This window comes from Lonchura striata, chromosome 1A (genome assembly GCF_050655825.1).
Source record: "Lonchura striata isolate lonStrDom1 chromosome 1A, ASM5065582v1, whole genome shotgun sequence".
Taxonomy (NCBI): Eukaryota; Metazoa; Chordata; class Aves; order Passeriformes; family Estrildidae; genus Lonchura; species Lonchura striata.
In genome coordinates, this window is record NC_140741.1 from 48,819,610 (window position 1) to 48,963,788 (window position 144,179).

Sequence of the window (144,179 nt, forward strand, 5' to 3'; positions counted from 1 at the left end):
GCACTGCAAATACTTCAAGAAATCTCATCATCCAGCATACATGCCTTGATGTCTTGTTACATCTCCATGTTTTCACACTGCAAATACAAATAAGTGCTGCTGGGATTATGGCATTTCCTTCCTTTTAGTTTTGGCCTGTGTATACTTAGTTTGTCCTCATTCTTGTCTAACCTTGTGGCAGAAGGCAGCTAAGCAAGGAACAATACTCTAGCTACATACACTACTTGTGCAGTTAGTGGGGGGTTTATGTTTTCTTTGAGGAACAGGTTAGAAAGGCTATCCTGTCTTCATCTCTCAGTTTCTGTTTTGAGGTAGAAACAATTGGTAAGTAGAGAAGATCCTAAGTGGTCCCAGAGGCTACATTTTCTGGCAAATAAATTAGGCCAGGGTGCACAAGGAGCTCTGGCTTTGAAAGCAGATGGCATAATGCAGCTTTAATCCAGGTGCTTTACTCCTCTTCTGCCCTTAAAATCACATTTATATGCTGCCTGCTTGCAGTGGCTGTGCTGACCCCAACCCCATCTCTACGTATTCATCTGAGAAACTGTAAATGGTATGGTCCGTAATTACATAAAAGAGCAAACTAATAATAAAATGCAAAGGCTGATCTGTACTCCAGGCATTCTTGGTTGACCTGTATGAATGTAGGCAGGGACTGATCTCCGTCCTGCTTTCCTAATGGTGGAATAGAATGGGAGGAATTTTTAAAAATCTTTTTCTCTTGCATGGGGAAAATAAGAGCATTTCACAGATAAATCCTTGGATATTTCCTTTATTGTCTACAGTACAATTAATGCTGAGGACTGGTACCTCTTAAAGTATGAGGAACTTGAAAAGCCTAGTCTGCAGTTACCTCCTGGGTGACTTGCTGCACTGAGTCCAGGACAGCACCACATTTACTATCTCTTTGTGGTCTGTGACAAACTGGAGTAGCCTAGAAAAATTGTGGGTTGCATCTGCCATGCAAGGCTTGGAATACATCCATTTCCTCTGAGAAGAAATAAAGATCAAAGGGAAAGGTATTTTTGGTACTGTTTTTCTTTGTTCCTCTGCTGTGGGGTTGTTTGTACAAATTAAGCCTGTGATGGAAGGACTTGACAGAATCTGCACTTGTCTTGTATTGGCCAGGTTTTCATGTGGTTGAGCATGTGGGCAGATGACACTTCTGTATACATGAAAGTATCTTGGAACTCTGCTGAAATAGCTGTGTGAACAACAATAGCAGCTGCTGCAGCTTTGGCACAGCAGTAATAGCTATGCTTGCAGCTGTGACTGCAATAGAAGCCACGGGAAAGCCAGGAACACTCTGGCTGTACGCTCAGTAGTGCTGGCTGGTGTGCTGTGACTACCTTTTATGTGACAGAAGTGTTAGAGCAGATGGTTAATTAAAATCCAACAAAGAGTGAGCCCTCAGGCTAAAGATATCCTCCTTAGATGCCCATTCCTGTAGCGTGTGAAATGTTGGACTTCAGCATAGAGCTACAGACTGTGCAATTGTTTTCTTAATAGGCTTATGGAGAAGGGAGAGGGACCTGCCAGCATCATGTCGGCCTGTGGAACTTGCTGTTGTGTATCATTCAGGTTTGTAAAGTGCAATAAGGTAATGCATCAATAATGTAGGTAGGGAGTAGTTTTGCACTAAGGTATCTGAGTGTCAAAAACTGTGCACAAGTCAGTCACGAGCCAGAAAATAAAGCCATCCTGGGCTCCATCAGGAAGAGCACTGCCAGCAAGCTGAGGGGTGATGATAGTTCTTCAACCCTCCAGAGAGAGTCCTGGAATGCTGGGTCTAGTGCTGGATGCCCTGGCAAAATGGAGACACTGACATCCTGGAGTGAGACCTATGAAGGGCAATCAAAGGCAATTAGGAGAATGGGCCATCTGTCATATGAAGAGACGCTGACAGATGTCAGACTGTTCAGTCTCTAGAAGGCTCAGAGGATCTTTTCAGTGTCTAAAAATAGATTATGAGAGGGAGTAAAGAAGGCAGAGCTGGTCTCTTTAGTGGTATTCAATGACAAAATGGACCCAAAGTGAAATACAAGAAATTCAATTTAAGCATAAGAAAAAGCTTTGGCATTCCAAAAGCAACCAAACACTGATGAAACAACTTGACTGAGGAGGTTGTGATATGTATATTCTTGAAGATTCTCAAACCTCAAACTTTATAAAGCCCTGAGTAATCATTTGTGATCTGCTCTGGGCAGGAGGGTTGGATTAGATGATCTCTAAAAATTCCTGCCAGTTTCAACCTTTCAGCAGTCCTTTGATAGAGCAACCTGGTAACAAAGAGTAATTTTGCTCCTCATCTTTAGTAACAATGTACACATTGTTATGCAATGATAATTTACTAAACAACAAGGGAGAAGGCCCAAGATTGGGTAAGTAGCTATAAGATGGACATGTACATCTCATGGAGTAAATTGGTCTGTGGGACTGAGAGTTCTCTGAAACATACTGGCCTTGACACCAAGGTAAGTGGTGACTGGTATGCTGAGAGCAGCACAAATGGGATTTAACTTTTAATTTTTTATTTAGTTGACAGCTCCATGAAGGTCAGCTTGAGGAAAAAGCCTTTCATACAACTTGTGTGCAAATTTTACAAATAATAGGCAAAGTCTAGCATTGAGCTGACTGGGTAGAAGCAGGTCCTTTGGCAGTGAGTGAGAGTGGGCGGTAATTGTCCTATAAATGAATAATGGCATTTTATCTTGGGCCCTGTAGAAGGGTGAGAGTGGGTAGATGAGCAGGAGGAATTCAGATGAGAGGGTTAAAATAATATGGACTGGATGATTGACACAAACATTCTGCAGAAGTCTGTACATATCAAAATGGTATTAGTCACTGTCAGCAAACAGAATGTTACAAGAAAAAATAATTAGCTGTGTGGATAGATGGGGAAAGTTATGATTTAGTGCTGTTGTACTAGAAAATGTCAGCAAGGGAGTTAGGTAAAGCATGAAAAAGTCCAGAATATTCTCTAAGGCTAAGGCATCAACTAAGCTGTGGGCCCTGGAGACATATGGCTATTGATATTGAAGAGAGAGAGATGACTGCCAAGAGAATTTGGAGGAAAGTAAAACTATTTTACTGTTAGCTGCCTACAATGATAAGAGATTTTAATTTGGATCAGAATTAATTGCTATGGTAGAAATATGGTGATGAGTCATGTGATAAATATGTATTTATTGACACAATTTCCTACAAAGAAACAGTCTTTGATTCAATATGCTAATGATCAAGTCCAAGAGACAGGAGAACTAGAAGCTGGCAGTCATTCTAGTAAAGAGATCAGATCTCAAGGAGTCATTGTAGATTGTGGCTTGGCTAACAAAGTGGAAATGTGAATCTCAATTTTGAGCTTCTCCTAGGAAAGAAACCTTGACAAAGCAGTTTCATTGAAGAGCCAGAGTAGGGGATGCAATGGAACTAATCAAAGAAGTCCCTAGTGTTCATTGCAAATTATAGGGAGGTTAGAGATGAAAAGGAAGTGCAGAGGAAATAGGATTACAGATGGGTGTGAAACTCAGGTATGGTTACATTGCAAGGAGTAAGAAACAAAGGAAAAGGGTAGGAAAAGGAAAGGATCAAAATGAACACATGGGAAACCAAATGAGATGAAACTGATGTGGAAGATGGCTAAAACAATTGCACTCCTCAAAACAATTAATATATGGTGATGCATTTTTAATGTGTAGCCTTCTCCCTTGTATTTACTGTGACACTAAATAATAAGGACACCATGTCCTTATTAAATTTAAATAAAAGGACTACCAAAGTTAAGGTGTCCATTTTTGCTACACTGATACAGCTTTCCAGACCTAGGTATTACTACAAGAACTTGTCATCTGACTGTGTTTTTATTTAATTTTCTCATCTTTATGCATGCTTATATACAAAAAGTCACAACAGGCTTTTCCAACTTTGAAGCAGGTCAGTATTTGTCTTGAAAATTGCAAATCTGGTTTTCTGAGGTAAGTATGGTATGGGTATTAATGTAACTAAATGAGTTTTTAATTCAAAAAGTTACAAGGGAATTATAATGCCACTTTATGACAGAAATAAAAACCCCCAACTAACCCGTCCCAAAACCCAATAAATTACCTTTGCTCCTTCAGAGAAGCAAATCACTTCCCTGCAAGCATCTCATTTGTCTGTTTCAAATAAACAGTGTTTGGGGATGTACTGTTTGCTCAAAATATCTGATGGTATTGTTGGAATATAACCAATGTCTTAAAAAACATCTTTATTATATTTCAGACATTACGTGAGAGACAATTTTTTAAAAGTAATACCACACATAATATACTGTTTCAGATAAATAAGACCAATCAAAATCCATTGAGTTTTACAGAATTGTTTTGGGCTTTATAAATCTGTACACATATGAAAGCCGAATATTTGCTAAAATAGATGAGATTGTAATTAAGATTTTCCTTTGTCCCTTGATGTGTTGAATGCATTATGTGCTAGAAACTACCATCTTGAAAGTACTGTATTTTTCACTAACATTAAAAATCTGGTGTATGAGTATTAGGGCAGCTTAGTAGTGCCTGTGGGTACTGTGATATTAACATTGAGATCTCATAGCACTTTCCAGTACCTAAAGGGGGTCTGAAAGTTAGCTGGAGAGAGACTTTTTGCAAGGGGATGACAAGGGGGAATGGCTTCCAACAGGCAGAGAGTAGGTTTAGATATTAGAGAGAAATTCTTTCCTGTGTGGGTGGTGAGGCACTGGGACGGGTTCCAAAGACGAGTTCTGGATGTCCGTCCCTGGCAGTGTTCGAGGCCAGGTTGGATGGGGCTTTGAGCAACCTGATTCAGTGGAAGGTGTCCCTGGCCATGGCAGCGTGGCTGGAGCTAGACGATCTTTAATGTCCCTTCCAACCCAAACTATTCTGTTATTCTATGACAACAGTGGAAAGAGAAAGAAAATAATTTGAGAGAGTATGATGTGTGTTTTATATCAACTATACAACATTGCTCAAGTTACAACTGCAATCTCAGGGAGCTCTGACGAAGAACAATCTCCTTTCCTCCTCGCCGCCGTACTCGCACGCTGTGGAGGGGTCGCCGCGGGGCCCGCGGCTGGGCACTGCAGCCACACTGGCCAGCCTCCCAGAGGGAGCGTGTGTGCTGGGATTCAACATGAGCGCCGGACCGCGGCCACCGCTTCTGGAACGGGACAGCGCAGCCAGCCCCCTCCCGGTGCCGGGCCGCAGTTGGGAACGGGACAGCTCAGCCAGCCCTCGCTCGCGGTGCCGGGCCGCAGTTCGGCTCAGCCAGCCCTCGCTCCCGGTGCCGGGCCGCAGTTCGGCTCAGCCAGCCCCCTCCCGGTGCCGGGCCGCGGTTCGGCTCAGCCAGCCCTCGCTCCCGGTGCCGGGCCGCGGTTCGGCTCAGCCAGCCCTCGCTCGCAGTGCCGGGCCGCGGTTCGGCTCAGCCAGCCCTCGCTCCCGGTGCCGGGCCGCGGTTCGGCTCAGCCAGCCCTCGCTCCCGGTGCCGGGCCGCGGTTCGGCTCAGCCAGCCCTCGCTCGCAGTGCCGGGCCGCAGTTCAGCTCAGCCAGCCCTCGCTCCCCATTCACGGTCTTTCCGCCCCGGGCTCCGCCTGGCCCCGCGCAGTGCGCATGCGCGGCACGCAGCTGTGGCGCCGTTGTTGTGGCGCGGCGGGGAAGCACGTGAGGAGTGCTACGTCACCATAAACACTCGTGGGCAACATGGCGGCGGCGCCGCCGAGCGGCAAGGTAATGGGGGCGGGCGGCGGCGGCGCCGGCCTCTCCCGCCTCTCCCCCCGCGGGACGCGCCGTGTCGGGCGCTGGGTCACGCTAGGTGGCGGGAGTCGCGGGGAAGGGGGGTCGGGCCGCTGAATGGCGTGAGGGTGCCTTTTCTCCCGCCGTGCGGGTGTCGCCTGACGGGGCCGCCTCTCCGGGAACGTGCCGTCCTGGCCTCGGGCAGGCCGGGCCGGGCGCCGGCAGCGGCCGCGGGCCCTGAGCGCCGGAGGCCGAGGCGGCCGGCGGGCGGAACTGGGGCCCTTGCTGCACCTGGCGGCCGGGCAGCGCCCGGGCAGCTCGGCTCCGGCCCCGGGCGGCAGGAGCCCGCTCCGCCGCGGCCGGCAGCTCTGCGGCCGCGCTGGCTCTCGGCCCGAGGCAGAGGAACGCGGCTTGTCCCGTCTGCGTGGCCCGGAGGTGCTCATGGACGGTAGTGGCCTTTCCCCCGGCCTGCGCGCTGGTAGTGTGTGGGAACCTGCCCCCGGCGTGGGTACAAAGCCTTGTCAGTCCTATAATTTGGTAATTAAAAATTATTTGTATGTCGTGGATCCTTGCCGAGCGTTCCGGAACGAAGCATTATTGCTTGGCAGGGACTGAGCTCGCAGGAGGGGGAGGTACAAGCAACACCCACTGTTTCCCTCCGCCCCCGTCAACAGATGCGAATTGCGTCCGTATTGTTTTTTTGTAGAAATAGTTTTATTTCATGATTCTGTCTTCTGAAAGTGTTGCTTTGCAATGCAGTGTTCTCAAGCATGTGGACCCTTTATTTAGGATTTAAAATCTCGGTGTGGTGTCCGATTGTATGTAGTAGCCATGGTGAGTGAGTGTGTGATAGTCTGCAGTTTCACTTTTCCAGCACGGCGCAGAAGATGATCGTTTCAGTTCACGCTGGTCTCGGCATTTGAGAACACACGTCATTAGCCACGTCTGCGCTTCTCCGAGGGTGCTGAGGAGTGCCCTTAGCTATAGCACGAAAATCCCGTAGAGTTCTTACTTTGTGCCACCTTACCAGATCCGTTTCAACCAGAATTGTTGGAGCAGGGAATTTCTGCAGCTGGAGCTTTTGCAACTTTATTTTTATGTTCTTTACTGCTGTTGAGTGTGTATATAAAAAGATAACCATACTGTCCTCCCAGCTGTTTCTACCTATGCACATCCAATTTTTATGTATACAGACAAGTTCCTTGTCTGGTTTTATCCATTTTAATATCAACACAGAAGTTTATTGGATGAACGGCAATATTTTAATTTTTTAGATAAATATTTTAATATTTTAATTTTTCAGGTTGTTTTTACTTTTCTACTTAGGCTTTTATCAGGATCTTCTTCAGAATGTCTCTTGTGAAAGCAGCTGTATTATGATGGTTTATATGAGATGTTAGAATGGTTGTGGATAGTTGTTTGTAAATTTGCTGTGTATTCTTTGTTCCTTTCCAAGAGCCCTGTTTGCCTAAGACTACATCTCTAAGACATTGCAAAACGGCTTTAGTTATGCCACATCCACAATACTAATGCAACTTATAATTCAGTAACATTCTTTGCCATGTCTCTTTTAACACAGAGGAAAAATGACAGTTGTGTTTTCCCAAACTTCATGAAGTGGCTGGGCTGATTTGACGTTTCACTGCTCTCAGGACCAGTTCCATCCTTCTCTGTATTTCCCCACCTGTGTGTTGCACTGTTGCTTTCTTGGATACTGTACTCATTTGATCTGCCAGGGATTAGATCTAGCAAGCTGAAATAATACATCCAGCTGTGCTTACTTTTATCTGGCTTAGTTTTCTGTTGGGAGCACATTGGACCACAAATTGTTCCTTTGAGTGGCAGCAAGATTTTGGAACGGCTTACAAACTTCAGGTGGAATAAATGCAGTGTAGGTTGGTACAGACCCAGTGTTCTCACTTCAGGACTTTTGCACGTCAGTGTTTCTACAAGTTGTGGATGTCCCAGGTTAACTGCAGTGTTCCTTCTGGCTGTGCAATTTGTTGTAATGGGGTGTTTCAGATGGTAGCTTTCCGAAAGAACAATAGGTAGTTTGTGGGATGCTTTATTCTCATGTGGCAGATCTTATCACATGAAAGTAATGTATTTTAACGTATGTTCTGCTTTCTGCAAAATATTACACTAAGTGGTTCCCATGGAAAGCACATGGCAGTATATTAAGCAGCTGGGATAGCCTGCATTGTTTCAACTTTCACAAAGACTTGTTTTAGCAAACCATATAAGATTGTGGTTTCTATTATATTTTTACCCTGTTTGCCTTTCTCTTCTCTATTGCAGGTTTTTGGGGTTTTATTTGTTTGGTTTTGTATTGTTTGTTTGTTTGTTTTTATTTCCAAGACATTATTTATATCAGTAGATTCAGAATCCAGCTATTTCATGTAGTCTCTGGTTTCTGCTCCATGGGATATGAATTAAAAATGTTGTTATCTCATCACTACTTTACTTGGACTTTTGTCCTGTTTTGTTTTTTTTTTTTTTCCCTTGCTGGAACCTCTCATGAGGTTCTTATCAGTGTTTTTCTCTATATGGATGGTTAACTCGGTTCAGGAAAAGTTACTGCAGTTGAATTCTGGAGATGTGACTCATTCTTTATAAATTACTATCTGCCCTAGAACAGTATGAGCTTCAGTTTTTGCCCTTTCTTAGAGTTGCTAGTTTTTTCTGGAAGTAACTTGGTAGTAAGGTCATTTATTTTTAGAGCTTTTGACTTCATGTAAATAGGTATATTTATATATTATAAACATATTATACTTTATGAAAACAAGTACATTTTCTCTCTTTTTATTACTTAAAAAATGGCAGTTTCCTTATTTTATTCAGAGACCCTACTCTGTATATAACAGAAAACTGTTAGAAAATGAGCTAAAAATTGTGTATGGGGAGAAGTACAAGCTTCAATTTCAGTCTGTCGGTATACAGGTGATTATTGCAGCTGATCTAAAGACAGTAATGATTCTTTTTTAATGTTCTTGGAGGTCAGAGTATCTTCAGCACATGGGCTGTTAGATCTTTCTCAAGTTACCAATTGACACATGGGCTGTCAGAAAAGTTATTTTTCACTTGCTTGTGCTCTTGCTCTTGGAGTTAAAGTTTCAGAGTGTTAACTGGCCAAGCATCTGAGCTTTATCTCTGAGCTCAGATGTCTGGCCATTTCAGCAACTAGAAGTGTTCAGGGAGCTATTACTAAATAGTGGTGTTGGGGAGGGGATTTGTGCTTGCAGTGGAAGATTGTTTTGTTTTTTAAAATATGGTATTAAAATTAGCTTTGCATCCTTCATGTATTTTGTTGGCATAGATACAGTGAATGATTTTAGGTGTTTATCTATTCTGTGGGATAGGCAGTGTCTTGTTCCACCTTCTACTAGTTAAATGTGAGTGCACAGAGGCTCCTGTATTATTACATTGTGCCATTTTATTAAGCATTTGATTGAAAATATTTGTTATATATTTTTCAGCTTTTATAATTTACTGTGAATACAATCATAATCCTTTTTGATTATACTGTACTTCGTGGGTTTTCTGTGTGAACAGACGACTGTCTCTCTTGAATTTACTTAAGGCTTTATTATGCTTGAATGTAAAGCAGTTCAGTGATAATTCTGAAATTTCTGTATTTTCTTTTTATTTTCTATTCATTAAGGATTTCTCTTTGCAGAAGTGCTTACAATAGGACCAGTGGGTTACTACCTGAAGCTCTTGCTGTCAGTACCCTGAACAGACTTGTATTTTCCCTGATGCCCTGCTATTTTTGCATGAGTAGCAGAAATACCCTGTAGATCAAGAAATCTTCAGAGCACGTGAGACAGAGCTTGAAATATGTACTGTGGTGCAGTAGGAGACTTATGTAGTTCCTGGTGTTGATAGCTTTCTCATATTTGTCACAACATGAACAACATTTGTTGGATTCTGTCTCTCTCCACCCCTCCCAGACCTAGACATTGGGTGTTTTTAAGTCTGGCAGGTGTGAAATGTTACTTTCTTGGGAAAAAATGTTGAGCCACAAGCTCAGCAAATAAAAGGCATACAAGGTTCAACAAGGCCAAGTGTAAGGTCTGTGGGCCAATCCCAAGCACAAGTACAGGCTGGGTGTAGAATGGATTGAGATGAGTTCAGGGGAGAAAAACTAAAGGGTGTTCACAGGAGAAAAACTCAGTATGACTCAAGTGTCCACCTGCAGCTCAGAAAGCCAACTGTGTTTTGGACCACATCAAAAGCAGTGTGGTCAGCAGATCACGGGAGATGGTTTTCCCTCTCTCCTGTGCCCTCATAGGACACCATGTGGAGTATTGTGTCCATCTCTGGAGTCCCCACCACAAGCATAGATGCAATGTAGCAAAGAGGGTATGAAGATAGTCAGAGAGCTGGAGCACCTCTTCTGTGAAGGAAGGCTGAGAGAGTTGAGGTTTTTGGTCTGGAGAAGAGAAGGCTCCATAACACTCTGGAGTGCCTTCCAGTATGTAAAGGGGACTTACAAGAGAGCTGGAGAGGGATTTTTCCCACAGGAATGTAGTGATAGGATGAGGGGCAATAGCCTTCAGCTGAAGGGGAAGCATAGGTTTAGATTGGGTATCAGGAAGAAGTTCTTTGCTCTGAGTGTAATGAGAACACTGAAACAGATTGCCCAGAGAGGTTGTCTACTCCCGATCCCTGGAGGTGTTCAACATGAGGCTGTATAGGGCTGTGAGTAACCTGGTCTAGTGGAATGTTGCCTGCCCATTGCAGGGGGCTTGCAGCTAGATGATCATTAAGGTCCCAAACCATTCTGTGATTTGTGTTTTATTACGATTCATATGCCAGATATTGTAACATATCTTCTGTAGAGCAGAAGATCATGTTGATCAAGTTAATGTTGGCTTGATGTTTTGTGGAGCACTCAAATGTATTGGCACCTAGTCATTGGAAACAGACTTTTGATGCATAGGTACTTAAATGTGCCCAGTCACACTTTAGCAGTGGATGTGTGAGTAAGCTTTGGGCAAACATTACTTATTCCAAAGAGGAAGGTAGAAATTCAAGCAGCATAATGTAGACTTTTATTTTGAGTTATATTTCTTTTTACTTAATGCATAGTTATAAGCTAAGATGCTTTGTTTCGTGGATGCAAGGTCACTTATGCCAGCCATTGTCTGAATTAATTTTATTGGCCTGTAATTGTTTCCTCACTATGTTGCATTTTTTTGTTCTGTTTCCTTTCCATTAGAATCTGAAAATAAGGTGCTGCACAGCTGCTATATCTGTTGTTGATGTTTGTGGACGTAGCCATTTTCCCTCAATTTGAAGTTTGCAGAGCATTCAGACTTTTCTACTCAGTCACTTTATTATGAACATGTCTGTTTGCTGTTTCAGCTGTTGAATCCTACCTGATTCTCTAACGTGGAGCAAAAAATGAAGTAACTGCTATTGAAAAGCTGTTAATATCAGTATTTACAGTGTGCCATAGTTTGTAACTTACTCCAGAGCAGTAATTGAGCTGATTGACTATGTAAGAGCTTCAAAGTGCGTCTGTTATGAGATGCTGGATGGCATCTTGGCAGAGCAGTGCTGGCCTCAGGCTGTGCTCTCTGGCAGAAAAGGGGAGTGAAGAAGACAGGGTGAGAGTATGAAGTGTCTGAAACATGGGACAAACTATCTGGGAGAGTTGAAGTGCTTCTCCTTTCTCTCAAGTATTCTGTGTTTGACAGGTTGTTGGTATGTGACAGTCCTAGGAACAGGAGATCAGTACGCAATCAGTGCACATGGTGACAGCTAATACTTAGGCTCAGCACAGGCAGGGTGGAAAATACATGGGTGAAGATGGCAGGACCATACTGTTCTGTGGTAGCCCCAGATCTTAGCTCTCCTTTTATTTGTTGTCTATACTTCATTGTCTTAGGGTGCAATGTTGTCATCTTTCACTAGCAGGTAGCACAGGGTTGTTAATTGCTATTGAATAGCAAGCATTAAATCACAAGGCTTTGCTTGTAGTCTGTCATATATTGTTGGTGTAGCATCCCAAAGGTCTTCTGCTCATACATGTCTTAAACAACAAAAATCCTACATACGTTGCCTGTTTGCTGCCCAGTGTAAGCAGAACAATAGAAATATGGAGATATGCAGTGTCCATGCTGTGTCCTTATGATATTAAGAATGGTGCAGTTTATTTCTCAGAAAATGTTATTGGGGCAATGGTGGGACTTCAGAAACCTATTTTTTGCTGGACACAGACTATAAATACTTGAAGAGTTTTCCAGAGCCTTAACTAGCATATGCCATGACATGTAAACTGAGCCTACATCCTACTGCTTCTGTCTGTTTTTTAATAGTAGGTGGGTATACAGCTATTGCTTTGTGCAGCTTTCCTGAATTTTCTGCTGTGGTTCCCTGTTTGTACAGACCCTCAGTCAGGATATGACTTGGAATAGCAGTTGTCTCTGTGTGGTACAGTGCTTTCAGTGACTGATCAGATGAATAGTGAATTTGCCTTCGACCTCTGTAGCACCCATGGAAAAAAAGAAACAGGTCAGAGTGGCTCACTAGCTTTTGGAAATGTAAATAAATGTTTAGCTTTTGGAGGGATTCTGAAACAGACAGGCAATGGGTCTAGTTTTCATTCAATAGAACTGGACAAAAAATACACTGTAAATTGTGCTTGTATACTGCCAGCACGGACTACTTGATAAGCACTAAAGACTTACAAGCATGAGCTTCTGAGGTACATCTTATTTCAAACTTGAGACTTAAGGATTATTAAAAAGTAATACTTAAAGCATACTTTTTTCCTACTGTCTCCATAATGTTCTTAGCGAAATAGTTGCCAGCTGAATGCTTTTACAGTCTTATGTTGCCTTAAGTAATGCTTATTACTTGAAGTATTCTAGGAACTTAAGGATACCATGGATAGATAAATCTGTTCTTCATAGAACTAGCTTTAAGCTAGTAAAATGTCTGAAAATCTTTCAGTAATTCAAATATATGGCCACAAGATATAATTAAAATTTATTTGAAATCAAGTTATTTTCAAAATTATTCAGCTTCTGTCACATTACATCTTCATTTGCTTTGGTTGTGTTGGTGTGTGCTTTCAATAAACACTCTTCTTTTTTCATTTGTGTTTTCGTTGTGGAGCCAGCAGAGTCTGACTTTCATGTAGGTAATAACATCTAAACCTGTGACATACGCATCTCTGTGGGCAGTTCAGTAGATGTTTGCAAACAGGTACAGAAGAAAACAGAACAATTGCTGTTTAAGTCTGTAGTGAGGCCTTGTCATTGCCTCGAGCATGTGAGCAACACAAAGGGCATTTCTTCCCCGAGGTTCTGTTTCAGGGACCAGTGGATAGACTGCAGAACACAGAATTCTTATTAGCTGGATGGTTGGAAGGGCTGTAATACTGGGGTGAGGGATACTTTTGGGATTTTATTAAAATCCTAGGGACATGTAGAATTATCTAGTGACCTGTGGTATGCACTTATTAACATCAACTTGTCTTTTTTTTATTATGGACTTACTGATTTTGTGTAGATTTAGGGGAAGAGTGATGGCTCTAATCATATGAAAACAAAACGTAAGATTGAGCTTGTCTCTGCATACTTCTCACCTTTGTAAAGGATCCCATGATGAATATGTAAAATAATGAATAGTACAAAACCAAGGTGAGCCAGTAGGGTGTTTTCCTGTCTTATAATACAAAAAGTGTAATGGACTAACTGAGCTGATAATATTCTTTAAAACTCTTGAATTCTTTCACACAGTGGGTAATGAAGCCTTCCTAATTCACTAAAGACTAAAGATTATCAAGATTTCAAAAAGGTTATGTTGCTTTCCTATGCCAAGGGGATTGACAGGTGATACAGAAGCAGATTTGGGTTGGGTTTGGAGGGGTTATAGTTACTTCAACAGCTTATGAGAGGTCATCAGTCTCATTATCTTGTCCTGGCTGTATCTAGTTCCTTCTACTCTCTCCATATGTAGGATCTCAGTACGTAGCTGTCGCATGCAAACCTTACACAAATCCTTGGTATTTTCCTGATGCTTCGGGTCATCCTCCAACATTTATGCCTTTTTGCATGTTCTGCAGTAACCTACTGCTTAGGCAAGAGGCAATGTGTGAAGCCATTACTTAGTTTTGAAATCTGTTTTCTTGAATGTTTAAGAGGTCGAAGTGTGCTGACTCATCAGGTGTTTCCCTGAGTATTGAGCTGCAGAGGCCCTGAGCAAAAACCTTTGCAGGCCATATGGTGTGTGAGGTTGAGCTACTAAGTTTAGTAGCAGTTGTCTACTGATGGATGGGGTTTTACTCAAATCTAACTATGGGTATACTGTCTTTAAATTTGATCCCTTCCTTAGTACTAATTACTTGTACATGTAATTTAACATTACTTTTAGTCTTTAAACTGAGTTTTAATTGCTTGCTAGTGTTGCAGTACCAGAAAACAAAAATCTGTAACAAGCTATGTTTTACTGTAAAGTTCTGTAAGAATACTTAATAGCATTTTTGAATTTTCAGCTTGCTAAGAACATTGTGTGAAATATAGCTACCCAGTGTAGCTAATTTTCGGGTGCTACCACATTTGCAAACTCTGTTGTTCAAATGCATTTGTGGAGTTACCTTACAAAGTACTGCTGAATAGAGTGGCTCAGTATTTTGAAGAATTCAATATGGTAACTCCCAAAATTTTCTGCAAAGGGATTAACTGTGAAAAAATATCTAGATATTCTTTTGTACAATCAATGTTATCTCTTTCTTAAATTAGTTACAGTTCCAGTTAACTGTTGGAAAAAGTAAATAAATAGATCAGGCTTGTGATTGGAAAAGAAAAATCTCAGCAGCTTGGCCTTCTGGCCTTTCAAACTTGGAGATTTTCTCTTAAATAACAGTATGAGGGGAATAAGGTGCTTTGTGACCAGACCTCTGTTTTACAAACAGCCTCTGAAGTTTTGAGTATGTGCTTTGGTTTTGGTGGAGCGTGGCACAGGGAGCTGAAGCTGTTACAAAGAACAGTATAAGATTTTTCAGTTGCGTGACAACTGTGGCGATGGAAACACATTTTCTTTTTCCATGAAAGGAAGTGTTTGTCCTTCTGAGAGATTAATGGACAGAAAAATAATAAAAACAGTTATTAGATCTCATATCTTCTAGACTGAGAAGGTATACTTTATGATACTTACTAACATTTTTGGCAGACATGCTCTTCTACCAGTATAACTCTGATACAAATAGATTTTTTTCCTTTTTTTGTGCTGGGGCAGCTGTCCCAGTGATTGACAACTGGTTCATATTTCTGACTAGTTTCCATGATAGATTGGGTCCATATAGCTAGAAGGTAAAATTTAAATAAATGTCAAGGTTGCTTTGTTTGAATGAACTGAATTTGAAAAGGAGGATCTTTTTGGATAGAAAAGAGAAAAACACTGTAATAGACAACAGGAAAGAAAACTTCCAATATTCGAAAGGCAATGATGTTAATAATCCTTCAAGCACATGTGCTAAGTGATCTTTAGAGATTTCTTCCAAGTGTTATTTCTGTTTAACCAGGACACTCCTGAAATTTCTTGCTTGTGTAAAAGGTAGAGAAATTGAAGCAAAACTAAAACAGTAATTTAAGTGAATTTTATGGCTCTTTTTAAACCATGCTTTCTCATCTGGCTAGTTGAGCTTACATGCCTAACCTTTTAGTTTACTGGCCTGACTACAAGTGTAATGATTTTAGAAAGCAGATAAATGAGAAAAATAGCTCCTGATATTTTAGAACCGAAGAAATGCACTGTCTCTCATTAGTTAAAAATTTCTAGGCTTTGCCCTTAAAAATATGTTTCTTAAGGCAGTGTTCGCATCTTAGTGTGAAAATGAAAATGGTTCTGAAACAGTTACTGTTACTCTTTGATTCATTTCACTTTCACAAAATCGAAGGGACTCTTCACTCTTAGACCTGTGTAAAATAGGACCCATTTACAGTATTTATAGAGCTTTTAAGAGTATGTGGCTTTGAAAAGCCTGCTAAATTTTGACAGCTAAGGGTTCTCTGATTTTATTTTTTTTTGAGAGCATGATCAGAATACTGTGAAGGGTTTTGCAAATGCTTAAATGCAAAAGTTGTGTGAGCTGTGTGCACTCCTACAAGCCTTTCTTATCCAACTGTTACGTATTCTACTTTTCAGATGGAATCTTTGCTACTGGCCCTGAATATAGGATTAGGTATTTAACTTCAGGGTATAGTTTTTTATTTCTCTGGAGCTCATGTTTTTAGACTATTTGGTCCATTTTAAATTTAAATTAATTTTATAATTTCAATGCTTAATTGCAGGTGGCAGAAAGGCAGACTATATAACAAAGCCTTTTAATGTTTTAAAAGCTGTATAGGATTTTCACTGAACCTGTGCCTGCTGATTTAAAAATAACTAGGTATTGAATGCATTTTCTTGTGTTTTAGCAAAGTAGTAGTAGTCAGTATGTTGCTTAGAGGGTAAGTTTGATCAGTTCCATTTCCTATTGTTTCTTTATTTAGGTAAGTGAAAGACTTGGATCTTGGAGTCTTTGTAACAAAATCCCTAACAAGATAGAAGCGTTTAATTAAACTTCTGTCAGTGAGTCAAAATGATAACGAGTAATATGGAGGGATAAACAATTTTAAGGATTTTGAAACACTGTTTTTTAAATTTCATTACTCATTTTGTTATAGGTTGTATATGAGCAAGAAGGAGTTTTCATTCACTCCTCCTGTGGAAAAAATGATGACCAGGACAGCTTAATAGCAGGAATACTGCGTGTCATAGAAAAGGTACTTGCATAATACAGTTACAGAACTTTTGTGTATTTGTTGGCAAAGCACATAACAAGTTTGGCAAATCTTAAATGCCTTTTTCATGTGTAGGATTATGTAAATGAACAAACATCACATTGTATTTGACATTGTCATCATCTATATGTATATGTAAGTTTTAACATAGTCACACCATGACTATATATGGCAATAGGTACTTTGCTGTGTAGTGTTGAATTTTTTGTGATTTCTATTGTAGGAAAATGAAGTGGTAGTAGACTGGAGGCCACTGGATGAGACTTTGGATACTTCTAATATCCTCTGTGCTGGAAAGGTTTGTTAGTTATCAGTGTTCTTTATTATGCTTCTCTAGAGATTTTGTTTTGTGTTAACTAATGCATAGGTGATTTCATAACTGGAAGCAAAGCTTATTTATTATTGGTAGTAATAGCTATATGTAGGAATCTTATTTTCAGACAGCAGGCCAGTTCAGGTTATTAGAATGCATGTGTAGGTTGACTGTATTTAGTTTTTACTTGGTTCACAAATAAAATAGTAGGGGACTAGTTATGAATAGTAAAGACCAAATGAGTGTAAATATATCACAGTCACCAGTCCCTCTGCATCTACTGTGTTGTAGTTTGGTGATTCACTCTTCATAGATAGACATGAAAGTGAGAGGTGCTGTTCTAATGCAAAATAAAAATAGAAGTCTGTGGGGGTTCCAAGATGCAGTGATATGTGCTGTTTAATCAGTATTAAGAGGATGGGGCTAAGTAAAAAAGATTCAAGTTTTACACTTAAATGAGTAATTTGTTATGTTCATAGAGTCTGCAGGAGAGACAAAGATATTTTAGGGTATTGGAATTTAGTAAATAAAACCACATAGTCTTAGTCATAAGTCCAAATTTCCTGTGTTGAACTGTATCATGCGTCTGAGGATTTCAGTACATTTTCATTTAATCTACAAAATAAAGATGCTGATTCTTCAAGTTGAATCTGAGAAACCAGGTCAGTTTTCATGCCTTGTGTTGTTGATAGTTGGTTTTGTTGTTTTTCTCAGGATTCCAGTTCTGTTGTGGAGTGGACTCAAACTCCAAAAGAAAAATGTTCCCGAGGAGCAGACCGTCCAAGTAGTTATGAAGCAGAATGGGACATGGTCACCACAGTCTCTTTTAAGAAGAAACCTCATTCAAATGGAGGTACTTAAAAAAAAAAAGTGGAGGGCTTTTTTGTGTGTACAGTGTTTTGGTTTTCTTCCATGATGGTAACTTGTAACTGAAGAGTTGCCTTTAAGAACAGCCTTTTTGAAAGGCTGGGTTTCATCTGTGGTAAGAGGTGAATCTCTGGGTGTGGAAAAAAATTTACAAGTGGAATAGTTGCCATCTGCCTCTGTTTTTTTTTTTTTTTTTAATTGGTAGAGAATTGAAAGTAGAGTATTGAAAAAGACCATTAAATCTAACTTCTTGCTTCATCATTAGATGTAGTAACAGTTTTAGCTGCACTGGGCTTGCATTCATTAAAATAAGTGGAATTCAAACTAGATGTCATGTTAGAAATGAAAATAGAAAAATAAGTGAGTTACTACTAAAATGCCTTTCCATACTGCAGCAGTAGGGGGAGATGGAATGTACAGTTATGACATACATGGGTCTTTAATATGATCTTTTTTATTCGGGCAAAATAGTTCTACAGCTACACCATTTGTATTACAGTGTTTCAGTATAGATGTTGAAAAACAAGTTGTGACAAAAGAGCAGTGATTCTCGAGTAATCTTTTTGTCTCTGATTCTCACATAGTGTTTTTTTTGTATAATAATACTTGTTTTTCATGTATTATTTCACAGCCTGTACCTGGGGATTATTGTGCTTGTTTTACTGTCTTTATAATGGTTTTAAATGTCATGTTTGTCTTGTATGACTACAGAGTTTGGATGTCAGATTATGAATGTTTTTGGGTAAAGCACAGTCCTTGGCTTTTGTATATACACACATACACACAGAGCATCTCTGTTGGATAAATATGGTTTGCCACATCACTAGTTTGTATATTGAATTTTCATCTCCAGACAGCAGAGCATGTCTTCATCCATACTGTGGGTCACTGAGGACTACAGATTTGGATTATGCTCTTTGCCACTTCTTGCTTATTTCTGATTGCTATGATTTGATGGGAGTAGGCCAGGGGGTGTCCCAGGTTCCTTTTGGACATGCTGGGAATTTTGTGTCTTCTGGTAAAGTACACTTTAATCCCTTCTCCTTGGATATATGCAGTTTTGCACAGCATGTATGCAAGCTTGCACACTGCAGGAGGAAGGGGTGAGGGGGAGATTTCCAATTCACTTGCCCATACTTTGGTAGTAGCCACATGACACGTGGGTAGTAACTGTGGGTAATATATAGGTTACAGGATTGTAGCACATATCATGTTTAGTTTGAGTAAGTAGCACTACCTGGTGAAGGTGCAGGTTGGATTTAGCTTACTGCTGGAATTTGATACAGCAGATGTATATTGAACTGCTTGATCACTTCTGCTGTAGGGTCACAGATTATCTTGAGTTGCAGGTGACCCACAGGGATCATCAAAGTCCAGCTCTTGGCCCTGCACAGGACAACCCCAAGAATCACACCATGTACCTGAGAGTGTTGTCCGAATGCTTATTGAGCTCTTGTTAAGTTTAATGGTGTGACCACTTCCCTGGGAGCCTGTTCCAGTGCCCAACCATTCTCTGGGTGAAAAACCTTTTCCTATAAGTTGTAGGTACAGTTTTAGGGGAGTAGCCTGATGGACTTGTTGATTGTTTTACAAGGAGGCTCAAAGGGAAATCCAGAAATAGTAGTTACAGTGCACATTTTATTATTAGAACCAATGCTGGTGTTTATGTTTTGAGCTTGTTTTTTAGGAACAGTGACAGATATAATGTATTTATAATTGCTAACACTGAAAGTCAAACTAAAATAATGTGCTAATTTTGTTTTTAAGATGCTACAACTCATGCAAACAGAGAAAGCAAGTGGTCGTTCCTGTTCAGTTTGACAGATCTGAAATCAATCAAACAAAACAAAAAAGGCATGGGATGGTCTTATTTGGTGTTCTGTCTGAAGGATGATGTGAAGCTTCCAGCTCTTCACTTTCATCATGGAGATAGCAAACCATTGATTAAATGTCTTGAAAAGCACATTGCACTGAATGAGTAAGTATCAGACAACATTTAGTTCTGTAAAATACAGATTATTGGTTTACTTAAATCACCTAAAGAATTTCAGAGTAATACTTCCTGATTGTTATTCCATTCCTTTTTTTATTAGTATAAATAGTTTTCAAGGTGACTGAAACTGTGGTTTCACATATGTATTTGGAATGTAAGCTGAAGTTTAAAACTTGTTGACTTATTAAGTATTTTAGGGTCTGAAGCGTTACTAGTTCTGAATGCCTCAGTTGCTCCCTCTAGTGGCTGCAGAAGCGTCTTATGAACATGCAGTGTAAAAGTTAAAACCTTCATGAGCTACTTCTGTAAAATGTGATAATTTGTGTTACAATTTGAGATTGTCTCCTTTGTGCAAAATATGCATGAGTATTTACATGGGTTTTTAGGGTAACTTACAGTACTGTCAGCTAGATCAATTGGTATATAAATGTTTTCCCACACAATTCTGTTCCCCTGTAATTTCTTGCCTGGTCAGTGTTTTGCTCTTGATCTTTACCACATAAATCAACTATCTGAGTGTAAATATAATTAAGACTCTATAATTCTGTTAAATAATTTGAGGTTGTTGTGTAGTTATATTGAGCTACCTCCAAGTTTTTTACTAGGATAGCCTTTTTGATCCACAAGCATAAGTATAGAATAAAATAAAATTTTCTGCTCTCACCATGTAAGCATAAGTATAATTTAAGAATCCAACGGTAAATAATGTTAGATAGAATATGAAGAAATAAATGTGATATGACATGTGTACCTATAACAGCTGTAATATTAGTGTAGCATGTAATCTGTTTTCGAAAGTGTTTTGCTATTGTCACTTGCAGCATAATAGTGTGATGACAGATTTGAAGGTGGATAGTGAAATGGCTGTAGGAATCCTTACAGAGGGCTCTTCTTACATTAGTAGCATCACTGAGACCAGAGATGCCTTCAACAAGTAGGGCAGGCTGATGCTGAGTAATACTGAGGAAAATTTTGCTGGAGAACAAGTCAGTAGGATGTGAGTGGTTGTATGTTTGTTAAACTCATTTGTGAAAGACTTTGATAGTTTCAAGACATGGTGTTGGGGTTTGTGATAATCAGAAGTTTTCAGCTGCTTGGAGAAGGTAGCATGGTCAGTGTGTCCAGTTGGTAGACACTGTGTGTGACTTTGTAAGGAGAAAAGTCAGGATACCAAAGGAGAGGCTAATACAGGGACATGATGAACTTGTAAATAGGAATGTACTCTGTACAACTATAGATTAGAAAATTTGAAAATTCTGAATGACAACTTCATCTTAAATCCTGTTTTTTTTTTTTTTTTTTCTCTAGGTTCCCTGCCTTAAACATCCTCATTTAGATTCATAATTTCCCAGCCTCTGCAGGAATAGGGAAACATTGTTGTCCTGTTATTCTGAGTCACAGAAAGCTTTATATCAGATCTGTGTAATCTGTTACCTGTGGACTGCAACAACATATTTGAAATTTTCTAACTGATTTCTAGGATAAGACAGCAAAACTTGAAGTTATGTTCAAGCTTCCAGGCTGTGCTGTGCTGCTTGGTATTGCCACCTTGAACAGTTATTACAAGCATTAATGATTGCAAGAGCAGATACTTCAGGAACTTTAAAGCAAAAAGCAATGATAGCTATGGAAATTCAGTTTGGGTGACCTTATGCATTGACGTGAGCAGGAACTTCCAGTTTTAGTTTCCTTATTCAGTTAAGGTCTCTTCTGTCACCAAATTCTCTTCTGTTGTCTAGTCGTGAATTATGATGATTATTTTTTTCTAAGGAAAGAGAAAAGAACAAATAGGCCATCCAAGTTATGGAAATGACAGAGTTAATCAGTATGTTTCTATTGTTTCCTAATGGTTATTCATTCTTTAGTACATAATGTATCTTGGCTCACAACCTCATTTAGGAAAAGATGTTTACTCAGCTGTTGGGATGCCACAAGTAAATATTTGTCAGTGTAATTACTTGTCATCCCAACTTGTATTTTATAAAATATGGGATATTGATATTAAGGCAGAAATTTTAGGTTATTTATATGTTCTCCTTATGTTATAGTATTTTCTTATATTTCTATTACCTCAAGATTTTGTCCTTCTCTAACACCATTCTTTATATATATCACATCATTGCTGAAATCAGCATGAAGCAGCAAAACTCACACAATAGTTGTGATTTGTTGTCCTAAGGATTAGGTGCTTTCTAATTTAATTGCACCAGTCTAATATTGAGAAAATACTGTGTGCACAGATGACAGTTTCCAAGTCTCAGGACTATGAGGAAGCTTCAGAAAGTGTATAGCTCAAATTTTTGAACATTACCTAAGTAGGTGTTGATACCTGCCTGACTGTCCAGAAAGTGTGTTTAATTAGAAGAGAGGCGTACAGTACAAGGTTTTAATTCTTTTAGTTAAGAAAAACATAATATACGACTCAACCTTTGCCCCTGTGCTGTTTTTTAGAAAAAGCCAATTGAGCTTCATTAACTGTTGGTGCCTCAGAACTATGACTGTGATGTCTGGCTGTCTCAAAAGAAGATCTGTTGTTGCATTTCATATCCGTCAGTGTTTACAGTGTCCTGTCCTGTTGGAATAGGAAAGAGATAAGGCATATTAAAGTTCTTATCTTTGACTTTAATAACATGGTAGATGATGCAGGTACTAATAAAAAGGAAAGTAATTTTTCTTTCAAAGACTAGAAATAGTGTATTTAAACTTTGTGAGAGAGCAATAGAGAGGTATTTTATAAATAAAACTCTGCAGTGGATTAGGGTCAGATGGCAAAGTGCTTGGCTTTCTCCTGCCTGGATACAAACTCTGAGGCTTGAATGTCAGCCTGCTTTCTGAGCTGTTCTCTCTTCTGTCATCTACTGAGCAGTAAATTGGTGATCCAGCAGCTGCTTAAGGAAGTAATGGGGTGCCTGTGCTGGAGAAGGGGGCAAAATGGGATGTTGCAGGGGAAGTAGGTGTGAGAGGAAAAGAAAAGATTTATTACTAGAAGCAGCATGGTTTCAGTGCCTTTGGTGTCATTTTCATCTGCCTATGGAACCCTGTTAAGTAGCAAATGTATTGAGCAGGAGTGTACAAATACAATGAGTTAGGCCAAGTCAGGTTTGTGTTCATTAAGCTTTTGGAGTCTACACAGACATATATTTGCAGGGCTATACTGAGATGGTTCTGTTTTGCAATATGATGGCTCTGGTGTCTTTTAAGTTCCTATCAGTATGAATCTTAGAATTATTCTGACAGCATCTGTTATTGTACTATTGGTTAGAAATATGGTGATGTGCTTTCATATATTGAAAAGCAGTTTGTATTCCTTAATGTAATGTTTTGCAGGGTGCCCTAATATATGATTTACTAACTGGTAGAAAGAATTCCTTAACTGTATGGGTGACATAGGCTCTTTTAATTTCCTCTATTATATTAAGGGAGTTTCAGCATATATTGTTTTGAGGCTGTGTCTCACTACATTTCCTGTGTCACATTTTTTTTGTCCATTGTCAAAACTAGAAAAATGTACTTGAAGAAAGTTTTGTCACCTACATGTAAATGGAGTTATCTTCCAGAGGAATTTCTCAAAAAGTTTTCAAAAGCTTCATTTTTCAGGGAATGAAATAGTACAATTCAGAATTAATATAAAAATAACATAATCTTTTAAATAATGTAGGTTCTGTTTTATATAGCATTAATTGATTAACTTGTGTCAAGAGCTGATCTTGTATCACATGAATGATCCTGCAATAAATCCTTTATTTTTTGCACAAAGCCTGAAATGTGACTTCAGAAAACCAGTAAATGTTCTGAAAATTTTACAGAAAAAAAGAGTTGGACCCAGACATGCTTTTTAAATTTTATTGCAGATCTCCACATGATGAACGGGTTCTTCTTGTGAAGACTCAGAAGTCACTGTCTCAGTCTTTTGAAAATCTCTTTGATGAACCATCTTACGGCTTATTACAAGTATGTAATATCTTCAGATTTTTTTATTCTGAAGACATGTATTGAAAAAATGCACCCTACCATGTCACAAGAATATTTGCTGGATAATGCCATTGTAGAAGCATTAACTATATCCTAAACCAAATGCTTGCTATAGAAAGTACACTTAATTATAAGTTGTTTTCTATGATGTGATAACTTCTTAACTTTCCTGTGGTATTATTTCAAACCTATTCAAGTTCATGTTCTCTGTGATTCATATATTTGTCTTAGTTTTAGGGGGGAAAGGAGATATTTTAGGAGTTACCACAACGTATTACAATTTTCTACGTTTTCCTTGACTAAGTATTCTTTTCATTGATATTTTCTGAGGCTTTTGAAGGGATAATGGAAATACAGCAGCAAAGAGGACAGTATTGGCTAAAAGTACGTGCTTTTTTAATACTACAACAGCTTGTCATTTGGTGGGGTTTATGGACTTGTGAAAATTAGCAGCAAAACTTGAGTGACTTAAGTGACTTGAGGCCAGAGGGTTGATCCACTGATGTGTTTAATTAAAGAAATTCTTCATGAATTAATTACGTTATTTAGTTCTCAAATCAAAATTTGTGTGAAATTCCTAGTAGAGTACATCCTTGTTCAGACTCTTTTCTCTGTGAGGGTTGGGAAACTGGGTGCAAGGCTTCTGTTTTGTACCATGAATCACTGATAGCAAACAGTGGATCTGATCCAATTCTATGTGTAGGTCAGACTTACTGAAAACACTGCTATCCAATCTTTCAAATCAATTAGCAGTATTATCTTCATACTTAAGATGTGTTTTTTAATCATGTGATGACTGTTCTGTATTACTACCAATACATGAAACTTAAATAATTTTGAGATCCACGGTACCTTTCCTGATGTTTGCCTTTGAGTACAAGAATTACAAGTGTGTATATATATTATAACATATTATAAACACAAATGTTTGTGTTTTGCTTGTTTTCCATGTTATAACAGAAATGGAAGAGAGATCCATATGTAGTAACAATGGGAAAATTTTCCAAAGTCACAAACTATATTGTTGGAAGTTTACGTTCAAGTGATCAATCAAATCAGAGGCGACCACCATCAGAAATGGCAGACTTTCTCAATGATACCATTCCAGGGCTAAAGATAAATCAGCAGGAAGAGCCAGGATTTGAAGTAATTACACGAGTGAGTCTATAAATTAATGATACGGATGCACTGATTGTTTTTATGCACTCCTTTAAAAGAATGGTAGGACTTGAAGCATGATGAGTTATACTGTTTATGCAATTGTGGCATACTACCATTTATTCTCAGGAGTTAAGATCATCATCAGTTGCTTTTGAATATGTCATTTTTATGCATGTGAATGTGAGTTTTCTTTGAAAGGAAGTTTGTAATTAATGAAATGGTGTCTATAGTTATGTTAGAGACACTGCCTTAAAAGATGTCTGATTTTGTGTTCAGTGTTTCCTCTGAGGTCAATTAGAGCTATCTTAAGTAAAATTAGAGAAAGCAGGTTAATAACCAATTTTCTTGGCTAATCACTTCTAACATTTCAGTTTCTTTTGAGATTTAAAAAAACTTAATTGGATAATTAATGTCTAGAATGTATAAATTAAAGATATATGCATGATTTGAACCAAAACTAGAATGAACTTTTAATTACATCATGAATCACTGTGGACACCTGTTGGAGTCTTTTATAGATATGTGGAAAAGGTTTATTTTTAAATGCTTGTGATTATTATTTGAGCAGCTTACATATTTTTAAAACATTAAACTGTTTTATATGAGGGATATTTTAGTTCAAGCTAGTGTTAATATCTTAGCAGTAGCTGCCTGAACAACATCATTCTAAGAAGTTGTTGCTTAGCACTTTTTTAATTTGTCAATGAGAAAAAGTATAACAAATGCTATATATGGAAAATAACATTGACCTATATGTCTTAGGCCATCTGACAAATGTCTTGGACTTATAAAGAGTTGAAATACAAATTGATTTGGGGGATGCTATCATAGTAAGAATTTACTTTCTGCTGAATTCTCCTGTATTTAGACATGGAATTGGGGAACTGAGAGACTAAGCACAAACTGAAACTTTTGATGGGTGTTATAAATTCTGAAAGTACATACATCCTTGGATTTTTTAAGAGTCTGTGTACCAAAACTGATCTGTCCAGTCACATTGTGCAGACTATGTAGGGATAGCATGTCCAAACCCAGGCTGATTTTCAGTTCTCTTGTAAGATGCTCTCATATGTATCAGGAATGTGTTTTTGAAGTGAAGCTCCCCGATTGTCTTTGTTTGCTGTGTTGCATTAGCTCATGGAAAACTAGCTCAGAAGTGTTTGTGGAATTAGGTTATTTAAAACATACATACATCCTCCAAAATCAGAAATATTAACATGTATAGTCAGGTCCTCAGCACCAAGTGTCTTACTCTAAAGATCTGCTTGTGTTGGCCCACTCTACTTGCTCATGTGGCTGCAACCTTACATCCTTAGAGTTCCTGAGGTATGTGCATGTGGAAATGTAATTGCACTGACTATAAGAAACTGGCAAGCTTAGTACCATTTGTGCAGTTGTTTGCAACTACTGAAGCCCTTCATTGGGATTCATATAATTCCCTTGTGTGTTTTTCAGATCAACTTAGGGAAACAACCTGAAGTTAGTAGAAGAGAGCCTGTGTCAACTGAAGAATGGGCTAAGAATATGGACTCTGAAGGAAGAATTTTAGATGTTGACTACATAAAACGATTGATATTCAAAGGGGTAACTAGTTTTTCTACGTTCAGCAAGACCTATGGCTTGATTTTGGCTTTTGTTTTCCTTCCCAAACTGTGGATATACTGCTTTCATTAACTTGTAATGTTTTGTGCAGAACTTTGAGTATTATTGAGAGACTTCATAAAGCATGGTTCATGCCAATCAAATACCTCAGCAGCCTTGCAGCTATATAAAATGCTCTACAAGGAGAGACATCTTGATGTGGCTGGCTAAAGGAAATGAGTTGGAAATACAGAAGCTTAAGTGATAAAACAAATGGAAGTGGCTTTCAGGAAAAGACCAGTATTTCAGTGTTAAGATATTTGGTTTATTATTTTCTCTTATAATGTTTTTTTCCTATCCTTCTCAAGCAGAAGCTTCTGATTTTGATTTTGCAGGGATTTGACCCTCATCAGACCAGTGCTAAACACTTTTGCTGGTATTTTTAATGGAACTGAGGTGTTTTACAATATGAATGTGAATTTACTGTCGGTGATGGAAATTTGGAAAACTAATTGTATCCTGTAGCTTTTCTACCTAATATTACTTCAGTATTTCTATATTTTGATGGGAATGCAGCTGCCTTAATGGATTCATTTTGTGTGTGTATGTTTGCAAGCAGAAGTAGAAGATGATAGCACTGTTCTTTAATATTCGTGTGCCCAATTAAGGACCCTTCCACAATAATGAGAATTAGTACAAACCTTTTCTTCCTGTAGCCCACTTCCCTGTCAATCTCTGCCCATTACTGGGGACTGAGTGCTATATTTTATTTATGATTCAAGATCCCCAAAGTGGGGACTCTAATAGCAAAAGTTCCTTATTCTTATGACTGTACTGCAGGAGCTGCAAGAAACTGTCTTGATGAGAGCAGGATATGATTCAGCTCCATATATTTTTGTCATCTAAAAATTATGAGTATTACTTGGGAAGATCTCTGACAAGCAGGATTATTGAATGGACGCTAGTATTTTTGACTGAAAGATTCATTGAAGGTTAGCCATGTCTTGTGAGATGAAAATATTTGTTTAAAAAAAAAATAAATAAATGGAAGACTAATCTTCAAGGTCACTTCATGGCAAGACTAGAAGTCTGGCAACTGTAACCAGAAGCAGTGTAAGATTTTTATACATTTTTAAAGGAACTTTTTTTACTTCTTAAAGTCTGTGATTCCTGTAAGTTTTTTATTTTTAACAGTTAAGCAAAAATATAGGGAGAAAATTATTTTCTAAAGTTTCTTTTTTTACCTAAGTGTGGATCCAGTGCTTCTGCAGTATTCTGTTTAATCATTCTCATTTCTTCCTGTTTCCTCCCAGTTGAGACCTAGTTAGCACATGAGACTTGGCTACAATATAAAGAGAAACTGACTTGAAGTTGCTGCTTTGGGAAGTGTTGTATCAATCTAGGAATGTTTCCTCACAGTATGGTAATGCTTTTGTTGATGCATCATACCCATTTTTCCATAGGGTCTCTGCCATACTTTAAGAAAAGAGGCATGGAAATTTCTTTTGGGATATTTTCCTTGGAATAGCACTAAAGAAGAGAGAGCAAATCTGCAAAAAAGGAAAACGTGAGTACAGTGACTTTTTTCTTACAAAATAAATTTAAAAGGTGCATCTTTTTTAAGACATAGTGACTTAGAAAGCCCTTTGAAAGACAGCTGCTAAAATTGAATGCAAGAACCTGTGGCATCTTCTTAAAAATTGTTTTACTAAAAACATTACATAAACAGGTGTTGTTATCCCATTTATCTAAGAGAATGAATGAATTAATGCTTAAATTAAAAGAAGGAAAGATGAATGTTTGGTTTCAAAATTGTTGTTCTTCTTCAGGGATGAATATTTCAGGATGAAACTACAGTGGAAGTCTGTCAGTGAGGAGCAGGAAAAGCGAAATTCAAGATTAAGAGATTACCGGAGCCTTATAGGTAAATTCATGTTTAGAAACATGCCTAAATGCACACACACTTTTAAAAGTTAATATGAAATTGAAAAGCCTGCATAAAAAGGCTCTAAAAATGAAATGTTGCTCTTTTCACAGGTGTCTAAACTTGGTTATGTACTTAATATTAAAACTTTCTCAAGTAGAGTAACTCAGAGCTTTACATATTAGTGTTGCAAACTGGATTTTTAAACTTCCTTTACTCAGTAACAAAAGACTCTTATTTTGTGCTAAATCATGATGTGTTTTTAGTGGAAATCTTGTTAAAATAATGGCATCCAATATGAATGTGAAAATGTCCATATTTTATAATTTCTTGTAGGGATTTGTGTATGTGCGTTCTGACTTCTGGGATTTACACCTACTTCTAAAAATTTCATCAAATTATGCTGAGCATTAGCAGTTTGTATTCTTATTTCTTTGGTAGTGAGATTTGGGCACCCATGTTCTGTTCTATTAAATATATTTTCTGGAGTCAGGTCGAGATTTCTTTGTTATTCTGAGAGAAAGATTAAACTTATTTCAGGCAGTTAGTCAAGAGGCAAGCTGAAAGGGTCAAAGTAGTTTTGTCTTGGTAGACTAATAAACTACATTTTTAGAGAATGATAACAGAAAAAATAAATTCTGAGTTTCAAAAAGGCCAGGTGTTTATTTCTGTTGAGTAAATTATTTTAATTTTTAAGTATTTGAAATGTATGTGGCAGTATTAGAATTATGTAGTAAAACAGATTCAAATCTACAAAATACTCCTTTTATCAAACTGCATTCAAAATTTTGCAAAATTTCATAATAACTTGGTCTTAAATTTCACCTTATTAAGGAGTATGCTGTGTGTTTGGTATGTTTCAGACATCAAAACTACCTGATGAAAGAGGCAGTTTCATCTGCTATGAGTTACAGGAGCTTGTTCCACAGTATTTATAAAATGCTGTTACGAACTGTCAGTGTCTTTGAGCTGATCATGTGGGAACTTTGCAACTATGGATTATGCTGTAATGCATCAGTATTCATAAATGGCATTGTAGTGTTAGCTTGCATAAAATTGTTTTTAATCCTCCTTAAGTGTAAAACATTTTCGTGAATTATAATCAGGATTTTTTTTTTTCATGAAATGCATTATCAAAGAAAAGGCAGAAAGCTTTAAAATATGTTTGTAAGCAAATACTTTCATTGCAGATAGGAAGGATTTTCTTTATTTTAAAACATTCTTTATTTTGAAATGGCATTCAGTTATGCAGTTGTCTCAAACACCTCAAAGCTTTGCAATAGTGATTGAGGAAGAAATCATCAGCTTAGATATTCTGAATTAATTTGATACTGGCTTTGTAAAACTGGTTTTGAAAGTGTTTTTAAATCTGGATTGTTTTCTTAGAAAAAGATGTTAACAGGACAGATCGAACAAATAAGTTCTATGAAGGTGAAGATAATCCAGGACTGATTTTACTTCATGATATTTTGATGACCTATTGCATGTATGACTTTGACTTAGGTAAGTTTTGTCCCTCTGAATGTAAAAGCCTTCTTGGCTTCTGATATGCAGATTTACTTATGCGAAGCTCTATTAATATAATTGAACTTGTATTGATTGCAATGCTCTTTGTAAATGTTTTTTTTTTTTTTAAATTTTGATAATTTGTAGTATTTAATAATGTAGATAACTTTGTTCAGTTTTTCTTCCTCTCTTCAATTTGGTGCGTGTCTTCAGCATCTGAACTCATTAGCTCTAGTGGGATTGGAAATTAAGTGGTAGTTTGTCTTCACCACAGGCCTACTGTTGTGGGGTTCTTTTTTTGTTTTGGGGGTTTTTGTGTGGGTTTTTTTTGTTTAGGTCTTTTTGTGTTAACTTTTTTAATAGAATTGAAGCAGTCTTGCTTCTCAAAGTTTTGAATGGGTTTGGGTCTTTGGAGCTGAAGTGTTATATATATTTTTAAGACTGATAATGTCAATAAAAATGATAAGCCAGCTGCCACTGCTGTAATTAAAGCTCAGTATGCTGAACCAGCTGTTTGTAAACATGGTGTTCTTTGAATATTTTAAAAGCTAGTTCTTGAGAAGTGCACTTAGCAATCTGTCAAAATTACATTTTAGTACATGCATCTGCTGCAGAGGGAAAAGCATATAACATCTCACTTTAATCACACTGTTAATATGATAGCTAAGTCTTGGTTTCTTGTCAGTTGTGTTGGGAAGGAGGGAAAAGATACTTGGAGTTTGTTCACCCTTCACCCCCGGCATGACATTTGGCTGCTGTATACTTCGGAGGTTTTTTTGGGTATTCTGTATCAGAAAAGTTTTGAGATTCTAAAAGCCCACTTCATGCCAAATTTTGAAAACAAGAAGTAAGATGGAATTTTTAACTGCTAGTAAACATGCTATAGAGCTGTAGTTCTTGTCAGCTTTCGTTCTCTCTGAAAGAGTCTTGATCTTTGGCTTGAAAAAAAAGAAAACTGAAACTGATGGTTTAAGCATGTAGCTCTGTTACATCTCTTTCCACATTTCAGCATTCATTAATGCACAGTGACATTATAGGTGAAAGTAAAGCAGATTCACCACCCACTCTGGTAAATACATTGTTGAGATGGCTTAAGTGCACACTGGATAAGTCTTTTGTTTTATAAACAAGCAAGAATAATGGAAATACAGTAAATTTGACACAGTAACTGTCTAAGGCTTCTACACATTGGTGCAGTGCTACTCTTAATCTTTTGACAGCAGCTTTAGAGTGGTCTGAATAACGCCACAAACTGCTGGATAGGGGAGGGGACAGAATAGCTGTTAATAGAATATTTTTCTGAATTAATTCCTTAAGTCTGCATTAATGAGTTTGGTTTTATTATTAAATGGACTTTTAAACTGTCTTGGACAGAATGTTCCCTGCATTTATTTTTAGTTAGCTGTAGTATTTCATGTGTGAGGAACAACACTATTTTCTTTTGACCTTTTAATTATTTACCTGTTTGCTGTTATTTATTCTGTTTTTCTTCTCACAGGTGTTCTGTGTTTTCAGTTACTGACTCTAATCTTCTTTTCAGTTACAGAGTTACAATTACATCATTGAGAAATAAAGTCAGCCAACTGAAAAATGTTATGTTGAACCTATCATTGATGATAGATACATTAATTGTGTTCTCTTATTTAGACATGCCAGCAACAATTGGGCAATAGATAAGCTGACACTATCATCAGTTGGGAAGAAGGGGAAAATTAGAAATCATTATGCTCTACGTAAATTGACTGTTAATTACAAACAAGAAAGATGGAAGAAGCATTTAAAAACTGTAAAACTTGAAAAACTTTTTTTATACAACTAAAATTTTGTAGCTGTTTATAAAAACTATATGCTTTAGTGGGCTTTCTTCCTCCAGTTAAATGAAAGCTTTTCTTGAAAGAGTGTGAGTACTTTTTAGGTGGTATGGATTTTATTCACCAGTTCTAGGCACAAAATATGAAGGCATGTCCTTGAATCAGATCTAGAGACATGTTGCTGTGGTGCTTCTTGCAAGCAATGCTTTACTATTAATTCCCTTTCTCACTTGGATAGGTTGGATTGTTTGTTTTTATCTGCTTGGTTACACAGACGGTCTTAGGCTTGGGTGTATTTAAAGTACTGCTCAAGCAGAACAGTCCCAACTTGCTTAAATTAAGGAATCTTTAAAGCATATTCAGTGACAGAAAAAAAAAAAAAGAAGTGTAAAATGCAAAGTTTTCTTCATAAGAACTGTTGCACTGTGTTTTTCTGGAATTGTAGCTCAACATCTCTTTAAGTGAATTTGAGAAGAAAATCATCTTTAGAGTGTGGGTGAGGGAGTGCAAAGATACTCACAATTTTTAAATGTCTAGAAGAAAGTAATCAAGTACAAATAGAAAGGAAATTATATACAAGCTTGTATTTGTGATGGTGCAAGGTAGAGACTTAATCTTAAAAATATCAATATATGCTCCTGACTTCTAAATAGGAACATTTTTACTAAAAATATGTTGTGTACAAACTCAGTTTGTACATATTTTAACAGCTATTGGAACAATGTGTTTGCTTTATGTTCTCTTTGGATTAGCAGAAATGGCTTGTAAATCTTAGCAGATCTATGGGATGTTAGTGCCTATTAATACAAGTCTGTCTTTACAGGCAGTTGAATCAGAGAATTATAGTTTCTGTATGCACTAATATTTGTTTCACTCAGTCATTTGCACACTTGAAAAATTACTGTTTAACTGCTGAGTTTAAATTTCTTTTTGCTTTCCCCCCCCCCCCCCCGCTTTTTCTCCATCAAGGTTATGTGCAGGGGATGAGCGACTTGCTGTCACCTGTCTTGTATGTTATGGAGAATGAAGTAGATGCCTTTTGGTGCTTTGTATCATACATGGATCAAATGGTAAAATAAGGCTTTTTTAGCTCAAATAAACAGATAAGCTACAGATAGTATTTGGGGTTAATTTTAATTTATAAATTTCACTGGGATTTTTGAATTCTTTTAAAGCAGTCATTTATGTTTGGAGTCAATATGCTTTTGTTGATTGAGGTTGTTATGGGTTTGCAATAGTATTGCTGTATGAAGCAGGTATATTTGGCTCCTTAAGAATTCCAAAGTAACCATCACAGACAAATTTGTATTTATCAGGAGTCCTCAAGCAGGATTTTGTTCAGGATAGTGGTTTCATTATATACCTGCCTTTTGGGTATTGTTAAATGCAGTTTAGACTTCCTACAAACTGAGGCTTTTATGACTTTTGCATTTGGCAAGAATGTGTGACTGATACGAAAATAAAAGAGAATTTTTTTGTTTGAGTGCAGTTATGCTGCTGGGAAATACAGAGCTTAATCAGATTTATTACATACAAAAATGTTAGCAAAGAAATACAGTTCAGTGCTTTAGTTAAACTTCTCAGTAAAAGGCAGACATTTTGTTAGATAGAAATACAGTTAAATATCTATATATTAAATACCTAAGGGGTGAGAACCACTGTTGCAATAACAAAACTTCCTTTAAAATTGCTGCAAATCTTAAAATTGAGTTAATAAATGTGACAGTGCTAATGTTTTATTCCATACAGCATCAGAATTTTGAAGAACAGATGCAGGGTATGAAGACACAACTTATTCAGCTGAGTCATTTGCTTCGTTTACTAGACAGTGGATTTTGCAGTTATTTAGGTAGGTGTATTGTTCATGCACAGTAACTGAAACAGCTTCCTGCATTCTGTTCCTTACAAATCTAAATATAATTCCAATATTCTATGAGTACAGGACTTGTAACTTTATAATGCCTAAAATATTTCAATAATTGTTTCATGCTTATTGAAAAAATAGGGTCATCCTGTTATCAGTTTGAAAAATATACCATACTCTTGCAAATATCTTGATTCTAAAAAGATCCTGCCATCTTAAAAATTAGTGGTGTAAGCATGTCCCTGTAAAGTGTGGGTTTGTTTTTTTTTTTTCACGTCTGAACCAAATTTGATGCTTCTGAAATGTCACACTCTTATTCCTAGAATCTCAAGACTCAGGCTACCTTTATTTTTGCTTCCGGTGGCTTCTTATCAGATTTAAAAGGGAATTTAGTTTTCAAGATATTCTTCGACTCTGGGAGGTAAGGAAATATTTCATCACACAAATTCCAGCAGTTTTTGGACTTTAGAACAAAAAGCATGGATCATTTTGCAAAGTGTTTAATACTCTGATAAATTAAAAAAAAAGGATTTAGTACAATGATCTGAGGACAAGCAAGCACTTCTTATGTCTTTTTAGCCTAAAGAACAGCTTGTGAAATTAATGAAAAAATACTTACTAGAGCTGGTTTGCATAAATTGGCTGTCCAAAATGATTTGGACAGGAGCCTTCAACTGAGACTCTTAAGTGAAAGTAGTAAGTGGGGAGTACCAGTTAACTGTTAATGGAACACAGCTCATGATAAAAGAAAGAGCATTTGTTTGATTAATTCTTTGGTATTGGTGATTCTTTATAGATTAAGTTGAATGAAGCACTGTCAGGGTAGTTTGTGTTAGACAAAACCATGAGGAGGATGACGTCAGAAGATCATTAATCTTGATGATAAGGCCTTGTGATGCTACATAACATTATGTAAAACATCAAAATGTTGAAGTTCTGATAATTCTGGGTTAATGAGATCTTTTATTTTGATTTAGGTGATCTTGGGATCAGATGAAATAATTACAGTTAACTAATACTCTTGTCTTTAATTTTTCATTCCGGGAAAATTGAGAAGTGTGCCAACATTTATTGTCAAAAATGCATTTAACAGGGGCACAATATTCCTGAACTCCAAAGAACAGAATAAATGTTCAGATGAATGGAGGGAGTATTTTATAGGAATAACATTGTATGGGTTGAGGAACAGAAGGGTAATGAAAAGAGCAGGGCTGAGATGCATAAAATTTGTACTATAATGAAAAAGAATGTTGTTTCTGATGTGATGAAAAATAATGTTGATACTTTTATTCACTTTTTCCACTAATGATAAAGGAGTCACATAAAGAGGAGGACCAGTATTTAAAACTGTCTAAAATAAATCTTTTTTAGCTTTTTTATCATCAGTTGGTGGAATTTAATATCGTAGAGTATTGAAGTAGTATTTCATCCAGAGGACAAAAAAGTTTATGGATAACATTCATAAATAAGGAAACCAATATGTACAAAACCAGAAGAATTCTCTTATGTGAAGGTATAAATGATAATGATTTGGGAGGGGAGATGCACTCATCTCTTCCCCCCAGTATTGCATTCTCAGTATTTTTTAAAGACTAATTTTTGAAGTACATGACAACAGTATTTTTATTTATGGTTTATAGTCCCAGGCTAGCATGTTTTTATCACCTCTGCTTTAGGGCATATATATGTCTACATACAGGGAAGAAATACACTATATTTCTCCCTCAAGTGTTTTTTTTCCTCTCTTAGGAAGACAATGGAAACCTTTTGATATATGATAATCTTGTAGGTTTCTTATAGCGCATCATAATGTATGTTTACTACAAGTATTCAATTTCTTTGCTAGGAGACATGGAATGGGAAAGGGAGTATCTTGTTTTCCTTTTTAAAAGAAAGTAATTAAGGCATTATGTTAATGTTTTTATATGAAGGCCAGAGTCACCTTGATCAATTCAGCTTATAGTGGGTTTTTTCTCGAGTGCATAGCCATGCAGCTCCACTGGTAGCAGTGAAGTAAATGGGAGTTACAAAGGCAAGCTATAGACTCCAGAGGCCTTTTTCCTTTATAGAGAAATTAATTACTTTTTTGGGTATTTGGCTGAGCAAACCTCATGTTGGGTTTTGTAATAGCACATGTGAATTGAGGGAATCCATTTGAAGGCAATACTACACTATGACATACTCACTTGCAATGCACAGGATGGGATGAAGGAGAGGTCCCATCTGAGATTCCAGTCCCAGGTTCCAGGACTTCTGGGGCTTTTTCTGTCTAATCTGCTGATTTCAGGGTTATTGTGGATCTCTGTTTCTGTCCTCTGACCCATATGAACCATTAAGTAAGCATCAGACACTTTTTCCCTGTTCCCACTGGATTCATGACATCCAGTGTTTTATCACAAAAAAAGGAATGAGAAAGATTCTTCACTAGTCTGGTTTCTTCCATCTCCATTCACCTTGGAAATGGGAGATGCCAGTTCTCATCATCTGGAGTAGAGGCTAACTCCCAGCCTTAGCAGTTTCTGAGCAAGAGCCATAATCAGATTGTGGTACAAAATGTAGTGGTTGTTTCATTGCTCTGTGACAGAGTTGCATGTGATAGAGAGGTGACTTTCCACCTTGTGTGGGTAAGCTGAGACACATTATGTGAGTGTAGTTATTTGCAATATTACACGCAATGACTTTTGTGTGAGGGTTAAACTGCTCTGGCTGTGGATGGCTTAATTTATGGCAGTGCCTCCCAAACACAGCCCAGATAGTCTACTGACCAACTTCTTAGCTCTCCCAAAATTGAGAGTAGTTCAGTCCCTCCTTCTCACTTGCAAGACAGGCAGTATCACCTGGTAATTCCAGCCAATACTTAATCTTTTATTTGCACAGTGGGTGGCTTAGAAGAAACCCAGACGAAAAGTTCTGTTACAAAATAACAATTGTCTCATACCTAGCTTCAGTGTTATTCTAATACCACTTGGTAACATAAAGCCAAAATGAGTTGGGAATAAGTTAATTACATACATTGGTTACAATAATCATGGGTGTTGAGGTAGCATTAGAACAAATGAGTCTTTACTTGTGTAGCTATATCAGAAAGAAAAAGGAAAACGAGTTATTGCTCCTTATTTTTATATTTTTATCTTCATATTTATAATTTAAATGCTGCTTTTTCTTCCATGCTTCCAACATGTTGTAATGCTGCTTGTTATGCATTTACATACATAACCTTAAGTGCATGCTCTGCCCCAGACTTGGAAAGGTTTATCAGAAATGGTAGCAAAATGTGTGGATTTTTTTGGGCAGCAGCTTGATGTTTAACAAAATCAGTGCACAGCTGTCAATATGTCCTTGTGAAGTAGGAGTAGAAGAACACAATACTAGTGTAGACAGAGGGTGTTTGGTAGATTATAGGCAGTTTCATTCAATTGTTATTTTTTATCAGCCTACTTGCATTCCTGTCGTTCTCCTGGAGTCAGAGAATGCTTTAACAGAATATTGGTTGTCTGATAAAAATGCGAAATTTAATTTCTGAATTGAAACATTCAAGTTTAATTGCACTCTATTTTGGGTGAACTTGGTTTGTATATCTTTGGGATTTATGCAAATCTGTTTACAGATTATATGTACTAGTAATGAAAGTTCAAGTATAAGCTCTTGCTCAGCTATAAGGCTTTATTCCATCAATAATGATGAAAAAAGTTTTTTGCTAATGAAGTAACAAATTTTCAGCAGTCTGATTTCTTGCCTGCCTTTTTTGAGAGTAAATCCATTGTCTTAAATCCCTTTATCTGTCAGGGCAACTTTGCAAGCAGACTTCTGCTTCTTTCTGGTTTTGTTGGCAAAAGTGTTCTCCAACTTTCTGCCTACCACACATGTTCTTTTCAAATACTTTTTGTTTAGAAAGGTTTTTGTAAATGTCCTAAAATATGGTATTAGTACTGAGGTTACACATTTCAGTCCCAGTGAACTCAAGAATGATAATTGTGTCCTCTATGGGACCAAAAGCCAGTTGTATCTTCAGCTGGAAAGGAATACCCAGCCACCCCCAGTATCTGCATTTACATGTCTTTGTGTCATGGTGGCAGGATTGGGAACAACTTTAGCACCTTATTCATAAACATTAGAGCCTTTTAAGCTGTTGCTGGGCATGGCACTCTTCCGCCAGTTCACACTTAATGCAGATACTCTAAGCCACAAATAATTTGTTAGCTTCAGTTCTCTTTCACATGAGCTGAGGCAGAGCCCACATTCACAAGACCACAAGCTCAAGTGGTTTAGTAGCATTATAGTGGACAATGGCTTAAGAACCAGATAAGCATTTGGTGACTTGGACTTGCAGTTGTCTCTAAAGGCCCAAAAGTAAAATTCCAAATAATTTTACAAAAACTTTCAAAAACAGCTTATTGTTAGTTAAGTGATTTGGCTGGAGGACATATTTTCTAAGAACTACTTTTCTTTCCAGTGGAAAATTATAAGCATTTCAAATGTGGGTTTTTTATATTTTAACAGGTCATGTGGACGGAATTGCCTTGTCAGAATTTTCATCTTCTCCTTTGTTGTGCTATCCTAGAATCTGAAAAACAGCAAATAATGGACAAGCACTATGGGTTTAATGAGATACTAAAGGTACCAAATTCTTACGCATTATTGTGCTGGTTTTGGCTGCAGTAGAGTTGTCTTCCTAGTGGCTAGTATGGGGCTGTCTTTTGGGTACTAAATTAAAATTGTTAACTTTTTGGAGTTAGTGCAATATGATTGTGATTTATGCTGGGGGAGGGAAAGGTGCATACCATCTTCTGAAGGGTTAAATGTCTATCCTGCAGGCTTTCAAAATGGTTTATCGGATGTCTGTGTTTAGTGATAAAATCATTAATAGATTGAAAATGGTTCTCCCTGTCGATGAGTTATTATATTTAATACTAACTTTTGCTTTATCTTCTATGATCTAATTTATCATATGTGAAAACGTGAGCTGCTGGAGGGAAGTATGTAGGAGGGCCAGATAGTTTGTCATGTTTAGATGTACTATGGATTCTTCTTGCAGACCTTAGATGCTGCTGTTCCATACTGTATCTTTGAGTAGCCATTTCTCAAAGCTTATAATCTATGTCTAGCATTTCATAGCTTAAGGGGTAGGCTAATAAGGTGATACTTACTAGCAGTGCAGTATTACAGTGCAGTGCATGGTATTAGTGTATTTTGAGTGAAACATAGTTATAATTTATCTCACTATACCTTGTGAATCTATTTTTAGCATATCAATGAACTGTCTATGAAAATCGATGTGGAATATATACTCTGCAAAGCAGAAGCAATTTCTATGCAGATGATGAATTGCAAGGTAAAGATAACTACTGCAAATGTTTATAGTCAGGAACAGTATGTAGTTAGCTGTAAGTGTTCATGTATGACTTGTGAAATAACTGAATACCTGGGTACAGTAAAGCATGTTGTGTAGCTATGCAGTGCCTATGTTCGAGAAGTCTGTAAGCAAAAATAATTGATTTTTTAGAGTAATACTGTTCACTGGGGGAAAGCTGAATTGTGCTTTTTGGTTGTGATTTCTCAACTCTCACTAGGTAACCTCACTCCAAGAAATTTGATGTTTGGTGTGCTTGAGAAAAACTAGTTGAAAGGTGCATTGCATTGAAAACATGACAGACTTATTAGGCAAAAACTAGTGGGTCACTCAATAAAACTAATTTCAATAATGTGAAGTGTAATTATAATAGTTGATTAGACTTTAACTTCTTGTAATGAAGATTATATTAATCATGATTAATCAGGAATCGATTCCTGAGCATGTTCGCTTTGTGGTCTTGAAAAGTAGCTACCAAAAATGTTAACTGTAATATAAGTATTGCTGAGAGATGCTTTCAGTACAGCTAAATTCAGATGAATGATTTCTCACTTGAATGAGTACTGGGAATACAGGATGGACAGAGGGGGACTTTGTTGTTAACTTTTTGCATTTAATTACAGTGATTTTTAATATTTCCCCTGCTGCCTCCTTTCTAGGAATTGCCTCAAACAGTCAGTGAGATCCTGGGGATAGAGAACAGTTCAGTAACGCCGGATTCAGACACAGGAGAGGATGAAAGTGGAGCTGAATTGAGTTGTCCGACGTCACTGTACCAGAGTATCTCAACCCCTGTAACTGCTGCCAATGGGACGGGGGACGGCGCTCCACAGGCGGCTGAGACGCAGAGCCTGACACCTGCCTAATTACACTTGGTCCCATTGGAGAAAGACTTTCACTGAGCACATTCTGTTCAAGCACTTGAGAGATGGATATTTAAATTTGGTGTTGATTAAGCTTTAAGGTTGTAAAGAAAATCTGTACTGTAATGCTTTTGCATTAAAGCTTTACAACATGACTCAACTATTTTTGTAGTTTCTTCTACCAAAATAGCCTTTTGTTTTCAATAACATTCCTTAATATTTTTGTAGCCAAGTGCATTTTCTTTTTGCTGGTAAACTGGAAATTGATGGTGATTAAGAATGAAAGAAATTTCTGCATTTGCTGAGCTTTCACACATATTGATCTAAGACAGTGTGAGCTCCTTGATTTAAGCAGATTCACAATATGCCAGCTGAAGCTGCTGTACAAAATTTTCAAGCTGAAGTGATGCTGATGTGCTAAAGGAGGATTCTTTTGTAAATGGATTTTCCCTATTTCAAATGTTTACAAAAATACTTCTAAGTATTTGTTGCTGGTTGAATGTAGATTTGAAATGGACATTCATACTTGCACAGTTTAATGTCCAAATACTGAATTTTGTGTAATTGGGAGTGGGTGAACAGTATATTTTTACATTAACATATCTTCACTTTATATATACATATATATATTTACACACATACACACACTATATGCACAAATGTTTGTGAATACTAAAAAGGATAGTTGTATTTTCAGTATCTAAATAAACTTGACTGTTCATTCGTATGAATCAGTTTGACCAAATTAATGCACAGCTCCAACCTAGGCTCTTTTTCAAAACTTTTCTAACTGAAGATAACTTTCATGTCAATACATTCAGTCCTACACTTGATGTAATTTTGCAATTTATACCTTGCAAACTTTACTAATGTTCATATTTGTTAATATATTAACGGATCAATTAACCACTTACACTTTTTATGGCAACATTATCTGGAGAATTGGTAAGCAGGTTATAAAAAAGCCAACCAACAAACCACACACCAAAATAGAAATCACGATTGACATTAATGCATTTTTGTATCTGCAAAAGGCAGTGAGTTTATTTCATGCCATGCTGATGTCCTTTGACATTATGTGAAATTTAACATAACTGATTAAGTGTATTCATTATTTGGTAACTATTGTACATATATAAAATAAAAGTCAAAGCTGATTTAGTGTTTTTAATTAAATCATATTTAGAGAAAAAATTTAGTTGTCTGGTTGTTAATGTAAGAACATGAGACAGGGGAGAGCCAGTGGTTAGTCCATGGGTATGACATTTGGTGGGTAATGGAGGGCTGTGGGAGTTTCTGCTTGTTGTTACAGAGTGGAACATGGCTTTTCTCTCTAGGTGGTTGAAGTGTGGGATATAGCAGAGCTTTCTTTTCTTTTGGAGCTTTTACAAATATTATTTGTGCCATCTTAAGCAAATACAAGTAATACAATAGGCTTTAATAGTTGTTAAAATAATTTGGGAGTCATTTCAACTTCTCTCGCCAGTTGTGAGCAAACACTGGACAGCTGAATCAGTGCAGAGTTTGGTTTTAATATCGTCAATGTGCTATCTCTCATCAGTTAATAAGAACTTGAGTCCTAGGCTGTGAAAGTCAAGGATTCACAGCTTAGCTTTATCTGTAGCCTTTCATTTCCTGCCCAGGAAATTACTGTGAAGCATCATGCCTTTGTTCCCTGGTGAGCATTGTACTTCTTGGCAGTTAATTTAATCTGACATAGAATACAGAAAGGTGTTAGAACTTAGATATTCAACACTTTGGTTCAAAGATGCTAAGCAAGTTAGTTTCAGTATTTTTTGGAGCACCTAGTTCACTTTGAAGTGTACTTGAAAAATGTTTTCCATCAAAAATTATGTTCAATACAGCAATGGAAGGAGGAGGGAAATGTCTACAACAGAAATGCAGTGGGCAAGCTGTCAGTTAACTGTGCATGGTTCTTAGTTATTTAGGATGTGCAGACACAAAAAACCCCCTCTATTCCAGATATTAAGATCTTGAAGAACACCATAACTGACTGAACATGAATATTCAAATGTTTGGGAAAGACATATTTAAGTGGAATTCTGTAATTAGAATTACAGCTATGGCTGCTAAGAAAATCTACCAGCCCATAAAGTAAAGTATGCCTTTCCTTTTGGGATATAGTTGTTCATCTTTTCTCTTCCTATTCAGCACTTGGATGTCAAAGATGAGAAGGTTGCTTGTGAGCTAACAGCGAGCAGCTGCTGTGGAGGGCTCGGGGGAGGTAGGCTTGCTCAGCTTCCCAACAATAAGATGAAAGGCCCCTTGCAGCATTCATTATCTGTAGTTTCCTTCCTGCTGACAGGCAGCCTTGGGAAGAGTTGCAGGAGGAACCTCATCCTCCACCAAGCTATTCCTGATTGTTTTAGTCTCAGTGGAGACTTCAAAAATGCTGTGAGAAGCTTTAATCAGGATCACAATGGCTAAAATGCCATGAAATACTTTGGGTTGACAGTTCAGGATGTTTAAATTTATTTTGTGTTTGAATAACTTAGATTGCTTAGAATTAATAAATGTGAGCTAAACCACAACACAGTTTGGTCACAGTTGTCAGGACATAAAAGAGGCAATACTAGTTTAACTCCTGAAAACCTGTATTGTTTTTTTAATGTTTGACACTTTAAGATAATTACCTTCTGTGGTTGAGGTTTAAAATTTAGTACTTTTCAATCACAGCAGTTTTCTGGTGTTATCTGTTCCAAGGTAAAAATTATTGATGTAGTTCTTTCAAATATATTTTTTTTTCTCATTTTACCTTTTTGGACAGTTTTATTCATTTTGAAATTACATTCTTGAAGTTATTTTCTTCTGTTTGTGGGCAAGATGGTGGCTTACAAAACAGAAATGGAAATAGCTGACAAAATGGAGGTGGAAGTTTCTTGGAAGTTTGGAAATGTGAATGTTTATGAAATGGTTTTGATACTGGGAAGTTAAAAACTAGAAAAAGATGATCCTAAGTTACCCACAGTCATCACTTTAGGCTTCAGTTACATTGAATGGTGCATATCCTGTTCAGCTACAGTGACCTGTGTTTGCACCCAGTGAATGTTGTAGCCAGTGGCCTTCAAACCTGTGTTGGGTTTGGAGGTTTTGTTTTGGCTGTTGCAGGTAATGTTTGTAAGGAATTTAAGGCTATATGTATGTTACAACAGGTACTGATTGCTTTGAGAATCAGATGTAGAAATAGTGTGACAATTGAACTACAGATCAAAACAAAAACATTGCTAATAGAAAACATTGTATTAGTAATGCTTTTGTTTTGGTCTGTAGTTTAATTCAAACCAAGTTGATAGTGTTCAGCAGAGCCCAGTTTTGTTGCCAAGATTTTCCTTAAAATCTTTAAATTTTTCTGGTGGACAGTTTTTAAATGCTGATGGTGCCTCATTAATTATTCTCTTTAGTTTTTCCTCACACATTATGTGACAAAATTCCTTGGCCCCAGTCATCAAACAGTGAGGAACTGGTTTCCTCATTACTTTCAAATATATTCTTGAGCACCAAACTAAAGCTCCACTGATAAAACTTTTCAGAAACTTGTAAGAAGTGTTCTACTTTTTGAGATAGTATTTTAGCTCAAAATATATGAGGCACTTGTTCCTCACTTGTCTAAATAATTTTCTGTTACAAGACAGTTGTCTAACGAGAAAAAGATTTTATTTTAAATAATTTAGCATTCAGAATTTGGGTTATGAACTAGTTTTGGTATCAGTAGCATGATTTGTGCATACTACTGTCATGCAAATGAAGCCTTACCAAGTATGGGGTTGAATTTCTGTAGGTGGAAGCTATATTTTCCTCAAAACATTCCCTGTTGGACAGCAGAGGTGACAATGCTGAAGAGGTTAGCAACATTCTAACAGTGCATCTGTGAATTGATTAATGTTACAAATAGAATTGGAAAAAATTAAGTGGGCTGAATACAAGATTAATAATTTGCTTATGTGTTAAATGTTCCTCTGACTCGATTTTAGTAATTGCATTGATGCAACTTAAAACTGAAGTTTGGTCTGTGGGCTACAGAAGAGTGACTGGTAAAAGTTTTATCCATGGCTGGGTAAATATCTTAAAATATATTTTTCAAATCTCTTGCATGTTGTTTCTGAGTATTTCATCAGTGGCTGGTGCCATCTCTGTGCGAAAGAACCCTGTGAGAGAAATCAGTGCTTGTTCCTATAAGGAAATTCCATGAGCTGCTCTATGTGGCTGAGTTTAAAGCCGAAAATCCTAACTCTTGGTTCTGTCTGTGCAATTACGTCTAGCTCGGTAGTTGGTGTGACCATGAGCTTTGTATGTGAGCATTGATAAGGTGATGAGACATAGATATATAACTGAGTGCTTGACAGACAGATTTCATATATGTGTGATACTATATTTGATTTGAAGATGCTTTCAAATGGTTTTGGGGTTTTTTTGTGGTGTTAAAAGATAAGTTGTGCTTCATGTTTAGTGGGACTTCAATATGTGCTATTCAATTAAGTGATATTGCAGTTCAGGCCTTGTATAAACTAAGCTTGAATTTAATTTTTCATTTGAGTGAGGATTTTATTCTTAAACATTTTTTAGAGAATGTACTTTTTTTTCATGTTAAATCACAATATCTTTAGTCCAAATTGAATTTTTCTGATGAATTGAAAACAAAATATAGATTGGTAGGATGTCCATTTTTACCTCATCCAAAATGAATTTCACAGTTGAATCAAATATATATTTCAAACTTTCTGTGTAATTCAAATAGATGAATTATATTCATTTGATTCTTCTATTGCATTCTTCTAGATGAGTTTTGTTTTGAAATAATTAAATTATAGTATATATTTTGATTATACAGGCTCATGCCTCATACCCTATCTTAGCATTAGGTCTTAGGCTGTTTATGCAGGTGTATCTTGTTATTAACCAACCACTGCAGAGTCAGGTGTGCAGAGCTGAAACTGGTGCCCAGGCTACAGCAGTTCAGCAAAAGGTGGTCACTTGTGTCCTCCTGGAGTATTGCAGTTGACCCTGGCCAGCAGCCATGCACCCACCCAGCCCCTTGCCTTTCTCCTCTTCCATGGGATGGGGAGAAAATAGAAGGAAGGCAGGAAGGCTCATGACTGAGGCAATGACAGTTTAACAGGAAAAGCAAATGCTGCTCCCACAAGGAAAGCACAAAGAGGATTTCATGTAGTACTGCCCATCAGCAAGCAGGTGTTGATACACCTCCTGGAGAGCAAGATCTCACCGCAGGCTCCTTGGAAAGATAAACCATAATCATGAATGAAGTGCCATGACCTGCTTCCTCCTCCTTTCTCTGAGCTTTTATTACAGAGCACAATGGCATGTGGTGTGGAACGTGCCTTTGGTCAGTTTGGGTCAGCTGTCCTGGCTGTGACTGCTCACAGGCTTGTGCCACTCCCAGGAAGCAACCAGAGAACCTCAGCGCTGTGCAGTGCTCAGCAGCAGCTGAAACCCCCTGTGTTACTGACACTGACCCAGGCATAAACCCAGACACATCACCACACAGGCTGCTATGGAAAGTGAGCTCCATCCTGGCCTGACCCCTTTGGTGTGATGATCTTTGATGATGAGTGAGATCATGTTAGGAAAAACTCCTTGCTGTATTGAAGAGGACACTTTTTAAGCACCCATCTAGATCTGGTGCAAAAAATAGTTGTATTACATACAACTGGCGTGCAGATGTTCTGTTTTGCTTGCCAAATCTCAATGAGATGCAACACTAGATTTTTACCAAAGCACTCTTGGTATATGAATTGGTCCAGATGACCTTTAGGTTCCATCAGTATATGCCACTTTTGGTACTTCTGGTCTTAGAGAGTTTCCACACACTCCTCTGGTTTTACTGCTCCAGTAAGTGATGCAGAAGAACAAGGAAGTCTTTAAAGTACAAACTTTTGGGTTCAGGGACTTAATAATTCCTTAAGTAACAAACAATACTACTACTGTGACCAAAAGTGGCAATCCCAGCTCTTTGTGCTCTGCCCTGGGCTGTTACATCTTTTATGCAGGTGTGATTACTTGTACAGCATACGGTGAGCAGCATAAGGGAACTGATAAACTTCAGACATAAATTATCTTAGCCAGATCAATCATACCACACGTTTTTTTCATCATGTGGTGAATACCTGTATATATGCATACAACAAGTTTGTTAAAATTCCAGATTTGCAGTATTGGAAGGCACTTTTAAAAACTAGCTAATTGATTAGCTACAGTATCTTCTGTTGGAGGGCATGTCTTGTGCTAGATGCCTGTCTAGTCCATTTGCAGGATACCTTTGGAGATCCTGCACTGTACTGTGCAAGCATGTTTCGGTGTTTGTGGATTTCCAGTGCAGATAGAGTGATTGCATGCAGCTGGAGATTTTCTGTAACTTCTGACTTCACTCACATGAGGTCTGCCTTCCCCGGTGATTGTGCAGCTGGTTATGTGTAAGCAGCCCTCTCTGCCCCAGCATCTGTTTAAATTTTGTAACCATTACAGCATTTCTGAGGTAGTTACAGTCTGGGGATTTACAGCTGGGCTCTAGGAGCTCATGTAAGGCTTCTACTAAATAGTTGAGGTGTGAGGGTAGGTACTAGAGGCTCTCCTGTTCTCTACACCCTTCCATTTAACTTTGTATGATGAGCTACTTTAATCTGTACCTGTTTTCCTTATCTCTCTTGTGAGAATGCTATGAGAAATTATGACAAATGCTACACTACCATCAAGACGAATGATGTGCATTGTTTTGCCTTGGTCCACAGGACTGTCATAAGAGGAAATGAAATTTGCTTGACTCAATTTGTTCTCAGCAAATCTGTCCTGACTGTTTAATCATCTGTTATCTTCTGGATCGTTACAAATAATTTTGGTACTTCTGTTTTCTCAAACAAATGAAATTAGACTGGAATGTAATTCTTCAGCCCTTCTTCCTCCCCATTATCTTCTTGGAGATTGACATAATTTTGGCCTTTTTCCAGTCTTTTGTCACTTGTCCTTCCCCATAGTTCTTAAAACAGTTATTGATGGCAGAGTTTTAATGAGACTCCTCTGTAAATGGTTTCTGTGCTCTCATTTGCTATGATCAGACTCATCATGAGTATATTCTCCAATATTGTTTCATCTTGTTAAAAGCAAAGAGCTTATCTCTCTGCCCTTGCTATTAGTTATGATAGACATCTGGTCACTGTTGATTCTTTAACAAAGACTAATGTAGAAAAAGTGCATTGAATACCTAGTTAATTTTAAGGGCTTTTATTGTTTTGTCCTTTCCCTGTGTACAGTGGTCTAATAGTTCACTTCTCATAGCTGCTGCTGTAGTAATTTTTTTAAAAATTGCTTTTGATATCCTATATTAATGACTTTGAATTCTGTACCACAGCTTTCATCTATGTGCTATACCTGTATTTAGTAGCTTGGTCCTTGTTTGCATGTCCTGTAAGCTCCTCTTTTGAGTTAAAGGTAATGACGAACTAATGACTTATGCTATTACTAGTAAAAGTGTAGTAGAAGACCACACTTCCTCTGTGATTAAATAGTTTCCTGATAAAACTATGTTTTCCCTGGAGTGGGGAAAGGACTATCTTCTCTAGGTTCCCTCTTCCTGGCTCCCGTAATAACTGAATTTATTGAAATCCCTTTTTTTATCCTCCTGAAATTGTTTATGCCTTTTTCACAGAACCTTTCTTTTGCTAAAAATTGTGAATTCACTTTATGTCCATATCATCTCTGTTCCCATAACTTCCTAGCCAGTCTATCTTTTGGTAGCTATCCTTGCCCAATGGTTGTTAGTTGGTTAAAATCCCCATAGTGTTAAAAGAGCTTGTTGCTTAAAAATCTATTATCTTCATGACTTAAAAATTAAGTGTACATCGTCATCATAGATTTTTCATAGCAGACCTACATTGCTCAGAGAACTGGACTTAGGAGTTCATGTGTGTGTTTATCTCTGGTAAACAGGAACAGATTGTGCATCTTGTTGAAAAATCTCCTTTGGCTAGCCCACTTGTCAGTTGTTTCACAAAGTCCTTGTTTTACCAACAAAATTGTGATTTGAAAAGGTATTGTGACTTCTATTTTCTGTTTGTGTCAATGTCTCTTACATGAATAATTAGCGTATCTGTTCTCTGCCCTGCCTCTTTGACCTGACATTGAATAATGGTGGTGTTTACATTTTAGATCCTTGTGGGGGCCATCTTTATGCTTTTGTGATATGTTTTCATAGACTCATTTCTTTCTCCATTCTGCCACATGATGACTTGAGAGTTCTTTTTCCTGCTGTAGTGTGCCTTGAGACAAAGACTTGGTGATCTGGGAGAGCCAGGACTAAATTAGAATAGTTTTTTGGTCTATACTAGCTGCTCTGCCATGTGAATTTCACCTCCCAGTTAAATCAAGCTATGGTAAATGTTACAAATATTTTTAAGGAAAATGTGTTGCAATTGGCAGTTGGTATCTCTGGTGGGGTTAAAATTACTCAAACATTGAAAACATCTCAGAGATTTGCTTTAGATTTCAATTTTCACTTGAGAATTCTGCAAATTTTTAAGCTTAAAAAGTGCATAGCCGAGGATTTTAGGCAATAGTGATTCTGCTGTCTCATGAGAGAAAAAAAAGAAAGGGTTGCAGTTTCTGAATTCTGATTATAGGCCATGAGGTACCTTTTAGTAACAAGAGTGAGCTTATCCATTTCTTACTGTCAACATTAACTCTGTTTCCCAAGATGAAATTGCATTGCTGAGTGACACTCTGACATGCTCTAGACCAGGTACTTTTGAATAGTTGCATTGATTAACTTCTAATTTTTTGGTCAGTGATTTTAAGAATTTCCTTAGTTTAAATATACAGCACTGTGAACTATAGAAAAGTAAGTTGAGCTCTCAACAAAATTTGTAGTTTAACAATATTCCTGGAGCCATATACCAGCAGCTGTACAGCAGCTAGCTAGAACAAAGAAGAAATAAACATTTTCAGTTCATAAATGTGATTTGATCTGGTGCTCATATGGCAAAGTCCACCTACGAAATACAAGCTGACAAAGAGAAACTCCCTTCTAGGGAGAAGCAGTCTCTCTGTGGGACACATGGGCAGACAGCATGGTTAAAACAGTTGAAGCACTGGAGTCCTCCTGCCTGCTATTAACATCTGCTGACAGCTTCGTTTGTTTTGCATTCAGGAGTCATGCTGAAGCGGTTATGAGAGACAAAACCTTTGCTGCACTCTGGTTACTGCACGGAGGTGCGACAATAACAAGGCTCTAGAGCAGTAGGGTCATTGAATTGTGTGATGTCCCAGCTGCAGAGCCAGGATCTAACACCAGATAAAAAATCGTGCTCTGTCTTGCCTTGTAGGTGGAAAGGCAGCCGAGTCATGTTTGGTTTTGTCGCTGGAACATTCAGAAAGTGCTAAGCAACCTCACTCATAAATTGTTCAACTGCTGAAACCATGTCTACGTATTTCATGCACAGCAGATAGGAATATCAAAGTCCAAAGACACCAGCTTGCTTTCGTATCATTAAAAGTAATGAGCAAATAGAACGGGGAACGTCTCTTGATTACTTAGGATATGAGACTGAGCTAATAATACGTGTGGCCATGTGAAGGCAGCTGTTGCATTCAGCTAGTTTGCCCCTCTTTTGGGAGGCTCGGGGCAAGTCACCGAGGGTGCTTTTCAAGGGGAAGTAGTAAGTTTCCCCTCGTGATGTGTTGGAACAGAGAAAACTGAGTACGTATTTGAGGGAAACTGACAGAGCGCTCCCAATTCAGATGTGCTATTCAGTGCTACATGCTGTAAGGTAACCTACATATTCAAAGGCTGTAGTGGAGAGCTTTTAGAAGATGAAAGAAGTGAGGAGAAGCTGGGATGGCAAGTGACGCTGGCAAGTCACAAAATGCCTGTTACAATGAAAGAGAAGTTAGAAATCCTACATTTCACAAGTAAATCCGGGAGATGGGTCAAGCAAGTGAAGCAGTCAAGTTACTGTTTCAGCAATTGCCTTCTGCTCACTTGAAGATGGATTTCTACACCAAAGCATTTCTCGCTGTCTCTGCGCAACTCCTCTGTGCTGAAGCTCGGCTCCCGCAATTCTCTGCCGTGCTGTCCCCACATTCCCGAGCCTGCTGCTGCGGGGCTGTGAGCCCCGCCGTGCCGTGCCCCGGTGCCGCGGCGGGCGCAGCTGTGAGGGGGGAAGGAGCCGCGCGGGCGGGCGGGGACGGGGCCCCGCGGCGGGACCTGCGCGGCGTGAGGCGGCGGGATGGCTCCCGCCCCGGCTGCCGACATGACCGGGGACCGTGGGCGTCCGCCCGCCGGCGGCTCTCGTCACCCGGAGACGGGTGTCCCCTAATCGTGTTTCCATCAGCCCCGGCGGGGGCGTATAAAGGCAGCGGGCGAGGCGAGGCGGGCAGAGCGCGGCGCTGCCCCCCGCCGGCCCCATGCAGCCCGCCATGATGATGTTCTCCAGCAAGTACTGGGCGCGCCGGGGCTTCTCGCTGGACTCGGCCCTGCCGGAGGAGCGCCCCGCCGCCGGCGGCCTCACCGTAAGTGCCGGGGCCGGGCGGGGGGTGGGTTCCGCCGGGGCCGGGGCCGGCAGCCGCGCGTCCCCCTCGCTCCATGGTCCGGTCAGCAGCTTCTCAGCAGCTGCAGGGGCCGGTGAAACTAACTGTGCTGTCGAATCGGTCCCCGTTCAGAACGCTGCCTTCAAAGTGTCATAAACATCAGAAAAAGTTTCACTAGCAATACAATCCTTACTGCAGAAATGAACCATTGCCACTGGAATAATATAAAAAAGCATTGGATCTAGCTCAGATGGTTTTAAATGCTTGGATTTTGGAAGCCCTCCGTTAGCCCAGCGAGCTATACGCATCAGCAGAGACTGCCTTTTCAGGGCACTCGTAAGGCTCACAGCACGATCTATAAAGCGTTTTTGGCAAGACACAAATGCCGTGCACTCTGCGCTGGTGCCGGTGGATTTGCTGCTGTGCTCCGGCTTCTGCCGACGGTGTGCAAGGACACGTGGGAACACCGTGCCGGGGACTGTTGAAAAAGATTGTCAGGAGATAGACATGGTTCTCCATAAGGTGATGGTATGGGTGCAACAGGTGCTTGGGTGGTTCCAAGCATGGGATAGACTTCTGTATGCTAACAGTGTGTGTGTCTAAATAAGGTAACCTGCTCTGAATACATGAAATAATTAGGATTATGAAGACTGTGACTCCTATAGAATTTTGTAAGAGATTAAGATTTTTATCACTTGGGTAAAACCAGTAGAGTACATGGGTTTGTACCAGTTTTGAATTGGCCTACTGGCTTTATAGTAAAATGTGGGGTATCCCTGTTTCTACATGTTCAGCTTCTATTGAAAGCATTGAATTAAAGGGAATAGATTTGTTTTACTGTCTTTATATTTGAGTTACTTTTTTCTCTGAGTTCTGTTGTAAATGACTTTTTTCCCTGAGGACTTTCACTTGCTCCAGATAAGTAATTTTCATTAGGAAAGTTGGTCTATTAGTCATTGTTTAATTACGAAGTGTACTAATGAACGTGGCTAATAAAATTCAAGTTCATCCTCTTCTACTGGGCTCATAACGAATAGGTGTTCATTCTTGTTTTCAAATGCTTGAGAGGGCCTTTCAGTCATCACTTTGGGTAATGATCTTTTGAGAGTATTAGGGAACCTGTGATGGGCTTGGAAAGTGCTGAGTGCCCTTGTTTTCCAGAGGCACTGACTGAGATTCTCGGATGCTCGGTTGACTCCATGATGATGTGTACAAAGCTTCTAGAAAGCAGCACTCATGGAAAACCACAGATGCTGTAAAAGCAGCACCTTTGTCACTTCATCTGGAGGTTGTGTGCTTGAAAAAGACTTATCCAAATCCTAGATATTACTGAAGTTAAAACAAAAGTGACCTTCCCCATACCATCTCTGGGCAAGATTCCTACCATATCACAATGAGTAAAGACCACAGAGACTTAGCATACCTGGTTTAAATCTGGCTGATTTCACCTGGTCCATTTAAAGAGTGTTAAAAGATCTATTTAAAAAGCTGAATTTTCAGGTTATTTTCTGTAAGCTGCTTTAGAATTTACTGAAGTACAATTTAATACATTTGAAACATTGAAATAGTATATGTTTTTAATGTGTATCTGCATATTTTTATGGTTTATAACAAAGCAGTTAGCTCTGTTATCTCACTGAAGACTTAATTTCTCCAGGAGTAACAGCCTAAGTATCAGAAAATGCAGGCTGCTTTTTGAAAATCATGGTTGGTGTTATAAAAATTATCTATAAAGGCTGTACTGTTGAAATTTCAACAAGATTTAAGATTTAAAAATAGCATTTTTTGGAAAATGATGACTGAAATTTTGCTTAAAATAGTCTTGGACTCACAAATTCTGAGAAGAATGTAAGAGTGGCCAAGGATGGTGTAGTTTTCTGTATTTTTTGAGTTCCTCAGCTAACTCATCTTCTGTGGGGTGTAAAGTTTTTCACAATAAGAACAATCAGCCATTGGAATAATCCCCCAAGAGAAGCAGTGAAATCCCCAGCACTGGACAATTATAAGATTTGGCGTGATAAGGTGCTGGGTCATCCTGTCTAGACCATGCTTTTGCCAAGAAAAGTTGGACCAGATAATCCTTGAGGTCCCTTCCAACTTGATATTCTGTGTTGCAGTATAAGAATTTCTGTTATTGTTTGTAAAATCAACAGAGGTTTTGTTTTCTCAGGAAGAATTGAATTATGTGATAACATTAATTGTACTACAACAGAGAACATAAAGTTTTGTCTTTAAATGTAGAAATGGTCAATACAAAAATACAGACCAGTGCACATCTTCATAAATTGACTGGTACAGGTTAGGATACCATCCCTGTGATTTTGCAGCAATATTCAGGTTTTTCAATAACTGAGCTGCAGGCTTTAGGAGTAATTTAGACCATCTCCATTTGTTTCACATTTACTTCTAATGATAGCATTGCCCAAATAATGCCATCGTATATGTATCCCATTTATGCTTTTCCTTAGGCCTTAAAAAAAAATTTTATATGGCCTCTTAAATAATCTCTAGCAACTGCCTTTAACCTGTGATTCTGACTTCAAGTAAACACATGACCTTTTCTTTCAAATTAAGCCAGGATGAGTTCTGTTCAACTATTTTCAAACAAAAATTTCTCTTGCGGGAAATTTCTCTTGCCTGTTTTCATCTGAAATGATTGTGTTTTTTATCTTTGTGTAGCTAAACAGATCAAGTTCTGGGAAAAATGAGGAGAAGAAAGGGAATAAGGGAAATGGGAAAAGTGAATCTGCATCCGAAGGTGGAAAGACTGCTGTGGTGTTTTCCTTGAAGAATGAAGTTGGTGGATTGGTAAAAGCTCTCAGGCTGTTCCAGGTAACGCTTACAAATCATTTATGCTGGCTGGACTGAGGATGGCTACTGAGGCCAGGCTCTTTGCTGATATCAATCTAATGGACTGTGGCAGGAGGAATAGAGTGCAGCTACATTTGCTCTGCAGAACTGAATAGAAGTAACTTAAAATTTTATGGACCATTGAACAAAACATTTTGGGCTTGTGAAGGGTTTTCTGAAATAAAATTTGACAGTGATGCTGATGTTCACATGGTTCACTTTAGGTTTCTGATGTGATTCTCAACACTGTAAATTAGACTTGAAGTTGTCTGTGCAGGCCACAATGAAAGGAGACACTTTCAGAGAGCACTTTAGAATCTAATACAATCAGGTGATGCTGGTGGAAGCCTTGCTTGGTCTTGAAATTAGAGACACCTTTAAGTGTTTGCAGGGTCAGGGTTTTATGTGTCTAACTGGAATGTCAATTGTGAGGTATTGGTTCCCTGTGCAATCAGTGCTTGTCAGTCAGACTCCCGGTCAGAATGCTTGGAGGCATGTCTGAGGGTCATTAAAGCAGCATAACAAAAGCCTTAAGTTGTCCAGTCTGTGCAGTGAAGAGATTCCTAAGGCTGATGTAGATTAGACACACAGATTCTCCCGCCAAGAAAAAGAGGCAAGTTAGACTCACAGGAGGGAGCCTGCCAGGAGGCAAGGTGTTTGACAAAATCAGGGGAAGCCTAAGTGAGTGAACAGAAGTTGCAGAAGCAGTTGTGTTTTCAATGCAGCTGTTCTCCAAGGGTTAAGTGCCTAAATGCAGTTCTGGCTGAAATGCTGGTATAGGTTCATACCTGAAATTCTGGATTTAAACATCTGCTACCTCTTCTTGGGAATAGGCATAGAACTCACTCTGGTCTCTTAAATGTGTCTGGAAGATGTGGCAGGGATATCCACCTCCATCCATGCAGTCACTTAATGATTTGAATACTGCAGGAAGGAGTGCAGAGTTTTGTTCTCAACTTAAACTAGGGAAGACAAAATTGAATTTGTTATGTGATTGGGTTGCTACACTGTATACACAATTATGGAGCATGCCAGTGAAAAAAGTGCTGTGTCTGTATATCCAGAAGTGTTAAAACAGACACTGCTGGTTGGCTCTGCCAGAGGACACCTCCACCTAAAATGGAAATTTATGTAAAATACAGCAGGCAAGTGGAAATACAGGCATAAATTTCTTCCTATTTGGAAATCAATAAATGTTTTATTGGCTTCACTGTGTAAGTGCAAGAATAGTTGTGAAAAGTAAGAGATAGTTTTTGTCTAACAAGAACAAGGAAACATCAGACTCCATAAGAGGTCAGTCATGTTGAGAATAGCCATCTAATCCAACCTCCTGTTTTGAAGCAAGCCATGACACTAGATCAGGTCAGGTTTAGCACATTATAGTTATCTATCTTTGTATGATACCCTTAGCAGACCAGTAGTTGTGGTGGGAGAGAGACCCCTTAGGAAAGTTTTCATGCTAGAAGTATTTACACTGTGATGTTTGATGGGGACGTTGCTATAGAGACTAAATTGAGTTAGATTTTAATTATATTGCTATTAACATTTCATGTTGTTAATTGCAAAGTAGATAGGTGAAGATTGATACGTGTATATTCTCATAAAAATATTTTCTTCCTCATGTAGTAAGGTCAAGTAGTATGTTTAATAACATCTATTTGAAGAAGCACACTCAATTATATTTAAATTAACATCATTATTATGCAAATTGACAATTAAAATGGCATTAGAATGTAATATTTACAGCAAAGATAAATATAAAATTGCATAAAATAAATAAAGTGTTACACTGTCCTCTGTAAGAGATTGCTTTGGTAGATAAAATGAAATCATTACTTGGCTTTCTTCATTAAAAAAAAAATTATTTTTACTTTCCATGTAAGATTTTTTTTTTTTTGTCATCAGTATTTAGTATGTGTCACTAACTAATCCTGCAAATAGAAGAAGGTAGTATTTTTAATAAAAAGACCTTTTAATAACTGGAAAAACTTTCCTGAGCAATGTGCCACCAACATTGCTGTTCTAGCATTGCTCTTCTAGCATTGCTCTTCTGTGTATGTCTATATTTAATCTGTTATTTTGTCTTTCCACAGGAAAAGCATGTGAGTATGGTTCATATTGAATCACGAAAATCAAAGAGAAGAAATTCAGAGGTGGAAATTTTTGTGGATTGTGACTGCAGTAAGAAAGAATTTAATGAACTGATCCAGTTGCTCAAGTTTCAAACCAATATAGTATCTCTCAATCCACCAGAAAACATCTGGACTGATGAAGAAGGCAAGGCTGTTTTTGTATCACTGACAGATGTTTTGCCCAGGTATCTCCATGATCTTACACTCCAGTGCATTCAATTTGCATTCTGTTTCCTACAGATCTTGATTGTGTCCCTTGGTTCCCCAGGAAGATCTCTGAGTTAGACAAATGCTCTCAGAGAGTTTTGATGTATGGATCTGAACTGGATGCTGATCACCCTGTAAGTGTAACACAAAATTGTCCCATAGATGATTTGTTGGGTTATTTGCCAGTCCAATAAAAAGCCTATTGACTGCTGACTGTTTTCAGAAGATGAGGATTGGTTTCTCTTCGGTAGTTTCAGTGAATTCATTTTCCTTTTCTGTAGAAAGATACACAAAATGCAGGTCCTCCACCAAACTTATTCATTGTTTAGCAAGTATATCCCCTTTTCTACTGTTTGCATTAAAAAAAAAAATGGTTGATAGAAAAGTTTCAAACTTTAGAATTTAGATCAATATGACCTTCAGTTCTGCCAGAAGTAGCTCTTGGGTAAGAATTCCTATTGTCAATATGTGTCAGAAGAAAGAATTATGAAGGAATTATTCGGCTCTCAGGAGGTAATTACAAGATAAAACAGAGAAACATGTTCCTGTTTTTGGTGAATGCAGCAAATGGGAAGGTGTCTCTTGTTTCTCAAAATCTCCTGACTTTGATGGCAGGAGACCAGCCACCAAGTGGCTGTACAAGTGGTATCTGTAGTAGTGTCAAATGCTCAATGCAAAAGACAGAAAAAAGGTGTTTGTTATAGTTTTATTTCTTTTTGCTAATGGCTATAAATGCTTAACCTCTGAGACTTAGATGGCAGATTATTGCAATAATTTATGTTAAAATACTTTCCCTTTCTATAAATCCAAGTTTTTTGATTTATAAATCCAAATCTATAAACCACTGAATGACTTGACTGAAAGGCACTGGTGGTAGATAGTTATATTAATTCCTAAAATAGGCTGGATTAAACTGGTACTGTCAGAAATTTCCAGCTGAAAGGAAGTACGCAGTGAACTAAGATATCTGACCATAAGACTGTCTTGTAATGGAATCAGATTAAACTCTAGCTGTAGATGGTAGTTTCCTTTGGTTTTTGTGGCACACATTTTTTGCCATGGTGGGAGCTCAGGCACAGATTCTCACCCCTGTGCACACAAGCCAAATGGAAACCATCACAAAGATCCATGGCAGCCCCACTGTCTCTGGTGTCACCTGCACACACACCAGCCACAATCATCATCTTCATCACCTTGCTTGGTTCTCAGCCTCTTCTGTCATTAGGAGCCCTTCCCATACTGAGTGCCTATAGTCACGGAGCGCATTCCTGAATCCTGGTTTCTGCCATGTACTTTTTGATGACAAACTAGGATTTAATTCATATTTTATTTGAAAGGAAAAGCCTGTTGATTATCTTCAACCATTTAGCATAATTTGATTCAAACCAAGGTTGTAGAGATAGTTCATTCCAGCTTTGAGTTTATGGCTGTGACAGGCCATTGGATGCTGTTTTATGTTCTGAGCTGGTACCTTCATTAAATACTTGAGCACTCTGCTGAAAATTTTCCTTCAGTTTTACAGAAAACAAAAAAAGACATTTGCATTATATGAATATATATTTTACACTTGGGAGGACTCTTACAAACACAATTTACACACCATTTGTTAGCCTATGCAGCATGCTAGATGTTAGAAATGGGTTAAGAAATCTGTGACTTAAATCTGTGACTGGCCTTTGAAAAGCACTCCAGTTGCCTTCCCTGTTCCTTAGCAGTGGCACGTATGTGCCAGAGGACCAAAGAGATTTATCCTATTACAGAACCGGTCAGGATAGCACCACTTCAGCAGCTTAGCCTTAACCCACTCCATAATGGCTAATGATTTCAGTCTCAGTTTCATTACATTTGACAAGCTTTTAAGTCCCCTGTGCTGTCTTCCATCACTTTCCAGGTCTCTTGAATGGTCTTCAGCTGAGTAACTCAACATTTACCTCAAAAGGTATTAAGGAAACAAGGAGGCTCCCCCAGATTACAGCAACCTTTTGCCAGTCAAAGAAGCTTTTCTGTATAGCAGTGGAGGTTTGAAGGCTTTCTTTAGTCCTGTGAAATCCTCCCATACTCTGCCCTAACTGCACAGCTATGGTTATGGGGCAGTAAAGTGTCTTCTGAGTTTTACGGAAGCTCATACAAGTATTTCAAATCAAGCAATGTTATCTTTTCATTAGTTTCAGTATTTTGCATGTCTATGTGAGCAGTAAGGAAAAAAGACATTTTAATTTTCAGGGGAAATCTTAATTGCACTTTCTGGGTTACTAACTGGATAACTTCAAGAACTCTTTAACCTTTTTTTATCTTCAAGAGGTTGGCAGTTCTAGTTTGAAAATAGTTTACTCTTAGTCCAAACCTGAAGTGTCTTTATATTTTATAGATAAAGAAGACTACTGGTCTAGTTTTGAATAGCTCAGAGAGTTGTAATTGGCCAGCATGTATGTGTTATACAACTCTTTTGCTCTTAATGTGGAAAAGAAAGGTGTGAGACTACTGTAGCCCATGAGGTAGAGCCCTTCCTTTGTAACTCAAACTGGTGCAGGAGGCTGATGGTTCAGTTCCTAATGTATTGGTTGAGACGGAAACTGCTGAAAAAAGAATCTTCAAAATGAGTTGCATATGATCTCTAGATGTTTGATTCTAGTGAAGAAAGATGTATAAATACCAAGTAGATTATTGTGCTATGCACCTGTGTGTAGATCTTAGTTCAGATCAAGGAAAACATGAGTAAGATAAAATGACAGGAAAAAATTTCACTTTTCAACATCTTGGATGAATGACTGTACCTATAAAAGGTAGAGAGATCTCTTGTCATCAAGAGAGCACAAAGCTGTCTTGAAAGAACACCTGTGGAACTCTGGTGAAGAAAAAAAAGAAAAAAAATCCTGATTTTCTCTTGTAGTCCAGTATACAGTGTAAATCAAAATACAATGCAACTAAGTACTAAATAAACACTTTAATGATGTATTTTATAATTCTTACAGCTAATTTTATGTCCTTATTGTATATTGCTCTCTTCTTCCTTGCTTAAGGGATTTAAAGACAATGTGTATCGACAGAGAAGAAAGTACTTTGTGGATGTTGCCATGAGCTATAAATAGTAAGTACTGGCATAATTCTTCCCTGGGCTGCTGACTAGCTAGAATTCATGCTCTACTTAATTCTGTAGGATGAAGTTTAACAGTAGACAAAGTCATCCTTTAAACTTTGACTAGTTTAGTATAGGCTATAAATTACAAACCTGATGCTTGGAATACTGTTACTTTTTTGATACAGCTACAGGCAAGTAAAGCATTTGAAATGCAAGCACTCTCTTTTAGCATTTTATTCATAGCTGCTTAAACTTTGGAAAATATTTTACAGATACTTGCATGTCTTACTGACAAACTGATGCACTGCTGAATCACGCATATCTAGCATCCATACATAGTTGGAAGAGCTCACTAAACCCCAAAATTATTATTTTCTTTTGATGCATGTACTATACTGGGCTGAGGCCAATTACATGAGGTTCAACAAACCAGGTGCCAGGTTCTGCACTTTGCTCTCAACAACCTGCAGTGCTGCAGGCTGGGAGAAAATGGACTGGAAAGCTGCTCTGGAAAAGGATCTGGAGGTGCTGGTCAGCAGCATCTGACCATGAGCCAGCAGCGTACCCAGGTGGCTAAGAAGGCCAATGGCATCCTGGCCTTTATCAGAAATGGTGTGTTCGGCAGGACCAGAGTAGTGATTCTCCCTGTGTACTCAGCATTGGTGTGGCCATGTCTCGAGTCCTGTGTCCAGTTTTGGGCCCATCACTGTAAAAACAACATTGTGGTGCTGCAGTGTGTCCAGGGAATGGCAATAGAGATGGCGGAGGGGCTGGAACTGAGGTCTGATGAGGAGTGGCTTTGGTTGTTTAGCCTGGAGAAAAGGAGGCTTAAGGAAGACCTTGTCACTCTCTACAACTGCTGTCAAGGAGGTTGTGTGTAGTGGGGGTTGGCCTCTTCTCCCAAATAACAAGTGACAGGCTGAGAGGAGATGGCATCAAGTTGCGCAAAGGTTTAGACTGGATATTAGGAAACTCTTTTATTGAAAGGGTAGTCAGGTATTGGAATAGGTGCCTAGAGAAGTGGTGGGATCACCACCCCTGGAAGTGTTCAAAAGGTGTTTGGATGTGGCACTTTGGGACAAGGTTTAGTGGTGAACATAGCAGTGCTGGGTTAACAGTTGGACTTGGTAATCTTAGAGGTCTTTTCAACCTTGACAATTGTATCATTCTATGATCTACTTGATGCTGCAAATTGCCATTCATTGATTTTGCCAATAGAGCTCTAAATTTCTTAGAATTTAGTCAGTGCATTTCTATGTAGTTAGAGAAGCTCGTGGCTGCACACAAGTAGACTGCAAGTGTTTTCTTATTCTGTTTTTTTCCCCATTTCAAGTCAGTATTTTCAATTTGCTACAGTCTCTGGAAGTTAAGAAACTTGCTGTTCTACCTACAAACACCTACTGTGTTGCAATTTTCTTGTCACAGAAGCACTCAACTAGTTCTAATCCTACTCTAGGTTTTATTTGCAGTAGGTTTAAACCCTCATTCTCAAGGGAAAGAACATATTAATTTCATGTTCTTTTCCATTTTCTTCTCTACACTTCTTTAGTTTTTTCATTTTTTCTCCTTTGAGATTTCTACTACATGTTTTAAGAATACGAAACGTGCAATTTTTTTTCCACTTATAGGAGGCACATCCTGTCAGGAATCAAGTCAAAACTGAATTTCTGAAGGTTTTTCTGTATAAGGCTATTATACAGCCTGCAGGAGGCTGGGGGGACAGAAGGATTAAGTCTGCTTTTGACCATAAAATTCTATTTTTCCTCTATTGTTGTCCCAAGTCAGTCATGAAGCTATTACCAGTCTTACACATGTGTAGGTGCTAGTGCTCTTTCTCCTTTCGTTCCACCCACAGTGGCATTTGTTTATCTGGGTGCTCACGACATGCATCCAGCACACTGAGCTGCTGCCTGCTGGGGCAGGTGTTTATTAGTAGAGAAGCTCTCTAGGCTGCCCAAGTAAGCCCTGAGTTTAGCCAGCTTTCAAATGTGAATTGAGATAGCTTTTTTTTTGTTGTTGTTAGAATATTTGTTTAAAGCTGATTGATTTATTATCTTTCTTTTAGTCTAATGCTTGCAGTGAAGTTAGTGCTTCTTGTCATTTACTGCAGTGTGAAATGTCAAGTGGATACCTGTGGATGAGGGCAGGCTGTGTGTACTCTTAGGCTCTTTCAGTAAGTGGCATAGTTCTCCATTTATCCATGATGGTAGCAGTAGTGCTGTGCATTTCACTGCTGCTAACTTGCTGGTAAGATCTTCCTTCTTTCTCCCTCTCAGCTGCCTAAGTGCTGGGAAGGTGATCCAGCTGGCTTACTAAGCAGTAGTTGGTCTTTTGCTTTAAAGTGTAGCCTGTTTTTCTACCCTGAAACCAGAAGATAAACACCGTTTTGCAAAATAACAGAAAGTAATCCTGCATACTTCCAGAAAATAAAACAAATTGAGGAAAGGAAAACCTTTTCCTTCTTTAGATTTTGAAGGCTTAAGAACATTTTTGCAAGCACATAACAAAAATGATACAATCCAGACCAGATGTTATTTGAGGACCAGATCTTGTACTTCAGCAAAACTCAAATAAACTCCTTCATTCCACTAATCTTTACAAATCTTTAAAATATTGCAAACTTATCCTAGTATTATAAGTAGAAAGAAAAGAAGGGGATTCAAATACTCTTAGCCAGGCACCAGAAAAACTGGGAGACCAGTGGTTAGGGCAGTTATTTAACATGTGTCAGAATCTCATTCATACTTGAGATCTCCTGCACTGGTTATCCTTACTCCCCAGGGATGTGCTGTATCTACTAGTCTGTACAGTCAGTCTGTCTCTGGGTATCCATGGAGAGACAACCTCAGTATCCTGTTGCAGCACAGGCCAAGCCATGCTGAGGAAAGGCAAATCAGCTCAGTGAAAGCTGTTCTGCTACAGCTGGGCTGTTTCTGGTACCTATGCTGTGGAGCTTGTCTACAGTCAACATTAGACAACAGTCTTGTCTGTTGTCTAATGACTATTTACTTTCCACAAAAAGAAAAGCTCTTTTACAAGGGCTGCCCTCCTTGGGGGTAAACATCTCTCTGTGTCTTCCAGGCAACTGACTTTCTTAATCACTTACTGAGGCTTGATGTGTTTCTACTTTTCATTTTCCATTGTAAAAAAACCAACAACTCACATTTGTTTCCTTAAAAAATCCAGAGATCTGGCTGCAAGGAATTGGCTCCATAAAAATTTGAGTTCATAATCCCAGATCAGCATTTCCTTTATAAATTGCTACTGTTCTATAGTGGTAGATGCTTTGCTTTGCTCGAACATAAAGTAGTGTCCATAATGAAGAGAGAAAAGAGAAAAACACTACCAAGAGAACTTAAAGGAGCAGGCATTTGCTGGAGCTGGCTGTTAAAGGAAAAGACATGTTAATAGAGCACAGAAGTGAAGATAGCTGTGTGAAATAAATGGACCAAAAAAGCCATAAAAAACCATATTCCTCCCTCCTTCACTTAGCTTCTATCCTAAAGATAGTGAAAATGTGTTAATCTTGCTAATTAGTCCTTTGAGACTGATTAGGATTTGGAAAAGTGTTGAGAAAATTAAATCTGTAGGAAACAGACGATATTTAAGAGGGAATTAATAATATGAGTTGATAGCTCATGACCATGGCAAAATGGAAAAACCCTATTTTAATAAGGAGAAATAAAAATTCCGATTAGGTTAGCTTGTAGAGTCATCTTAACCACAAGGAAACTAGCTATGCAGATTGGCCATTTCCATGATTTATTGAAATGTTTGAGTGCAAGGTGGATCTTGCATGTTGAAATAAGAAGGTAAGAAATACGAAGTTTGCAGAGGTGAGGGAAAAATACACAGATCCTCCCACAAGTCTGGCTGCCTCAATAAAGAAAGCAGTATCACGATCAGCTGGGAATAAGATCTCCTAGCTCTCCTAGGCATGAAACCTATTAAAGAATTAATGTTCAGTGAACCTTACTTCAGTACTAATGAATTAATTAGAACAATAACTAAGTTATAAACCTTTTAGTGAGCGGTGAGCAAGCTTCAGATCCTTGATTGTGTTTATGCCTTTCTAGTGACAGGCTAAATAGAAACATGAGCTTTTCCACTGGTAAAACATATCTTCCTCTTTGATGTGCCAGTGCTGACCCATAATGGTAGTATTCATAGTAGAGGTCAGGCTTAAGGAGAAGGGATGAGGCTGGGTATTCTGGCAAAAGCAAATGGATGGAGTAGCAACCTGCTTGTATCTGTTGTTACAGTACAATTCAGAATAGCTATGCTATGTTATCCATGAGCTGACAGGCAGCTTAAGGCTGATGAAGTGTTAAGAGGAAGGGCAGATACTAGACCTGAAGGACTGTCTCCCACTGCAGGATGGGCACAGACCCAGTGCAGCTCCTGTGATGAGAAATACTTCACTAAACGTGTTGCAATTCTTGTCATGTCTGCAAAAGTGGCTGACAGGGAACTAGTGCATGTATTGGATATTCAGCAGTCCCTACCAAGTACGAGCACCTCATACAAAGTTACCTTTGACTGACAGATAACTGCCATGGATCAAAATCCTTTGATATCATGAAAGGCAAGGGGATTAAATGGTAAGTTTTCAATAAAGATGAGGGGACAACCACAATGAATGTAGGGCAGATGATCCTCTCTTGTACATGTAGGGACTGCATAGCAGCAATCAAATGTGACATGAGGGCTTATTCCTTGTTACCTTGTACACTGGAGACAGGATTATGAATTTAGCAGCAGCCGGCAGCGAAAGGCCAGCACTGCGGTTCTCCTGCTGCAGTGGAGCTGCCTGTGCCTGACATGCCTGTTCAGCTGCTGTCTGTGGTACTGGGGAAGCTGCAGCACCAGGCTGGGAGTGCCCACGTTGCCAGCCCTGTGGCAGGAGAGTGAGAAATAAGGACTGATGGAGCGGAGGAGGATGCTGTGAATCCCTTTGCCAATCTGTATGTTGTTCCAGTGCAGGAGAAGATGCCTGAGGAGAAGGCAGATTGCAGAGATTACACATTCTAGATTTTGAATATTGATTCCAGAGGAACATTGTTACATTCAATGACATGAGATGATGGCCCATGGCCATGCATGGGAAATTCCTTACAGCTAAATACAAGACAGTGCAAGTTGGAAGGATCTCTTAGCAATGTTCACACTGTCAATCAATTTTGAATTAACTGTAGCTACTCAAGGCAAATCTTGGGTGTCAAACAGATGCGCAGGTATCCTGGAAGGCTTCTGTTTTCCAATGTCTGTACATCTGTGCAAGCAGGAGGGGGCAGAAGAACAAGGCAGAATTAAAACAAAAGGCTTTTTGTGTTTAAAGGCTTAGATTCCTCTAGGCTGGGCTGCTGGTTCTGAGGTTGTCTTCCTCCTCATATAGTCCTGCACTAATTCAGGGTTCCAAACATATCTGCATATGTAAACAACTGTCTAAGCAATAAATACACATTTTTTTGATTGGGTCCATACATTTCTAAGCACCTATGTAATTGCCTAATCTTGACCCAGCTTGATGTTGTGTGAATATTATGTATTTTAAAGAATGGATAGAGAATGCAGTCTGCTGAGGGTCTTAATCTAATTGTTAGACTGAATCAGGATCTTGAGCCATCATCTTGCAAAGGTACCAGTGGCAGTAAGTGGAGAAATATTAGTCTGGTATAGGAACATGGTATATAAGAAATCCATCTTTCTACTATGATATATACAAAGGTGAAGAAGCAATGAGATTGCTCAGTAAGAAAAACAGTTCTTAAAGAAATTATGCATTATGTACATCATAGCATCAATAAGTAATTCTAAGGAACAAGCATCAAGTTGTCAATTAAAAATAGTTCATATAGTTTTAATAGTTTCATTTGTCTTTATTTAAATAATACTTTTTGTGGAAATGTTGCTATCTACAATCTGTCTGCAGTCTCGTTGTATTCAGATGTATTTTGTATTTTTTTTCCCAATAGTGGCCAGCCCATTCCAAGAGTGGAGTACACAGCTGAAGAAGTTAAAACTTGGGGGGTGGTATTTAGGGAACTCAGTAAACTCTATCCCACCCATGCTTGTCGTGAATATTTAAAAAACTTTCCTCTGCTGAGCAAGTACTGTGGATACAGAGAAGATAATGTGCCTCAGTTGGAAGATGTTTCTATTTTTCTTAAAGGTGAGATTCCTATTTGGTTTATCAATAGATATGGTTTCATGAAAACACTCTTTTTTGTTAGTATTGAGTGAAAAGACTCAGAGCACTGTCAGTGGCCTTCAGGTTAACCTGAAGTATCATTCTGGTTTTGGTGTTCTCTGTGGCAGAAAGTTTTTTGAGTCAAGACAGTTTTGTGTATGTATTTGCAAATGAAATATATGAAATGGAGAGAAATTAATCAGCTGAACATATAAAGCATGATGTTATCTTGTACAGGGAAAAAATCCTTTGGTGCAGTGAAAAGGAAAATCTGAGCTAGCCACAGATGGAGACTTCTGAAACTGCACTGGGTATCCCCCAAATATCCGGGCAGGAAAAATGGGGAGTCAAATGCCAAGAAAATTGAATTTAAAGAGGAGGGCAGGTTGTGTTGTGTAGTCTGATGAATATGAGGCTTTCCGGAGTGCTCAAGACTTCATGAAGCTAGTCCTTACATTTGTATGTTGCAAAAGATGTGTTGGACACTGTAGGTCATGTGGTACTTCTCTTTCTTTTTTTTTTTTTTTTAAATTTTTAAGCATCAGTGAATTACATTTTTAAGTTCAAAAATAAATTCTTATTTCTAATTTGTAATTGAAGTGTATCCCATATGGACAATGTGGCACCCATGGAGATGTTTTTGGCCCTAGAGGAAAAGTCACCAAAGAGTTAATTTAAGAGTTTAATTTCTCCTCTAAGGTCCCTTCAGATACATATATTTGTTTCTTAAATATCTTATTCAGGAACTAAAATATTATAAAAGTGGATGTTTGAAAAAACCTGACTTATGTGGTGGTAAGAGAATAATTAGCAAAGCATTTTATCCAAATATATAGATCGACAAAATAAAGGAAATAAAGAATTTATAATGACAAACTTACTTTCCTCAGCCTATCCTTCATATGCTGAATTTGATTGTGTCCTTCTGGGTCTCTCATGTGTTGTGTTGCAATCTCTAAGGAATGATGCCAAATTCTACAGATTTTTTTCTCCCTAGCTAGAAATTCAAAATCTCCCGCTTGTTTCAGAAATATGCTTTCAGACTACATAGAGCAGGTAGTAGTACCTTTTGCAGAAAAACTTGAAACATTGTCCTGTAAAAACTTTGAAAGAATAAAGAATTAATTCTGGAGAGAAACATACTTTTTGAAGTCACTGATGAAATTGTTTCACTCTGGGACTAATCTGAAAAAGGAACACTGTTAAATATTTCTATGAGAACCTTAACTATAAAAATCAGTATTTTATTGACACAAACAATTTTATGTGTAAAAATAAGGATGATTTGTTTTAATCCTATTCTGTTCTGTTAGTTTTTGGACATATTTTATGTATTTTCCAATATGGAAACTTCTGTCCCATTTGGTACCAGACAAAAATATTTTCCTTAAATTTTAAGAACACGACTTACAGTACCTTAGCATTTTTTCCTAGACAAAGATATTCAGACCAACTTTTAGATACCTCAAGCTGTTTTTATTATACATATGCTAGCAATGCAAAATACTTCTTACACACAATAATTGAAAATGATGTGTGGTGATCGTCAAGATTCTTTGTGTCATGCTTCTGGTAGAATAATGAACAACAGCTCTGTTACCAGAAAGTGATAGTGATGTGTTGTAATGTGGCCTTTTATTATCTCTCTTCAGAAAGGTCTGGCTTCACAGTGAGACCAGTTGCTGGATACCTGTCTCCCCGTGACTTTTTAGCTGGTTTAGCATACAGAGTCTTCCACTGCACTCAGTATATACGGCACAGCTCAGATCCCCTCTACACACCGGAACCGTAAGTTGCTGCCCTTGCTTTAGCACTGAAAGAATATGCTCACCAATTTCTTAAAAGAACCAACTGAATTTGGAAAGATTGAAAAGAGGACCCTTTCTACAAAATGTGAAATTCGTCTTATGCTGTTGATGACAAATCCTTCACATTGGTGAGGCAGAATTTAATTCAAAGTCTTTTTTGTTGACTTTTTACAAGGGTCTTAAATAATTGTGTTATTTATATAGTGTGTCAAAAATACTATTTTAATTATATTTCAGTAGAAAATGAAGTTTTCACCTAAAAATTTTGAGAAAGTGTCTACAATTTTATTTTCTGCTGGACAGCTAAAAAGAAGCTATGGGAAAAAAAAATAAACAAACAAACCCTGAATATCGTGAAAAAACCCTGCTTTCAGAATTTTAATTTGATCTTCTTTGTTCCCATTTTTATTTGTTTGGACCAGATTGCACAGCTGAACTTCATTTCTCTCCCATAACACAACACAAGCAAGACATGGAGCACTCTTCTCTTACCAAGAGAGAACATTAGACATGAAGCCTGTTACAAGGAAATTATGACAGAAATAAGGAACACTTTAATTATGACTCTTATGGGACAGCATTTCAGATTTTCCAAAACAGAATATTGTGAGTTAGTAGGAAATATTTTGGCATATGGTCTTTTGATTAAAACTGGGGAAAAAGAAGATCAAAGAGATTTTAGTTCTTGTCTTGTGTTATATATGTTGTATTCTGTGCAGTAATAGCAGAACAGTACATATCATTTAGCTTATATAGAGGTAGTTTTACCAAAGGTATCTGCTGATCTTGTAACAGGAGTGACATTTTTGCAGTGAATCAGTCATCAGGCAGTTAGCATGAAATTGTAGCTGTGGTTTAATCCACTTGGACTACTTGAGTATGTTTGATTTTTTCCAAATTTACACAAAGGATTCATACATATATATTCAGCTCCAGTTCTGTAAACATTTGGACTCATGCCTAAGTTTGATTTAATGAATTGACTGCCAAAACCATGGAGTAATATTTTTGACTATAAAAACTTTAATGTCACGGCATACTAAGCTGTATCTAAAATGCTGTCTTTATTCTGTCAGGAGTCACCAGGTGGTGCTGTTAGACACGTCTCTACCTTTTTCTTCATCAAGTATTTGCTGAAATGCTTTGAGGCTAGCTTTGTGTGCGTGTTTCTTTTGGAAAGAGGTGGTGATCCCTGAAGGAATTCAGTCACTTCTATAACTTCTGCAATTAGAACTTAAATCTCTTAAATTTGTAGGAAAATTGATAGAATGGAGAATCTTGAAAGAAGGGCTTGGATGGAAGGAAGGGCTGAATCTCTTCAGGTCTATTTAAAAATATCTGTAGATATTAAAAAAAAAAATAAATGACACAAGGGAAGTACCAGGCTTTGCATCAATGATTTCCTCTCCTGTGGGAAGCCAGTGTTTCAGGCTGCAGCATGTACCAGTGTTCAGCAAAAGAATGATGATGTTTATTTACTTCATACAAACTAGGACATTTTCATCTCCTGATAAAAGATTTAGGTACATAACTCCAACAGGATAAAGGCAATAACATATTCCAGGAAGCAATTAAGTGTGTCTGTGCTTTTGCTGATGTTCTTTGGTTCATTGATTTGTGTATTTGAGAGCCCTGCAGTTTTCAGGATGCTGCTTACATTCACAATTATGCAGTGGATCATAGCTGATCCTTAGCAGTAATGGCAGCTGCTGTTTTGGCTACCTTTCTGGTCATGCTGTCTGGAAAATCACTTATATAATAATAATCACAGTTGAGTTAGAATGAAGGTTTTTATTCCTTATTTGGGCTGAACTTAAAAATTCATAATGGTTCACATTAGTTAAATAATGCGTACTGGCTACCAGGAACTCCAGAGGAAAATTCTGAAAATCCTTTTAAAATGTGTTTAAGTTTCTTTCCATAACATAGAAAACACAGTAAGTGTTACCAGAAGTGTAGAGTGAAAGCCTGGTGCTTTTTAAAATCAGTGACAAAACTAAATTGACTTGCGTGGGGACAGCTCTTCATCTTCTGCGGTAGCTGCAATGCCCTGAGATCTCCTGGTTGATATATAAGGCTATAATGAGGTTTGCTGCAGGTCCTGGCTGGTGAATGTTGCATTTCAATGATATAAACCAGGTAAAAAGGCTCCCTTTGACTTCAGTGGGCTTTCCGTCAGATTTAACACCCAGGCTACAGAGCTAGATACAAATTAGAGAGTTCATTTGGTTTGATCTGTATCGCTACCATATGCATTTTAAAACGTATTTCTTCCTGATTTTAATTATGTTTCTACTACATTCACAGAGCTACGTAGATTTCTTCTGCTTTGAGACTAATTTACTCCAAGAAAAATCTTTTACTGTGAAAAGTGCATTACAAAAATCTTATTTTCTCTGAGCAATGTGTGTGAATAAATTAAAGGAACTTAATTATTTTCAGAATAAGACAAAACAAAAGAATCAAGCCTTGGTAGTTAAGCAAGAATTATATTGTTAAGACTATCTATAAAGGGCCAGACTGGCAAGGAAGTCTAAAAGACTCCAATGACAGTCCCAAATGCTGGTTCATGTTTCTGCCTGAAAGATTTTGTGGTTTTGGGGTTTTTTTGTTCATATTCTTTTTGCTTTAAGCTCCCCTCTTTGTAACTGCACATTCAAAATACTACTTTGCATAGCTTTAATGGAAGAATCTACAAGCTAAAGGCATGAGAGAAATATCTTCTGCCTCCTCATTCTTTTCCCCTTGCCAAGAGAGACAAGTTAATGGGATTAGGCTTTGTCTGTTCTCATTTTGTCTGCAAGAGTGGACATAACAAAGTCCATGTGTCCCAGCACACAGCTGGGAATAAATCATCTTTGCTTATTTGTTTCTGGTGGTTGTGGCTTCAGCACAGGAAAATAGAGAACTAGGTACTCGCTCAGGTGTCAGGAGCAGTGATGCTGCTGTAGAAGCCTCCTGCAGATGAGTGTGCTTACCTGGAACCAGGAACTTGGAGCCAGCTTCACTGTTTGCTTCTGCTTGAACTACTGATACAAAGCTAAATACAGCTGAACTGATGGAGTGTAGCACAGATGCTCAGCCATTAGTGTCAGTCTGCTCAGTGGAGGTAAGAATTGGTGTGCTGGCCTTCCAGAGAATGGGCTTTCTGACCCATTTTGATGTTGGAAGTTGATGGTTGGAGCAAACAGGTTCCTCCAGTGATGAATTGCTTGGTACTGGGAAGTGGTGTGTCTGTCAGGCTGCAAACTACATTTCCCAGCTGTCCTTTGCATTGTTAGTGAGCTAAATCTTGCAGGAGAATATAGAAAAAAATTGTGATTGGAATGAAATTAATTAAAGAAGGGCCTTTAGCTTTGATGATTATCCAGTCAAGTGATGCAAACCACCAACTTCTATTTACTACTATCCACCTACACATTATTGGTTCAGACTTCTTGGTGAGGATACTGAGTAAGAAGACTTTAAATTATATAGAGTGTTGTTTTTCTGTTCATGATTTATCTGAAATGTCATGTTCTGTGACTTTTCAAATGAAAATAGTTTATAAAAGACAAATTGGATGATTTTGGGTAGAAGGCAGAAAACTTGATGTTTTCTCCCTGCCTTTAAAACATTTGTTTACAGCTTAGGATTAAAAAAAAAAATGAGGAATGTCTTGAAAGAGACAAAAGCAAAGGAAATGTCAGATTGGATTTTTAAAGTGAACTTTACTACCAAGTCCATTATTTCCTGTGAACAAATGCAGCAAAACTTTCAGAATTGTTTGAAAGCTTTTGTAGATGATGCATGTGCACTTCCGTTAGCAGTTTTTTGTACACTTATGTCTGCACTTTGTCATGACTAACAATGCACTTACAGATGTGAACAGCTGTTATTTTTGAAATGACTTGGATTCTCTGCTTTTTCTGAAATCTGTTTGCTGAAAAATAGACTACATAACAAAAGTACCCAGTAATTGCAGTAGGATCCCACGACTAAATGAGAAATTAGGCACACAGAAACCTCTGTAAATATTGCCCTGTATTTCTGGGAGCAAGTGGCAAAATGTTTGATGTGGAGTGCTACCCAATTACAGAAAGAGAAATGGATAAGGGAAAAAGGGAATGTGTTGGATTTTGATTTATGTAGAGAGAAAAGCTGAAAACTGTACTTGTGGGACAGCTGGCTTTGCTCTGGGCAGTTCAGTCTTCATGTCACCAAGTCTGAAAGATTGTAGTGATCAGGCTCTTCCACTCAATCTGGAAATGATGAGCAAATCATGGAACAGCTGGGGTTAAAGGATAAGTAACCTATTTAACAGAAGCAAATGTGTGTGTTTCTACCTACGCATAGAAACCACATACACAGGGAAGAACTACACTGTAAAAAACATGATTCATTGTAAGGCTTCTAAGGTAGGGGTCAGACCCTTGTAAAATGTCTTATGTTAAATTAATTTTATAGTTATTATGGTAATTATTTCTGTAATGACTCTCTTTTCATTTCCATTCCCTTAGGGATACATGCCATGAACTCTTGGGACATGTGCCTCTACTTGCTGATCCCAAATTTGCACAGTTTTCACAAGAGATAGGACTTGCTTCACTGGGAGCATCTGATGAAGATGTTCAGAAATTAGCCACTGTGAGTCAAAATCTTTTTGTGGCATGCTCTCTCATCTCTCCTCCTTTTTAGCTGATGAACTGATGTGTATTGTTGTATTAGTGCTGACTACATTTTCAGGTTCCATATCACTATAGTTTGACAATCACAGAGCTTTAGGTGTTCTTATATTGTTTTTAGGAAGACCTAAGCTGATCACACTAAGTAATCAGTTTCAATTTTTATTTTCCATAATCACCAATTTTCAGGGCTAGCTGAGATGAATTTTGTCTGCTTTAAGGTGCTGGAAATGAGTAAGAAAAGTAAACTTGGAAAAAACCAAAACATAAAACATTTTGATGTGTGCTCTGATCTGTTAGATCTCCAGAGGTGGCCACTTTAGCTCTTAGCACTGATATTTCTGTACTCACCATTCAGTTTTGCAGCCCTTAATTGTATTCCAGTGTGTGATGGATTTTAAGATGACATTGCATCCTTGCCTGCTGCTCCCCTTGGAGACTATGTCGTTACTAAGCCAAGGCTGTGCAGCAGTAGATCTAGATCAAGACCAAGGCTGGGAGATGGATTCTCTCTTGCATCAAGTGAGTCACAAGCCAGCAGACAGTGTGAGCTGTCTGTGTGTTAAAGCTGTTAGATACTGCTGAGACTGGAGCCTTCATGACCTTTGTGTGAGGAACCCTGTCAGGCTGTCTTGACTCTCCACCCATGGGCACCTGTTAGCCCTGCGTTATTGCCATATTCTAGTAACTGGGATGCAACCCTTTGCATCGTGACATAAATAAGTGACCACTGGTCTTCACCAATTGCTTTGTTCAGTTGTTTTGACTTACTGTATATTTTCTTTGGTGGATCCTGTTAAAACTAATGCAACAAATGATTTAAGGAATTATTTTACTCCATATTTATAAAGCTCCACATTTAAACATTTTATCTTCTGAAAAATTATGTGAGATTGAGCAGAGGAATTGATTACTTTAAAATTTTGCATCATACTGCTGCTCTTCCACACAAGTACAGTGGGGATTTAAAGGCTTGGAAAGAATTGTTGGATGCAGAGTCAAATTATGTTCAATTAAACTGCAGAAGTTTTGATGCACTGTCTTAGCAGTGGTTAGAGTCCTATCTGCCAAAAAAGGTGTTTGTACCCCTTTGTTTGATTTGAATCCTGTTTGATTTGAATCTTCTGGCTCCTTACAGAAGAAACCTCTAAATTTAATCAAACTGTTTTCATTCCTTAGTTAGACAGGCTCAATGTCTTGATCTTGGCCAACTTCTCTCATGTGATTCCCAGTGTCTTCCTTGTTTTTCTAATGGATGTCTGTGGAGAAGAAACTTTGTATGGAGGAATCATGAAAGTTGTGTACGTATTTCCACATGTGCTTGGGAGGGACTTAGTAGGACTGAGTACCTAAGTAGAACTTAGTACCTTGCTATAACATGCAGTCTTAGGAGAAGCTACCTAATTGGCTGTCCCTGTAAGTATTTTGAGGAAAATTATATGCCCAAATATTTCAGCCCAAAATAACCTTGGATGACATGGGCCTGTTGCAGAGGAAAAGTTGGTACTGGGCTGTTTGGGTAGAGATATTAATATAAAGTGACCTCTGAATATTACATAAATGCTTGTACTCCTCCTCCTCACAGAAGTTCCCAGTTATGATTGACTGTGTCATCTGAACAATGAGCTGCTCCTGAATCATAAACCAAAAAATAAAAGGAGACAGCTGAATCACTTTCCTTTATCACACTGAGAATCTGATATCTGAGTCAAAGCTGATTTCTCCCCCCATGCTGGAAATAGCTCTTTCAGATGGAAGAAACATTTAGAAAGAGTCTGGCGGTGTTATATTTTGTAGGAGCACAATGAGAGGCTGTGCTCCCCTGGGGCAGATGCTTGACAAATACAGAGATGTTACTTGCCCTAAATTGTGCAATGTAAACAGCCAACTTGAGAGCAAGTAGAAAGAATACCTCTCAGTGGTGAGGGTGAGGAGGCCAAGAAATTCATTCAGCTGGGCACCAAATGTCACCTGAGGTGCCATTGACTAACTTTTGCAGCATTCAGTCCCATTTCCATCCTAGATAAAAAACAGACACAGCAAGCTGAGAAATGCCAGCCAAGAGTCTTAACATGGAAAAGCATTGCAGGTTCCAGCGAGGCGACTTCAAAGTAAATAGAGAAATGAATGGAGAGAGAGTATGCATATTAATGAGCTTGAATCAGTATGCCCAAAGCAAGCTTGCCATTAGCCTGACCTGTTTGAAAAGATAGTGACATTAAGGGGTGAGCCATTACAGGGAGGACAATGGCATTAGGAAGAGAGGAAAACACCTCTTAGGAATTCAGACCAGAAAGAGAAGAATTATTACAGGTGATTTCATAATCTTTTGCTCCATTCTGCTCTCAAAAAGACACTGTGTATCAGCTTTGATAGATCTGCTCTTTGTGCCCTGCCATGAGCTGCAAAGGAAATATCTGATGTTTTTTGTCCCTGCAGGGCTGACACACTGGATGTAGAGCAAGCTGAAACCTGGTGCCTGGGCAGACTAGAAATGTTTTGTAAATTGCAATTAGTCATGTCTGTGAAGCCCCATCGAGGGCAGGAATTAAATGGGAGAGCATTGCAGGGGCCCTGGTGCTGGCCAGCTGGAGTGAGAAGAATGGCTGCAGGGGAAGAGAACTGAAAAGGCAATAGGCAAGTTCCCTCCATCCTCTTGGGGTCTTGTAGTCAGATGGGGGAAAGAAGAAAGAAATTGCTTCTGCTTTGTCATGAGAGTGGAACACTGAAAGAGCCAAAACATTATCTTTGTAGTGGTTTATTGAAAGATTCCATTTTCATTTACAATATTTCAGGAGAGTAAGAAAGAGGAAAGACACAAAAAAAAAAAAGGTGACAGAGATTATGTTACTGAAACAGAGCAAAATATTTGCACCAACCACTTCTTTTTATGGGGTGTGCTATAATGCAGTTTCTGGTTGAGGAAATACAATATTGGCCATGCATGTCTTGGTTCTAATTATTATCATCATCGTTTCTCATATCCTGTCCTGTTCTGATTGATTTTCTAAAACTGTTTTTGAGCTGATTTTTCAGCATGTCTGTCTTTCTATTTTCACATAGTACAGAAATAAAAAAGGCTGTCTTTTCTGCTTACCTATCAAACCATAAACTGTAGAAAGGACTTGACATGAGGTGTTTCAACTAATTTATATAGTATATAATTTACAACATTTAACAGTACATAAGGTAAGGTTTTTCCGGGAAAATTATACCAAAAAGTACATCGAGATTTACATTTCAGTGTTAACTTGTAATTTGTGGACTTGGGAGCCATCTTTGTAAAGCTGCAAGTTGCTAAGCAGGAACCTGCCTATCTTGCTAATGGCAGAAATGCTCCTGACTCCTGCTGAGTTGTCTCAACACAGATCAGGTTGCCCCTTCAAGATGCATATGTATAGGATGTGTTTGTGTAGGTGAAATTCAGTGGGGCGGTTCAGAGAAGGGGTTAGCAGAATGTCTTTTTCATGCAGTTCATCACCAAATCTTTCCACCTAAAAATCTGGTCATTAGGGCCTAATTAGTTGCACTAAGTTTTTTCCCAGTCATTGCTGGAAGTTACAAATGTAACATTCAGTTCTTTAGAGTTGTGAAACTTTCACCTTTTCATCTTTCTTGATAATATTTGTTCTTGTGTTTTAACAGCATGAGACAGTAGAAATCAAGAAATTTATTTAGTTCTGGCTCTCCTTTACATGGAAAACCACAAAAAATGCTTCTAAATTTGAAGGAAATTTATGTGATGAGGTCTTGTAAATGTATTTCAGACTTGTGAATCTAAAAGTTTTACCTTGCTTGGATGGTCACTGAGGCCAACAGTTCATTTCTAAAGCTAACTTTAATTTTTCAGTGTATGTATCACCAAAAAAAAAAAAAAAAATTTAAAATTATATACAACATTCAGAACGACCTCTCTGGGTTGTGGTAATTCTTGTGATTTTTCCAGCCTATCTTCCCTCAGGATTTTCTGGTCTTGTTGACATCATTCTAGTCCTTTTACCACACAAGGTCTGGCACATAATTCAGAACAATTCTCCATTATGTTTGCTGAGGAGATAACCAGAATGGAAAAAATGGGAGCATTTCAGATTAAGGTGGAATAGCGTTTCGTAACTTAGGGAAGACTCAGCATTTGTGGTCTCACTAGATGGAATAGCCTCTCATCTTCACGAATAACAGATTAGATTCCCCATAGGAGCTATTTAGTACTGCTAGGCTGAAAGTATGTTTTGTGAACTGGCTTGCTGTCTTCCTCCATGGATGAGCAAATGGAGTTGAGAAGAAAATTTGAGATTTCAAACATTTCTACTGTACATCTAAAAAATCAAGACCACCTATCTGTTTTTCATTTGTAGTTGTGAAATTATTAATAGGGAACTAACCATCATTTTAAGTCTGTGACCAGTTCCCCTACTGAAGCTATTCTGACATATAAAACTAGTTATGTATTGGCCAACTGAAACCTGATATAACAATCCAGAAGCTATAGCAGTCACCCAGCGTATTGAAATTTAACATTCAAGTCTTTGCTTAGTGTTTTTTCTGTATCTCAGTTGCATACCATGTATTTGTGACAGATGTCAAGAGTGGGCACAGTGAGTACCTTAAAACCAGTGGTGACATAATGGAGTTTCTTGCAAACATATTACTTCCAGCTACACCTGTAGCTACTGAATAAAGGAGTAGAAGCATAGCTGGGATTGTATTCAACTTAAAACTGCTTGAGTAAATTTTGATGTGCTTACTGGAGTTATATGAAATTACTCTGATTTGGGCTGTATGTCACTTAAGGGAGATGAATTAATTCCCAGAGTAAAAGCTAGGACAATAAAGCTGAAATCAGGTATGATGGATCACTATAGACAGGCATTGTCCTGTTATACCATGATCTGTACTGTTCATTACTAGGTGGCCTGGGCAATGTTTCTGTTCCTGACTTTGACCAGGCAAAACCACCCATATGAAGATGCATTTGGAAATCGACCAAGTTGTGAAACCTGACACTTTAACAAGGAGCACAAGCAGATGAAATTTTGTGGCTTTCTTGGTCATTACAAAGTCACACAGAACTTTGAATCAGGAGTAAAGGATAACTTACTAATGGATTACTTTGTTTGGTGAGGTGTTGCTGGGCTCACTGACCACTGCTCTAAAACCATTCTGTAATTTGTGGGCTTGCTCTGAAAAATGTTCTAAAGGAATTAATAAAAAGTAATGGTCTCCACTTTTAAGGGTTTGTTTCAGCAATGCTTTTCAATAAAGTAGCTGAAGAACTGAATTGAAGTCCTTCCTACATTATACATAATCAAAAAGGTGAGCAAAAAAGATAGTACATATGCCACAAAACAGGACTAAGGGAAAAAAAAAAAAACATCTGTAGATTCCAGGGATCAATATTTAATATTATAGAATACTGCAGTGGTCTCCTGGAGTGCATTTTTACAGTCATTCTGTCAGACATTTGTGGCCCAAGAAGAAAAATATCAGCAGAAATACTTAACTAGCTTTAAACTAGCACTCCAGATTGAAGAGTTCCATTGCTGGAATTGGGAGCTAATGTTCATTATTTTCTGCAGGATTTGTGGCAGTCTGCTAAGGCCTTTTTTTCTGGGTATGGAGAGTCTGTTTCCATGTTTGTATCTGCAAGAATTGCTGTGCTGGTCAGGGCCATGGCTGGTGACTTGTGTCCATCATAAATAGCTGCTTAGGGGAGATGAAAGAACAGGATGAGCATAGCTGATTATTTTAAAATGTTTTCCAAGCTTCTCAACAATCAGGAACTTGAAGAGCTCTTGTTCTCACAAATGTGGTTTCTATGTATCTAATTATCTTGAAAGGATTTCTGTCCAGAGACAACTGTTTATGTTCAAAGAGATATATATTTTTAGTACCTGCAGTAACTTTGTCAATGAGCTCTATGGCTCAACTACTCAACTATTCACTGTCTGATGAACTGTCTCATTTTGTTGCTTTTAACCTGATTCCTACTAGGTTTTTTGTATATGAAGAGAGAATGATCAAATCATCCCTGGAGGCTTTCCATATGCCATCATGACTACAGAACACATCTTCTTGCTTAATTCTCTCTTTTCCTGGGTAGGAAACCAATAATTTGTTTAGTCACTCCTCATGCTATTGAGGATGTTATTCCTCCCCTGAATCCTTTCCAGCTAGAACTGGAAAAGAGAAAGTATGTATCAGTCACCAGGCTGCGGAACACAGTAAATGAGCAGCTGGAATGGTAAAATGAGTTTTGATTAAGAGTAGGACTGTGGAGTCAAGCCAGTTTTAGATGTGCTTGCTATAGAAGTGGGGACCTTTCATATGGTAGGAAGACTGGACCTGGTGGTGTAGAGCTGACAGAAGTTGTTGCTTAGGGACGAAAGAAATAGGCTGGATGCAGAAGGAAAGTAGGATTCAGTGGATCCATCTTGCATTGCTGTACAAGGATGCGAGTCCCTCCAGTATGTGATCAGAAAGGGGTAGGTCGACATAGGATGTGTTACTCTAGGAAAGAAACATCTTGTGCTTTATACTGGGTCCCTCAAAGCTAAGAAGGTGAAAGAGGGCTCACCTGTCACTACGAGGGTGCCCAGTTGGTCAAGTCAGTAACCTGCTTCTTGAAAGAATCTCATGTTGTCCTGACAGACAAAATCTTATGCTCACAAGTGACTAGAAAGAGTGTTGTTCTATAAAGTACTTTTAAATATGTATCCTTGGGCCCAGCCCTGTAATGAGGATGCTAGATGCAAGAGAGAGCTAATTTGACTTAATTGGGAGCAGGGAAGAAATTAAAAACTTTACTGTAGAAATAATATAGTTCATTTTAGACAGGATGTGATTTATGAAGATCAAGCCCTAAGCAGTTAGAAATGCTAAAGATAAAGGCTCTATTAAAATAACAAATTGCAGCCAGAGACTGGGTTTGCTTTTATTTCTTGCAGCATTTTGTTTCCAAAAGTGGTTAGATCATAATCTGTGAGGTTACTGGACTGCAAATGCAAATTTTCATGCACACAAGTAATACATTTTGACATAGAGGTTAACAAGAGAATGGTGCAAATTTCACACAGCACTGGCTTGCTAATTACGTTTGTTTATTTTCAGAAGCAACTTCATTTTCATTAAGAAATTGCAGATTCTGCAATAGTAATCTTTGCCAGTAGTTCAATAGCTCACACTCTGAACATTTGCTCTGCTACAGTAGTAATGAAAGTGAGCCTGAAAAATAGCTTAGAAAAAGATTGTGGAATTTAGGAGTGCATGCAAGTGGTAAGCATCTTCCAATTCAGTGTTGGATCCAGTTGAGAAAGGCTGAGGAATGGTTGAAAGGAGTCTACGAATTTTGATAGGATTTTTTGCATATTTGTTTTATCTTTTTACCTAGAGTTGATAAAGTATTAGCAAAAAGACATAAAGTGTCTTTTATAGAACATATGTAACCAGGAAAAAAGGAAGTATCCAGCATAAGCTTCCAGTGAGCAACAATAAGACAAACATTTTGGGTAACAACTACTAACAAATCAATCGTAAGTTACAGGAATAAAGCTTTAAATATCAGGGGAAAAAGAGCAATAAAGGAGAGGTTTGGAATATATTGCTGCTGCTGTTCCTGACTGCCCCTGAGCTTTCACCAGTATGTAGAAGGAAAGTGAGAATCCTGGGCTCTGTGTAGGTATTGTTCACATTGTAACAAATTATTTAAATCATTTGTACAAGACATGGACATCCTCCAGCAGCAGCACACAAGTATGTGGGTAAATGAAGGAATTTAGCATATGGTAGCTCATTTCAGGCATGTCTAGATCTTGCTTAGGAGTGAAGGAATATCTGTGCGGTACGTGCACAGGTGGAGGAGTTGGCTTTACCTATGCTTTCCATGGAGCCAGAGCTGCTGAGGAGTGCTGTGCAAAAATAGCTTTGGTGGCTGCAGGGAGGGTTCTCTTAGGAGCAGCTTCCTGAAGGCAGCTGTGTGTTTACCTGGCTGGGACTCAGTGGTGTTGGGATGGGCCAGCTCCAGGCTTTTGCTCAGGGATCTGTGCATCCTGCTGCATTGTGCTGTGTAGACATGGCTGCTACCCTGCATACCTAACCCTCATGTCAGGAGTCAGTGACCACATCAGGAGAAGGAAGCCAGGAGATTATACACTCAGGCAGAAACCAAAACTGTTATGTGTAATCACAGAGTCAAAGTATCACAGAATGTGTCAGGTTGGGAGGGACTGCAATGGATCATCTGGTCCAACCTCCCTGCTCAAGAAGGGTCATCCTGGATCACATTGCACAGAGTTGTGCTCCAGATGGTTTTGAATGTCTCCAGTGAGGGAGACTTCATGACCTCTCTGGGCAAAGTATTTCAATGCACGGTTACCCCCACAGTAAAGTTCTTCCTCATATTCAGGTGGAGCTTCCTGTGCATCAGTCTCTGCCCATTGTCTCTTGTTGTATTGCTGGGCACCACTTAGAAGAGACTGGAAACCTCCCCTTGACACCCTGCCTTCAGGTACTGATAGACATTGGCAAAGTCCCCTCTCAGTCATTTCCTTTCAAGGCTGAACAGGCTCAGCTCCCTCAGTCTCTCCTCATAAGAGAAATTCTCTTGAGTCCCTGAGTCATCTTCATAGTCTTTTGCTGAACTTGCTCCAGTAACTACATCTCTCTCTTATACTGGGGAGCCCAAAACTAGACAACTGGACACAGTGCTCCAGATGCTGCCTCACTGATGTCCTCAAACTGTTCACTGTTCTTTTTATTGTCTGGGATAGTTCAGTAAGTAATTTTGCTTCCAAAAGGACATTCATACATGTAGCTATTATGCATAACCCAAATAGTGTAGTATGGAAAGAATCTTAAAATACACACCTGTACAGAGCTGAACAGATGCCAGCTTAATGTTCACACCACAGGACTGGACATACCTCACATGTTCAGTCTAATTATCTCACCCAGTATGTTGAGTGCTTTCTTTGTGTGCACGGATTAAAGCATGGAAGTAAGACAAAATACTTCTGGCATCTGTAACTATGCTGAGGGCTCAACTCCTTAGTGCTGCAACCTCAGAAGCGGCTCTTATGCCTGTCGTCACCTTTCTGTCAAATGGCATCAAAGTGCTGGATGGAATATATAGTCCCATAAATTTTTAATTGAGATACTTTTGGGTGATCTACCATCTACCAATTTTGCAAGTATAGCTTAATTTTATATTTATAAGTCCAATGCTGATGCTACAGAGGGCCTGGGGGCAAGTTTGCTGTTGCTTTCAATAAGCTAGGTCTGTCAGCTAAATACTAATCTCATTTCCATGTGTACCATAAGATGTAGAGTTGTATGCATACAAATGCAAGTAGAATTTGTTGCTGTAAAATTAATTTTTATCATTTACTTTCCAAATGATCTTATTTAGAAATGAGGGTTTCTGCCAGGGTTGAATTGATTCTAAAGGACGTGTAATTTTGCAGTTGTGTCTCTTCCTTTGTCCAAGCTTGTGTGGTACATCATGCAACAAATTCTGTTAGCTACTTCTTAGAGCTAGTAGACCTTGTGAAGTTATTGCATAAAGGTTTTTGTTTTATTTGTTGATTGTATGATTTTGGAAAGTTAAAGCAAGTACTTTAAACCTGAAAGCTTTGTTGAAGCCAAAGACAAAGTTACAGAGAAGGGCTTTGTGGCTGTTAATTTTGATTGTTTTGGTTTGATGCCAGCTATGGCTGAAATTGTTGCAGTGCAAGGTCAACAGAACTTCAACATGGTGGTGCCCTTTCAGGCATACTTTGAACACCTCCACACTCTTATTCTGTTAGTTTGCTTTTGCATCAGACATAGCATTACTTTAGACTGAAGAACCTTGTTTCAGTTGTCAGCTGTAGGTTTCATATATTCTATACCTTACAGAGAACTTTCTATAGATATTTACAAAGATGGTGTCTACTAATAGTGCTAGATAAAGCAGTTTGAGCTCAGAACTTTTTCAAGACATGCTGGAAAGAGTGGGTACTCACACATAATTTTTTCCCCTGTAAAGTGTATTACTCTTTATTTTTCCCTAGAGATTTTTTTCTCTACCTTGAATCAATAGGCTGTAATTGTATAATTATATAGTTTGACTACATAAAAGTAGCTAAAATTATAGTTTAACAAGACATTTTACATCTCTCAAATGTAAACACCTTTCTTTATAGGATTAATTTTTCACCTTTGAATAAGCATATTAGCTTATATACAGATATATACTATACATTATATAGTATATCTCATATACTGTACATGTTATACAGATATATACTATACTGCAATGAATTTAGGACCTATACAAGCACAGAATTCTTGCATATCCATGGAAATCTGATCACTAGTGACAATTTTGGAGTGATCTTCACATTTGGTAGTCAGTCACCAGACCAAAAGTTACTTCCAGAAGACACTTCCAGACCAAAATTTCCTGTAAATTCCTTTGACTTTAATAGTCACGATCTCTCTGCTCACAGGTATTTGCTCTGTATATTTTTTTCCACCTTGCAGAATACATGTTCATGTGATTTGCTCTGTGTTTGCACACTGATGGCAAGTAAGTCAGTGGTGACTCGGTTGACTACTCTGTGGTTATGACAGATTCATTTAACATGCTCTCACTGCTGAAAATCAGGGTACTGCAAAAATGTGCTCAGCCGTACTTGAGAAAGATTTTGTTTGGGGCTGTGAAAAGCATCTTCAATTTGGATATATTTTTAGTAGCAAAATTAACAGATATTTAAAATTTCCTGAGCTGCTTTTCTTATTTGATCTGTCTGTCAGCTTGACATGAATAGAACTTACACTTTTGTGCTTATGCCTACTATCTTTTTTGCTTCTTTTTTGCAAAGCAGGTTGAGTTAATGCATTAAGAGTCACAAAAGCTTTTGGGAGTCCCTTGGCATTTATGTGATTAAAAGAACATTGAGTTTAAATGCAGTGTTGCTGTTAGAAACTGTGATGTTTGAAAACAAGTCAGCTATTAAATCCATTTTCAGTAAGTAGATACAAGAACTTAATTTTCTTCTTAAAATGTTTAGGAAATTAGTATGGATGTTAATAATTTTGGAATAAAGTTCTAACTCTTTTTTGCTCTTCAGAAATAAATTTGAAATTAGCATGACTGTGAAGAAATAGTGCATTTTTGCCTTGAAATCAGAATTTTAAAATTTCACTGGCCAGTTGTCCCTGTCTCTTCTCTCAATGTGTTTTTGCCCCTACAGTTACAGAACTTGAGAAAGGTCTGATATCCTTTCAGCCCCAGGAGGATGCTCTCCTTTCTGAAGATATAGCCTCCCCTCATTAGTAGATACTTTAGGAGTTTTTCAGCTGATCATGTACACAAGAAGCTCATACCCCTCCTTGGCTAAAAGAACATGGGAGGCTCACTGGCTCTCTGCATCACTCCCTGCAGTATAACTGTCACAGGCAATAATTGGCCAGGCAATTAGTGGGGACACAGCCTGCTTCAGGGAATGGCATCAGGAGAAGCACCACACGATCCTGGTGCCCTCCCCAGGGGAATACCTGTTAGGCAGGACACCAGGGCTCTGTCTCTGGGCTGGCCCAGGGCAGCTTCTAAAGAGGCCTCACAGCTCAGAGTCATGAATTCTGACAGTGGACTGGCACAGGGCAGTGGTTCAGTAAACTCCCTGCTTACAAGAAAGTGAGGGTAGCCTGTGCTGTGATTAGTTGCTTCACCTTTGCGACTTGATAATCTCTGGATTTACTTAGCCAGTCTGTCTAAAGCTTTTCCCAGGAGAAGTGGAAGAGAGTCCTGTGCCAGTTTCCCCTTTTGCAGTTTGCTTGGAGCATTGCAGCATTTTCAAAAGGATGAACTCTGCCTCCCCATCCTGAAGAGTATTTCATGGAGTGCTTCAAGTTTATGTTTTCTTTTCTGAGTCGCCTGCTTGCCTTGGAGTAGAAGATGGCCTTTTTAGAGAAAGACAAAATGTTGGACTGGGGCTGAAGTCTACAGGTAATTGTGGTAAATATGTCCTGAGGACTAAGCTAGGCTTTTGTATATATTCTGGCTCTGGATGCTGGGGGGAGAAAAATGTCTAAGTGGTCCTTTTCTATTCTCTGGATATTCTTCTAAGCCAGACAGTTCACAATTTGGGGTAACACAAGGCTGGGGAGAACACTATGGAGTGCTAGCCCTTGCCCCTGTACCCTAGCAAATCAGGACCGTTCTTGATTTGATAGATTGTGTTAGTGCCAAGTTCTCATCTGTAAGAGAAGCAGGACAAAGAGATGTAAAATAGGAATGGAAAAGCCATAAAAGAGAGTCCCTTATTGCAGCCTGTGAATTTTGAAGAATATTAATGAACCAAGTGTGTCATATGAGGCAGCATAGACTAAAGGGTGTGGTTGAACAGTAATGATATGCTCAGCTTTTTTTTTTTTTTAAGTTTACTTTCAGAGAACTCCATCTCATGTAGTCCCAGCTAACATGTCAAAAAACCTCACTATCCCTGTTATGTTACCTGTGTGAAATCTCTGGATGACCGAAATTTGAACCAACAGCTTGAAAAAGAAATGAGCAAATACTCTCTTCAGCTAAAACAGGGAGCACTGAATGTGAATTTGTGTTATATGTTATAAAATAAAGTGGAAAGGAAATGGCTCATTATTGCACATCATTTTTTCTTAATAACTCCACATGAAATTAATAAACCTTAAACCCCCAGGTTTTAGAAGTTGTTCTAGATAAGAGTCAAATGACAGGGAAGGGGAAATAGGAAGGGCAAAGCATTAGGGCTTCAATTACATGTTTAACAATTATCTAAGCAGCAGTTTCTAGTTTCAGTGATCTCATCTTCTTAGCTGCATATTAAGCTTCAGCACTGTTAGTTAATTATGTTGAAAAAAACAGGAGTTCTTTTTCTGGCAGTGTTGAGCAAGTGTGCTTTTTGGGGCATTGATTTTTTGCACCATCTTTGTGACCACTAGCTTTGTGCTTTGCCAACAAACACCAGACTTTCTGTGTGTTGAAGTTCCTGATTCTTTACCCCCAAAGAACTCCAGGGTTTTCAACTGAGATAAAATAAGTGGGCTGGACAGACATCATCTTTGCACAGAGCAAACCTAAGTTCAGATTATTCTGAAGTGATTCAAACATGGCATGGCATATTATGTGACTTCAGCTGTCTGGGAACTAACTTCTTTTGCAGCAGCAGAAAAGTCCTAGAAGTGCTTCATCCTCCTCTCTATCTGCTTGTTCTTTAAAGTAGCAAGAGGGTCTCCTTCATGAGAGAATGAACAACAGAAATAGTCTCACAAGAGACACAAAATTGTTAGTAGGAGTGTTCTCCAGGTCTTATTCTGGAAGTCATATTGCACCTGCAAGGTTGGCAGCTGCCATACACATTATCTTGTCTTAGCTGGGCTCCCCAGTCTTGGAGGTATAGTGTTACCTCTTGTGCAGCTTGAGATACATTTTCTGCTCCCTAACAAATGCATGATGATAATTTTATTTTGGTTACCCTTATGAGTTTTTCTGCAGAAACTCCTGGAAAAGCAAGCATAATTTCAAAATATTCATGAGGGGTTAAGCCTCCCTGAGCTCACTACGGGCCATGCTTTCTCTGAGCACGTCAAGCCTTGCATTAGAGGAATTTGCATGTAGTGGTACTGTGTGCTGTGACTGTCAACAGAAATGTGAAGGCTGGTGTGTGTCTACCCCGAGTGCTCTAATGAGCAGCACCACATGTACTCAAACTATTGTTTATAAAGAGATTGTTTCAATCATTCACCCTCAGTGAAAGGTCTCAATGAGAAGAAGTGAGATGAGGGGAAAAAGGAGGCTATTGTTAAATATATTCACTTTGCAATCCCTGAAGGAAACGTCATTTCACTGAGCCTAAATGCTTTTCAAAGTGCAAGACTAAAAAAAAATCTTCAAGAAGGTAAATCTGAAGAATTAAACTTTGTTATTTTATTTAGAAATGCTGTTGGTTGTGAATAGGGTCACTGCCTTTGTTGGAAGTAAGTGAATCACCTATAATGAGACTTGGCTATCGAATTTTACTCCTCTGCTTTTGATCTATTCACAAGCTCATCATGAGATTTATTTGTTGTTCAAAAAATCTCCCTGCATTTCTGCTCAATAATGTTCCCGCATGAATAGCTGTCAAATAGCTAGTATTGCTTGAGGTCTGGGCTCCAACACTGGGCTGTATTGGCTAGTTGCCTGGGTTACCTTTGTTGCATCTATCTGTTTCTTGTAGCAGAGCATTCCTGATACTACTCAACACACTGTGAATTTTGAATAATTCAGTCAAATGTGAAATGCCAGCTGTGTTTTGGGTTTTTTTGTGACTACTGATATTTTAGAGATTGAAAAATAAGCAACTATTCAAAAATTTATTTGCACCAGCTCTGAATGATGAAAGAAAGCACAAATAAGAGTCACATATATTTCTGAGTTGAGAGTTGCTTGTAATTTGAGCACCTTTTACACGGGGAATGAAAACACTTTTATTTCATTAATTCTTAGGATTAATTTCTAACAATGGGATTTTTAAAAGTCTTTAAGTGGTATATAATTATTTATTTATGAGATAATTACAACTATATGAGAGATTTAATCTCTCAGTGAATATTTTTAGAGCAAAAATACCAAAGGACTCCTAAAGGAACTTAGTCTTTGCATATGGTGGACATATCACACACATTGGAATTGAGTGGTTCATTCAAATATCCTTTGAAATCTGAAATCTTGTAGAAACAAGGTAAATATATTTTCTTAAGTATATTTATTTGGTGCTGGTCTTTCAAGTACTTACTTACATGTATTAATAGTTCTATTGTCTTCAAGGCAACTAATTTTATATACATATAAAGTGATTGTTTGTGCTATTACACATCAGCTTGGGGCTGTGGCCCATGGCATTGGCAGTTCCATGTAGTGGTGAGTCTTCTGCCCATGTATCAGAATTTCACTCATGTTATTACATAACCTCTCATTCTTCCTCCCTTGTGGCAGGGAGCACAAGTGAATTAGCTCTTAACATTCTTGGTGTTCTCAGGACTCACCCTGGCAACATTTTCCTAAGGTACTTCCAAAAAACAGATAAAATCTCATGCTATGCTTTATGCTGAAAATTGCCAAGTGAGGCAAGTATGAGTCTCTAGCTAGACCATAAGAAAATTAAACAAAGTGGAATGGCTTGAAAGGCCTTTTTATGAACAAGTCAGATTTTCTACTACTGACTCTGTGGCACTAGGACTCAACACTATGCACAAGTTCTTTGCACAGATCCCAAGAGGGAGATTCTCAAATGCAAAATGATGTGGTGTGAGAAGGGATTTTCAAAGGCTTAGAAACCAGACAGGTGAGGAGAATTGAGCCTATCAGACCTTTTTTCCTGCCTTTGAAAATATCTAAGCATCCTCGAATAACGATTTTTTCTGTTAGCTGTCATAGCTGTCACTGATTTTTTCTTTTTCTTGTGATAGTCCATTTTATAATGCAGGGCAGTATCTGAATACAAAGAAGAGACACTCTATTTACCCTGGAGACTAGGTTTGGAGTTTGCCAAGGCTTGATGTTCTCTATATCTTTCCTATCAATAGCAGGACAACTGATCTGACTTGTGGGAACTCAAAATGTCTCTCAGACATTTTTAGAGGTTCCAGGCCTTGGTCAGAAGCATTCTAGACCCTGGCAGACAGCTGAAAAACAACTGTGATTTTGAGTTTGAGCCATGGAATGAATTACCAACTTTGGAGGTGGAACAAGCAATCACAAAAGGTTAGATAGTATAGTATAAGTAGTTACGAAGTAGAGGGGAAATTTTTTTAGTATTGTACAGGGGGGTTTTAGCACATGTACAGGGGGGTTTGCACTTTGTACATGAGGGTCAGAAGTTCTAAGATGGAGGAAAGTGGGCTGATCCCATCCTTCTTCCTTCTTCTTCCTTACCTCCATGTTCTTGGTGATGTTGGCACTCACAGATTGGTTTAGAGTAGAAAAACACTTGGCAACGTAGGTAGTAGGTATTGGGGAATAATTGTAAACATGTTATACGTAATATATCTTATAAAAGATAGCAGCAACCCTGGGCGGAGAGAGAGACGAAGAAGACAGCAGATAGAGAGGATGTCAGGGTGTGTGTGTGCCTCTACCCAGGCCACTGATCAAATAGCTGCAGTCCAAGAACATAATCTGTTAGATAACTAGCAATAAACTGCCTTGAGACCGAACAGCTAAGCCTGCGGAGTTTTTCTTTGGAAGCACGGGTTGGAGGAGGAATTTCACCACCACATGTGGCCCCAAAACAAGGCTGGGGTTCCCACACTGACTCCTAAAATCATGTATACACTTGGCCAGATAAGCTACCCCAGTATTTTGTCTCTGACCCAGGCAATTGCAGAAGTCTGCAGGACAGCGTGTTGAAAGCCATACAGTGGTATTTTCCTGATATACTGCTTTGCTTGCCAAAGACTTTTGACTCAAGGGCTCTGAAGGAAGAAATCTGCTATATTAGTATTTTATAGCCCTTAATTGGATTTTCTTCCATGCATCTGTTGAATAATTTTGAACCCATTAGATAATGTTTCATGAGCATGACTGTAAATATCCTTCATATATTTTTGAATAAATAAGAGAAATAGAATTAAGTGATACTGAAGACGATCTTGTGCTCCTGGTAGTCTTGATTGATGTCTCTTGGTATAAAAATTCTTTCTAATCCCTCATTTGGCATTTTGATTCTTCATCTCATTTTGCTGATTTGACTAACAAAGCAGCATTTTACTGTAAGGGTCTTTGAGAACTTCAGAATTTATACAACATGGATAGCCACCTTTCCTACTTCAAGAGCCTATCTATAACTGTAGCGAATACACACCACCCCAAAGGTGGACTTGAAAGTAAAGTAGAGATATTGCTGTAGTTTGTAGAGGAACCAAATATCTGGGGCCACAGTCTAGGGAGTATGTCAAAGACAAGTCCAAGATTTCAATGAGCCTGGATGACCCTGTTTGTGCCTGTATTCACCAGCCTACATGTAGCAGCAGTGTAATAATCAACTTTGTCTTCAGGTGAGGCTTCAAAAAATATTTTTGTCTCACCAGCCACTTCTTTGTTCAGTCATTCCCACTCCAGTGTGCTTATCCACTGTGTAATATAGAATGTCACAACTGTAGTTTACCATACAAAGAGATGCATTTACTGGGGTATCTATGTGTGTGGTCTATAAAAAGTGTCACTTTATAGTTAATATTTAAACTCCTTATCAGTATGTCTCAATGTCTGTAGGCTTGAGAGCACAACTTACCAAAGCCTGCAAACTCCAGTGCACTGAGCCACCTTTGCACGTCTGAGTAGACGTGTGGGGGGAACCGTGTATTGCTGACTACCTATCTGAAGATGGCAGCATTGGGTGAGCTTTGCACTTTCTTGGCTAAGCAGGGCACTCTTAAATACAAGATTGTAGCTGTTGCATGTGGCAAATTTATAAATCAGCTTTTAATTTGAAAGGCTTTTCTTAATGCTGCAGTTTGATATCACAAGTTAGTAGTAGGCAAACATATTGCCATTTATGTGTTTTATCTTAGTTAGTTATACTGAGAGTTCAAGTCTTATAAATAGTAAACATTGGCTCTCACCAGCAAGCGTTAGCTCATAAATATGACTCCCTTTTATTACAGTAACAATAATAATAATTTTTGAACCAATGTAAAAGAAGCTCTGTCTTTAAGTACTATTTATCCATCAAGGAGGAAGTGGAATCAAGTCCTACCTGTCTTGTAGATACTGCTCACCCAGGACAGCAGGGATTGCTCTCTCTGGTGCTTATGTTAGCTCCTCTCCTTTCTGTGGTTTCCAGCCCCCAGAGTGCACATCCTCAGAGGAGTGCAGAACATTTCTCCTCCTTCCCTCTGGCCCTATAGATTCCTAAGTGGGCATTTGACTTTCTCCTGGGAGCAGCATGATGTTGGTTTGATCTTCTTCATCCTAAGAAAGGTCAATAGTAGAGCTGCCCTGCATGTGGGGGCTAAGTGCTGCTCTTTCAGAGCTAAAACATACAAACACCAGACTCCTTTTTAGCCGCTGTTGGAAAAATGAAAATAATCATGATCACTGTGTTTTATCAGAAGTCTAATCCTGCTGTATGTCTATCAGAATGTTAATGTTAGCAACATAAGAACTACTACCTGATAGATTCCTTTAAGGAGCTCTGAGGAAGAGGGGGACAAATTCAAAGATGTTAGTAGGATTTAAGTGTAAAGCTGAGCATTTAGTTTCTAACTGTGTCAGCATGTATACAAACAGGACTGTGGTCTATTGATAGCTCTTCTGGCAAAATATTTAGGCAGGGAAGCCAAGTTTGTAATCTTTGTGATAGGTCTCTCAGCTTCACTCATTACTTCTGTGATGCCTTTGTCATTTTGTCTTATTGGCTGTTTGTCCCTGAGACAATAGTTTTGGAAACCAGTTGTCTTGCCTGCCTCCTAAGTGGTCATCAGCTCACTGGATGTACTGAAAAATTTTATGCTAGCTTAATTTGCCTGAGTCAATAGCAAAGCCAGAGTTGGAAATTTGATATTTTGGGTTTGTTTCTTTGTTTTGTTTTATTTTATGATGTTGTGCTTTCACCTCCCTTTCTGGATATTTGTGCATTTGACTACTGGATGGAATCAGACTTGAGACGTTTGAAGTCTCTGCCACTGGTTCCTTCTTCTCAGCTGAACTGAGCAGGTTTGGATCAGACATAGGGCTCATGTTTTTATTCTTTTTTTTTTATTATACCCGCCTACATAATGCTATGATGTATGAATCACTAGCTGTACAGAAACTTTTATAAGGCTAAGCAGTTAATAATTTCTGAATTTCTAGAGATTGGTTGAACTTAAAAGAGCTGTTAATTTCTGGTCCTCTATATTTAATGTGATACCCAATCTGGAAGAGTTGGGAGTTAAGGAGGAAGTGATTGGGAAAAAGACCAACATTGTATTGGGATGTATTGTGAAGTTACTTTAAAAAATAAAATTTAGTACAAAATATTGGATAATTTTTATCCTAAACTAATTTCTTCTGCAAAGACATGTAAGTCTTTTAGGTTCAGTGGAGTTATGCCCCTTTGCACAAATCCTGAAATTGTCAGATGATGTAATAAACACAAACTATATATGTGTGTATATATACACATATCCCTATATAAACATATATAGGGATATGTGTATATATATGTGCAATATTTTTTGATAACTTAGAACTCAACTTCCTAAAACCTTCATATGTAGAAATAGTTACTATCTTAATCTTAACTGTTTGATCTAATATCAAAAATCATGTGATGTGTTGTAAAAAAAGCAAAGTAAAATTCAGTGCCATAGGAGCAGAAGTGACTGTGATCATTAGCATTTAGTGGACAGTGGCTGTCAGTGCTTCTTATGATTTTCCTAACATTTAACTTTATTAGCTAGGTACAGCAAAGTTAGATACAATACTGTTATGTTGATTTAACAGACCTCTTTTCACAGCTTGTCATCAGTTTTACAGGTCAGACACATTACCTGATGGAATGTGGACCTAAAAAACAATTGTTATTGTTCAAGTGAATTCATTGGTCATGTGAATTCATTTGACTGAATGTAATTTTCTTTCTGCAATTTAAGAAGCCAAATGCCATATTTCTTCTTTATGATAGAATAAAATCTAGTGAAGACTAAGGCCTCAACTCAAGAAGGCTCTTAAGCACATACATATGAGTAAATTCATTCTAGCTCAAGACAACTCAAGTGTGTTTCAGACTTTAATGTGCTATCAGCTTGAGCTTAATATGGAGTGCTCTGAACTACATCTTAGAGATCTTCAGATATTCTTAGACAGTCAGACCAACTACCTTGCAGGATTTTGTTTTAAGGCATCTCATTTATTTCTGAAGGTTTCAAAAACCTCTCTAGGTTACCATCAGCACCTTTGATACCTAAAAATGATCTTGCTTGTCTGTTTCTAACTGTCCATTCCTGTGAACTGCTTGTGTACCCAGACAAAGAACAAAATCCCAAATTTTTGTGCAGAGCTTCCTTACTGCTGAACATGGCATTTAAATTACTTAGCAGCAATAATATACATAATCTGAGATTATATTCAAAGTAGGTAATTATAAAGAAGTGAGACAGGCGAGTGAATGTGGTACTGATTGTTATTGCTGAAGTGCCTGTTTGCAACTACACTATTTGTACTGAATATCTGTATATTTTACAGTGCTATTTCTTTACGATTGAATTTGGCCTTTGCAAGCAAGAAGGACAACTGCGTGCTTATGGGGCAGGACTTCTGTCTTCTATTGGAGAGTTAAAGGTATGTACCCTTAAAGCATAGTAAAATTTTAAGTGTAACAAAAAAAAAAAGTTGATATAAATATATTGACTTTCAAATAACAGTTAAAATTCTCAAGATAAAAAGCTTGTATTTAAAATATGGTATTGACCTAAAAGCTTTGTTTGAAATATCAGCTGGCACTTGAAGCATGAAATGGACTTGTAAGGCCCAAAGTACCAAAGCAACTATAAACTAAAAAAGTGATTTCTGTTTGAATTTTCATTTCTTGTCAAAGGAGGTTCAAGGGTTCTAACAGGTAAGAGTGCCTTGGGCTCTAAAAGCTTTGTTTGGGTAAGGAGCACATATTTTTAATACCCACAAAAAAAGTGCTAGAAATCAGATATGATTCTAAGTAATCCAGTGTATTTGAGTGGATTCATTATTGATGTGAAAAGAACAGCATTCATTAAGGTCCTAATTCAGTAAATTAAACATATTTAAAATTAAGGAATGCATATTAGCTCACATTGAACTTGCCTATGTTACAATACATAGAGCCCTGTTCTTTTAAGGGTGAAAGTGTTTAACCTTGTATGGGTGAGTAGTTGAAGTGGATAATTTATTGCCTCTTTTAATGCCTAGAAAACATGGGAAACAGGCAAAAGGTATTTTGTCACAGCTGTGGTATTTTCAGACATAATACATCTCTCAGTTAGTAAGCAAGATGGGAGGGAAGAGTAAATTGAGTGAAGAGTACCATCTTCAGAGACCCAAATGAACTCTTGGTGGCTTTGCAGGTAAACATTTGGAATTAGAAAGCATATATGGAAAAGTATTAAAAACTATTTCTATATCCATTTTTTATTTGTATTTAAACATCTCTCCACCCTTCTGGGCTGGCTTTCAGTGAGCTACTTGGCAGTTTAACAGAAGCATCTCTGTCTCTTTTTGCTGTGTGTTTTACCTGTAACTGTGAATATTTGTGGTGAAGCTCATTAGTAAAACTGCTATACTTCCAGTAGTAAAAAATGTTGAAGAAAATTACCTTCTCTAGTATTTTTTCATTGATTGCATTAGAGTTGCTCTCAGTTCTCTGCATACTCCAGCCACAGAAATATTCTGTATCTGTCTGGCAATATTTGATACTCACAGTGCAAAGATGTTTGAATGAAAAGAGATGAAGATGCCCCACTTGTTTTCCTTTGGCTCAGCAACATTCAGTGCTAAGCCCCAAACTCTGAAGGATTCTGTAAAGAATCAGGCCTTTTATTTAAACTAATAGTTAAGGTTGCTAGGTCATGACCCTGAAGATACCTACCATATAATTTACAAAATCTAAGGGCATAAAAAGAAGAAATGAATAGTCAAGAACATAATAAATCTTCTACCATCAATGTCGTAAACAAATACATTATTCTTGTCAAGTCTGCATATTAGGTACCACACATTTGTGACCCCAGATCTGGGTTCTTTGCTCAGCAGTAAACACAGAGTATAAACATGAAAAATAATCCTTTTGAAAAGCAATGTTAAAAGCTAAATAATCTGACATTAACAGATTATATTGATCTGCTACAGTGTTATGGTCAGATATATACCATAATGATTTTGTTGTGATTCAATATTATATACTTTTCTGTTAATCTACATATGTATTTTGTAGATATGATGCCAGAAGGGACTACTAGATCATCTGATTTGACTTCTTGTGTATCATAAGATACTAAATTTCACCAGATGTTCCAAATATTGATCTTAAGTAAAGAATTTCCATTACTGATAAACTAAGCACTTGTGTGCTGTGGGAACAGAACGGCACCATACCACAAGTAGATATAGTCTCCATGAAGGGACTGATAAAGTGAAAAATATTCAAAAAGCCTGTGAAAGTGTGCTCCAGGGTAGAAAAGAAAGTAAAAGTTAAGGGAAAAAATGTGAAAAACTACTAAGTTTTCTGATAAAATGACCATGGGAGAAGCTATTTCTAGACCACAATCCTGCCATGAATGTGCTTCTTCTCAGCAAAATATTTTTAGGGAGGTGCTTGGGAAGGAGAGTGTCTGGGCACCATTGTGGTGAGCACCACATATGGTGAGCACCATATGTGCCAGCATATATGGGCACCATACTGTGAGAATGTCACTCTCACAGTAGGGAGTGACAAGCCATTGTCAGTCTCTACTGTTTCTTGGGAAAAAAGTCTCCCTCCTAGCACCTACTGGGAGGACAAATTTCTTCCTTGACGTGAAGGAAGGTCATGCTAATAGATTGTTGTTGAGATCCTGATTGTAACTGAAATCCTTATTGATGGCAGCAATTGCTCTGAAAATGGTGAGAACAATACTGGCTATTTCAGTGGTGAGTGGGGATGAGTAGGAGCCTCAGACTGCATGGCCATGATGTCTCCATCATGTGTGCAGCACTCGTACTTCTCACAGGTGTCAGAGTGAAGACATCCTTCCAGAAATAACTTCTGCCATGCTTTAGACGGGGATGGCTGTGGCCCATAGATGTTCAAATACTTATGTATCCCTGCCACTTGGAAGGCCGATCTTGAAATGTTGAGTTTTGCTACCTTGACTTTAGAGTAATAGAATAGTTTAGACTGGAAAAGTTCTCTAAGATGATCAAGTCCAATTGTCAACCCAGCACTGCCAAATATGCCAGTAAGTCATGTCCTCAAGTGCCAGATCCACACAACATTTAAACACCTCCAGGGATGGTAATTCAACCACTTTCCTGGGCAGCCTACTCCAATGTTTGGCAACCATTTCAGTGAATAATTTTTTCCTAATATCCAATCTAAACTTCCCCTGGCACAACTTGAAGACATTTTTACTTCTCCTGTCACTTTTCACTTGGGAAAAGAGACCAACCCCCGCCTGGCTACAATCTCCTTGTAGGTAACTACAGAGATTGAAAAGGTCTCCCCTGAGTTCCCTTTTGTCCAGGCTAAACAAACCCAGTTCCCTCAGCTGCTCCTCATCATTGTGCTCCAGACCTTCCCCCACTTCACTGCCCTTCTCTGGACACTCTCCAGAACGTCAATGTCTTTTTTCTAGTGAGAGCCCCAAAACTGGGCATGGATTTGAGGTATGGCCTCACCACTGCCAAGGGACAGTCACTGCCCTGGTCCTGCTGGCCACGCTATTGCCAATACAAGCCAGGATGCTGTTGGCCTTCTTGGCCACTTGGGCACACGCTGCCTCCTGGTCAGCTGTTGTTGCCTGGCATTCTCAGGTCCTTTTCTGATGTGCCACTTTCCAGCCACTCTTTGCTGCTTGGGGTTGATGGCACCCAAGTGCAGAATCTGGCACTTGGCCTTGTTGAACCTCAACAACAGGCCTCAGTACATTGATCCATCCTGTCCAGATCGCTCTGCAGAGCCTTCCTGTTCTCCATCAGAGCAATGCTTCAGCCCAAATTGGTGTTCTCTGCAAATTTACTGAGGGTGCCCTTGAGACCGCACAAGCATTTTTTATTAATATGCTTTTGTGAGCAAGAAGAAAAGCCTTTCTCCAACTTCTGTCCCTATCAGCTCTCTTCAATGCAGCAGTATGCACATGAAATAAAATGGTGGCAAAATTTATGTATAATTTGTATAAATTTCTAGAAGTATATGAGTCTATTTGTAGGGTAGAAATGGTGAGCAGTACTTGGGCTGTTTGGAGGACTGAATGACTTGTTCAGTCATCCCTGTTTCTGTATTACACTGCTCCACTTCACAAATCTGGTCAACAGCTCTACTAACAAATAACTGTAAAAGATAGAGAAATTTGTGCACCAGGCTATCACTATAGGAATCCCTTGCAATCTTCTTCCCCACTCAGTATTTAGACCTAAAATTTCAGATAATGAAAAATGCATCTCCTTATGTGCATGCTATGAAAGCATCAAGTAAAAAAAATATAAAGCACAAGAAAATAAGGAGAAAGAGAAGATTAAAAATGAAGCCTGGGGGGAATCAAATAATACAGTAAGTAGTTATAAAATGTTCTGCCTAATCTAGTCAGGTTAACTCTAGCTAACACTATTACACAGTATGTATTTGTGGCTTAGAGATAAGGTGGAAATAATGTACATTTCAATTATTAAAACTGTTTCTAAAAAGCAGTTCAAATGTCTTTGGAAACTTTAATCGATTTAATTTGTGTGATGCTCTCTTGAACTCTTTCATTAAAGGAGTCTCCTATCAACTTCAGTTGGCTGTAGATCAAGTCATACGTCCCTGTTGTATGCTTCTATACTGAACAGAGAGGTAGACTTAAAATCTCTCTCTATAAATTTTTGAAGTCAAATACAGTATCCATTTGTATTATTTTGTTTTAATGATAATTTAAGAAGTGCCAGCATTAGACTGTATAACCAAAAATAATAAAATGCAAATTTTTCTCTGTTTTCTGAAGAGGATGAAGAAAACAACTGGATCCCAGATGCTAATTTTGAGACTCTTTAAACAGAGAGATTTTCTCTATTTTTCTAGACAATATATAAAATTACACTACTGAAAATTTTTTGGTAATACAGGACACTGTCATATTCAGAATATATTTTGTAGATGAGCAGGAAAACATTTAAGAGTAGTTTTTTCAAGACTCTATGTACTCCCCCTGGGAAAACAAGGTGATAAAATCAGTACTGGCACACACACACTTCTCACCTGTGTTCCTATTCTTCTCTCCTGTACTTCTCAGACTGTGCAGTATTTATAACTCATCCCAAGTTTTCCCCTTGCTAGCTGAAGATTTTACTTTTTGGGTTTTGTTTCATTTATTTTCTTTCTCAAAGCTGAAAAGCTCTGAGTTGTATTATTGCAATCCATTTTTATACTCAAAGGAGGAATTACCGGACCAAACTCTTTTTTCATGTGTCAGTGATAGTGGTCACTTAGGAAATGATTCAGAGCTGTGCAGTGTAAATGCCTGGTGCTGTCTGACATGCCACCACTGCAGAAATGTGTAAAAGGCTTCTTTAGATCCTGTGCTGTATATTCCATTCTCTGTACAATGCATCAGACAGCCTAGGTCTTAGACACCTATTGTTAGGTACTTCAATCACTCTTTTAACCTTTCATCTGGCAGGGAGTGGAGGCATTTTTTAATTGTTATGCTTATTTTCAGTACAAATGATTGTCTGCTTCTTAAGCTGTCTGATACTGCTGCTTTTCCTTACAATCAGTGATGATTAATTTTGAAGTTTCACTCCAAATTCTTATTTCTTCAACCAAAGAAGACTCACCAATAGTATTACTAGCATTACCAGTAAAGTCTGTATGAATGGGCCATTAGAGACAGTTATCACAGATCCACAAGATGGTGAGATGCACTACTTTACCAAAAGCTATTTTCCATGAGTGATAATCCTAACATCTGATTGGAGGTGGATAACATAGAGGTTTCTCATGGAGAAATACATATTCTTACTCATTTGAATTCACTAAAGAACTGAATGTCCAACCAAACCATAAATGTATTCAAAAAACACAGGCCGGAAGGTGAAAGCTTTTGGACTCACCCAACAATTTTTTTTTGTTGTTGAGATTATGTACTTCAAAATGTTGAGATTGCCAAGGACCAGCATTTTACAGTACTGTAAAGTTTCTGTTAAATGCTCTGGTCAGCTTTGAGTCAGTGTCTTGATCATTCTAGTTCATACTAGATACTTCATGGTCTCTCTGAAGGTTTGTCTGGAGGCTCATTTCAATTGCTGAACTCTGGCATTGATGGTGTCAGCATATCAGCTTAATACCAGATGTTACAGGTGCCAGGCTGTGCAAGTTGAAAACACCATCCAGACTTGCAAAGATGGAAACATTGCTTTGGTAGCCATGACAATTCCTACTTGATCTAAGAGTCAAAAAGAACTTGGAGGAGAGACAGGTATCTCAGGTGGGAATTCAGCAGAATTTATACCTTTTGTTTCCAAACTGCAATCCTAAGAATGACTCACCTGTTGTCACCTAATTTTGAAGGCATGTCTGAATACTTTACCCTTAGTTTACAGGGTGCACATGTGCTGCTGTTCTCACATTCCACTCTGCAGAGTTGCTTTGTGAAACAGCAGTTCTAGTCATAGATAGTCCCAGATCTGAACTGGGATCCAGAAAGAATCAATTATTTCATATGGATAATCTGAGGAGAATAACTAGAAAGGCTTTCTTGGAGGACATCCCCTGTGATAGCATCAGCCTTTCCTTCTCTTTAAACTCTCTTGTTTTATAAAATTAGGGCTCAGTGACTAGAGCAGTTGTTCACAATGTAGGAACCACAGGCTGGATCCTTTCTCGATGCTGATAACTTCAGCAAGGACTAGGCCTGGCCCATCAGAGGCCATTAGTAAATAGAGAAATTATCAGTGTCCTCCTTTCTGTGGAAACTTTCACAGTACAGGAAAGAATCCATGAGCTGGAAGTAGCCAGTTCCTACAGAATCATGGCCTGTATCATCATCTTCATTCTCTGCAAGGAATCAACATCACTCAGTCCATTCAGAGTTTTGAAACTGTGTGCTTTAGACATTTCAGCCGCCAAGTCTCACCTGGAAGCACAAAGGTGCCTTAAGAGGAGATTTTTATCTATAAATACCCTCCCAGGGAATCTATTATAATTCCAAGTGAAAAAAGGCAAATTCATTTTGATAGAAGGAGGTAAATGCCTTAATTTATAAGTATTCAACCACACCATGGTTCTGCAAAGAGAAAGTGACAACAGGCAGAGGCCTAATAAGTGAGCGTGTTCCTGCAGTCCTTCTAGAAGAGGATGATGGTCGAGAGACCATTTTTTATATTTGTTTTCAAACCTGTTTAACTGATGGCCGGCTAGAAAAAGCAAACTTTGTGAGAAGGAAAAGATATATGTACTAAGGAAAGTTAATTCCCTGACATTTTAAGATTCCATGCATTAATTTTTCACGTATTTCTTTTTGGAGAGAGAGGAGGTGGGAGGAAGAGGCTCTTGTTCCAGTTTTCTGTCCTGCTATTTGGAGACTTCAGGCTGAGAGTTAGTATTATATTTTCAGAGCTTTTCACAGGGGTTTAGGAATGAACATAAGCAAGAGCAAGGATAAAATGTGTGGTGAATACCTTAAGGTTAATACTTTACTCCACTGTAAAGAATGTCCACACAGATAGAAACTAAAAAATCAGAAGCACCTTCAGACCTCAGGGATCTGCTTCCTCCCTGTCATTTCTTTATGCTTTTCATTCACATTCATATCTTCACTCTATATAGATATCAGGGGAATAAAGAAGGTTGAAAGGTGACCTAAATATGCTCTGCTTCCTTACCTTATACTTCTGTAACAGAGGACTGAGAATGAAAATATGTGTGTTCTAGAAGATAGGTAGATCCAAACACCAACACAAATATTCAAGTTGAAAGGGGAGCAAGAAAACATATTCCTGGAAAATGTCTCAGTACCTGATTTTCAGTTCTGAATCTCTCTCTTCTAGTGACTTGCGCAAGTCTTATAAAGAGAAAGGCTGATCAGAAATCTCTGCTCTACATAGCAGCATTTGCCTTATCTACCCAATGTCTCATCTTTACTTTCCTACATCTGTTTGGTTATTTTTTCTTTACAGTACTATGTGAAGCATTATTGCTCAGGTTGTGTGGCAGATGAGTAATGCATTTCATTGTCTTGCAATACATTGCTATTATTTAATAGGTTTTCAGATATGTAGATTCACTTTCGCTGTCAGGGAAATACTATATGATTTTAACCTGAAAATGTAAAGTTCAGATTACATTAATTGTTTAGTCAGACCCAATTTACTCACCAAGATGAAGATAAATTCTGCTAGTTAAATGAGATTTTGGGGACATATATATTTGTAATTGTATAGATAATTTTTCAAGAATTGTTATTTGATGATTTTCCTTTTTCCGTCTGAACATTTACATCTGTGTGTGTTCATGGCAGGTGCATTTCTAACATCCTCTTTATTATTTTATTATTATGGGGAACCATCTCCTATAGTAAGAGCATTTTAAATAGCAAATTCTGTTCACTACTCAAGCTCAAAAAACAAGATGAGCTACCAATTGTGGGAAACATACAGGACAGTGATATAAAAGCTGTATATATTAACAGCTGATATAGATACAGAGCATTATCAAAATCCAGCTTAACAGATCCTGTGGTGTATTTTGCAGCATGCTCTCTCTGACAAGGCCAATGTGAAAACATTCGATCCAAAGACAACCTGTTTGCAAGAATGCCTTATCACTACTTTCCAGGAAGTTTACTTTGTTTCAGAGAGTTTTGAAGAGGCCAAAGAAAAGATGAGGTAAATCATTTTCCATGACTTAAAAATCTAATTTTATCGTCTTTAGTGCCTGGGAAGGGAAGAAAAAAAAAAAAAAAAAAAAAAAAAAAAAAGGAAGTTAATTTTCTTTTTTTCCTTTCAGGGACTTCGCCAAATCAATCAACCGTCCCTTCTCTGTGTATTTCAATCCATATACACAAAGCATTGAGATTCTGAAGGATACCAGGAGTATAGAAAATGTTGTCCAGGACCTCCGCAGTGATCTAAACACTGTATGTGATGCTTTAAGTAAAATGAACAGATATTTAGGGATTTGATATGTTTGGCACTGTGATTTGCTGTCAGTTGCTCTTTCTGTTGCCAGTTACATGAAATGGCTAGTTTATCAGAGCCAACAGTTTTCCCTTTACAGCTTGGCCTGTGGCTTGCATCATGGTGTAGCTCTAACTGTAATGTGCAGACAAACCAAGGCAATGCTAATTTGTAAATTAAACATAGAATGTGACAGAATATAATCATCAATTCTTCAGCACAATGTAATGTACAAGTATAACATTAAAAATTTTCCTGGCAACAGTTTGGTTTCCATAAAATTATTCACTTCAATGTTTAAGAAATGGTGTTGCTGATTTCATTAGGCCTGAGTTTATTTCTTCATTATGCCTTCCCTTCCATAAGAATCCAGAAAAAAATTGTTTGCAACATTTTAATTTTCTTTGTAAGAAAGCATTATTTCTTTCTCTAGTGATAAAGACATTGTTTTGTCCATATATCTGTTACAGAACTTGGTGTCTCTTGTGACTGAACACTACAATTTATGTACCAGTAGCCATCGGAGATCAGGAAGGATATGTATTTGTACTAAAAGGTCTTTGTAGGTTGTACATAATGAGAACCCACAACTGACAAATGTCCAATGTGGCTGAGCAATTGCAACACACTAAGAAAAAAAGAAACCTCTGACAGTTCATGTAGAAAAGTAGTTGTAGTTTACATGTGTTACCTGTGACAGTCCTGAGAGCATTTCCTCTGAGATTGCTATCTGGGAATAAGAGATGAAGCACTTGTTTTAATTTCATTGTTACATGTGAATCCAAAGTCCTTCTACATCCTTGTATGTCTTCTGTCTTGTGTCTTGAACTTAACTCCTCTTGTGTTTCAAGCATAGTTTGCCTTTCCTCATTATTCCACATTCAACCTTGACTTGGCCATGCTTGACTGGGTCTGCGCTGTGCCAGTATCAGAACATATAAAAGGGTTAATATGGAAGCTGTTATTTAATTATAGCTGAGCTGATTTTCAGTTACTAGAATATTTGTGGAGCGATTAAATCATAGGAACACCCAAGCTGCCTTGCTTGTATCAGATGGATGCAGGTAATGCCTGGCTTAATAAACTCTAAGCTGGCAAGCTCTGACAGAAGTACAAGCTCTGTCTGGGGAGCACAGAGCAGAAATATTTGAGCCAGCTCTTATCTGGAAGTAATAATTATGCATGTCTTTCTTTTATCTGGGTTATTCTATTCTCCTATTAGCCAAGATAATGGAGAGTTAACTATATTGTGTGGACCCCTCTTAATGGAAACCACATGGCTTATGCAGATCATGTCAATAAGGGTGAAAGTGTGACAGCTTGTCTACATATATGGAAAATAGGAAACTATTGAAGCTGCTCTCCTAGCTGAAAGAGTCATGCAGAGACTTTTAAATATTGCTAGCAATTTCAGCATTAGAAAGGCACCCACTTGATAGTACCAGCATATCCTTAAGTAAGAGGCAATCTATAAAGATAATTTTCACAGGGATATCTGCCACCTCCTCAAAGATAACTGTGAGATAACAGAAAAAGCTTTTTCTGTGGATAGTCCTTGCTGCATTCTAATGCTGCTGTTAATAGGGTGTGGAAAAATTTACTTTTAGATTCAACTGTGACTGCTGTTGGTACAAATGAAGAGCTGTTGAGTTATCCCATGGGGACTAGCATGGTGGAGGAGTTTTTAACATCCCAACATTAGGACTGACTGTTAGCTAGCACTTACCACAGAGGAAATGCTGGCAACCTTAGCAGGAAACTTTCTCCCTCTTTTTTCCCATGGAATTTGATGAACCCCTTATAGCCCTTTCTGGAGAAAATGGACTGTACTGAGATTTGCTTTAACCAGTCTGAAAAAAGCATTGTGCAAGAAATAGTAGCTCTTACTTGGTTCAAGAACTGGGTAAATATTGTTGCTTACTTGAGTAAAATAAAGCCACAATAAGCAACAAAGATTCAAAACTTACAAAATTACCGAGGCTTTCCCTTGAATCAGAATTATGCAGGAAACCTTTAAATACTTATAATATCTGGATTTATACTTGACTTTTCTGAATAGCTTAAAATAAGAATACCATAGCAGTAAAACAATATAAGCATATCTTTGTTTTGTTTTGTGCTGTTAGGAAGTAAATCTCATTATGGATTAGGGAGAAACCCTTGAAATCCAATAGTCATTCTAGGACTAATGATGGCAAGGAAACTGTCTACAGTGAAGATATAATGTCAATGACACAGAACATTGTCAGAGGATAATGGGCTCCCACTGCTAGATATATGCTTAATCCAATGATTTTATTTCTATTATACAACATGATTAAAAATAAATTAACTATAATGGGCTAAGGAATAACAGTGATTTAGAGAGACAATCACTCATTGTTCTTACATTGCAAAGCTGCTGTCTTACAGGCTGCAGAGCAAACTGACTTTGGGCTTCAGCCAGTCAGGAGCCAGGACTGGGAAGGAATGCTTTAAAAAGTGCACTGTTGCACTTTTATGAATCACACAGTTTCAGTTTAGCTGAAATTATTCTCTGTGGTTTTTATTAGCAAATTAAGATCAGCCATGCAGCAATCTCCTTGGATGACAAGCTCATTTAGGCATAATGAGGAAATTATTGACAGTTATCAAATTACACTAACATTTTATTTGGAATAGGCCATATTTATATATGGTACTTATTTAGCTTTAGTGAGCTGGACTCTGGAAATTGGACTTCTGGCTTAGTCTCATTTATTTCCTGTGTAGTTCTGAACTGATGCTTTATGGGTCTGAGATATATGCACTTGCTTTGCCTGAACAGAGTAAATGGGCCTGAGCTTAATGAATGTAAACCATTGCAGTGTTTACTACCATGCAAAGCCTAAAATGAAAAACAACACTCTGAGACATGACAGAAAATACAAATACCAAGTTTCATTTGAAGATTAAGACATAGTTAATGCATTTCATTTAATTTGCTCAGTAGAGGGGGTGGAATGAGGAAGGTGTTAACATAATATATTGCATCTTCCCTCTCCACTCTTCAAGACCTGTTGGGAATCCTGTTTTAAGTTTGGCCCTAAAATGGAAATAAGGTGTCTTCTCCTTTCCTCTTGTTAGTGTGTAATGTGATAGAAAAAATTCCAGAAATTTATTGTACTGTAATATGTATTTAGTGATGAGCTGTAATGGATTATGGAAAAAAGTTTCACGTCTTTGAAAGGACAGCCTGGCTCAGAGAGCTAAAGATGCTGAAGACTTTTACTTACAGACTGCTGGTACAAAGCCAGTCCAGTCAGCAGTTACTGAAAGCTATCACCAGCCAGCAGCAGCTTGGCTTCTGTGTGATGAGCTAGGAGACTGTGATTGCATAGTTTGTAGGAGACTGAGGGGAGACACGATAACCTTTTTCAAATGCATAGAAATAGCAGCAAAATGGAAGGGACAAGCTGTTCTCCAGCTTCAAGAACTAATGGACTTAAATTGCAGGGAAGGAGCACTAAGTTATGTAACAGTGAAATGTGGGGGACATTGCCTGGGGAGACTGCCGAGCCTCTATAAATTTTCAAGAGAACAGTTTAGGCTGCTGTCTCTCAGGGGAGAGACTGGCATAGTCAATCTCATCTTGAGACCAGAGGAGAGACCATAGAATATCTTGAAGTCCCAGCCCGGAAAAGGCTTCAGACAACTCATTAGAGCAGTAATGATCAACAGCCATGACTGTGGGAGTATTTATATGTCAGCCTCACTTTTGACTCCCCCTTCAGTCTTTGACCATCCCAAAAGAGTGGTTCTTTGTAAGATTGATCCCGGGGCCTTTGGGGTCTGATCCAGCGAGCTCTGGATCCCTGGCCCCTCTCAATCTCACAAGGACAAAAGTAAAAGACAGGAGGAGTTCTTTCCTCTCAGGACCAGAGTCCTATTTTATTCCTTGATAGGAGCAACCTGGTGATCCAGGCGATAACCCTGGGGGAAAGAGGGGCAATGTGTCTTGGCAGGAGATTTTAAACCTGGGCAAGTAGGGGGCAGAGGAAAAGGGCCACAGCCAATGGAATACAAGCAAGGAGGGGGAAGGAGAGGAGTAGACCAGGGAGAAACCACTACCAATGGGGCTTGGAGTGGGGGTGAAGATCATCTGATGACAGAGGGGAATACAAACATACTATTCAGTGCAAAATACAAAACCCAGTGTGAAACAACAACTAAATAAACTATTTAGTGCAATGCAACAGTTATTCATCTTTCTGTCTTTCCTTAGGGAATGACTAGGATCCATGGTCTGAGTGTAGCCCTATATGCTAACTGTGGTGCTCTATTTCAAGTTCATCAGCCATTTGGGATAGCTCTGTGTGTGACTCACCTGCTAGTTTCAGCTGTCAGAGGCAAAAGACCAAGAGTGAGCAACCAGAATTTGTAGTTTTTACAAGCAGGGTTTAAAGCTGCTCAACTTCATAACAAAATAGAATTTCGTATTTCATTCTGTCTGTGCCTGCATTTTAGTTGTCAGGAGCACTGTGTTCCCTAAAGCACTCTAGAGAACTTGGAGCTCTTCAAAGCTGCTGAACTTGAGTGCTCCAGCCAGACGTCAGCCTTGTGTCTTGGTGGAATCTGGGTGCAGAGCAGGCTGCTCTCCCTAAGTACCCTGATTTCCAAGGAAAAGAAACCCACTGGTGTAGTCCAGAAGGGAACTTTGGTTTAGACCCCTACTGTAGTTTCCCAGGGAACTTGGAGACTGCACCTTCTGTCCACCCTAGTGTCACATTAAGAGCTAGGTAAGGATCAGTCCAATGCTCTTCTACTCAGGAAATCAGCTTTCTCAACCTGAAAAGTTTTCTTCTTGTTTTATCAAAACAGTCTATGTCTTTTTAGAAATATGACAGCTTCCCTTCTAGCTCAGTAGGACTCATGATCATGTTTCCAAGTAATTTGTGAAGGCAATAATTCTGCTATATTTATATAATGGCTATTCTCTGTGGTCTCAGTCACTCCAGCTCTGGAGATGTTTCATGGACAAATTCTTGCCTTCTCAATGAAGAGTTGGACAACAATAACAGATTCCTCTTATGGGCTTCAAATTGTGTTTGAGACAGGACTCTAAGAGAAAAATCTTGGTTATACTAGAAATTATTGGCTATTAAAAATATATATCTCAGGAAATAAGTTACTAGAAATTAGTACCTCCAGTTGTCATACCAAAGGCTGTAGAGATGTCCTTTGCATTCTTATTGGTAGTTTCCTGTAACTTAAATGAGCTTGAAGGCTAAACAATGAAATCCTTAGTTGAAATGCTCTGTGAAACCTCTGTTGATATATTTTTATGTGGTCCTCTAGAAAAGGTAGGTAGACAAAAAATAATCCAAATTTAGTAATGTCTATTCAAAACAACTATATTTAGTTTAAAAGGACCCTCCAACACCTTAGAGTAATAATTCATATTTCTTTTCCAGCTGCTGAGATGTTAAGGTAAGACTGAAAATAAGTGCTGACATCTACTTGGAATTTGGGCCAGAGTGGACTATTCAGGTGGTGTAAGTGTGAAATGGGTAATACAGTCCCATACTTTGAGATGCAAGGTGATGGATATTCTGCTGGACATTTTTTTAATGTAGTCAGAAATCTCAAATGTCCAGAAAAAATAATGGACACGAAGCTGCTGTTGTCACACTCCATCTTTGGAGGTAAAGAGTTGAGTTTGTGAAGCAGCAGGAGGTAGATTTCAGTCCATGTTAAACTGACACATGACCTGAAACACATCCCAAATATGCCTACATCACTGGCTCTGTGTGAGCTCCTGCATCAATACAATACTGATAACAGAGCAGCAATAAAGCACTCTAGAGACAAACAGCCCTGTTTTCCCACGGGAGAAAATTTGGATGATTTGAGACCAGCATGACACAAATAAAATCACTTTTATTTCCTGTAAAACCTTTTAGAATATGGTACTATTTTATTTTTAATAAGAATGATAAAGAGATATGTTAATTATGGAACGGCTGATGCTCTTAGTATTTTCTGCCTTAAATTTTTCTAGTTGTCACCAAACTCCCTACCCAGTCTTGCTACTTTACGTGAAAGTAGAGTAATGCTGAAGATGTGATGCTGCCATTTCCCAGGGCTTTGTGGGTATGCCTAGTGCTACCCTCCCTCAGCACCCTCCTTGCATGAATTACAAATCTCAGAGATATGAATAAGGTCAGTTAATGGTAAATGAGTTTAAGGTTATACACACAGTGGATTTGCCACTCCAGCAGAATTTCTCAGGAGGATCTATTTGGTTGAGTTCTCTTTTAATGATCTAGATTAACCCTCTAGATCACTTGAAGGTGGAGTTATGAAAATGCAAGCATCTCTCATCAGATAGGAACCAGGGAGTCAAAATCTCAACTGTTGCAAAGCCAGCACATGTTCCAAGAGAAGTTTTAGTGCCAGCATCAGTCAATTAATTGGAATTAGCTCAAAATAGATTTTTTAGTTGCTGAACTGAAAGGCTACATTTTACCTGCAGGTCTCAATCCAGCCACTGTTTTCTGTGGCAGATCTGTCTCTGCTGGAACAGGAGCTAGAGCTGTAAGTCAAGCATGCAAAGCCTGTTCCTTACTTAATTTGCAGATATTTTAAAAAAAGAAAATGCAGTGTGCAGAAGATGAAGAGGCAACATGGTCTGCTGTTTTCTGAGATGTCATTCACTGCTCCTTCCCAATGCTGGTCATCACAGTTCATGCATCCAAGGGAAGGCTTGGCCTGTGATAATTGACAGAGGCAGAAGTTACGAAGCTGTCTGAATCCCAGAGAAGAGTTTCTTCTCTGAGCTGCTCATGGGGCCTCAGAAGGCCACTGCTTGTCTTCTGTGACTTGTTTGTACAGTACATTTGTACTTCTCAGGTTTGTCTGTACCAGGATTACTTAACACATGGTGTCATGTGTACAGGGAAGGTAGTAGAGAGAGGTTGGGAAGTGCCAAAAATTTTATTCCATAGCTCTCCTTCTCAAATCATCTCATACTTGGCTGATGCTTTAAAAAAAAAAGCAAAATAGAGACCCACCAGTACCATCCATCCATTCTTCCCTCCCACTACAGTTCTTGGGCAGGTGTTCTGTAAGGCATCATTCTTGACCATCTCTTCTCTGAGGCCAGCAATGGATCTGAAGGGCTGTGTACGCTGTCCCCACTGTTCCCACCCAAGGCGTTTCCCTGGTGGGACATCTCTGTGGGGTGGGTGGCCTCATGCAGCTCTGTTTTGTGCAATACAGTGAGTACAGTGTGGTAGTGTGTGGGAGCATGGATTGTGAGAGAATAGAGACAGTGCTGAAGGCAATCTCGCCCCTGAGGAGTTGCAGCTGTACTAATTACCAAAGAGTAGGAACAGCCCTGCCCTTAATAGGTCACAGCTGTGTCCGATAAGGATTGTCTGATAAGGATGGGCGTTATAAAAGAGTGGGTTAGCTGCTTGAGAGAGAATTGGAGTCAGCTGGTTGTGCTGCTGTGAGAAGTGAGGTTAAGGTGTTCGTGTTAGGGACAGAAAGGGTCAGGTGGTTGTGACAGGAAGAAGTCAGCCGGCCATATGGAAGAAAGAAAAGGAGTCAGTGTTGTGAGGAGCTGCCTGTGGGAACTCACAGAGAGAAGGTATGAAAGTCTTACAATGAAATTACAAACTGGTGATGGAAGTTTCCATCCACTGTCCATTGGTGCCAAGCACTGACCCCAACAGCAGTGCACAGTTCTGGGGTGGTAAGCCCAGCCTCACTGCTGGAGTGAAGCCTTTCAGGGTACTTAGAGTGCTCAGTGGGGCCAATACAATCTCCCTTACTCCATTTCAAAGACAGAATTGCTTTAAATAAACAGTTGCTGAGGAAGCCTAACACTTGGGACTGTTAAAAAAGCCAGCGGTGCCCTCAGACTTATAAGGAAAGGGTATGGGCAACTGTGTGGTACTTATATGGTACTGTAGCACAAAATCTGGCATGTAGATGATGTGGGGTTCATGTGGATTCAGTTTTGTTACACCATTTCTCAGCTCAGAAGAAACAAGATTGCCTGTTTGCAGCTGGACAGGGACCTCCATTTAATTCTCAGTTTTCTTGCCATTACCTTATTTCCAGTAGAGAGGAAGAGAACTGTACTCATAAATGCTGTGTAAAAGCTGGTGCATTTTCACTGAGTGATAGCTTGGTCTGTCAAAGTTAGGAATAAAAATATGGTTAGAGGCAGCAAATTAAACCTCAAATGTAATGCCTCTGATTTGCAGAAGGGAAAGAGGAAGTGCTAAGTGAATATAGGAAATTGCAGCATTATGCGTTGTGAGAGCAATTCTTTCCATCCTTGTAGCTAATGGACTGAACAGAAAGTGAACAATTTATTTCATACAATGATTCACCAACACTTTGACAGGGTTTCCAATTCTGAGCTCAGTTTCATGTTCAGCTCCCTGTTTACTAGTGAAATAGTACAATTATCTGTCTACCTCTTACACTTTGTAAGCAGGCAAGGCTGCAGGATCTGAAAAGAATAAAAATAACTGTATAAATCCTGAATGTTTAGGGCTGAAGGGAAGGGAAATGAAGCAAGTGTTATCTTTCCTGCGGTCTATTGGAACATTCCTCTAAAAATAAAGTTAAATTCCCAGGGAAAATAGGTCCAAAAGAAAAATACCAATGGAACTCGGTTTTCAATTTCTATTTAATGCTTCCCCCATCTACGTTTGTGAAAGGAAATCACAAAACGTTTCTTGTTTGAGTCCACTTGTCAAATTGTCGATAGTAAAGTACCCAGAACTGTTACAGCTGAATTGGTCACATAAAACTCTGGTGAAAAAGGGATGCTTCTCCCGGAGGCATTTAGTAAATGTGCTAAGCTGCTTTACAAGACAGGATGACATTTTTCTGCCTTTAACCCCGGTTTTATTGAGAATAGAAATCACTTGAACTATGAGGAATTTCAGGTTTTAATCTTGAAATGTTTGTGAGGCAGCCGTGACTGCACACCTCTTGTTTATGGGATCAATGTGTTTGAATGGAGCAACCTCCCAGAAGACCATAATTAGTTACTTGTTAAGTTTGATTATTTCTGATATATCACTGTTTTTCAAGGCTATTTGGAAGGATTTTCTGGACAAATATATTTTAGATGTCCCAAAATACAAATTCAGTAGAGCTTTTAAAATCCAGTGAGTGTCAATGGATTGGTGAAAAAATATAATATCTATAAAAACAAGTATAAAATCTATTAATAAGGATTACAAGATGAAAATTTGAGGCTTTAGGAGTCTTATTTCAAAGTGCATAGGTAAAATAGAAAAAAATTAGATGTTAGTAGCAGCTATTACCTGTTGCAGCCCCTTTGTCCAGATGGTGACCAGGCTATCACTTCATGGAAGAACCTGAGTCTATGGCTTTTGTTTAGCATAAAATAGGAGTAGAAAGTTGGTGCTAAAATGCTGTTAGTCTGAGGGCCACTTAAATTGATGGCAGCAGCAGCAGTTAATGTGGTGCTAAACTCTGGGATGTGGCTGAGAAGGTAGGGTGGGTAGCAGTGGGCAGCTGCCTTTGTTGGGAATGACATCCACCAGCACCTTCAGAGCCTCTAAAGAGCAGGAATTCCATCCTGCTGTTTTTTCCTTTTTGCTGTTTTTCCTGGAGACTCGGGAGGGAACTCTGCATAACAGGGAGAAAGTATCTGCCCTTTGGGTATAACAGAAAAGGGACAGATACTCTTGCATGAGTTTGGTAGGGGAGAGAGATTTAAGATTACTAATAGCAGAAGAGTTCCCTAATCCTAGCCTATTAAGGGAAAAAAAATCCTCATTAAAGAATCCTTATAAATCCTTAAAAATTCCTTCCAAGTCCTAAACTGTGAGTACCAGTGTCTACACACAAGAGGAGTATCGTCTGTTCCAGGGCTCCCTCAATGACACTGTGGGAGAGAGGTGTTGGGTTAAATATCTGCTGAGTCTCTATGTGAGTTTTCTGCTGCTCTTTCTGGGGGCACTGGTGTCAGTTTGCTGGGCAAGCCAGCAGTGCTGGCTTCATGGATGAGATTTGCACTGCACAATTAATCTGTTCCCTATAAAACAGAGAAATGCAGCACTCTCCTTGAATTATAGGATTGAGTAGGAACAAATTTAAATTAGGCGTTTATTACAGGATGAAAAGGAGCATAACCCGAGAGTGCTTTTCTCTGTAAAGTTAGTCCTGGATACAGTTCCTGTAAATGTAACATTAGTTCATGCCTCCATTCAGTTGGTTGGCTCTCAGTGTGTATCTTTCTGACTTTATCAAATTCCAAGCAAACCTTGGCAATTGTTGGAATTTAAGTGAAAACAGCCATTTTTCTAGATCTGAAATAAATCTCATATCTGGAGGTGCAGGAGAAATCTGCCTGAAGAAATCTGTGGTAGTCCTTGGCAGTAACTCTTTGAGCTAAGAAGCATATATTATGGTAGCTCTGAAGCTGTCTGGGCAGAATTTGCAGAAAACCATTGCTGTGACTTAGGAGCTACAGCAGATTTCTCAGGATTCCCTTAAATTCCTTAGTGTTTGCTTTCTACTGGGCATGGTATAAAGGCCAGAAATCACAAACTGGGGAAAAAAAACCTCTCTTGGTTAGCTACTGGTGCAAACAGAAAACTTCCCTTTTCAGCAACAGCAAGCTCAAGAGACTGACTGCTCCACTTCCCTGGCCCTCCACCTCAGAAACTGGCATAGATAGCACTGGTTTCCTGTGATTCCCTGTAGCAAACTGATATTCAGTTGCCTGGAGCATGGTTCAAGGTGGCTTGTGTTTCCTTTTCAAAAGATGGCTTCATCTTTGGTACTGTAGAAAGGGCCTTTCTTTCTCAGAGATTTGTGAAGATGTTGTTGGGTAAGATACCAGTACATCTACTTTCACACATTTGCCTAAGTGCTTCATTCTTGGACATTTCACAGTTCTTGGACATGTAAAACCCTAAACAAAAACTAATCTATTTTGGTCTTTTTAGAAGACTAAAGCAAGCAAACAAACAAGCTGATATTTCGCTGCCCTCTTTTCCTTCAGTGTTTAAATTGCTATTTGCCCTAATTATGTGTGTGGCTCCTTAGCTAGGCAATATATTTTTGCAGTGTGTGTATGTATGTACATGTGAAATAAAAAGAGGCCAGATTATTTTCCAAGCAGATTTTTCCATGTTCTCCTTCATCTCAATTGCTGCACGGGGTTCTAAGAAGCTGCATGCATGGTTGTCATGCAGAAAACAGAACAAACATAATGTAACTAACCCATATTGACTACCAGATGCCTCAAAGTGTTCAGGACTTGTAGTAAAATACTGTTTTCTTTCTCTGCCTTCTGATGCTTTTTTCCCTTTGATGCCCTGTGACCTCAGTGCAAATGCGATGCCTTCTGCTCAGTGCTCTTGGGCAGATGGATGGTAGTGCCATCAATTCCAACAAGGAATCTCAAGAGCCAGCCCACTAGACTCACGCTTGTCATTCCTCAGAAGGATGGTAACTGATCAGCTAAAGCTAATGGCTTCTGACAAGTGGTTAACTAGACTTAAAGAAACTCTCTGTGAAACCAGTCTTCAGACATATATTTAAAACTACGCTTCTCTGTCAGATTCAAGTGTTGGTAACCATACTTTGCCAGCTCATCACATCATAATTACAATTAAATATCCTAGCTCAGAGAAAAGGCTCAGTTCATTGGTCCAAGTATTGATTAACAGGTGCAGTCAAGATTACTTTACTTCACAGAGGAGCGATAACCAATAATAGTGTTACAATTACAGCCTGGAAAGTACCATGATGAGAGGCTAGATTAGAATTTCAATAGATAAGGAGAGAGGCATTGTTTATATAATCCTGAAGATCTTAGAGCTGCTATGTTAAAGGAGATAATTTACCTGAGGGAACCACTGATGACAGGGAGTGGTTCATGTTCTTGGGTTGTGTGTAGGGAGCTCTCCCCATGGGAATCCTCAGAGGAAAATATTTAGCTGACTGAACAGGGCTGATGCATGTGTGAAGGTGTAAGGAGGCTGTATTTTGTTACTGTAAAACATCAAGTACAGCCATAACTGCACAAAGGGTGGACGACCTTTAAATTCCTGCTGCCTGTCTTGTCTGCTTGGGAAGGAGAGGCTACAGCACAAGGTGGTACTGGGACATCCCTCTTCTCTCCTCCTTCTCATGTGGATGTGCAAAAACTTAAATTTATTTGAAACAAAATTTTGTTTGGGGCAATACAATTTTGCAGAAGAAAATGGCAAGTGCTGGTTTATTCCTAAGAGTGAGCGGCAGCTTTGAGTTGAATCTAACAGCCCTTAGCAAGGAAAGCCTGTGAAAATTCTCCCACTGTGGAAAAAGTTCAGAAGAATTTTCTTAGTGGTTTGTGTGTCAAAGTCCAAGGGCCAGGTCACTTTGTCCTGCTCTGAGTGTTCAATTCTCTTGGATTAACAGAGCTTCCAGAAAGCCACAGATGGAACCTCATTATTCTGAACTTCTGGAGGCAGTGAAGCAGGACATAAAGCAAGGATATGTCTTTATTGATGAAAAATGTATTCTCTGAAGTCAGTAAGTTCGTATCCTCAATCTCTTTGATGCCATTATTTAGACTTCAGCTAATTTCTAAAGTCTATTCCAAAGCCAGTCTGTTCCAGAACACTTTTTGGAACAAGCCAGTTCCTCTGCTGTTCGTGGATCACACGGCAGGAATGTGACTGCTCCTACTGAATAGCAACTGCCTGTGGGCTGTGTGTGTGTGCTTATATTCCCTCATACTGCCCACATGTCCACACAGGTCCACATTGGTTTATGCAAATTCATGCTAATCTCAATCTCAATACATGTGGGCATATTTCACCCATCTGATAAAATCAAGGGACACACCACTTGCTATATACTTCATATTTAAACAACCTGGGATTAATTTGATGCCAGGAGAACAGCTTTTAATTCCCCTTCTCAAGGTATTAAACTTTCTGTGCTCAGCTCTTGGGGTCTACAAGGAAATGGTGTGAGCAAATTTGATAGCAGGTATATTGGCATATGAATGTAAATTAGGTAGAGAGCTGTAGACAAAATGAATATCAGGCTAGCTAAGATGTGTGGTGATTTACAAAGGAAAAAATTAAACCAAATTAAGCGCAAGCTAAATTTTTTTTTTTCATTGTGTTGATGGTTTGAGTGTTTGGTCTGTATGCTGTGGGCAGATTGTTTGGAAATAGTAGGTGACGAATTCTTTTGTTAATGAAAATGTGGAGAGCTCTTGTGTCCCACTCTTAAATGTAAAATCTCTACCAGAGCAAGTCTTAGCACCATTGATTTGATTTATCTCTCTCAATGCTCTGTTTTTCCTTACTTACCAACTCTCTCTCAAATTCTGCAAAAAGATTCAGGCCTTCCGTTTCATTAATTAGGGTGTGCATAATCCTGTGGCATTATTTTTATTTCTGGACTAGGTATTGACTAGAGAAATGTAGGTAAACAATGATCTGCCCAACTCACAGATACTGTTTGCATGCTTCCTCTTTACTGCTGCTGCTCTTTACTACTTCACTACAAAAGCTTTGTTAGATTTTATGGGGTATTTGTAAAAGTCAAGAGATTCTAGAGAATTTTACTTTTCTATTCAAGCTAAGGTAAAATGTATCAAAGCTTTCAGCCCTTTTCAGCAAAATCATTGCAAGCAGGTCCTGCCCTTTCTTAAATTGGTAAGGTGACAGCTTGAGCTCATCCACTGGGTGACAGTCTGATCACTTGGGGAGAGTAGTGTCTTACAGCCAGGCAGATCCCAAGCCATTTTTGTAATTATAGGTGAAAACTAACAGCTTGCCAGTGCAGATTCTTGAGTGCTCAAGGCGTGTGCTTACAGTAAGAGCCTTCCCAGCACAACTGATGCATTCAGTGCTTCTGCAGCAGCTTGTCCAGGGGGCCCCTGGAGAGAGCATCTTGTAAATAGAATAATCAGGAGATAATAAGTGTAATGGACAGTAGTTTTGCAAGCTCCTGACCAGCCGGAGTAGAGAGACCCCATGCTAGCTAATGCAGCTACATGATTGTCAGGTGCTGACTGAGCAGCAAACCAAAGTAATGTTTCTTCTACTCAAAGATTTTGTATAATGTTTCTTGATTGCTTCTACCAATAAATTTTCATCTTCGATCAGCCTAATCTTACCTGTTCATTGCTTTCATGAGGCAGTGAGGTTCCAATTTCATTATGGAATGGGGAAGCACATGCTGTCAACCTTAATACCAACAGCATTGACACCAGCCTGTCAATTTTCTGTTCATGTAGGAGTTAAAGTGGCAGCCCATTGGTAGGAGAACAGCTGTTTCTTCAACAGGACTTTTCCTGAACTTAGTCATCATATCAAAGCAGGATGGTAAAGTGTAGACACCTTAATAAAAAGGCATGGGAAATGCCACTTCCTTTCTTATTTACACACTGAAGGTGTTTGAATTCCCTAAGGGTCCCAAGGCTTGACTCTGGCATATTCCAATGCCTAAATCTCTGGAAAAAAACAGGAGTCTCATTATTAGGACTGGGAATTTGCTTATGTTCAAATGGGGTTTCCAGTCAGGCATGTCCCTTAGCAAGTCTCCTGAAAGTTAGGAACAACTTAATTGAATCAGGAATGCTAATTTCACAAAATTAGGAATGTGTGACTCTTCCTTTTTAAAACTGAGGCAGGGAAAATCTCCCTTCTTCTTCAAATACAGTAGCAGTCTGGAAGGAGAATTGACCAAAGATATAAGAGGTTTTCTGCCTAAAGGAGGAGAACCCAGCTCTGTGTATCTGGGCTGGAGATCCCAGCCACCAATCTCTGCCCTGAACTTGGGCTTTGGGGATTAAGAACTGGAGGCAGCAAGATAAATTCTGATGTTAGGACAGAGTTACTTGTGTTTTACTTCTCCTTTATCTTAATTATCAGTGTTTAGAGTGAATATTCCTCCCAGAGCTACAGTGAGAATTTGAATTAGCATGGACACTATCTTTCCCTGATTAAAAAAAATTAAAATTTCTGGATGTTGTTCTAACTGCAGTGTGTCCATCAGCCATTTGATGAGTTAACAAGGCTGACATGACTGCATCACAGAGCACCAATCCTAGGCTTCTGTTAAAACAAATTAATTTCTAACCATTTTGTTTGCCAAGATACTCATCCCATACTCTAACATAATGTTGTCTGAGTCTGCAGACAGTCTTATCAGAAAAGGTGAACCTTTCTAGACCATTCATCTCAGTGGAGTATCAACCTCTCACTCAACTGATTTCACTCAATATCAGTGCCACTTGTATTGCTGGGTGTTTTACCTAAAGGTTTGGAGGGACATGGAGGGTAGGAAAGCCCAGGAAAGAAGAGCAATGCCATGGAAAGGAAGGCCATACACACAGCCATCCTCTGCATCTCGTTGATGGATTAAGCCCCTCTGGTGACAGCAGAACAAATGTGGGCTGGAGCTCTGACCAGCTCATCGATCACAACCTTACCTCAGAGCAAGCCCCTTCACATATTCTGCTGCTGTTAAAGGTAGAAATCTTTCCCCAACACCAGCTGAGATCGTCCTTCCTGCAATATGGGCTGGCTGTCTCTTGTCCTTCCACCTTGTCCCACTCTTTCTGCTGCTGTAATTTGAGCCATCAGAGAAACTGGTGTGAATGAGTCTTGTGAATACCCTGAGTGCTGTTAACCAGAGATGTTGGTGTTGGTATTGGTGCCTCAGCAGCCCCTTGGAGGCTCAAGTCTTCTGTCTTCCCTGTATCCAATGAGCAGTCTGCATTTGCCCATGTCTCCATCACAGTGGCTTCTTCCCTGCCGAGGTTCTTCTACAGAAAACCTCCACTTCCCTGCTCTCCTCTGGGTTTTCCCTTACCTTTTTCCTGAGGGTTTTCAATACATGGCAGTCAGACAGTCTTCTCTATGTCACTTGAATGAAACCCTTTGCTTTTAGTTTCCAATTTTTCTAAGCTGCTCATTTGGTCTATACCCAGAATTATAAAAGTGGCAACTCTAATCTAGTCACTTCTCTAATGCTTCAGGTGTGAATATTTAACTTTGTGTGCTCCAGCTTTGGTACTTTGTTCTGGATGTATGATAAAAATTCAAGGCTCTGCTGCAAAATGTTTGTCTTCTTTTAAAGCTAACAACCAAACCCCATGATTTTTTCCTCCTCTCCCTTTCTGCTGTAGCTTTTTCACACCTCTCGACTGAAGAACTCCTTCAGAAGCACTAAAAAGAGTCCCTACTTCTTTGGATTAGAGGTGGTTAAAAAGGCACAGGACTGTGAGGGGGAGATGGAGCTAAGCAAGGCTGAGTCAAGGCAGAGGAAGAGGCAGCATCAGTTGAAGTCAAGGAGAGGTAAGGACCTGGAGTAATAGGGAAGGGAGCCTGTCCTTCATTGACTCAATAAATAACCCACATGGTAATAACAATAAATAATTTTATGAGGAGCTAGATATGCTTTTAAGGGGAAAAATGGTAGGGGGTGTAACTGCAAATTGAGGAGGAAAGCAGCTGAGATGGGCTTCCCTGTTGCCGTCTGTCCTCTATTTGGCAGCAGCTCATTTGTGAAAAAAGCAGTCAAGAGTGGTTTATGATGCTAAGACATTTCAGTGACCTACACTCAGTGAAAATCCTTCATGTTTCTCTTTTAGTTAAGTTTTTCTGCTCAGAGCTGATTTAAATCCTATTTTGTTAAACCTGGCAATCAGTGAAATCACAAGTTCCTTAAAGAAAATCCCCTGGGCTTGTGAAGGGACGTGTTCATTACCCTTGTAATTAGCAGGAAAACTTCATCTTGACAGGCCACTCAGTCCCCTCTAGTTACCTTTCTCACAGCTCCTTAATCACTAGGTTCTGCCATTCAGATTGCAGGTTACCACTATTTAATATGTGTTGTAGAAAACTCTGATTATATTTCACTGATAGAGCTGGGCCATACATATTTCCATCAACCTGTGTGTCTTCCACCCCCCAGACTCTGCTTCTGCAATACAGGTAATCCCTCAAAAGGCAGTTTAGGTTTTGCTTTTGCTTTTGGTGGAGCTGATCCTTATGTGAAGGAAAGGTTACCTTGGGAACAAGGTTAAATGATCAACTTATGGACCTACTCTCTTATTTCCCCTTTATTTTATGATGGAAATGTAAGATGTTGTGAATGGTTCATCATAACATATGCCAGCAGAAGCATGCCAAAAATAGCAATCTGAAGCAGCACACGGTCTGTAACGCTTGCATACTTCTCCGAGAGTTAGGGAGATCATTGGAACAACACATGTCAGATGCTATTACTGTCATATTGCTGGGGCCATCTGTTAGAGGCCAGGATCAAGACCTGCTGCTTCCCTGGAAACAGCAGCTCCACAAAGGACTGTGGCAAATTAAACTAAATCTGCTCAGGCCCAGGGAGTTCATCTAAGGGATTTTCTTGTTTTGTTTTGAGATTTCACCAGGGATAAAACCAGCAGTATATTTTGGATATTACTCCAGGGGAGCTCTGAGGAAAGGCTTTTTAATTATTTTTTGTTTGTTTGCTATGGGTTTTTTATGAGGGACTAAATTGCAGGTCCAAGATAAGGACCAAACTGTCAGGACAGGATGTGCAGATTTGCACTCGCAGCTTTGCTTCTTGTCATGTTCATAAGTAAAATTCATACAAATGTGCACATGAAATTCTTTGCAGCTACTGAACAATAATTTGGCAGCAACCTGGAGTTGAATATGACAACTGATTTGTGCAGTTGTCTACACGGACACAAACTTTTCAAGCAAAGAAAAGACTTTTGAAATTCTGTATGGAATTTGGATTCCAGTTCCTCCCAGTGGTCTTCAAAATCTCAGCTAGGATACCTGTAAGTAAGATGAAATTCTATGCAATTTGGATCCACAAGGAATTTTGCTACTGGAAGCAGTAGGCTGGATTTCACACGTACATGTACTATATCAATATAGCTACTCACACACACACATATCTATTCACATACATATAGATAGATGTTTTCTATTAGCATAATATATTAGCATAATGGCACAGTTTTAGTTCTGCTGCATTCATAGAAATTTATGTAATGGGCATATGTTTTACTGACGTATTTCATAACAGTTCCAAACAATGTCCTTGCTGACACCAGAACAGAATACAATTAAATGTATTGATGTGGAAGATTGGGAGTCTCTGTTATGAAGATAGACATGGTTCAAATGTCAGGAAGTGGGAGCAGTTTGCAAATGTAGGAGCATGACATCATAGATGTGGAATATTGTTGTGGAGGTTTTGTTTCTCTGCGTGTTGTTGAAAGACTTGGACCCAGATCCTACCCATTCTGCACTTTCCACTTAGTAGAGGAACTTGCACCACAAAATGCCTCCAAAGCTTTGCTACAGAAAGAGGTTCTGTTTTTAAATCTCAGGCTGTGCTACAACAAAAAAAATCTTTTCCTATGGACTCAGGATATTCACAGTGATTGCCTCATTCTGCTCCTGGAGGAGCCCAGCACAAGGGGTGCAATAGCAGGAGGGACCTTTCCAGAGTGGAGGAGGCTACAATCTGGTACTAAAATAAGGAGAGTACAATGGGGACTCTACAGGGCATGAGGGAGATGCACAGGGAAGAGAGAGAACTTCTGGGGATTCCTGGCTGGCAGCACCTTGTCATTCTGCTTTTTGGCTATTTCCATGTTTTACCCAATGATTGCTTCATGTAAAATCTGTGGATGGTCGTTGGAGTAGGATACTCCTTTTCCAGGACAGCATTCTCACTGGCAGGATTGAGATCTGAAGTTTATTAACTACAACTTCAGGACCTTTTGCTTGTGGAGGTCAGACTCTGGAGAGAGGACAATAACTTTATGCTCAAAGCAATTTTATAATCTACTGCTGTTCCATCCTCTGGGCCTCTTGCAGGAAACTGGTGTCAGAAAGATGCTGCTGCAGCTTTTGCCAGCAAGGAGTAATGGTCCCAACTGTAGCACCCTCTGTACACATATCACTGTCTGGGGATGCTAACATTGCAAACTGATTATGCACTGCAAAAGTACCTAACAACCTTCTATTTATTTCCTTTGCAGGAGAAATTCCCCAAGTAGGTCTCTGTCAATCCTCCCAACCATTTCTACTCATTGTGTTGTTTAATCAGAAGTGTTAAAAATATGTTTTTGGAAGTTGTGTTTGATTGAAGTTCATCATGTCCAAATTAATTCAAGTGAGTTGGAAAGCTACTAATTCCTTGGAGGAGGGCAGCAGGGTGGAACTGAAAGTTGGCATGGCAGTTTTGGAGCCAAGCAAAGGGTGTCTTTTCAAACTACAGGTACTGTAGAAATACTACTGTAGAGATATTTGTGACCCCTGAGAAGTGCTAACCTAAGAGAGAAGTTTCCATAATATGAAATAACCTCCCCTTCCCTCCTGCTCTGGGTTTAATCTGAGTATTATCTGGGGTAGAAGCAATTTTATGATTTTGAAACTTGTGCCAGATGACATGTTCCCAGGACAGGGCATTTCAGCTCACTGAGACCAATGCACTTGTCATTTTACTGCCACCTTCAACACAAATGGGCAGCAATGCCAATTTCCCTGAGCAGCTGCTGGCATCTGCTACCAAAAGGGACTCTGGGGGAATCCACCAGCACAGACTGACTCCAGCTGAGGGACCACAGAGCTTCCAGCATCTCCATTCTGGAGCAGGTGTGCCAGTAGTCAGGATGACTGATCTCTGAGGACTGTCTTGGATTAAGCAAAAGCTTGAAATGTGCATCTGGCACATTTTAGGCTGCAAAGGGTGGTATTTTTGGACTAATATGTATTTCAACAATGTGTTCAAACAATTCTGAAGATTTCCCACAATCTAAGTGCTCATGTTACCTCCTTTCTGGCACTTTGGTGTATTCTCCAATTTCATTTATATCTTGCCTGTATGTAACCAGAAAATCTTCCAAAAATGGTTCCAGTTTTAAATTAATGAAAAAAGAACAGTCATTCTTAAATGATCTGACCAGCACTGAGGCAATTTCTATGTATTTCATAGTAAGTGGTAATAGAGAACTTTCATAAAGCAAACCCTAAACCATCCCAAACTGTGCTTTTCCATCATAAAAACTGCCTGCATGTGGACTGCAGGAGCTCAAGCACAAGATGTGTTAGCACGAAGGCTGTGTCCAATCTCGGTTACAACACACAGAGAGGGTATTGCTAATCCCACTGCCAGACACTAAGTCATTCCTTGCAGCAAGTGATTTGTTCAGTCCCAGCAGAGAAAGAGGCAGCTCCACCAGAGGGGCTATCCAATTGTGTGTAATTTTTCAGGAAAAGCTGTAAAAATATTTTCCTTCATGAGCTTGAGCTGTGTATTTCTAGTGACACCGTATTATCATTCTGCTTGGCTTTTTGTGGTGTTTCATGGTGTGACAGGTTTCAAGTATTTAGTGATTGTAAGATTAAAATGTGCAGTGTAAAGGTGGTGTTTGCTGCTTTCTTGCTTGATTTTCCCTAGGTTAGAAGAGGCCAGAAGAATTCAGATGAATCAGAGCTAAAATGTCTTTTTTCAATATTGAGTAAATACAGACTTACTTGTTTACATTGGGAATATTCTTTAATGAAGGCAACCCTTGGAGTAATAGTATATATGGGGGAGGCTGAGACTGGAGCTATTTCTCCTAAGGGAATTGTGAATTAATCGTGTTCCTCTCTTTTCCTCTAATTTCTCTCTGCTGGTAGGAAAAACTGTATCCATAATGTAGCTTCAGTCCATGTCATTTAATATCCTAGACTGGTGTCCCCTTGAGATGTAGGGGAAGTGGGAAGAAGAAATATATTTCAAAAAGGAGATGGTTTGTCAAGATTTTAAGAGCGTTTTGGTCAAAACAAGACCCCTAAAATGCACTGGATTCAATAGAGATTATTTTTTAAATGTTTTCTAGCAAATCTGTGCTGCTTTTGCCATGTCCTATGGTTTCTGGATTCAGGGATGGAAAAATTACAGTTTGCCTTACCGAGCCACGGTCCTGTGAGAAAGGAAGAGTGCCAAATAGCCTGTCCCTGCTGATGGCTGTCAGTGGGACCTCCGGGAGAGAACAAAAGAAACTGGGTGACTCCCTAGGGGGTCTTGCCAGCACCCAGTGCTGGTGGCCCAGCTCTGCCTCTCTGGTGGGGAAACCCCTCTCCTTCCTGGGGAGCTGCTCTGGTGGTGCATGTTGGCCTTTTGTCACTCACCAATCCCTCTTTCCTCTGCCCATGTGGAGCTCCCTGTGCCTTTGAAAATGAGCTCCCCTTGAAGAGCAGCCCCATGGAGAGGAGGCAGGTATTATGCCCCTTTTTGGGCCTGAATCTTGCCTGATTTATTCCAGAAGAGGTTCTTGTCTTCCACTGTGCCAAACACCTGAAAACACCCAGTCACAAAGCCATTCTGCACACTCTCACATTACTAGGAGGAAGCCATTTATTCATTTTATCTGCTTTCTCCCTTGGGATAGTGTCCAAATACCTGAAGTGTCATTAGGAAAAGCAAGAGGAATACTGACAGTTCTTGTTTTGCAAATTGTCAAATGAATCCATTTCCCACTGTTGCTAGTAATGTCTTTCATTATGGCTTTAATGAAATTGCATTGACATATTTATGATCTAATAAAAGAAGATACCCTGTAAAAGAAGTTTTCAGAAGCTGAAATATTTTAATAATGGTTTCATAAATTATTTTGATTTTTTTTTAGTCATAAAATTTGGCAAATTATATTGTCATATTATTCAAAACCGTTAATGAAATGGTCTCTGGACTGTGCCATTTAAATCCTGGAAGATGTATTTTTTCCTGTCTCTCCTTTAAATTCAATGCCCTTCATTTTTAGCATCAATGGGAGGCTGGCTACAATGTATTGTATCTTCTTCCCACACAGACCATTTATCCACTGTTATATTTGCCTACTCTCTTATCACTGGGAAAACAGCCCTTTGACATACCGTTTTATGATTTATACTTTTAAATACCCACCTGATCCAGTTTTATTATGTCCTCAGTTGTTGGATTGAGTTTGAGTTAAAGTAGGGACTTAAGCATCTGTTTTGAAGTTGTTAGGGATTAGCCAGAAAATTTTGCAATGATTCCGATGAGCATCTGTCAGCCTTTTGTGGGGCAGTGGTGAGAGGTTCTATATAGATTGTCATGTCTGGTGGGTCTAGATCTGGACTCTTCTTAAACCTAGGATCCAATTTGTTAATTGTACTCATTTTCATGAGTGCAGTTCTGGTTTCAGTAATAGATGTGTATAATTCTTTCAGTATATTTTTCTTTTGTAATCTCATAAAATGAGTCTGACTGAGAGCTTTGTATGTTCACTTCACTTACATGAATCAGCCAGTTGCTGTATCCAGCTCAATTAACATCTGAATTGGCTTTTATAAACAAAAAGGCTACTGGTTCTATCCCAGAGGTTAGACCAGACTATAAAGGTCATGTTATAGTTTGAATTCAGGATGTACAGATGTTCTAAAAAGATAAAATCTGAAATCCAGAATGAAATGGAAGACTTATCTGCTGCTATGATATGTATATGTAAATGGTAACAGATGATTTACTGGTAGTATCTTTTTTTTTTTTAGCTTTTAACAATGAAATGTCATAAAAATAGGCAAAAGAAAAAATCTAAAATGGACCAATGAATAACAATACATACTCAATCTCTCTTAAATATGCAACTGGGGGAATATATGCTAGTTTCTTAGGATATGGCTAGTAAATATGTAGAGACTTAGTGGCAAATCTGCCTTCTTGGAACAGTAGTTCCTATATCACAGATGAAAATAAGGATATATGCATCAAAAATAAAGAAGAGAAATACTACATACGCCCCTGAGACCTCTGTATAATTCAAATCAGTTGTCTGCAGAGAGTTAGAAAATACTTCATACATTGAGGGAATACAGCTTTCCATCAGAGAAATAAAAGATGTATCTAGGATGTATCAACATTGGTCTCATATTTCCTTTCTCTGGGGTTTACTCTGATGTCATTTCATAGTAGCCATGCTTTTCTCTTTGAAACTCATTGTTAGCTCAGATGCAAGGACATGGAACATTTCAGAGCAGAGCTCTTGGCACAATTTTTGCTCATGTATTTTTGTCCTGTTTCACACTTTCAGTCTCCTCCTCTGCCTGTTGTGTCTTCTGGCTGAGCAGCTGCAGCGTTCACCATATTTGAGACATGTCAAATGCTAAGCTAATATATAATTTTATCCTCCATGAGGTAGTGGTGGGGGGACATGGTGTCACAGAGTACAAGGAGTTTGGCACATTTTTTCAACAAAGTTGTTTGTGATAGTTTTCAAAGTTTTTTGAAGGGAGTTGTTGTTTTAAGCTGTTTGTGGCTCTTAAGAGTGTATTTGTTTATCTGCTGGTTCAGGTGCACTTGCTCTGTCTGCCTGTTGTCTACCTGCCTATTTGTGATCAGCAGACCTCAGGAGTGTGGCTGCAATGGCTTAGGTACTTACCTAAGTGTCATGCTTAGATTTGGGCAAGTTGTCATACTGAAATCTACCCATTCCCTGTTTCTTGATTATACTTACAATATACACAGCATGTGAGTGAGTGTAGTTTCCAGGCATCTGGGAGGGATGTTCTGCTCAGTCTCACAAAAGCCCACGATAACTGAGATGCAGTAAATGAGTTCCCTAAAGTCACATGTGGTATTTCAGTAGGAACAGGAGCTGCAGTGAATTTCTTTGGTAGATCTTTAGATGTATGTCTGTGATTGTCAGCAACCAACAAGAACAGAATATGAGGGTATTTGTGGTTTAGTATGTGTGTGTTGAAACACTAGTTTACAACATGATAATACAATGCATTTATGGAAACCATAAATGAGTTTCCAACAATCATACTAATACAGGAGAATATAGATATATAAGAATATCTATAAGTAGAGATTTATAGTCCTGTGTCCTGTCTTTTGTGCCTTAAAAGCAGGTGAAGCAATTCTGTACTAAACAGGTGTAGAACTTGGCTTCCATGTGATATCTCATCTGAGTCTCAAATAGAGTTCTACATGATTTTAAAGAAACACCCTTACAAACTCACAGAGAAATAAGTTTTGAATTGTGATATTTGCTTAGCCTCAATTACAGGTTGAGGAGCTGAATTTCCCTGGTCTTTATTTTGTAAAATGTCTTCCATTTCTTGTGACACAGAAATACCTAGAACATAAACCAAGCCACAAATATAATTTAGCAGGTTGCATTAGAAGCCCATACAAACTAGGTAGGTCAGTTGATACTTCTAAAGGCCTGGAATTGATTTGTTTGCCAGAATGGTAGAAATGTTCTTAGAGTGTTCTAAGCATGATTTTAAATGAGACATTAATAAACTAACAAACTTGGTAATGTGTACACAAAAAAATATATGGAGTATGAAGTGTATTTCTTACTAATTTGCAGAGGCTGCCCTATGTTTTCAGAAAACACAGACACAGAGGTTTGAACTTAACTGTTTGCTAAAATTTTAGTGCAAAATTTAGAACTTACCTATTCTAATGTCTACTAAATTCTATACTGTTTATTATGTTTTCTAAATAGTTACTGACCTGATGATACTCCTGGTCCATTTTAATGGTGAGATAAATGTGCCTCAGGCTGTATCAAAAGACAGTATACTTTTCATTTAATATGAAACTTCAATAGTAACCCTCCCTAGGTTTTTACAGGATTGATCATTATGTTGGAGGAAAAAAAGTATCTTTTTCTTGCATGCTATTTTGTTTTAAGGGATAATACACGAGAAAAAGATTTTTTTTTCTTGCACAGAAGTAAATAGCAACCATTTGAAGACTCATTGCCACAAGTGTAGCAATTAAATTTCACTCCTCAGGCAGTTTGTTTTGAATAAAAATATTGCAGAGCTCTATACCAGTGTTTCTTATATAGCATTGGCTTTTGTAGGGAATACTGGAGAGTTGGAAATGCAGACCTGTTTGTTCTCCAGATATGTAAAAGAGGAATTGTACTGTGAGGCAGTTTGGAAAAGAAGGGTGTCTGTGCAAAGAAGCCAAATTTGAATCCATGCCTGACTCTATAAACATCACCTTTATTTTTCATTATTCACCACAGAAAGTGTTTTTGTGTTTGTTAAATCATTGGTCTTTGTCTTGCTATTGCTATTCAGGGTCTTTAGCCATGGCATTGCATCTGTCTGTGAAACTGAATTCAAGACACCCTCACTCTGGCTCAGGAAGCAAGTGAAAGGCTTGGATCAAGTGATGACAACGTTTAGAAAAAGTATTTAACTGGTTGTTTGAGGGTAAAAGGGTTTGCATTTGCTTATTGATCCCCTGATCCCCTCAGGCTGAGCCACATCTCATTGTGATGGCTAAATTTTGCTATGGATCTGAATTGATGTAGCTAATGGAGCTGGACCTCATTCCTCTGACCTTTCCTGGTCCTTCCTGTCAAATTAGACTGGCTATTCTGCAAACTGCACCTGGGGCTGCCTTTGCTGGAACCCATGAGCTAGTGCTTACTGCACAGATCCTTTTCAGGTGTCTCTGCTTTAAAGCCCACTGTTTATGTTTATAGCCATGATGGTACAAGTGTGAATTCTAAAATGAAAAGCTATTTACTGGTAGACTTGATATGCTGTGGCATCTGTACGCATTTTCCCTGTTAGTCCAGAATAACATTCCCATCTCCCTGTTAATCCAAAATAACACTTTAAAGGTCTGCTCAGGGCAGGAACCACCAAAATTCCCTACTCACATTACGAGATCTCCCCTGTTTTTCTTGTTGCTTTAGTGAACCTGCAGTTTCTTCTAAAGGAATGCCTGCTCCTCAAAACTCCTCTAAAAATCTCCCTGAGGTTTTCTACGTGATAAGTTCCTGTAGATAGAGTAGGACCATTGCAGGAAGGGGGTTGCCTGCTTCTGCTCTCTAATAACTCTTCATCTATGATAAAATTTAGCATAGCTACAACAAGATGAATAAATTTTTCTCAGTCACCTACCGGTGGAAATTTCTCTTCACAGCATCACTTTAAAAAGAAAACAGTTCCCCTAAAATTTTAAATTGATGTTCCAGCTGAGAAAAATAACAGTAACATTTGAAAGAGGATTTGATTTTTATACTCTTCTGGTTCAATACCTGGTAGCCTTAGGTATCTGCAAATATATCCTGAATGCATAATCAGCCTGTGCTGAAACCAGCACAGGTTTCATATCTCTCTTGTAAATACAATTCCTACAAAGGCTGGTTGCCCTACCACAATACACTGAATCACTGCATGAACTTACGAAGTGCTCTGAAACTCCTTTAAAGTGTAGTTGTTTTGAGTAAACTACATTCTCCAGTTTTGTAATCTCATGTGGATAAATGCCTCTTTCATTAACTGTGAGGGGACTACAAAGCTCTGGTGTTGTAAAAGTTTGATTTTCCAATTCTTGGGACTGGAAAATAGAATAGAGACTTGTCCTAGCCTTCTGGCAGAATTGACAAATCATTAATTCAATTAATTTCCACAGTAGTGATATTTATCAAACAGAAGTCCATTTGTATTAGCAAAAAAGGTTAAATGCCATGGTATTGAAAGGTCTCTTCTCATGCTTTTGCTTTTATACTTTCACCTTTATTTATTTGTTCTTTTTAAAGCACTGTTACATACTGTCATGTGCATAGAAGCTTCAGACAAAGACTATCAGAGAGAATCTCCTGTTGAGTGACAAGGTGCAGAAAGGACCTCCTGGCTTTCTGAATTCCTTCTCAGGGAGGAGTCTGGGTGTGGCTGGATCCAATTCTAGTCCCAGATTTGGTCAATGGTTTATGTCTAAAGGATTATCTAGGTGTAACCAAGCCTTTATATGACTTCATCCTGCAGGATTAAGGATGGGAAACTATTTATTTAAATTGATGATAATAATGATTTAACTAAAAGTCTTTAGTCCAAATAATTTACTACAGTATAGATAGTAATAGCTACAAGTATAGTAAACTATTTAAGAAATCAATAGTTTCCAAGCTAGCAAAATAATTATTAAGGGAGATTGATTTTACCACTACCAATGACTGGCCAAATATCTTTCACTCAGCCTTGAGGTGTAACCTTGAGGGGATCCCCTCTCAATGGAGGAATCTCCAAATGCACCCCTAGCAGGAGTATGCTAGAAGTCCCTGCTGTTAAAAAGTGAGACTGTGCCTTATTTCTATGAAGTGACTGACTGTCAGTCACATTTCTTGGCCAGCTGTATCAGCTCAGCAGCTTTAAATAAGTTTTCAGTACTATCACTTGTTGGTTCCCTTATCAGGAACTTTTTCTGCCACATCCTCACCATTGAAAATTCCTGTGAGGATACATTGTTTTTCACATTCTCAAAGTGTTTAACTTTGGGATTGTTATCAGTGTGGTCTCAGCATTCTTCAACAGCAAAAGCAGCATGACCACCCGTCTATGTCCACTGATGCAAAGGGTAAAGTTTGAGCTGTTTTACCCCCACTTAGGCAGAGGAGCCTGCTTTGTATATCTTGTTAAGAACCTAGAGTGGTTTACTGTGTAGCCTTCTGCTTCCTCTTGTCCATTGCACTCAATGCACTTTATGTCAAAATTGCAAATACATCAATGCTGAATGAACATGTTTGCCTGTGTTCAGAAGGATTGGAGAGGAGAAAAGGACTGCATGCAGCAGGCAAGCCCTTGACTAGGAACAAATTTCTGTTTTTCTTGATTTCCTGCTTGGTGGGCTTGTCCCATTCCAGCAGGTGTTGGTGCTGGCTGGTGTATGTGAACACAGCTGCAGCTGGAGTGTTGTTGGCTCACAGCACTGGTGATGATTTGCAAGGAGTGCCCTGCTGCTGGGGACTGCTGTATTTCCACTGGAGATCAGCCTCTGGATGTCATGGAGGTGCACAAGAAGAGGAGGGTCAAGGGTGATCTCTGATTAAGGTTCCATTTGCTGATGCTCTTTGCCAATTTATATCCAAGTGCTACTTTGCTAATTAATGACTGCTCATGAAATGCCATGTGTCAGCAATGAATCACTTATTTTTGTTGCACTTCAGTAGTATATGGCTAATGAGCAAGGACAACTCATATAATTAAAGCCTAAAATAGCCCTGTAGGTTGGACACAATCAAGTGTTTATATCTTGTTGCAGTGTGTAGACCACATTATATCACTTTCCTGTCTTTGTCTTTGGTAGTTTTACAAAAAAAAAAGGGAATTTGAAAAAAATTGGGATAGCAAATGTTTTTTAAATGGTAGTAATATGAGGAATTAAATTTCATTTTAAAAGAACTAAAACTCTGCCAGTTACCTGTATCTGGTGTAACCTTAAAATACGACTGTCTTAATTATTGCCTCTAATGGGCCTCACCAACTCAAAACTAATTAAAAAGATAAATAAAAGGGAGAAACTGCCTGGATGAAATGGGGAAAGTTAGTGCAAAATTACAGAAAAATCTGTACTTTGTGTATCCACAACTGCATTCAGGTAGGAAAAGAGAGAAACAGGGACAAGCCTGCTGTGAATGTGTGTAGGCAGCTGTTCATACTTTAAGCAATACCTTGAACCAGTAAACCAGCAAATAGCATTTCTCCTTTTTGACCTGGTCAGTGTTAGCACAGCTGGGATCTTGTATTTTCATTCATGAGAGGTAAGATCAACCTCTGGAGAACATTTGGTCCATCCATGCACACTGTATCACTTTCCTCACAGTGTTATATACATCATGGTCTGAACCACTGATGTAGTCCACTAGTTTTCCTCAAAAATGGGGAAAAATTTATATTCCTGAGAGAACTAGTAGAATCTATTAGTCAAAATACCCCATGTTAGTAGTGACATTGGCAAATGGTTTCTTAGGTGCAGCAGAGTGAAAACTGTATTTCATCTCCTCTGTGAAGGAATAAATCAGTCTCTTGTGAACCCAGTTATTCTGATGAGCATGTATGGGAAGGGGGGAATGCATGTAGTCTACATCGAAAAGATAAGGGAAAAAAGAGACATTATGAGTGGCATGAGAAGAAGAAAAGGTCTTTTATTTCTTAGTTTTGGAAACATTTAAATGTTTAGGATTTTAACTTTGTAATAAGCAGTTGTTTTATGACATGTTTCTTCCCACAAAAGCACCTAACATTTCCCTCCCAAGCCCTTTTGCACACACCTATGTGGGAACTCCTGTTTCTATAAAGGATCAAAAACCACAGCTGTCAGATGTGACCAGTACTGTGTAAAAGAACAGTAAAAGTGAACATCTGTTTACCTTAGAATAGGTTCTGGATAATTTCTCAGTGTGACCAGATCTAATCTTGGTGCTCAGTGGTAAGAGTAACTGCAGCTCTTCTGTTTGTGCACTGGGTAGAATCTTTGCATTGGCCTCATACAGCAGCTCAAAAAAATCCCGTGAAATGAGGATCTTTTCTGAAATGGTTTCTACAAATTCTCAGAAAGCTTTGTGAGTGCTTAAGAAAAGCTCTCACTCTGGGGTATAAAGCACAGTGGGATTTTAATCTCTTTGTTTTCACAGGCTTGTTTAGGGAAAATACTCAACTCGGGTTGAGTGGTGAAGACCTTAATCTCCTTATTGAAAACACTATAGCTCTTCCCAACTGAACCTGCTTGAGTGTTAAGCTATGAAGGCAGAGTTTCTGCCTGCGTCTTATTCCCTTCATAGCTCTGCTGTGATCTCCAATGACATCCTGACACTGGAGAGTTCCTCAGTGATAAACTGGGAGACAATTCCTCCTGTTGACATCTGCTCTTCTACATTTGTTGAGCTCTTTGAATGCTGTTTGCTTGCACCAATGAAGCTGTGGATAACCACCCTCCATCTGAGCAGTGAGATTGTGAGAGATCTTGGATGGAATTTATTTAGACATTCCTGATCTTTTGACATCCCCTTTTGGTTAAGTCAAGGTTTTTTATAACTGCAGAGTGGAGGAAGGGATAAAAGTATGAAACTGTTGGAGCATCTGCAAAATGGGCACTTCATGTTTTTAAAAAACATGCACTGTTGTGGAACAGAAGTGTAATATATGCCATTAACATTAATGTCATTGAACATCCTCTAAATTGCAGAATGGTGAGAAAAAATTGATAGGAAAACAAGAGAAAATGAAAACTATAATAAGCTCTCTGCATGAGAAGGGTAATCTACGGTTAAATATAAAGGCTAAACTGAAACAATGTGAAGAATGAGATATATATTTTCTATTTTAGAGCTAAGTCTGAATCTCTGTCTCTAACCCCCAAAGCTGTGACAAAAACTTAATGGTGTGAAGCAAAGACGCCATGTCAGACTTCACTCTGCATCCCTGGGTCTGGATGATTTATCACTTGCAGACATTCTGTTTTCTATTAATTAAGTGCAGTAGTTATTTTAGTAAGTTAGCTTAACTTTGCTTCATTGAGCTTAGTTGAAAGTGAAAACAAAAGGCCTTTATTGCAGCTGCTGTCAATTTGGGTCTCAAATATGTTTCTTTGTATTTGCACACTCATAAAATGAAGAGGCAGTTCTTTGCTATAGGTACTCCAACACTTGTGTATAGAGCTGGTTATAAAATCTGATTACTTCTTAACAAATAAGCTGCATGTATTGGAACACAGCCACAAAGATGGATGTGATCTGGGTGATATGAGAGAATTCTGTCACTTTTTTCCCCCTGACAGCAGACATATGGGCTTCTCTTTATGCTTTGGAGAACAATGAACTATTGACTACCAAATGATGGGAGAGTGACGTTCAGTGTTGAGAAGGTCCTGCTGGAAGGGCCCTCTGGGAGACCATGCTCAGCACAAAGGTATTTCTTGGAACTGGAGCTGACTGCCAGCCAGGCCCTATCTGTAGTTCTGACTGCTTTGGAAATATCAGTAATGTCAGCCAAAATGGGAGGTTTGTGAGAGAGGAAGACAAAGCATCTGGCATAGTAAACTTTAGTAGTAGCAAGCTACTACTAGAATGCACCCCTTGACACAACTTTCCTGGCAACATGTCCCTGCTGTACTGGGAATTCAGATAGACACGTACGTATGGCAAGGAGCTTTTTTCTTCTTCAGCTTTGTTGAGCATTGTTTCCTGTTCCTCCTGTTGTGTCAGAAGTGTCTTGGTCACCTTCTGATTTATTCCTTTTTTCTGCTACCCACAGAATATTAGAATATTCTCCCATTTTATTTTTCTTAATGGCAGGTAGAAAGAATGAAAGATAAATCTCAATAAAGAGTCTCTGGACAACTGGCTGTCTTACAATTTGAAATATGCTGAAATACAAGATAGAAAATTGATGACTTTTATTATCCAGTGGTAATAATGTGATGTGGCTTTTTATTATCCAGTCAGCTGATTAGAAGGTAGATGCTTCTTTATTTCCTGTACATTGATGATAAATTCAAGAGAAGGTGTGTTTGGGTGATGCAGGGGACCAGACACTATTCAAACACAGGGTGCAAAGGATTTTGTCCCTTCAGATGTCTGAAAGTCCCATTGAACCCTTTTGTTAGCGAGCCCCTCCATAAATGGAGATGTGCAGTGTAGGTGAGCTCAGAAGGGATGCCAGGGGCCCAGGAGATGGTGGAAGTTAGAAACCACAAGCTGTTTCCAGTCCTTTTGTCTGGGCTACAAATGTACATCTTGTATCTGCTCTTTTCTATTATGTTCTCAAGGGTTCTGCTGCAACTCTCCTCCAGTGTAGTGGCGCTGCATGAAGGAGATATCTAGTTTTTATTCAGGACAGAGGTTTAAACATTCCCAAATAATTCCATGCTGAATGGCTGGCTGGCAGATTCTTGTGCTGAAGTTCTGAGGAGCCAGTCCTTACAAGGTTCTTTGACTAACCACTTTGCTCCTAAGATTTAAATTACCCAGACAATCCTTCAACTTCCAGTTCAGCTCTTTAGGACATGTGAATCCCTGGGAACAGCAAACACAGCATAAGGCACCTTGAGTGCAGTGCTATCTTTTGTATGCTGATTTTACCAGCTTTCTGAAAAATGTTCAATTACAGTTTGCCTTGGAATAGGCGTTTTTCTGAGCTGCTGAACCCTCTCAAGTAGTGTTTACAGGCCAGTGTCTGCCAGGTTTTGATGTTTGCTGGAAGATGTTCACTCTACGGGCAAGGCACCAGCTCCTGCTGGAGGGGCCAAGCAGCAGACGTGCTGTGAGTATGAAGAGGCACCTGGGGGCTTCAGAAAGACTGCACCCCACCCAGAGAGATAATCTTAATGTCTAAGAGTGTTTCCCAGGGCCAGAATTTCTTGCTTTAATGAAAGTAAGAATTTTAGCTGGTTGAAATGAGGATGCATGATGGGAAAAACTTAATCTTGATGGAATATTGTTATAAACATTTCATTATTACTTTTTGCACTGAAGTGGCTCATTGTGTCTCAAGAGAACCATCATTAGACATTTTGACATACTTTTTATTCAATTCAGAAATTAACAGTGTGGTTTTAATGAAGTTCAAATAAACCCAATATGAATACTGGGATACAAAACAATTATTTTGTTCAAAAATCAGGAAAAAATCATTAAGTATATCTGAAGATTGCAAAAATAACTTCAAAGATAATAGAAAGATAAATGAATGAGCACAGCTATCATTCCCCTGAATATAATGAAATGTGTTTTACGACTCTTGGCTGTAGTCACAATTAGCAATACTCAGGGCTATTTGCTTGGCTATGTGTGCAAATCAGAATTTGTGTGTATGAGAGAGTAATAGCGGCTGTACAAATTAATTTCTTGTGAAGAGCTGATTGCTCCACCTGTTATAGTCTGTCTACATCCTATATTCCCATCAACTGTTGCCGATTAGTTCACAGAATGTAATTGAAGAATGAAAATGGAGAGCAAAATGTCTGATTTATAGTCTGAATTGGTTATGCCCAGTGATTTTTTTTTAATGGTAGTTCAAATATTCTGTTATTAAATTGATTAAATAATTAAATGCTGCTATAAACATGTCAGATGGTATTGCACATCAATTTTCTATTGCTGAGTGGGACTCTCATTTACTTCTTAGTACAGGGAGTATTACTAAAGTTGGTGCTAGTCTTGGACAAGACTGCTAAAGAACATTAAGGAAAGAAGGGAGGGATGAAAATACCCTCTGTAAACACTTTTCAGTTAAAAACAGCATAAGCAGATCATGCTGTTTGCATGTGATTTATTTGTCTTAAATAAAAGGGCTTTCTTTGCTGGTATGAGCAGAGCTGAAAAAAGTTCTAAAGGGAAAAGATGATTTTCAATTATTCCTTGTTTTCTTTAAAAATAGTTTTGTGACAACACAATCACCAGACCACAAGCTGCATTGTTTATATCATTATTTGGTTGGAGAACTGAATCTTTCTTTGAGGAAGCATGAAAAGTTAAGACTTAAGAAATCCCTAGACTGAAATAAAGCCACTTGCTGTAAAACACAATGTTAGTAAAGCAGACAAAATAAAAACTGGGGGTTTTTTGCAAAATATATAAGCTGATAAAATCCAGGTGGACCTGCGGGAAATTAGCATAGCAAACTGTTATAAGTATTGTCAGAGAAAAGGCGATGCAGCTGCTGTGCTTCACTCCCCACTCAGAGCTGAGTCACTGCAGGAGCTGTGCTCCCTTTGGAGCATCGTAGCTGAGCTCCCTTTCTTCATATCTGATGGCAGCTGAATTCCTGTGTTTGTATTCAACCCTTTATTCTTTGTTTACACTGAACTTGCTTGGAGTCTATTTAAGCTGTGCTAATGGCTGTAGTCTGATTTAATGAATAATCTCCTGGAGATTCACAGTCATTGTCTGGGTTACAAATTTCTGAAGGAAGAGAAAATCGTGTACCAGCCTTTTTGATGTTTTTCTGGCATGTTATGTAGTCCACTTGCTATTCTCCACCCACGTGCAGAGAAGAGGGGGTAGCAGTTGGTATATCATGTTGTGCTGGTTTAGACTGGCGTAGAGTTAATTTTCTTCACAGTGAATGGTGTGGGGATGTCTTTTGGATTTATGCTGAACACAGTGATCATAATACAGAAAAACTTTTACAGCGCCAGGGCCTTTCCAGCTTTCCATACTGCCATGCTAGTGAGGAGACTGAGGGTGTGTGGGAGGCTGGGAGGAGACACAGCCAGGACAGGTGACCCCAGCTGACCAAAGAGATACTCCAGACCACCTGGCATCATGCTCAGTGTATAAAGTCGGGGGAAGGAGAAAGGGGACGACGTTTGGAGTGGTAGCTGTTGTCTTCCCAAGTAACTGGCACAGGTGATGGGGGCCCTGCTCCCCTGGAGATGGCTGAATACCCACCTGCCCATGGGAAGTGATGAACCAATTCCTTGTTGTGCTTTGCTTGCATATGTTGCTTTTGCTTTGCAGGGACTAAATATTAATCTGTGTATAAAAATGTTAAAAGGAAGTTGAGGAAGTTAAGTTTTTTGATACACGGTTATCAAGACTATAGCTATCTGGTCAAAAGAAGATGGTTCCTTTGCTGATGCAGAGCCCCTCTCAAAAGGGCGTATTTCTTGGAAAGAAATACTGTGGCAAATAAAGTTTTCAAAATGAGCTGAGAATTTTTGTTGCTGTCCTTTGCTGTGATTTTGGATTATATATATCTCAGTTTTTAAGGGCATTCTGAATGCAGTGTATATATTCTGCCCCTAAGTCTTTACTTCTTTTTCTCTTGAAACATTCCATTAATTTAAAAGAAAATGAAGGCAGAGGCTGAAGATCTATTTATTGCATTTGGCAAATAGCAATTTCTATGCACGAGTCTGCCTTACAGCAAATGTAAGCCTCTCATTTTTAAACATTCATATGGATCCCAAGTGTCAGGGCCACAGTGACTGCTTCCATTTTCTCATCCTTTTTCTTGTTCACTGAATTTTGAGGATTTCAATGCTCAGTGATTTCTAACTTGTTTGTAAAGGCAGGTATTCGTGATGCTGCAGTGATGGTCAGATGCCTGGACACCTCCCTACTTGCTGTCATTTTGCGGATGCAAAGCAGAGGCCTTTTTGCAATTTACCATTAATCATGAACTGTTGGACTCAGGTGTAACGATTGGAAACTGCTGGTTCCCTTTTCAGACCAGTTCTGAGCTGAGTGCACACTATTCTCTGAATATGTGTCAGAGTGGATTGCATTAAAGTTCTTTTTTCACTTGCCGTTGAATAGATTAATTAAGGACTTACAGTTCAATGTGCCGTGAAAACTTGGGAATTTGACTCAGTCTGAAAGCACATACTCCAGCTAAAGGAGATAATATTGGCATTGTGATTTTGAGCAAAGGTTCCTCCAGACTTATTTAGGAGAACAAGTTAAATAATATTGTGAACAAAAAGCTTATAGAAGGAAGAGCTTAAATACTGAAAAATAAAATTATTTTTCAGTAGTAAAGAAACTGGAGAAGGCCATTAGATTTTGATGACAAGTCAGCAATGATCACTACAGAAAATATACTTGGAATGGACATCTCCACAATTCAAGTGACTGGCTTTACTCCAAGTCTTAAAAATGATAAGTGTCTATATAGCTGCAGTGGTTTGTGGGCTTTTTTTTTTTTTTTTTTTTTTGGTAGAGATTGCTGTAAATAAGAACAGATATGATTGGTATGTGGAAGGCAACATTTGTCATTACTAAACATGTTTGTTTGTATTTACAGTTCTAGAAGAAGTAGCCAGCAAGAAATGTTTCAACTTGAAACAAATCTGCAGTGTTGTTAGAAGGCGTGTTAGTTCCTCCGAGATGCTCTCTTTCTGTCTTGTAAATACACTTTGGCAATTTTATGTAGTGCACAGAGAGCCAGACATAAGTGTCTGTACATCTCGGTTCACTCAGTACTATTTGATCTGAGAATTGGACTTTGGCGTACATTTTATTAAATGCAAAACTGGGAAAGAGAGACAGTTTCTAAGCCCTGTGTCAGTGAACCAGGCAGTAAAAGCACAATTAAAAAACTATAATAAATATTTATGTGCTTAGTACATATGAGATATTCTATAATTCTATATTGAACAGTGCACATGCATTGAATAACAAAATACTGAGGCATTTTCTGCTTTGTACATTACTTTAGGCTACCACAACCCACCTGCTTTGGAAGAACAATTATTTTCTTTCACTAAAAGTGAATGTTTTAAGAATTTCTTGTGCATGAAGAAGTACTTACTCGTATCTGACAAGGAGATGTATATGGCATGGTGTATCCAGCGGCGTATAATTGCCACTTTTTTGCAAGTGGAGCCTCCTCTCCTTCTATGAAGAAAAACCAAGGCTCTTTTGTACTGTTTACTAGGCTTACCCTGATTTTTATTCTGTCAAAACAAACTCTCAGATATAAACTCTACTCCTCTGCAAAAAATAAAAGCCCTACAACCTTTTAAAATTTTTTGTTGTGAATGGAAAGAAAAAAGGTTGAGAGATAAGTCTGGGAGCTATAATCATAGAAATGTATTAATGAAACTGTCAAATAATTCCTTTGAAGACACTTTTTAGGGTGTATTTCATAAAAGGAGCAATTTGTGTGACGCCAACCATCATTAATTGAAATTTCTGTGCTTTCGCTTCAATAAATTTGCTTCAGTTGCTTGATCCTTTAAACTCTCCAATTAAGTGTGTGGACTTGTTAAGGGAATGGTATGAAGCTTGTGGTCTGTGCTGAATTCTGTCTAAGAGCTGAATCCATTCAAGAAAAGAAGTGCCCATTGAATTGCAGTGCAAATATGCATCCTCCTTTCTGTGGAGAAAGAAGGCTGGAAAGGGAGGCTTGGGCATATGATTCTGTAGGATTTGGTCATTCTGCTCTCTGAACAACCTGATCTCATTCACACCATGTGCTTGATTCTCATGTGACTAGACAAGGATTTTAGCATAAAAATGGGCTTTTGAGTGCAGGATCAAGCCCCCAGAGACACACAGAGTATGTGATAAGCAGTGGCTTGGAAGGAGCTGACAAAATAATAAAAAATGCATCAGGATGTGCATCATTGGTAGGCATATTTCAACTGGAGCAGGTTGGATGAGTTTTCCTAGGGGAAAAGTCCAGCCCCTTGTCATCACAGGCCAGGATGTGTTTCCATCATGTGGGCAGAATGGTCATCATTCCCCATGTGACAGAGAGGTCCCCAGACCTCAGCCATGTACTGTCATTACATAAGTGTTGTGTTTCCAGCCAGAGGAAGGGACGTCACCACCACCACACAGTACTGGCCATAGAGAGCAGTGCTGAGCTGGCACCTGCCAGCCTTGCTGTTTTGGTTATGTGATGAAGGTGCTTCCTTTTGGCCTTGTGAAGACATGGCACGGGGCCATGGGCAAAAAGGGTAGCAGGGCTGGCAAAACAATATCCCAAGAGAAGGCATGGGAACAGATCTTGGGCCAGATTCAGTTTTTGCATTAAAACAGATTGTTCATAGGGACTGGAGGTTGCTATCCCAACATACAGTGAGGTGTACCTGTCAGGGGCAGCTTGCCTTTTCCTATGATAAACATAACAGAAAAACTTTACACATGGAGAATCTTGGCACATATTCCAGATTTCTAACAACGTGGGGCAAGTACATTGGTGTAAGCTGACACAAGCAAATCTAATCATTAATGACATCAAAAATATCCTGTGCATCACATCCTCATGCAGACACAGGCTACAGCCAAAACCCATTTTGTGTAGAAATGGATGTCTAAATATGGAGATAAGTGAGGACCACCCACCCCCTGCACAAAATGTCTCCCTGCTTAACTGCACCTTTGTTTACCTGGCCTGTCCCAGCCTGAGCATCGAGAAGAGCCTGTCTGACCCCTAGGCCAGGAGGGGAAGCAGCAGTCTCCCTGGTTGCAGCTTCATTCATCTTTTAGATATCAGCCCAGCTCCCCAGACATGCTGTGCCTGAAGAAACACACAAGCTGTGTCCATTGTGTCTATCATCAGAACTTCTTTCTGTAGGTATCACTGCAGTATTGTGTCTTGGGACATAATTGGAACAAAAAACCCAAACAAACAAAAAACCAAAAAAACCCCAGGCCCTAAAAAACCACAAAAAAAACCCCAACCCCCCCTTGCAAAAAACCCAAAACAACCAAAGGAAAAAAACCCAACAAAATAAACAAACAAACCCCAACAAACAAATGAAACAAAAAACCCTAAAACACAAAACAAAAAAGAAAACACAGAGAAAAATTGTAGTAGGGCTGTAGTCTATGGGACCTGTCAAAATAGTGGGACCTTAGGAATCATTTCAGCCATAAACTGAAGCTCTCTCATTAGAAAACTTGAGGGAGTCTGTTCATACAGGGTAGCAGGGATTTTAATGTGAGTCATTGTTGAATACCTAGAAAGTATGATCTCTTCTACAAACATATAATGCATGTACAATTTAACACTAGGTAGAAATCCTATAATTTGTATGCATAATTTGTATGTCACCTTTTAAAATGCAATTACAGGTAAAGCTGTTCCTGGGCATAATTTTTAATGCTATTTCTCTGAAAACCACAACTACTGTTGAAATTCTGTGCCCAGTTATGAAACTGGAGTACCTGCCATCTACAGTAATACATGTCACAGGGAGGCAAGAGAAGGATTAGTGTTTCATGCCAAACTGATTCAGTAAATGAACTCAAGTTTTATCTTAATCACATGAAATCCTAGGGTAGCTCATATGCTTTAAGCTGAGATGTCCAAATACCTTGCTGGGCTGATAGGCTTAGGCTTAGAGAATTCCTAAAAGAATCTGAAATAATTTCTGTTTTATATAGTGACTGCTGACATGAATTAGTTACATCCTTACCTTACACTGAGAAATAAAGGAGTCTCACCTTCAGATTTGTCATCTGTGTGTTAAACAAGAGAATGACTTAAATTGCAACAGGGGTTTTCCCTGAGATAGATATCTCAAGATCAACCACTGGTTGATGGAGGCTTCTGGTGTGCAGAAGAAATGGCAAATGGGCTCCCTGAAGACAAAAGAAACCTATAAAACCTACCATCATCTTGTTAAAATTAGGTAGATTAAGAATTTATTTATTATAGCTGGATTTTCACATTCAAACCCATTCTGTTTGATTATCTATTAATTCATAAACAAGTACTTTTCCTCCATAATTTTCCTTTCCACAATCTTTCTTTTTGTCTTAGGAAAAAAAGAATCACAACATTTGAACTCCCCAGTGCCAAATTAGGACCCTTATGTTTTAGGAACAGAATTCACTGGGAGGATATAGATTTCTTGCCAGCATGGACGTGACCAGTAAAGAGTCACTTGCCGAGATGCAGCTTTTTGGGTATCTGATTGTCAGGTCCTGAAGTGAAGTCCTCAACTCCTATGCACTGTGCTGCATAGTGGTAAATGAAGACCCCTCCACTGAAGTGAAAAACCAGGCAGAGTTACTCACAGGAACCAGTTCAGAATTACACAAGAGGAACCCATCCAAAATTGCTTTCCCCAACATCAGTCTGGAGCTCCAGTGCTGAACTCAAGGTGATAGAAAGACACCACCTTTCTCAGCCTAAATTTGTATCTCTGACACCAGTTTGACCAAAAAATGGGACTAAAAACTCTCTCTTTCCTTGAAATGTGGAATTACCAAGATGCATTTGTGTAAAAGAGAAAGTCCCAGGATCAGGAGTCCAAGTAATAGCATCTTTGGACCGAAGATCCCAAGCACAGAGCTACAGGCTGGACAGAGCTCCACCAACTATAAAAATCCCTTTGACTGCCATGCCCAGCTGTTAGAATTGAAGAGAAGGAAGAGCCCCATTTGACATTTTATTAAGCAGGCACTGGAGAGTGCCCTCTGTAATTGCTTCCTTTTCTGTGCAGAAGTAACTTCACTGAGAATTTTGCAGTCAGTCTTCAGAGGCAGAGTCTTATTCACCTACTTTTGAACACCTCTGTACTGCAACACTTCCTCTTTTCTTCTTCTAGACAAATAGAGAACAACTTTTCAGAGGTTTATTTCTGTCTGTATTTATCTACTGTACATTTTGCATCATTTGCATCATTGAGGCTGTTCATAGAAAATGTTCTTGCATTACTTTTGGGAACTGAAGCATGGAAGAAAAGAAAATTACATGTTTATCTTTATTTGATTTCTTAATTTGAGATTCAGGGATAAGTTAATTAATTGACAAAGGTTTTAGATTTATCCCATTAGAAGTTAGGGCTGGGACTGCTGAGCAATTAACTATTTTTGACGTGTCAAGAACCTGAGAAGATTGCTTTTTGTTACATATAATTTTTTTTCCTCACTTCAGGCCAAGGTACTTTTATATTTGTTTTAATATTTTTGCTAAGTAGTAGGAATGCTAGTGGTACTAACAGGAAAGGATCTCTGCTTCCAATAGCTTACACTGAATGATTTCTTTGCTAAGGAAGTATAGAGATGATTTTATAGTATAATTACATAGCTCAGTTTACATGCCTTCTCAATGATGTGGAGATTCAGAACTTTTGCTAGATTCTGGTAAAAGATATCTAAAGTTCAGAAGATAATAATTAATAGTAGCATTGTAGGATGCTAATAATGCATAATAATTAATAATAGTTAATAACTAATAATTCACTTTTTGACTGGTCTGAAATTTTCAATCTAAAAATCCAAGTCAGATAGTTAATAGTCCTAATAATTTATAGTTAATTCAATGCCCTCTCTGCTCTTTCTGTTTGGGGGAGACATTTAGTCATAGGCAGTGAAAGCATCTATGAGATGCTTTGAGGCTTCCCTACAGCCAAATTCTTGCTCTGACACAATTCTCCTTGTGTCTTTGAATTTCTAATCCCTTTTCCAGGCCATCAGAGCATTAGCTATGTGAAAAACCCAAAAGTATTTTCATATTCCACTCAGGTATCAAGTTATTGAATCAAAACCCTGAAGAGTTACATCCAGACTTAGTTTGGCTCCTTATATTTAGCATAATCTAATACTAGGGCTTTATTTCCTCTAAACTATCTGATCGAATGCTGCTGCAAATTATTCTGGTTTTAGCAATGCATTATTTCATCTTTTTCTCACGTTTCATAACTTTCAGAGTCAAAAAAAAAAAAGAAAAAAAAAATGGAAGAATTTTTTCAGCTTATTTCCAAGACTTGCTTGTGACATGCCTGCACTATTTGAAGCAGTACATGACTTGAGGGGCAGAAGAACATCGGTGACATTTCATATTGCCCTAATCACAAAGCAAATATATTGCATAAATTAATTCCTCTCTGGGCCATGTTGGATTACAGGGTAATTTGGACTGGAAGGGGCCTCAGGAGGCCTCTAATCCAACCCCATGCTCAAAAGTTCAGAATGCATTGCTCTGGACTGTACCCAGAGTGTGCACTTCAAAACCTCCAGGGAGAGAGACTGTAGATCGCCTATGGCAACCTGGATCCTCTCTTTGGTTGTCCTCACTGGAAATATATTTTCTTTCTGTTCTGAACTTCTATGGTTTCACTTAATGTCCTTCGCCTCTCATCCTCCAGACACATGCTGCTGGGAGAAGCTTGCCTCCATGTCCTTGACAAGCTCCTCACTGGTGCTGTCCTCAGAGACATTTCCCTCTGGGTGAGCAAGCCCCAGCCCCTCACAACTTGTCCTCTCTGGGCAGGTGCTCCATCCCTGCTCACCACAGCGTCCCTGCCCTGGGCTTGCTCCAGTTTGTCGATGCCTTTCCTGCACTGTGGAGCCCCAAACTGGTCACTGGGCTCCAGATGTGGTCTAACAGCTGCTGGGCACAGGGAAGAATCCCTTTCCACGGTCTTCTGGCTGTGCTGCTGCCGATGGAGCCCAGGGCACTGCTGGCCTCCACTGCAGCCAAGGCTCACTGCTGGCCTGGGCTGACCCACTGGTGTGCCCAGGACCTCCTGTGCAGAGCCACTTCCCAGACTACCTTGTTGCAAGGATTTCTTCCTCCCAGGAGAACCACATTGTGTTTGTCCTTGTTGAATTTCATAAGGATTTTGTTGGCCCATTATTTGAAGTTGACCTCAAGCAGGGTTGGAAATATACTGGGAAACAATTGAAAGGATACAATTGAATTCAGAGGTTGCTCTTGAATCATTCAGGACAGAAATTTAAATACATTAAAGGGAGAAAGAATGTGCAAAGGTATTCCAAAGTATTATTGAAGTACTTGAAATACAGTGACCGAATCTTTCATCGAGTTTTGTATGGTGTTAGCATAACCTAGGTTAGCACAAAACCTGCTGCTGGAGAAGACCCCACAATCCCTCAACCAGGAAAAAATTAATTAGCTGCCACAGCATGGTGCCCCAATAACTAGCAACAGTCAGATACATAAAGTGCACATCAGGCATCTGAGGCAATAGGAGGGGCTGTGTGTGTGCTCACACATTTATACAAAGGCACAGTGTGTAAGGATAGGACTGATAAAATGGTGATGGGATGGGCCTGCACATAGCTGGGAGCAAATGCCTAGAAAATTCCCTATTTGTAATAGCATTTCACTAAAATTGACAAAAGAAATGGAGGCAATTTAGGTCCTGTGTATAAACCAAATTACAGAGGCATAAGTTCATTGTTCTACTCAATCCCTAAATTAGGCCTTTTTGAGAGTTATTTAAGCTTAAGCAAGGACATGAATTTAAAATGAAATAGCTGTTCTAATTTTTCATGTAAACAAGCTCTTATTTGATTTTTTTTCTCTGTAATTATTCAATAGCATGAAAATTAAAGACTATATTCCCTTTCAAAAAACTTTATTAAATATTTTGCCCAAATGACTTGATTGTATCATTTTAATGAATACAGAAAAAATGAATCAGCATAGAAAGTCATTAATTATAACACGGCAGAAAACCACTGAAATAGACAACAATGGCTCTTTAGCATTTTAAATAACTTTTTACTGAGACAGACCAAAGCCATCTGGCAAACTTATCCATGTGGGGCAACAAATTTACCAGAAATTCATAATGTCCTCTCAGTGCTTTACATTTTCTCCTATGTATTTCAGTATGAAACAACCCTGCTAAGGCTGGTTTATTGTAGCCTACATACATAAAAGACAGAGGAATTTACTTCAAAAAGTGGTTCCTGATTTTAGGAGCCATCTCTCTTTTCGTAAACACAACTTGATCAAAATTGAAGACTTTGTGAAAGAGGATATTGCACATAGAAGAAAGTCATAGACATTTTGAAAATGGATAGAGTTTAAAGTGGCTCAGAACTACCAGCTACTGCAATCATTACAACTGAGGATTAAGTTATATATCTGTGTGGATGATGCATTTGTAGCTCTGCAAAACTCTGGACATGGAAGTTTTTTCTTGAATGCACTTCCTTTCTTGGTTCATTTTTCCAATAAATGGACTGCAATCAACTTCCGAAAGAGAATCTCAAACAATAGGTAATATAAAGTGCCTGAAATCTGAAATACTCCCAACTGCTTAGAGAAGAGAAATTGTGAAGAAGAAAATTATGACACTGTCAGGAAAAACATCCTGAAGAAGGAAGAGGTTCAATTACATGTTGGTTTCTTACAGAAAATGGGAAAGCAACAGTATTTTTTGTCTTAACCAATCAAAACACAGAAGCAGGACTGTGTCACATCCAAAAAATGAGGAGATTTGATTTTCAAATTAGGAGATAATATTTGTAGCTAAAAATTCCCATTTTATTAATATTTTGATTTCTGTTCTTTTTTATTATTAATTAGGATTTAAAACAAAATCCAATACCAAGCTTCTTCAAGAATTTAGGTTATCAATAGCATATTTTTTTTCCACATGGATGCTGAGATTCCCTATCAGCGGTGGCACTGCATCAGATGGGAAGCATCAGATGGAGGGAAATTTAGACTAAGTGTTAAAGAGGTTGGAATGCTGAGAGTGCAGTGCACATTCCCACACTCATGTGTGACTGGAAGACCTACTGGTGATTTCCATGGGCCATGTTTTTGGATGGTCTAAAGTAGTTTAATTCTGAAGAATTCTGGAGCTGTGTTGATTCACACCATATGGGTACTTGGCTAAATCATTCCCTGGCAGAGTTACAGAGCTATAAATGTGGCAGTGCTCTTCCACTGTCACTCTGTGGGTTGATTCTATATTTGCTGAAGGGAAACAGTAATTGAGGCACAGATATTTACTTGACAGATAATACTCATGGCAACAATCTCTCAGGCATTTATTGTGTATACAGCTATTGAGAATACTGGCAGTTTTCCTTCACTTGATG

The 144,179-nt window shown here is 38.7% G+C and overlaps 2 protein-coding genes across 8 annotated transcripts; both read left to right on the top strand.

Annotated features, from left to right (window-relative positions):
* Positions 1–5,695: 5,695 nt before the first annotated feature.
* TBC1D15 (TBC1 domain family member 15) lies at positions 5,696–40,905 on the top strand. 7 transcript variants are annotated; one of them, XM_085569830.1, is made up of 18 exons: positions 5,696–6,284; positions 16,427–16,525; positions 16,767–16,841; positions 17,571–17,709; positions 19,491–19,701; positions 23,568–23,667; positions 24,019–24,072; positions 24,649–24,846; positions 26,305–26,433; positions 27,894–27,997; positions 28,260–28,354; positions 29,741–29,857; positions 32,641–32,741; positions 33,421–33,520; positions 33,859–33,956; positions 38,036–38,152; positions 38,781–38,867; positions 39,545–40,905. In XM_085569830.1, the coding sequence occupies exons 1-18, from the start codon at positions 6,189–6,191 to the stop codon at positions 39,749–39,751; spliced, it is 2,127 nt and encodes a 708-aa protein (XP_085425956.1). In that variant the 5' UTR covers positions 5,696–6,188; the 3' UTR covers positions 39,752–40,905. The 7 variants fall into 7 exon arrangements, with proteins under 7 accessions (XP_085425956.1, XP_021384650.3, XP_085425958.1 ...); XM_021528975.3 differs by having other exon boundaries at positions 5,696–5,741; XM_085569832.1 differs by lacking the exon at positions 38,781–38,867.
* Positions 40,906–41,045: 140 nt separating this feature from the next.
* TPH2 (tryptophan hydroxylase 2) lies at positions 41,046–100,355 on the top strand. The gene is made up of 11 exons (XM_021528980.4): positions 41,046–50,284; positions 52,982–53,134; positions 55,246–55,429; positions 55,525–55,625; positions 58,512–58,579; positions 64,546–64,742; positions 66,413–66,548; positions 71,068–71,194; positions 91,460–91,555; positions 99,669–99,802; positions 99,924–100,355. The coding sequence occupies exons 1-11, from the start codon at positions 50,180–50,182 to the stop codon at positions 100,096–100,098; spliced, it is 1,476 nt and encodes a 491-aa protein (XP_021384655.2). The 5' UTR covers positions 41,046–50,179; the 3' UTR covers positions 100,099–100,355.
* Positions 100,356–144,179: the final 43,824 nt, after the last annotated feature.

Excerpts from the sequence above, each read along its gene's own strand:
- TBC1D15 (XM_085569830.1), top strand. The coding sequence starts at position 6,189 with ATGGACGGTAGTGGCCTTTCCCCCGGCCTGCGCGCTGGTAGTGTGTGG. Across the intron at positions 6,285-16,426 it reads CTTGTCAGTCCTATAATTTG|GTTGTATATGAGCAAGAAGG; the intron begins GTAATTAAAAAT and ends ATTTTGTTATAG. Across the intron at positions 29,858-32,640 it reads CATGTATGACTTTGACTTAG|GTTATGTGCAGGGGATGAGC; the intron begins GTAAGTTTTGTC and ends TTCTCCATCAAG.
- TPH2 (XM_021528980.4), top strand. The coding sequence starts at position 50,180 with ATGCAGCCCGCCATGATGATGTTCTCCAGCAAGTACTGGGCGCGCCGG. Across the intron at positions 64,743-66,412 it reads TGTTTCTATTTTTCTTAAAG|AAAGGTCTGGCTTCACAGTG; the intron begins GTGAGATTCCTA and ends ATCTCTCTTCAG. Across the intron at positions 66,549-71,067 it reads CCCCTCTACACACCGGAACC|GGATACATGCCATGAACTCT; the intron begins GTAAGTTGCTGC and ends CCATTCCCTTAG.